General features: G+C 44.4%; 3 protein-coding genes across 12 annotated transcripts in view; 1 reads left to right on the forward strand and 2 right to left on the reverse strand.

Moving 5' to 3' along the window:
- Positions 1–62,721: 62,721 nt before the first annotated feature.
- Abi (tyrosine kinase Abl) lies at positions 62,722–100,381 on the reverse strand. 6 transcript variants are annotated; one of them, XM_065432134.1, is made up of 10 exons: positions 100,131–100,194; positions 99,608–99,747; positions 97,115–97,277; positions 92,896–93,134; positions 91,725–91,911; positions 88,643–88,789; positions 79,494–79,910; positions 72,397–72,459; positions 67,654–67,794; positions 63,815–63,957 (listed from the first exon to the last, which is right to left on the reverse strand). In XM_065432134.1, the coding sequence occupies exons 1-9, from the start codon at positions 100,135–100,137 to the stop codon at positions 67,655–67,657; spliced, it is 1,503 nt and encodes a 500-aa protein (XP_065288206.1). In that variant the 5' UTR covers positions 100,138–100,194; the 3' UTR covers positions 63,815–63,957; position 67,654. The 6 variants fall into 6 exon arrangements, with proteins under 6 accessions (XP_065288201.1, XP_065288205.1, XP_065288200.1 ...); XM_065432132.1 differs by having other exon boundaries at positions 72,397–72,534; positions 100,131–100,190; XM_065432129.2 differs by lacking the exons at positions 67,654–67,794; positions 100,131–100,194 and adding an exon at positions 100,222–100,381 and having other exon boundaries at positions 62,722–63,957; positions 72,397–72,534.
- A 337-nt stretch (positions 100,382–100,718) lies between these two features.
- Positions 100,719–118,383, forward strand: bigmax (helix-loop-helix-leucine zipper transcription factor bigmax). 5 transcript variants are annotated; one of them, XM_065432136.2, is made up of 7 exons: positions 100,719–100,878; positions 101,179–101,241; positions 101,343–101,462; positions 107,034–107,225; positions 107,721–107,820; positions 107,911–107,995; positions 115,837–118,383. In XM_065432136.2, exons 1-7 carry the CDS (start codon positions 100,803–100,805, stop codon positions 116,020–116,022), a joined length of 822 nt encoding a protein of 273 aa, XP_065288208.1. In that variant the 5' UTR covers positions 100,719–100,802; the 3' UTR covers positions 116,023–118,383. The 5 variants fall into 5 exon arrangements, with proteins under 5 accessions (XP_065288208.1, XP_065288207.1, XP_065288210.1 ...); XM_065432135.2 differs by having other exon boundaries at positions 100,721–100,968; XM_065432138.1 differs by having other exon boundaries at positions 100,728–100,884.
- Positions 118,384–129,366: 10,983 nt separating this feature from the next.
- Positions 129,367–144,179, reverse strand: part of LOC135902181 (uncharacterized) — a 51,989-nt gene continuing 37,176 nt past the window's right edge. Inside the window, exons 7-13 of the mRNA XM_065432140.1 lie at positions 141,844–142,008; positions 140,303–140,413; positions 138,656–138,737; positions 136,886–136,941; positions 134,961–135,048; positions 132,207–132,246; positions 129,367–129,875 (exon numbers count right to left, since the gene is read on the reverse strand). Of these exons, the coding sequence (XP_065288212.1) occupies positions 129,774–129,875; positions 132,207–132,246; positions 134,961–135,048; positions 136,886–136,941; positions 138,656–138,737; positions 140,303–140,413; positions 141,844–142,008 (644 nt within the window). The 3' untranslated portion in view covers positions 129,367–129,773. The remainder of the gene's footprint in view (positions 129,876–132,206; positions 132,247–134,960; positions 135,049–136,885; positions 136,942–138,655; positions 138,738–140,302; positions 140,414–141,843; positions 142,009–144,179) is intronic.

Raw genomic sequence — 144,179 nt, forward strand, 5'->3', positions numbered from 1 at the left:
AAGATCTTTCGGTGGCTGCAGATGAGAAGGCAGGACAGGAGTTTCCCGATTGAATCGGGCATCGTGCGAATCTGGCCCGCTTGCTCGATATGGAGGCCTGCATGTATAACTGCGCGAATGAAAGCGATGCGGGGAAGCATCACTTCGAACCAGTTTCTGCGTGAAAGGATGAAGTGACAAGAAGATGGCGCCATGATCATGGGTGACAATGCGCAAAAGGCGCACGTAGAAAACGACGTAGCTGCTGAAAAAATAAAACAAGAGCACATCGTTTCAGAGAACTTCTGTCCGACACCACCGTACTCATAAATTACTCGCCTATCGATCTCATGGGAAGCGCGTTGTACATATCGTCTCGTGAACCCAATGATTGCATCTATTCGTCAGGCGAATTCGGATTATTCTGTTTCCGACGTTTGGTTCACATTCTTTTTTTACAGGAGTTCAATGTTCCAACGCTTTCCTTTATTTTTTTTCTCATTTTTCTTATTTTCTTGGCCGATACCAAACTCCAAACCATTGAAGGGACGTCGAAAATTGATTCAGACGCCTGACGATACCATGGCGTTCGATTCATATTATGTACTGTTCAGCTTTCTTTTCCATCTCCCGTCTTTTTGCGCATAGTTGCGGAATGCGGAGCATTTGCTTGTTGGAAGGAAAAGATTGTGATTCGCCGTCTCCTTCCGCTGAGGAGAACGGTAAGCTGGGCGTGTTCATAGCACTATTTTTTTCTATTGCCGCGGGGGTTGCGTAAAGTTCCCTAAATGCAATTCCAACCAATGCAAAACTCAATACAAAAAAAGGGCGCAGTGGTTATGTTATTATGAGACATTGCACAAAGAGGGCAAAAATTAAGAAACTGAATAGTCTGCCACTCGAGAGGCAAAAAGCATTAATCTAAACCCTGCTAAACAACTACTGTCAGTCTATTTTGTTTATTTCCAGCTTTCAGAGTGCGAGCACTGCTTCAGCGGATCAGTGGTTAGCGTAAGTTCCACGCTATGCAGTTAAAGGGAACAGAGCCCTTACTTAGGTGCACGTGGGAGTAGTAGCATACAATAATTGAAGCCATTATCAGTAAATGTGTTCGTAACTGCCTTGCACCTGTGTGTAGTCTGCTGCGGCACTCGACAAACCAGCTAGCGCCGCATCGTACGATGTGCTGTTGAGAGCTTCAGGGCCGTTTCCGCACACACCACAGAGCTCTCATTAGTGCCAAAATTGAATTAGGGAAGTGAGGACGTGGCGCAAAATTCCGCGTGGAGATATTTATTTTTTAATTTTTTTACCTCGTCTACATTCCTTTCTGCACGTGCGTACCGAGTTCCCAAGCTTTTAGGAACGGCCTCGCCAGATGTCACGTTGTCACGTCGCCACGTGACGGCTATAGAGAGAATATAGGCTCTTCTATTCACGTTTCACGCCACGTGACGCGAATCGAAGTGCAATCAGCCATGGACTTATTCCATAGCAACGTGGCCGACTCCGCTGCAGTGTTGCATCACGTTCAGATAAACAAAGCAGGTGCGCGGCATTCAGTGTAATAGGAACCCTCGGTCAATTGCTCTCTTCGAGGCTCTCATGTTTCTTCCTCCTGTTTTTCTTGCGCTTACTTAGGACAAAAAAGTTCCGCGCTGTCTTATTTGGCTGCAGTCCAGTGCTTGCATTTGCACGTCCTGGATAGTATAGAGCCGCGGGAGCCACATTGGCAGACAATACGTAGATGCACCTGGTTCGGTATCCGACCCTGCTTGCAGGGAATGAATAGGGAATGCGGAGGTTCGTTGCAACGAACTTGATTGCCTCTGTCCCATTACCTCCGGCAAGTAGAGAGTGCGAACGTCCCTGGGATGCACTCTTCGCCATTAGGAAGAGTTCTGAGTGCGCGTTGACCCAGTTGAGTTACTTTGAGTGCCGTTCATTTCGATCTGCACGAGGGCAAGAAGAAATGTAGAAGAAAAAAAAGAGCAGGATCGGGAAGGAGCCTTTTAGGGCCTACTAGTTATATTTAGTTCCGCTCAGACACTCCGAATGACTCACATTTATGCTATACTGACTATGAAATACCAATGAGAAAAGTATCATGCATTTCCGTTTACCCTGTCATACCTTTGTAACCAATGGGATCTTAATGACAGTCAGTTTTGGGGGAAAATAGTTTGTGCTGGAGTTCAAATTTGCTTCCACAATCTCTTCAACTGATCAAGAATATTTCATTTTGATGTTAGAAGCAGTTCAAAACAAGGCCAATCGAGTAAACTTATGAAACTATGGTGGCCATTCCAATACAAAAAGAAATATTAATAAGCTAAACGTTGTGTTCCAAACGTCAAGTCCTCATCACTAGACAAATACATTCACAAATACACAAATACATTCTAGCATAACACTATTCCAGTTGCAACTTCAAAAACCATTACGTACATTCAGGCGCCTTCATAATCCACTCAGCATCAAACATATATTTAATAGAACTAATACTGTAAAGTCCTCAGCTTTACCACGAGTCATCGCACTTTGAAATTGTCTTCTAGATACCGTTGTTTCAATCACAGACCGAAAATTTTTCCGTGCGCAGTTGTTTGCACATTTGCTAAAAAGTACATAATGATGCCATTTTTTGCTGCTGATAGCGTCCTCTTCGTTCTTGTCCATGCTCAATCTGTATTTTATTGTTCTGTTCGCCCATCACTCAATGTTCCCACAAGAGCCTCTAGTGCATTTATATAAAAGTAAATAAATAAATAATAATAACGGTAAACAAAAAATACTAGGTCACCTTTTACCTTTCGGCGCTTCTCGCACAGTTACTGTTCATCAAAGTGTCAAATGAACCTTCGTTTTGCGATAGCTACGTAACTTTACCCCTGGGGAACCACTGACAAAAAACAGTGAAATGTGACTTGATCAATTGTGCTCGAAATTCATGTTGACATCATACAAATTTCAGTCAAGCTTCTTCTACTGATCACTGTAATTTTTCTAATTTCGCCACTTCCTCATATTGCATCGCTAGCTTCACGCTGAGTCGCTCTCTTGACAACACAGTGTTCGTCATTGGTACCTAATGAAATAAATATGGCAGTGAATAGCACAAGGGTGTGCCGCTATATTATCCCTTTAATACGACAGTGCTTTATGTCGGGGTCCACTGTCAAGTTCCTGCAACGAATGTGACCTCGGCGTGAACGCATAAAATGTGCTGTCTCTTGACAGGGATGGCGCCGTCATCTAGGAGTGGTGAAGCGAGGTACTGCATCATGACACTAACGAGCACCGACAGTGAGAACTTCGATAGCATCAGCGTAGTGGAGGCTCCAGCACGGTGTAGCCTGGTGCAGGTGGTGTAGGCATTCTGCGGAGGTGACGACGCAGTTTCCGCAAATGGTTTGTTTTTCGCGTCGGGTTAGCCTGTGATGCTTCGTCGCCTACGGAGTGCAGCTTCAATGTGCATCAGCAGTGCTAACATGCTGCCTAGTGCTTCGCTTGCGACGGTACAAAGAAAACTGCTGCGCTAAGTGGCTCAGAAAGACAACGACGTCGACGGTCGAATATCGCTTTGGTCCGGCGAGGGACAAGCCAGCGTCAAATAAAACGCCCTCGCGCATTCGCAGCGCACGCTGCGAACTCTGCCACTCGCATTCCTGAAGCTCAGCGCGTCACAACTTAACTAGCTGCACAAGACACTACGGAGTCGAACCTAAATGCTTGTACCTTCGCCGAAACGGCTCATGGCGTTTCGGCGAAGGCGAAACAACATGCAACACGGTCACCGGCTCGCAAGTCGTGCGTCTTTGGCTGCAGCGGACCGTGAGTTCACGAAGCAAACAAACGGCTTCTGTGAAGACACCGTTTCCCTTTCTTGTTCCACCAGTTCCTATGAAAGAGGGATCAACCATATTTTTTAAAAGAAATGCAATGTTAATCATTGTCGACGCGAGCTGTTTTCGAAGGGATTGACTATCCAATTTATAGGCTGGTAAATCAAATTTCTTTTGGCCTCCACAATATGCGAGAAATTAAAGGCGTCCGCTTTTGCTGGAACGTTTAGTTCAGTTGTTGTTATTGAGCATGGTCACTGCGACAGCCCGTCACACTGCCTGCAAAGTTATATTCGACTACGCTAAAGTGAACATTCTTCGTTACAGTGAGCGAAACTATGTAATTCGTCAGGAGAGGCATTTTATTCGTTTGGAAAGCAAATGGTAACCAAAAGTTATCCTTCAAGCAGCGAGATTCACAACGTTTAGTGTAAAGCTCTTTGTTTGTAGCCTTTTTTGTGATGCAATGCGTTTTCATCGAGAACCTAAATGTTAATGTATGTGAGTGCAATTTGAAGGCACCATCAAAAAAATTTGTGCACAATAAGAACTAGTGCTTGATGCAGTTTGTTCCATCGCGACAGCATTCAAACGAGGCCAATGCTACAAAAGTTGAGGAAATGAGGGATCCAAAGCAATGCAGAAAATTTTGAAAGCGTCCAACTGAAATAAAAGAATGTACACCAAGGTAAAACTGACGGCATTGAACGTTGACCGTTCACAGAGATTCCCCTAGCCGCAAGGTCAAAATTAACTGCGCTTAACTGCGTAAATTCGGAATCTCACCAGGGTGAACATCGCAGGTCTCAAAAGTTTCTGCCTAAAACAACTGAGTGTTTCTTTTTCTTTTCTTCCCCTTTCCTTACTTCCGCAGTATCCAGAGACAAAAGAACACGACCACAGCAAACCAAACAATGGAATATGTAGAAAAGCAGCTAATAGGAAACCGGCTTACTGATCTGTTTACTGGAGGAGGAAGAGAGTTTTTGAGAGCATAATCTTATCTGGCTTCTTCGGTGAGACACGGAATGGTAACAAGCGTCTGCCTCCGCTGTGCTGCCGTTGAGTGTGGATGGCTAAAAAAGAATAAAGAGCAGATTTCGTTATTTTCTACAGCTTTCCTGAATTCATACAGGCCTGAATCAGCTTTGCGCACGTAAAGCCGATCACTTACTTTAATTGAACATTTAATGTTCAGACGGCTCTACAAAGACAACATCAGCTGTTAAACTAAATCTGCTCTGGACTGATCTGCTCTGGGAATGTTTTCTCTTGAAAACAAAAACACTTGAAGAACGCACAAGCCACGAAAGTCTTTTTTTTTTCACACCGTCTTCGCCATATACTTCTCAACTGAAGAAAACATTGAAGGGAGTATTATTTCATAGAAAACCAATACTCAGACAACCATAAAATTGATCGGATACAGCTGACTTCAGCATTTCGTTAATCTTATTTTAGGCTTCGTGTAACCTTTTGGCAAGCCGTTTTTTTCCCGACTCACGTCACTACAGCCTAGAATATTTGTCGGAAGCTGCTTCTCAAATGTTCTTTCGTTCCGTCGGCGATTGACATTTCTTGAAGGAATCTTGAAGGACATAACTTCTTGAAGATATGAAAGGTGAACTGTCGCAAAAGATCAGCTCACTTTGAATACATAGCCCACTTTGAGCACAGTTTAATTTATTTTTCACTCTTTTCAAACAGGTTCTTGTGGGAGTGGTGATGATGTTGCTTCAGGCAGCGCCAGCGGCGCAACCATCACTGGCAATTACTCCTCCTGAGCCTCTTTCCCGTGACATGGGTATTTGTTCGTCATGAGTTCAGCCTTTTCACCTCCGTAATTTTTTTTTACAACTTCCCATTGTTATTTCATTGTCTATGTTAATTTTGTGACGATTGTGACTGTTTCATGCAACTTACGATATGTCAAAAGACACGGGCTGCTGGCAAAACACGTGACGTTAACGTTACGAATACTTACGTCTGTGTAAAACTAGCGAAGGGTAAAGATCTGAGTGATATTTTCTGCATCGTCAATTATGCAAGTGTGTTTAGTATTATTACATTCAGTGTAAAACGGCGTTGTAAGGTAACCTGTACTGGAATGATTGCAAGCCATTGAAGCTATTCCTTTGTTGAATGGTGTCCTGCATGGACAATAGAGCAGTCAGGTGCCCATGTCGTATACATTCGCTCAGTCTGAACGGACGCAGCTGCTAGCAGAGATGAAATGCGCCTGGTGACTCGCTTTCACAGTCGGTTGACACCGATGATTGGATGTCATACGCAAGTGTGCAGTTCTGCTCTGATGGAAAATACCCACATAAATACAATTCCCTTACGACATTTCTTTTCTTTTTTTCGGGTGTTTTCTAGTGCTGAGTGGTAAGATAGCAGAGAAGTACTCAAGTTAGTACGTCAGCTTGCACAGAAATAGTGCTAGCGTAACTAGTTATACGCCACGTTTAGAAGAAAGATATTACTGAGCCCATTAAACTATCTTTTTTATGAAAGGCACAAAAAAGTGCATTTAGCCCGAAAGAATGAAAGAAATTTAGCTTTTGTTTTAAACGAGTAAGTCACATAAACTATGATTATGAGCCGACCCTTTGTATTTATGGTACCACTTCAAAAAAATTTTTGGCATCGCATTATTTGCTAAAAAACACAACAACATGCATGTGCATTTAGAAGACAAGCCACAATTTGAAACTGAAATGATCGTGATCCTTGACTGATATTATTGCACATATGTTGACGAGAATTTCTGAAAAGTGAGCGTACGCGTTATGTTCGTACATAAGTCTGATAAATGCATCATTTGCATCAAATAAACTTCTCCATAGACTACAGCAAGCTGGCAACTTGCTCTGCAGTCTTAGCAGACGACGTCAACAACAATGCCATTTGAAGCCATTCGCTGATCCCCTATAACTTTAGGAGTACGCTCAAGCTTTTAGATACGCTCAGCTGGCTTCGTGACACAAAATTCCGCTGCAGTCTTTTGACACCGTACGAACTTTTCCTTGTGAGTCTGGATAAACGAAAAATTTTTCAACTACAAAATGACCTTCGATTGAATGGGGATATAAATTCTTAATATCCTGAAGACCACATTGCAGTACCTTCTGCGCAAAGACCAGGACGCTGTACCTAAAGGCTTGCTGAAACTTGTGGGAACGGCAGTGGGGCTTAACACTCAACCTTACGGAGAAGAAACAAAAAATGTTGTGTAGTGCAAGACAAAACCAGTAATATCCAAACAAAACAAACGCCAACTCCCCATTGTCGTCACTCATTGAATGCATCCCCCCTCCTTGTGGTTGAAATATTCTCATGCTCAAACGTAATGAGTTACTGATAAGCATAGGGACTGCAAGAAAGACTGTAGTTGCCAGTTGCTTTCTTCGTGCCTGGACGGACAGAGCCATTTCATATCTTTTATCCTCGTCTTTCCCACAGTTTCCCTTTCTCCTATGCCCTCCTCAACAATTCAGAGTTGCCGATCCGACTATTGCTCTGCTTAACCTCTCTTATTTCTCTTTACATATATTTTTATTGAGGAGCGTTATTTTCAATTTTCACACCGTATTTCGGTGTGAAAACCCGTCTTCGTTCCTGCCTCGCGTTTCTAGTCGCCTTGTTCACCTGTCCGCCGACAGCGGAGCCGCAGTGGCTGTGGCGCTCTGGTGCTGAGCTGCTGCTGAGGTCTCTGGTTCGATTCCTGGCTGGAACGGCCACATGTTTATGGCAGCGGATCGCATAAACGGTTATGTACTTAAATTTAGTCACACTTTAAGGAACCCAAGGTTGTCAAAATTAATCTGGAGATTTCCACTAAACAGAGAGAGAGAGAGTGAAAATAATAAATAAAAAGCAGGGAGGTTAACCAGGACTGAGCCTAGTTGGCTATCCTACACTGGGAGCAGGGAAAAGGTGAGGGAAAAATTAAGAAAAGAAGAGAAAGTCCACTGTGGATATCGCCGACGTGGTAACAATTTTCTGCTCTATATCCCTACTGGTCGCTCTGTCGGATCACAGCCGGTCACTCAATACAGTAGCTTTCAAAAATCGCAGCAGTGCTTTTGTGGTCCTTTGCAGTTGCGATATGAGAGGCCGTGGTCTGAAGATCTTGTTCAAGGTGAACGGTTTTCTATCTGATTTAGAGCTGTGCAAACGTCAAGTCTTTCATTTAGCGTCTCTCATTTAGCCCCAGTGTTGCTTTGGATAATAAAGCTCCCCGAATTGTGCAATGAATTCGCCTGTCTCCCGCTGCGCTTCGTAATGATGACGCAATGAACATGAATGTGTACTTTACAGTTCTTAATATTCTGGTGAAAGGCGGCGTCCGCGCAAAGCAATTGCCGACATGTCTCGGGTAGATCCGCCTGCATCCAATATCATCATCGCCCCCTTGCTTATAATCGCCGCTTGAAGACATTCGCTGTTTTCTTTAGTGTTACACCATATGCATACCTTAATCCAGATGAAGTTAGGATGGGACAAACTGCTATTGATATGATAAACAACTATGATAAACAAAGTCAACATTGTAAGGTGACCCTACTCCTTTCCTTTTACTTTTACTTTCGTTTGAGCAAAACGCATTATCACAACAATAACGAAATCAGTTGTCGTGCTTACTGCCAAATAAACGTCATTCACAACTATAGAAGTGTCTTTTTACCGAGTATCTTAATCCGACATAGGTCCTATAACAGACCGTGCCAACATGCAGTACAAACGTCCGGAAGTACGTGACAGCCAGGTTCATCTATGTTCTACAGATGCATGCTCTTCTAGTGACAACATTGAAGACTACTTGCAAGGGAGGCCAGTATTGAAACTTTGCACTCAGGACTAGCGCTGTGCTCAGTACTGCCTGAAATCTTTTCTGTCGTGCGCTAGAACACTGGACGCAGCGAGTTCGAAGCGCCGAACATCAGCTGAATGTTAGTTCCAGAGAAACGGGCCGCGATATTCACTCCCGAATAATGGGTTGCTTTAGGGCTGCATGGTGAGTGTTGTAAAGCCGGGAAGGGAGAGTGAGCGATCGAAAACCCCGCAGATTATGATCACGTGCGTTTGCGCTCTGTAAATCGGTGTTTAGGCGATGAATGAGGAATATAATTCAAAGTAGTGGTCATCTGTTGCTAATGACCTTTGACTGCTGCTCGTCCCAATCTTGATAAGGTTTTTTTATTCCGCATCAGGCTTGAGCAATTTCAACAGCTACCTATTCGTTTCACATTTGCTTATTCTGTCGGTATAGGCAGCGAAGGGGAGTATCACCATTCTCTAAGAAACTTTTTCTTGAACATTGTCTGCCACAGCTATATTAAAACTACGGCAATAAAGGGGCAAGAAAAGATAGGCACGACATTCTATACTGCAATTGTAATTTGCACGAGCAGGGAGCGACTGTATTTTTATTAGTACATACATGATCGCTTCAAGCTGACTTTTCAAGGCAAAAAAGAATTAAGTGGGGGGAGGGGGGCAAGGTAATGGAGGGAGGGTGTGTTATGGTTGCGGTGACAGTTGTGGCATGTTCTAAAACTGATGACATGGCATAACATATGTATCTGGTGTACGTGTGACACCGCCGTTGATTTCTTCATCTTGTAGCGCAATAGTCATATATGGCACCGGTGCACACATATTTAAGTGCTCGTAATATGAAATGCCTATTAACGTACTGTTACTTGCTTGAAATAGAGAGACGGGCACTCAAATTTTAACCGCTGTGGTTGTTATAGTGTGTTCCCTCGTGATCAAGTACTGTAATTGGGGGCATCTTTCTGTGGCAATGGAGCAAAAGATACAGATACAAAACGTACCTAAGCGAGACCATTCCTGAAATAAATCCAACATTTTCATGCGCGTCAGCGTAAGGTTGAGGGGGAAACATGCACCTCATTTACAACAGCGAAGCCAAAGCAATATACACCACTGGGTGTTATATTTGGCTTGCTTGTCTGAGGTGTTGAGAATAGCTATTGGTTATGGGAACTGGGAATGAGATATCGCGGCATCTTTGTGCTGAGACAGAAATAAGTATTCGTGTAACAGAGGGGCTGCAGTTTCGGCATTAATGATATGAACCACACGATGTATTGAGTGACTGGAGTCTGGAGCGTTTTCTGTGGACGCTGAGAGACTCGAAAAAGATTGTGACCTAAAGCCGCGGGGTAAGGTAATCTAAAGCCACTACCATGGCTAATGGCGCAGTAGGTTTATACTTGATACACCAATTATGAGCCTAAGCCTTCGAAAAAAAAAACCTGTTGATGAACACAATTTCGCGTACAAGTTATTGAATTCTCCACATATCAGGAACGAATTTAATAGACGTGTTTAACTGGAAATCGGGCTTCTATATTTACTAGTGCATGGTAACAACATGAGAATAGGTAAGACAATGATGGGCGCGATGATGCAAATACATGTGCTCCTGCTCCGTAGGTTTCTCCGTGCCAGAGCTTCGTCGCCGTCTAGAGCACGATCTAAAGCAAGAGAGCAGGCATCGTAGCTTATACTCTGAAGTGGCAGACTATGTGCGAGACAATGATTTGCGGTCTCCGACAATACCTTTTTTGAACATCCGCATTCTTAAGTAAAAGTTTATTTCACCTTTAAACATTTTCACGCTAAATGAAATCTTCAGCAAAGTGCGGCGCCGAAGTACATGCATAAGAAAGCAGCGAAATGCAAACGCCGCAAAGAGAGACAAAAGAACCCATTCTTTTGTGCCATTTGATGTGTTTTTCTATCTGTTGAGTGACATTAAATAGAAAAAAAGGAATCATCATTTTTACATACTTTTCAAGCAGTTTTCAAGGCAGTTGTAATACTTGTATATATAGTATTTCTGAAGACGTCTTTAATGGACTGCTACATTTTTTTCATTTTGTGGTGTCAGTGCTATGTCTCCAAAGAAGCTTTTGACTCTTCGCTGAAAATCCTATAGGTTATCAGCGAAATTTGTACTGGCGGGGATCAGTAAGCTTTCAGCAGCACTTCAACAAAGCCCATCAGCTGAAGAAATAAGTGAGAAGCACTTTCTACGCACTCAACTTTCGCAACCCTCCATGTGGCTTCAATTCTAGCAACTGGAAATATCCATAGCCGCCTGAAAAGAACATTCTAAAACGTGGCAGTTTCATTAATTATTTGCGCTTTCTTAGACATATAAAACTGTTGTGCAAGCCTTCGCTTCTTGCTATCATTGCAACTTTGGGTAATTCCATAGTGCAGCCTGAGTAAGAAATGTCTGTGTTATGTTATACGTAGTCTAGGCTTGAAAACCTTATGTCAGTAGCTAACTGCAAGAAACGGGAGTCCATCATAACCTCGAGAGCTTAGTCCAAGCCAGGAAGCCACCTCCGCAGTCTGTGGGGCGAAATATCTTTGGGCAAGACTGCTTAAGCATGCACATTCTCAATGTAAGACTGCCGAAGCTGTGGCTATAGTCGTAAGCGTCCTCTTTAATAATATCGAATGCATTTGCTGCTTCTTTCCTGAGACCACATGCAAGTTGCCGACGGAAATGACCTATGCAAAAAAGTAAAAGTATTTAACAGCAACAGGAAAAGGATAGTCACCCAAGCTTGAACACGCAAGTCGCTGTTTTTTAATCGTATTAATTTGAGGTTGCACGACTCACATGGGGTCGACTGCTTCTGATCCCAGAGCGAACAAAAAAGTAAGCCGAGAAATCACTGAAAAACACTGACGAGTGTAACACCATAAAATACATGCAAAGCTCAGCGCGCGAGCAAAATGAGGACATGAAGACAGAGAGAGAGAAAGAGAGAGAGGGAGGCATATAAGGAACGCAGGGATGTTAACCAATCAAGAGTCTCGTTGGCTACCCTGCACTGGGGCAAGGAAGGAAGGGAAGAGAGAAAAAAGAGACAGAGAGAGAACGTATAGAGACGTGCACAAACAGTCATTGGAGTCAAAGCCACTCGTGCAAACCAGACGTTCTCAGAAAGCACAAAAGTGCTTTCACTGCCTTCTGAGCCGGTGGTCGGTGGGGACAGGGCTCTAGTACTGCCTTTTCACTCAGAGGACGATCATCTATAGTTTCCTCAATGTGTTGAACAAATATTGTCTTTGTGCTTGAAATTGAGGACAGTGGCACAATAAGTGGTCAGTGTTCTCCTCGCATCCGCAACCACCACCAGCAAGACAACCAGTCATTAAAATTAGTGCTGAGTAAGCTTTCGTGAAGGCAACTCCCAGCCACAACTGACACAGAAGAGACGCTTCACGTCGATGCAGTCCAGGCGGAGGTCTGAGTTGCAGTGAAGGGTTTAGTCTGTGCAGTCTGGTGCGCTTTGCATGTGCGGTATTCCACTCTGCTAAGGAGAGCGTGCGTGCTAGAATGCGAAGTTTTCTCGCAGCGTTGGTCCTTAAAAGAGGAATGGGGACGCAGCGGTCTTCTTCGTTTGACGTCCTAGCTGTCTTATCTGCGTCATCATTTCCTATGATACCGCAATGATTTGGTACCCATTGAAATAGATATCATGCTCTTTTTTTCTCAAGTGGTGGACAAAGTCCACGATTTCACGCGAGCTGATCGTGAGTCCCATGAAGACACGGAAAAACCGGTGGTGCACACTACGGCTTCAACAAATCTTTTTAGAGCATCAGATCATGGTACAAAAATTAAAAAATAATCATGAACGAGCCACATAATAGCCAGCTGACCTCACACTTTTTGGTATGACAGCCGAAAATTTTATTCAAGGCCGGCTTCACACTAAAAGGTGTCTCGAATTAAGTCAACTTTGTGCTAAAAGTGCGACATCCTGGCGGCTTTGGCGGGGAACAAAAAAATTGTTGTCGACTTCTATGTGTTCAAAAGTGGGGAATCATAAACTGGAAAACACTTTCCGTGAATTCAACAGAAGAATTCAATAATAAAACACATAAAATTCAAAGTACAGTTAACTTCGTGAATTCTGTACACATTTACACAGTGACGGTAAAGTTGGCACTTCTACCAACCTCGCCGATCAAATACGAGGAATGGTGCTGAAGTATGTGAAACAAGTTTCATCTGTGGGATTGAAAACGACATTTTCCCGGGAAGGACTATACCTCGGGTGAGGAATAAGAAACGATACAGCAGAGTTAAAGTTAAATATTGTGGAGCATTCGCCTTCATAAGACGCTACCGCGTTCCGCTCATGTAGTAGCCACCCAGCGCTCAGCTGGTAGACATTTACGTATTTTCGTTGTTGCAAGTGTCACATGCTTTGGAGTAATTATGTTGTTGAAAGGCGTGCCCCTGAAGTAAAAATGGTGCGCCGCCGCATGTCATGGCTGACACTGTCTGCCTCACACATTTAGTGGTTCTGCTGCGAAGGCAGGTAGTCCTGGTGGTTACTTTCGTTTAGTTTCACAAACGAAAGATCAGCACCTTCCGCGTATTTGTCCAAAAGTGTTCGTAACTATGCGTTTCAAAACAATAAGTGTATAAAATTGATAAGGGCTATAGAAGGCATAGAGCGGGGCGAAGGGAAATCAAAATATGAGATAGAAAAAGGAAACAACAAGGAGAAACTAAAAGAAACACATCCGGCTTAATGAGGAACACTTCTCAATATCTTTGACGCATGGGTCACAACGGGAATGTGTTGGTGTAATTAATACAGAAGGGCCGACGAAAATAGCATAAAGAACAAAGCAACAAAGGTGCACGGGGTCCACGGCGTGATTGGGAACCGTAACAAGCAACAAACATCAGCAAGAAGCAAGCACCACAGAAACGTCACTTTGAACACAAAGAAAGATGGACACAGCACAGTGCCCACCAAAATCCTTTCTTTGACCGTTCTCGAAGTTTCGTTCTTGACAGTGGTGCACTTTTGCTCCGAGGTACCAGACCTAAGTGTCCCAGCTCACGCCCTTGCACAAAAAAGAAACAGGCAGCGCGTTACGGTCCCCGCAGTTTGAACTAACGATTGCGCTGTACTAATGGGGCCCTAAATCAAGCTGTGCCAGTGCCATATGTCTTTTGATGGGGCAGCACCTACTGCAATGGCTGCACGGCGCCTTCTAGCGATTGTGGACAGAAGACATCGAAAATGAGTGTTTGTTCTGAACGCGCCAAACTTCTTTTCTTTTTCTGGTTTACTAACGGGCGGATTTCAGAACCCCGTCACAGAGCTCTTCGAATCGGCCTTGATGGTCCCGTTGTCCCAGGAACTCTGCAACTAGAAAGCCCTGTCATTCTATCTCGCTTTTTATTTTTCTTGCTGTTCTTGCTTTAGTTTATGTCTTCTTCAACGAAGAAAGAATTACACTCTCTGTAGCGCAGAGAGCAGAAAGCTAGAAATAGAATTGCATTACCCTCTCATGCAGCAAATTCGTACTAAGAAAATAAAATAAATTGGTGACAAAGGTGGATTTTCTTTATTATTTATTTAGAAACACTGCCAATCTCATGCGAAATACAGCATAAAGTCGCTAAGAGAAAAAAAAAACGTATTTACAGTAGCTGCAATTGATCAGATTATACAACGAAATTCGACAACTTTGACACCTAAACGTTGCTGTAACATAGGTTAATACAAGCTAGTCATATAAAGTAAGTCAATAGTTGCATCCTTTACGTTTAAGTGCATAAATGAAGATATACATAAGTCGAACTAGTGCATTAACAGCATAACAATACAGTACAGGTGATATAGAAGAGAAACATGAGAACTGAAGACAGATCAAAGTATAAATTTGTCGAATCTGATTTACGACAGTAACAAAGGGACTAACAGAAAAATGCCCTCAGCTATTTAATGGTGCCAATTGGAATTAATGCAAATTAAACTATTACATCTAAATATTACTGCTTAAGTATTTGGAAAAACAAGTAGATCGACAGACGCAATGTGAATTCGCAACGCAAAGAAAAGCGCTGAAGTCCACGCAGACTTATTAAGTGGAGTTTATTCTGAATCTCACCACATTGCTAGTATCTGATCCAATTTGTGGTGGTTGATAACTTCAACCGAGACGCTGAGCGGGATCCAAAAGTATTGCCTATAAATCGTCGGATACGCAAGATGAAACGAGTTTTCTTGCTCCCTCCCGCTCCCGGAGTGTAAGTAAAACGATGCTCGTTGAAAGCAACACTGCAGCTGCTTGAATTACGATAAACTACCACGAATACAATGACTGGCTTCAATAAATAGCCTATACGCTGCAAAGTGCGTTCTTTCTAGATTTAACGGTTTACGTTCCATTGCGAAAAATGGAAAGGAATTTATGGAAGAAACCTCAACAGCCTCGCATGCCTTATCAACACCCCCTGGGGCAGTCGCATTGTCAAATGCAATTTTATGCGCCGTTTATTTAATTATCAACATGTCAAAAGTCATTTTATTGGAGAAAACTACCATCAAGGTCGGTCTTTCATGCTCAACACTACTTGAAAGAAATATTAGGCAGTTTTTCGTGCCGTACTTACGATGATTCTTCCACAATTTAATGAATGATGCGAATACGTTACGCGATCGCGATCGTTATTAGAAGTACCCAGGATGGCGAACAAATCACGTCTTTAGCCTTGTGGAACCATGCCTAACTTGCAGACACGGAAACGCAGATAACATCGATGTTTTCAAGAAGTAAAGCCGCTATGTTTGGCATCGGAATTAAGTGTTTACTAACACCTAGAACACTACGACACAAACACGTCTTATTGCACTGAAAAAGCAGGATCGAACGCACGAGCATAGTGTACATACTTGCAGCTTCCTTTTTAAAAAGCTAGCATCTGTAGAGAAAAAAAAATATCACTGCACCATCAATACTTTGGACCTCTTAGAGTCACGACTTTTGAGTTACGTTCGAAAATTTACAGAAAGAAGAACCAATACGATGTGTCCAAAAGCAGTGAATGAATATCTACATGCTAAGCAGAAGCTTGTTTTGCGAGCAAATGCATTTTTACCATGAAGTCAAGAGTGTTCTTATCCAACGACAGCAATACAACCACAACCGAAGTTTGCACCATAAGTTACCGCAACGTTAGATGCAGCGCAAAAATTACAAACCAGCTCGTGGAAGCTTGCATATTTGTAAACACGCGGAAAAAGCGCTACCGCGAGATGTTGTAGCACGCAGCTGAAAACACGTAAGCGCAAACACGATATTCGTTTTATTTAGAAAAGTCATTTGTTGGGTTGATATTCAAGAGTAGAGGAAGGCGACAAATTGAAAGTAACAAACCTCCGTCTTCTATCACGCGAGAGACCAACGCCGACGCTCTGGTAAAGGTCGACGTGATTCGGCGCTATTTCGACCAAGTGTACATTCGACGATCGGCACCGCAGCCTGTGGGATGACGTTGAATCGCATTAATCTTCCACGTGTCTGTTCGAGGCTGCTCCCTTCCCACCTCTTGGGAGATATCACGCAGCCGCCGCCTCTGTTGGCATAACCGATGCAGGACTGATTTGTAGCATTGGCGCTCACTCCATTCTTAGGTGCAGAACATACTACGTGACTGTCAATTAATGCAAGAGCGGATCACTTATGATCGTGAACACGATGTCTCTACACTGAGTCGCAAAAGGGAAGGGTTTGTTTGCCCAGTTCCTTATACACTAAAAAAAACACCAAAAGCTGTTTGCTGAAAAGTTATTTTTTGTTTCTACATTTTTTCACTCCAAGAAAAACTAGAAGGTCTTTCTCGCTGCTTGCCCACGACGTCAAGACTGTGACCATTTCATCTTCCGTGGACTCCCGCTGACGAAAGCGGGATGTCGAATGATATGCTGTAAAATCTCGCCCTCGTAGGACGTCATGATTGTTTATCGCGGAGATGTTATTTAATAAAACACGAGGGCCTCACGACTGATAACTGCGTAATAAAAATTGGAAGAACCAGAATAATAAAACGCCTCAGACAGGCTGGCCAACGCCTCAGACAGGCTGGCCAACATAAAGGAAATTACTTGTGCTTAATAAATGCCATAAATAAATGATAAAAAATGGAAATGAAAGTGGATGAAAAAAATTGCCGCAGGTGCGGATATATAGATATATAGATGTATATTAAAAGCTCAAGAGCAAGTTAAGGACCGCACAAAAGGCGTTAGAACGAATAATGTTAGGCGCAGCGTTAAGGAGACAGGAAAAGAGCGCTGTGAATCAGAGAGCAAACGGGGTTAGCCGATATTGTTATTGACGTTAAGACAAGGAAATGGAGCTGGGCAGGTCATGTAATGCGTAGGTTAGATAACCGGTGGACCATTAGGGTTACCGAACTGGTGTCAAGAGAAGGCTAGCGTAGTCGAGGACGGCAGAAGACTAGATGGGGTGGATGAAATGAAGAAATTCGCAGGCGCAAGTTGGAATCGGTTGGCACAGGACAGGGGTAATTGGAGATCGCAGGGAGGGGCCTTCGTCCTGCAGTGGACATAAAGTAGGCTGATGATATATATATATATATATATCATCATGTGTATCATCATGTGTGTGTGTGTGTGTGTGTGTGTGTGTGTGTGTGTGTGTGTGTGTGTGTGTGTGTGTGTGTGTGTGTGTGTGTGTGTGTGTGTGTGTGTGTGTGTGTGTGTGTGTGTGTGTGTGTGTGTGTGTGTGTGTGTGTGTGTGTGTGTGTGTGTGTGTGTGTCACATAACCTTAAACTCCTAAAGAAGGTGTGAAATACAAGGCGGCTTCTAACAGAAAATAAGTATTTGCTCCAGGAAGCGCTAGAAGGACGTGCATATATATTTTTTTCTGAACATAAAGGGAAAGTTGTACTTACTGTTTATCTTTTCCTTATCTCGAGGTGGCCGCCACCTGCAGCACTTCGGGAGTTTTTCTTTCTTGATGTTTTTGCTTGAATATAATGCACCACATTGAACGAAAAAAACTACTTATCTCTCGGCGAGAATACGGGAATCAACAAACATAGCCCCTTTCTTGCTCGAGGTTTGATTTCTAAATAAAATATAGAAAAGTAGCTATACAAACACAACAACAACATCTCTATAAATATAGTTCAGACGGAGCGCCGCTTTCGCTCTCTGCAAGCGCGTTATTTATGGGTGGAGAGCTTTTCCTATTACGAACGCAAACTCGCTTGTCGGAAAGAAAATAAATTCACAAAAAGTTGGATGGAGACGCGAATGCTGTCTAGCTAACACATCATTTTAACGGAATTCTCTGTCCATTATATTTTGCGCATTTCACCTTCAGAACGCAGGTTCATGCCGCCCAGTTTATCGAGTCTTTTTTGGAGATGCGGCTGCTTGTGGCTCCAAGTCATCGTTCTTTGCCAGCTCGTCAGCGTCAAAAGAGGTGTAAAGTGAGAGCCCTTCACATGAAATCGGAACTCCTAACTTAAAGTTCAAAGTTTCAAAACTTGAAAATTTAGCTTGATAGCGCGCGTAATTGGCTATCATTCGAATAAAGAAGTTTCCAGATACGCCTTGCAGAAGCGTGGGGTTCCAGTAAAGGCTATCTGATTATCATCATTTAAAAGCTTCCGGCTTGCCAATAAATCTATTGGTCCCTTCATTAGCCAAATAAAGTATGCAAATTGACGGCACACTGTGGCACCTATGTACTTTTTGGACTAAAAAGGCGCTTCTGCCCTCCTTATGGTCCCTCTTGCGGTCAGTTTGAGGACATAAACCTATAAACTCCATTAAGCGAAGAAAATTAACGTCACCATTTGTAAACTTTCAAGCTTTCTAATTCTAGTGTGTTGGTTCTTTCTTCTTCTTTTTTTTTAACTCTAATCAATCACTATACAGTACGCCTTAAAATCTGAAGTCCGACATCATAGAGCAACTTTAACCTGAAAAGAGAATGTTCAGTATACCTCACTCACTGTAATAAGTCTATTGAGTGAATAGTTGTCTCTATATATGGCGCAGATTATAGCCAAGGACACGAACTATCGATCAGTGGTTATGCAGTTTTACTCTACAGCAGAACGGCTTAGCCACTGAGTCATTGCAGCGTGTCGACTCTGCAGATTACTTCTTATAAGACGACTCCCAATCTGGACCCTCGAATTGTAAACATAACGTCACCGTAATTTACGTCGCTGAAATAATAAAGAGATGTTGCAGCTGAAATAAAGAAAGAACATCCCGAATTGTGCGCTGTATCAACTGCACTGTTGAATCCTTTGTACAAAAACTTACTAAAGCAAACTTTGGCTTGTGTATTCGGTCGCATATAGCTGAAATCCAACGCCGTCGCCGATATTGTGCAGCTTTTGCACATAGTATTGCGAGGAAAATAATACACTACCTGGTTTTTGCATGGCAGCCTTGTAAAAGACCACCTTTGCCAGAATTACGCTGAGAATAAAGAGGTCAAGCATTTTTTTTCTTTTTTGGGGAGCCCAAGTCCCGGAAACGACAAAATGCTTCCGTGGGTCGTTTGGCAATCATGTAAGTTGCGGTACTCAGAAGGGCAAAATGAACTGCTGCAAAATGTATCGGTCGATTCTCTCCAGTGCCATATTAAGCTGAAAGAACGCCATATTTCTGTTAGTGGTTCTATAGTAAGCTGACACGCTCATTATTAAAGATATATCCCTCAGAAGTCGTAGGAACATACCTCAAGGGTAGCTGTTGCTGGGTCACTGTGTATGTACCATCTCTCTGCATTTCCACGGCGGCCGCATTTCTATGGGGGCGAAATGCGAAAACACCCATGTACTTAGATTTAGGTGGACGTTAAAGAACCCCAGGTGGTCGAAATTTCCGGAGTCCTCCACTACGGCGTGCCTCATAATCAGAAAGTGGTTTTGGCACGTAAAACCCCATAATTTAATTTTTTTCTCTCTGCATTTGTGTAAATATGTTATAAGAGTTCCACAGCGTACCTTCGGGTTAATGAGATGATGATATCCCTATAGTTTGTTGTTTGTATAGTCAACTTCTATGACTTAGAAATTTGTATAGTGTGTTCTTATTGCTGCGCAACGCACCTACGAAAACTTCAAAAGCAGTGCTGCCTAGCCAGTTTGTAAAAGCTAAAAAACGTTAACTTGTTAACGAGGATAAAAAAAATATCCTCGTTAACAAGTCCCCACATAGTGTCGAGCTAGCGGATGACATGGGCAAAAGAAAACTAACAGTTTTATTCTGCATACATAAATAGTAAAGTAGCAGCATGTCAAGTGGAACTGGTATAGAAAGGTTGGGTGAAGTGGGGAATTTCTAGGAAAATAAAGGCCATCACAAAGTGACTTCACCCACTTGTCACCGTGGACCACATTGCCGGCGACGTTCATTGTGGCAATTCGTCAGAAATGTCGTGATGGTGACCCTAAAAAGAAATGTATTGCTGATGTTCTTGCGTTTTATTTTCTCAAAGAATTCAGGACTATCTATACCAATCTATATGTTACCGCAGAAGCTGGGTTGCAATAGGACTGCACGTCTATGGCATAGATATGTACATTACCCATGGACGCAGCTAGCGTATATTACGAGTGCGTGGACCAGAAGGCTAGAAAATATTTATTTACGCCAAGAGGTGTATGGTAATTATTTGTTGCCTGAACAACGCTCAGGGGCGCTACTACATAGCAAGGACAAACTACACGTTTCCAATTCCACTTTCGCGCGGAAGAACGTATGTTGGTCAAACCAGCAGATGCATCCATGAGAAATTAAAAGAGCATCGACATAACGTCACTAGGGTAATATCGGGTCATTTGGGTATTCACTGCCGAGATTCTTCCTGCAAGCCCATGCTTGAAAATACTTCCATTCTGTATAGAGCTCGTAGCAGGATGACGAGCGAGATTGTGGAGGCCTACGAGATTGCAAAATTAGAGGAAAAGTGCGTAAGCAAGCCTTCGGTATCGCTATCTGAAAAGGAGATACGATTCCTCGGTTTATCTGTGTGACCACTGCAGTACATATTTTCCCCGTGCCTTGCACACGTGTACGGCTTATCGAAATAAAATATGGGGAGATCACGCAGCATTATAGATTGGCTCGTAGACTGGTATGCCCGCCAGACCCAGAATTAAAGAACAGCAAGCAGGCGCGTGGAGACGACTACAAACTTATACGTATTCGTACCCGGTTATGGTGAACCACATGTTCCCCGAGGCCAGGAGCGATAGATGTAATCTTTGTGGGGCGAGAGGTACCCTCGACCACATAATATGGGAATGTCCGTACTCTCCCGGGGGAACGCACAAAATAGGTAGTTGAGACACCTGGGAGACCCTGCTGCGCAGCTCGGACTCTGAGCTCTAGCTACGGCTCGTCCAACTGGCTGAAGAGGCTGCTGGGACCCAAGACCTCCCAGCCTGCATCTGAGGCGGCGGCACTGGCCCCCTGACCTGCGTGTCGGGGGGTAGGTAGATCACCTTATCCGTTGGACAATCAAGTTTATTTTATATATATCGAAATTCACCCCTGAATGTCCTTTTTTTTTTGCTGTTACGTTTGTTTCCGCTCGTACGGTATATATTTATCGATGCGTGCGAAAATAAAATCTATAGTTGAAAGTGAACCGCTGTGTCCGTGTATTTGTTTCTTCCTACATCCCCCCCGTACCGTCACACTTATACACTCTATCATGGGTTCTAACGAACTAGCCCGCTAACGTGTTTTAAACAAAATACACGTTAATGAGTCATGAAATATTTGTAAAAGATATTTACGCGTCCGAGTTTCGATGCACGAGCAAGAGGAGCATATATGTTGGCGAGTGCTGCCTGAAGCAACGCGAATCCTAGCCAATGACGCGATAACAAACTAGTTCTTCAATCGTCTCAAAAAACGAGCTACCGCGAGCAAATGAGAGCCGCAGGGTCAAAATTGCTCATGAGTTACATGTGTATGTCCTGAAATGTTTTGAAGTAGTATTAAAAAGGGGTTACAAACAGCTACACCTTCGACCTGAACTGGGCAGGTCGTGTTCTAGCATGTGGACCAATGACGTAGCTTCCATGCGAAACCTCAAGAAAGACCGCAGCTGCGGTAAAACGTTGGCGCAAGTTCACTTTGCTTTCGGACGCGCATTTTGGACACTACGAATTCTACGCGTAGAAATAATTGAAATATGTGTAGCAAGAGCGGCACTTCGCGGAACGATAATAGTACTCTTTCTCTTGTGTTCGTTGCGGTACTTGAAGAAATGATTCAGTACATCAAACGCGCATTTCAAGCAACAATAGAATTTTCGAGAAGCATAAAAATTTGCATCTCTGCGATCATCTAAAAAAGCGCCACATTTTTGACGCAGTCTCTAAACCTGCGAATTCCTCCAGCATGTAACCTTTGAAGGTTAGCTCGGCACTGGACCGAACTAAAAGAGGTTAATAACTTTACGTAGTGACAGTTGTTGACGAAGTCCGTTTGATATTTTTGAACACGTCATTTCGCGAGGTGAAATTCGCTTTCACGAATTTGTAATGGACCGATGGACTACCTGTGTTGACACTGTAGTTTCGTTATCGACATGAAAAATAATTTTAGAGAACCCCTCACCCATTATCGGCATTGCAATCATACAAGCGCGGAACGCAGATAAAGCGCTGTTGGTCGTGTCTACATGCTATGAAACCACTGCACGGCCGCGAAAACCACCAGCAGCCAAAGTTTCAAACGAAAGCCCGTCTGTTCTTCCACTTCAGACAGATATGCGGAAGGATCAAGTCGTAAAGGCCTCTACGTCAGACCCACTGCCTGCAACGTCACTGATTATAAAAGGGGACTTTTGTAAATGACCCAGTGGAGTACGCACCAAACTGCCATTATAGATACGCTACAAAAAAAAGTAAATGAAAAACGAAGAAAATGAACAGAAAAAAAAAAGCAGCCGAGCTTGTGGCTGACGTAAGCGTGACACGACTCCTTGGAACCAGCATGGTAGAAGGCAGAGAACTGAATGACGCCTGCAGACGCTAGTCGAGGCAAATCGAGAGTTTCTATGTTACCAATGAAGTCCGCCTCCTGAAACTATAACACGCACTGACCCGCGCTCCCTAAAATGTTGCAGAAAACAGCGCCCCCCCCCACCCAATGTCTCTCTCTTGAAACTATGTCAATGCGACATTTCTGTTCCTGATATCACCTGCAATATAGTCGAAATTGCCCATGTGGCCTGGTGAGGGGTGCTTTAACAGCTGAACTAAATATAAAAGTTACATAAGGAAAGGACAAAACAAACTAAAAAACACATATTTCACGAATCGTGGGAACCTATGTTAATACGAAACATTTGCTGCACAATGCATGCATAGTAATGTATTTCACTTTCCCTTTTGAGACTCTCTAAGACGTCATCAGGAACAGACCGGCGCCTACACTCTAAGCACCCGGTCACTACAACACTATTATGACCTTACCATCCCTAATGCCATGTTTAGTAGAACACCAACCGCTATCTCGGGTGGGACGCGCGACTGATCAGGGCACTCCCACGCACGCTCCCAACCACTCCCACGCACGCACGCGAAAGTTAACTTGACTCATCGTCTGCTGTGTGTGAGAAAGGAGGAAAGAGATAACGCGTGGCGCCACTCTGAAACACCTGCCTACAGTAAATGTTCTGCATGCGCGTCGCGTAGGCTACTGACTGAGAGAACGCCTAAAGCCACGTGGAGCACAAAGCATAATAAATCAGCGTAGAGATAATGAGTTCGACTCATTGAAATACTCATGTAGACAACTACCTGCTGAGTATTGCGCCTCGGCCGGCATGGGTCGATAACGAGGGCGGCGCAATACCGCTTATACCACTTTTGAGAAGCTATAGCTTCTCAAAGTGCTAGTTGGCACTAGTGAGAGAGACTGTAAGAAATGACTTTATAATCGTGGTCAGCTGAAGACCTTGAAGGTGCGGTCTTCGATGTGGCTTCATCAATTCGTTTATCATTTATCGACATTGGAAAACGTCATCTGAGTAGTGACTTTGGAAAACGCCAATCAGAGCGACGGGCGCAACTTTCGTTCCAGGTGGCACCTGAGAACAAGTACTGTAGTGAGAAAAATGTAAGTTTTCTTTAGTATAAACGAACCAAATGTGGTTGTTATCGATGGTAAGTTAAATATTCATCTTTAAAGCAAACGTCTTACATATTCCGTTGCAGACTCACTTACCGACGGTTGGTGACACTCTCAGATTTATTGTCAGTATTGTCTCTACTAAGCTGCAAGAAATGCCTTTCATAAAACTAAAATGATAAGCAAGCATGGCGTGCATGAAATTACATGAAATAGCATGAAATTGTCGTGCGTCTCAAACGTTCTCAAGTTGAATCGGCACTGCACTTGCTTTCCCTTTTGACAGCATTCTTATCGGTGCTACACCATAGGTGATGCCGTTTCATTTCAAACGCTTCAGGGTCTCCCGTGATCCACTATGGCTAACAGTACTATTGCGCTTCTATTATTCATCTTTTTTTTATTGTGGGGTTTTTTTGCATCCAAGCTGTGAACCTAGATCGCTAATTCGTTATTCTGTTTCTATTCCTGAGCCAGAGTAGCTATTCAAGGGTGCGCCAAGGAGCAGCCAAAATGTTTGCTTCGTCTTCACTTCTTTCATCCAGCATCCCTCCGGACATCCCGACGCCATTCACGAAGCAACCTATTACGAGTGCATTTCGCGTGAGTACACCGGTTGTCAGAAGTTGTTTCGCCGGCTAATTTTCGGCGGCCGGGGATCCGGCTTCCCTTGATAGCCGGGCCACTGAACCACGCAAGTTAGGACGGTTCGCTCCTCTTGTTCGCTCCACTGAGAGCGAACAAGATGCACGGTGCTCTGCACATGCGTTACACGCCTGCTCGTTGACACGGAGGCAGTCCACGTTTTTCTCAGACGCACTTCTCGACGACGCTGAGCGGTGCTTGCAGTGCGCTTCTTGCAACAGCGGCAACAGCGACGCAGAGAAGCGCACTTAGCGCTTGCCTTTGTTTCGTGAGACTTATGAATATCATAAGTATAAAAAGAATAAACGTGCCTTGTCAGATAGTTTGCGCACGACAACGTCCCTTGCTTTCCATATTTAATAATGGCTTGCTCCAGATACGCGGCTTCTTGCAGGATGATGCTTTTATTTGCAGCACGCTGGGCCGAAGAGAACGCTTCTCTGCCTTTACGCGGAGAAGCGTTCGCGATGCCATTACATTACAAAAGCTCAAAGCGTATTTCTTATTTTTCTGCACTCTTTAGTTTACGAATGCTTTCACGCCCACTTTTATGCCAGAGTGGCCACTATCCCCCGCGTGTTGAGCCGAACCAATAAAAATCAATCGTATTGTTTCACTTTATGAGAAACACTCTGTTCACCTTACAGAGTACATTTTGGTGGTCTATAACCAATTCTTTTCGAAGCACCCAGGTGCCTCTTGAACTACGTGCTTTCATTGTTAATAGACTCTAAGACAGGAAAACATGACAATGACAATGTGTCTGTGACGGAAGCGATCGTTTGACTTGATTGGGGCGTCGGCATTCAGCAGTGCATCCTGCTAAACTAGGCTACCGGCGACGTTAACGTAATTGAAGACTCTGAGCCGTCGAACTACGACAGCCACTGACGACGACAAAACGACTATGCAGAAATTCATTGCACAGCGTGCACTACAATACCACTCGAAAATTCTTGTTTGAACTTATTTCTGTTGCGATGCTCCGCACGAGTGATGCGTGGAAACGACATACATGGTCTCCTTTGCATTTACTTGCAAGGCTCTGTTCCAGACAGGTGATACAGGTCTGCATCATGTCTCAATCGGTTAAGAGCGGACATAACTGTGAACAGGCAGACCTATGCACACAGGTCAGGAAGTTTCCCACGCTAAGGCTAGCGCATGTAAACGAGCAATTTCAATAAATTTAAACAAAAATTTTGGCATGCTATAATACTGCATGGTCCCTATGTTAACGTCTAAATTGACGCAGGAGGCTAACCCCCGTATGCAGAAATGCAACTTAAGTCGAAGCACATGCTTGACTTGATTTAGATGACGCCTGGCGTTAACTTGCCCAAAGACGCTCACTGCGTTTCCTTCGGCGCGTTCCCGATAGGCGTCACTCGGATTCAGTCAAGCATGGGCTTCAACTTAAGTTGCATTTCTGCATACGGGGGTAAGAGTGTTAAAAAACAGTGGCAATTGCTTAACGGCTTTAAGGGCGATCAGAAAATACATTTCCGCGTCCATGTGCGACAAAGCTATAGGCACGAAAACAGATGCGGTGGTGAGGAGAGAAGAGGACGACGACTGTGCGGCCATTTGAAGCGTTAGGATTCGCGTCGAAGATCCCGCGGATTCCATGACAGGATCGTACACCATAGCGAAGTCTTCTACAAGGGTCGACGCTGCTGGCTTCTGGGCGTTAATATTATTTTACTCAGATTGGCGCGCCCGCACGCACACACACGCACACACAGACACACACACACGCACACAAACACACACAAATTGATTTTCTCATACAACCTGTAGTTCGTCATCCTATACGCATACAGATGGTCGTTGGTCGACGACCTATCAGTTATCTGACACCGTTATCTTCTTCTAGAATAAAGAATAAAGTACGCGCCATAAAAAAGACAAAAACACAAGAATACGCATTCCAATTCCCGTTATTGTAAATTCTCGATAAACGTATAGCCTTGCATCTATACCAATACAAAACAAAAAATACGTTAACGTAAACATTGTCACATAAGTATATCACATATACAATAACTCATAATTATCACGAAATAAATTAGTGTAAAATTAGTCACTGATCGCAGCGATACTGCACTGATTTGCACCACTCCTGCACGATTCTTTGCTGGCGCTGTTCCCTTAAGTCGGGTGACCCCTGGAACTAAGCTTCGGGAGCTCCTAAAGAACACGAATACGTGACCGCCGGCTCCTGCGATACAAGGAGAGCAAGCGCCTCAGAGCGCGAGAGCTGTTTCGAGTCTCTTTCGCAAGCGGAGTTCTTTGACTTTCGTTGTGTTTATTTGCTGGCATGTTTTTCGCTGTATTTCTGGCGATTTTCTTCATTTCGCGAAGGCGCATTATTCATACCGGCAGGGCACCGGGACACCAGCTATCACTCTCGGTAGTGGTCTCATGAGATCAGCCTGGAAGGTGCAGTTTTTTCTTGGCAGTGGTTTACGGATGATTTTCTCACTAGTGCGGGGATGACTGGCCATCACGGATACCTCAGAGCTTTTCTAGACCGGCAAAGCAATACACTGGGTTTAACTTAATCGCATTAGGTTCCACTAAAAGCGCGAACTTTCACTGTGAGTACAAGGCTGGTGTTTGTCTTGTTGGATCCGCAAAGGTTCAGCAGCGACTGCGTCGATATACAGAACGATGGAAACAACCACTTGAAATCTGGGACTTGTTCGCTTCCGGCATTTTCTTGGGATCATAGTGCTCCTTAGTGGCACTGTCCATATCTTGTGATGGCGGTGAAGCAGGCCGCGTAGCTAATACGTTGCCGTCATTAATACTTATTCGCTCTTGCTCAATGTAGCTACAAATGGACATGCCAGCCGCGACCTCGTTTCTCCCGTTCCGTTTGTATTTCTTCATCAAGCTGATATCTGGATACTTGTGACATTTCTCGCCGCAGACGTCCTGTGCGTGCAAATCTTCCGTTTCTTCAAGATGGTTAGAATCACCAGTTCCTGTGCACTGAACAAAGCAGACGAGGCTTCCAAACTGCGTTACCGCAGTGTTGCCGCAATATTGGGCACTTTGTCCTCCGACGGCCTCGCCAGGTGGGTCAAGTTCTGTTGGCAACAATGGTGCTTCTGTGGTTGGGGCAGCGGTGCTGACAGATTTGCGAAAAGTAAAACTGACCTCCTCTTCAGCTGGAAATTCGTTGGTATTTGCAACGTCGGTGACGTTATAGCGATGTCGCCGTCGCACAGCGCGGTCGGTCCGATTCGCCTTTGCAAGCTTGCCGACGTTCAGCTGCGAAGAGGAGCAGTGGCCGCTCCTTTTCTCGTTTATCTCACTAGCCTCGCCGTCGGACGTGGCCCTCTGACCAGACTTGTGATGGCGCCTGAGTTTCTGGTCTTTGCGAAACCGGAAGAGGCGTGTGCACGAAGTCTTATCGTCGCCTCCGGTTGACGTACATTTGATATTGGCGTTTCCTCCGAAATCCATGACGCTGAAAGACGTGTTCGTATTTGAAGACTCACCCATGCTGTAATGTTGCGATGCATCGGATAGGGAGGGCCGCCGCTCCAGAAGAACCCGTGGTCCGTCGCCGCCGCTGGTGTTGCTGGAAGATGGCTGTTGCGGATCGCGGCTCCGTTTGGAGACGATGATTTTCTTCCACAAGGACAGGCTCGAACCTTGACTGTTGAAGACAGTATCCCCGACCGGCTGATGCGATGTTGAACCTTCATCCCTGTAAGGCTCTGGCGCGGCGCATTCCATATCCAAGGAGCAGGGATTCATTAGGGCGAAGGCTGCTCCTCGCTGCTACACCAAGTGGCGCGGCTCCGGAGTTGCGATCTCTTAAATGATCATCCCTTCCTTCAGCTGTGGGTAGCCAACACGGTGCAGTGTGTCACACTCGGAGGAAGGGGGCATGTAGTCTCTAATGGAGCACTTGAGATTGCCGGGGCTAAGGACACCATAGAGGAAATTACTCTTCTTCTTCTTCTTCTTCTTCTTCTTCTTCTTCTTCTTCTTCTTCCTCCTCAATGGCTCAAAAGCCAGGGTGTGCTACACTCCCCTAGAACCAGCTACAACTGGTGAGCAATTTTCAACTGGTTTACGCACATGTTCGATGAAATCAGATACCAAAAGCTCGAGATATGCAAATGTTTAGCCAAGGAAGGCTTTCACAATTGGTTATTGCCCAACCATAAATGCCTTCTCCAGATCATTGTTATATTAACAATCATGATAGCTAACAGGCGCGATAGTGCATGTTAGGAGAGTTCGCCAACTCTTCCTTGCATGAAGTGTATAGGATCTAGCCGGATGGACAAAAACAATCGCATATGACGCTGTACGTCTCTTAGGGCTGTATAATGCAAAACTATTCCCCTCTGGTTTTATTCCAATGTCTTGACGTCAAATCTTACGTAACGGCCAACGCAATCATCAAGTGGTGACCCTCAGCATTGTTTGTACATCCCAATCAGACGCTCTCCTCCTTCAAAGAAGGTCACTTATGTGAGATTTGAAAGCACATGTCATCGCCTCCTTGACAGGTTTTTCTTATCTAATTAGCTTACAAGAGGCGAGCACAGCGCAAAAATGGGGAAGGTCTCGGTAGGTTCAATCTAACGCAGTGAAAGTAGAGAGGATGGTGGTTCCGGCGTCTGCGATTGGTCCGTTTTCCCTTGCTTAGCTTGCAGTCCCCGGTCGAAAACCGCGGCGGCGTGCAATGGAAGGGTAAAAATGACAGTAAAACGAATCATTAACGAAAACTGGTGGCAGAACGTTGTCGCATACGACGACATTATACTGCCACGCAAAAAAAAAAATGTTATTGCACGCAGAGAAATCAAGCCTCGCCGGTAGCTCCGAGTATCCGGCACCAGGGCGATGGGCGAGCAGCCATCTTTCATTCCTTTCGGAACGGGGCACTCTCCAGCTATTCCGAAATTTATTTCAGTTTTGTTCGACATATTAATTAACATCGCATGACAGATAGCAGAAGTGGGCGCAGGCCGAAAAGCGTTGACCAGTCGTGGGGGGCTAGCGGAAGAAGTGGAACAGAAACATATTGGAATAGCTTTACGTTATAGCACCGCTAGTCACGCCATAACTAAAGTTTGGCGGAGTGCAAAACGAGGGTTATGGGCGCGTGCATTTTTCCTGGAAAGCCAAGTTTTTGGTCTATATGGTCTTACACTGGAGATATAGCGCTTAAGTGACCTACACACATGGGCGGTGCGTACCGTCAATGTATATATCTTTCTTTTCTGTGTTTGCGTTGGCTAAACACCATGTTTCTGCCTACCTTTATCTTTGCTCCTCTGTATGTCTGTTGTGCAACACACAAAATAACGAAGAAGTTGAACGGGAACCCAGCAAATGAGGATAAGACTATTTCCGCAAATTCACCTCAGCAGTAGCAGGAAGAATGCTCCTTGTCGCGCAAGAGATACATGCAGGGGTCGTTCCTTTTACACCGTGCTCAGTATCTATACATGCATGCTCGTAATGCACCATGATATACCATAGTAGAAACGTTTTTAGTAGTAGCCACACACACAGGAAAGACACTGAAAAATCGTGGTACAGTACTCGGGCAACGGTTTTCAGCTTTAAGGGCATGCATTTGTTTACTCTATACGACCGAACGCCTCAACGTTGTCATGCGCGGTACAGTGCACTGAATCATTTGTTCCCGGGCTGCACCACTTTTGGAAGAACCTTCATGGAGGGGCTGAGACTTATAGTCGAGATGTCACGAAATAGAATACAACAAAGTGGCGTACCTGGCTCCAGCTTTAGTGAAAATGCGCGAACTGAAATAGGGGGTACAACCTCGGAAAAGCCAAATGAGAAGCCACACCCGCTATGAGCATAAAATATAGTTTCGAGTTTACACATATAGCTTTGTCGGACAATCCAAAGCAGAAATAACAAATAATTCTTCGCGTTTCCTAAAATATTTGTAGATAAGAATGACATTTGTCTATCGCAACTAACTTGCAGAAAATTACGTTTTAGATTATGAAAAATTGTTACAAAGCTAAGGAAGACGAACCACTATCCACAGAATACACAAGAAGGTTGCATGAAAAAAAAAATTATTTGCGCTCTGAATTCATGAGTTACTTTTTACGTCAAACCTATTCTTTATCTAATTATTATTATTGCGTAGGTTCTATATATTTCTTCTTTTTTGTGCATGGCCGAATACACAATTATACGTATTATTTTATTTTATTTATGGTCGGTTTCATTGGCATTTTCTCTAATATTATTTTAATCGTATTGTCGCCGAGTTCTTAGGTTATGCCTCACAGTGGATTTGAGTGATTGTTGAAAGAATCACCTACATCATCATTATCATCATCACCTGCGTCCGTCCTGTGCAATTTGTCTTCTTTAGCTGCGTGACCAAGGCTCATAATCTCAGTAACAATCTCACCCAACTTTCAGGAGTAGTAACGCTTTAGCTTTGATTCACTGCTTAGTCTATAACCGGGATTTTATCCAATGTGTAACTTTCAGGCTTGTGCCAACTAACCCAATGATTGTGTCTAGAACTCTTTGGAGCATTTCTTCATCTCAGTGCACTGTATCTTTGTGTTCGTAAGTATCGAATCCAACCTTCAATTCTTCCTCTATTTTTGGATCAGATAACACAGATGTCATGTTCTCCAGGCGTTTGACTATGTATCAAACAAAAATTTACTGTAATTATACAGTCAAGCGATGCTCAATCGCGGTTTGGAATTTTTTTTCTCTTGCATCTCTTGCGTATCTTTGTATTGAGTTCAGCATTGCGCAAATGTTTTGATGGCCCGCAATGAATATTATGCACTCACACTAAATTTTGTGTGAACGGCCACGAAAATTATCAGGAGAATCTGTCAGTCGGTCCCGTCTAATGAGTTCAACTGGCATCATGAGCGCATACCTAGCGCATAACTAGTATTAGCTAGTACCTGAGAGTGTTAGCCAGTGCCACTCAGGACATCGCGGCATATGTGGGACATTCTTTTTGACCGATAGCGCCACGTAGTACGTGAATTTTAGGAGCACACAGCCGACAGACAACAGCCCTAGTTTTCTACCTGAAGGCATCAAACCTGCCAAAATCGAGACCCTCGCTGTGCAATGAACGAGAAGGGGAACCGAGGGGCCCACCTCTGATATTCCCAACCTTACGTATCCAAGACATAATGAAGCCAAAGAAAGCATAGGGGAAGTAGTTCGTCGTTTCAACTGAAATGTAGAAATGCTAACTTAAAGGGAAATAAAAGTGGACGAAAAAATCTTGTCACAGTTGAAAACCGAATCCACAACACCCGCTTTAAGCGTGCAATGCACTTCCAATGGTGATACGCGGAAGACGTTCCAACGTCCCCATTTTTTGGTACTTATGTTTCTGTAGCCCTGGAAGTGCTAGCCAGTGCCGCTCAGGCCATCGTGGCGCACGAGGAACATTCTTTTAGTACGTAGTTCTCAACATCCCCCTACCAACTCTATCCGTCTCACCAACGGCTTCATTCCAATTGCACCCATATGGGACGAGAGCAGGGCATATCTTAAGCTACACAAAGATATTACGAGGCCACAGGGCACACTAATCCGACGAGCTCAGACGAACACCCTTCTCACTCCAGCATGGAAGCACCTCCTCCAAGGTCTACTCACTGATGGCCAACCTCACCCTCGCTGTAGCCACTGAGGTGTTTATCCTCCCAACACATTGCCCTTCCTATGGCAATGTCATACAGCACTACTCCCCTTACCAGAACTCTCATCTCTCCAGCCCACCCCTTCCTCCGAGTGGCTGACCGCCGAAACCACCCTTTACAACCAACGATTCCTTGCGGACTTTATCGGCCTAGTGCTGAAGCATGCTGAAAGTGGCGCCCTGGACTTCTTGCGGTGACGTTTGTGGCGGACGGACGTGTCCTGCCAAGGCTCCGTGGCGGCGACGAAAACATGTTTTTTTTCTTCATGCTTTGAGCTTGCTTCTATTTTCGATTTGGTGATTTTTAGCCTTTAAATAGTAATTGACTAGTTTTCTTTATTAGAATTCTCACATAAAAGAACAGTAAACGTTTTATCACATTTTAGTTAAGCAAGATTTATTAGTGAGATCTGCTTCCTTGACTGCGCCATTGCAGTTTTGAGTTTTGCCTGCCACCCCAAATCACCACACCAGGAGAGGACGAGCCATTTATCCAAGACGAGTTCTTTTGCCCAAGGCATAGTCGTACCTCGTGACACATGTATTAAAACCAAAAACAGTGGTCGAACTAGGGATATCTTCAGAGCCAATGTTTCGAAAACCAAGCCTGTCTTCGTAAGGCCCTGAAGAAGGACCTGACGAAGGTATACATAATAATTACTGAATTCATAAATCACGTAATTTCTTTAAAAATGAAGGGTCCTCCATAGAGTTCAGCACCAGAAGCACGTAGAAATTATCCAATTGAATAAACTAATAAGACCACGCACAAGGAAAAGTAATGATGCCAAAACTGTATTCGAAATTAGTCCTCTTGACATGTTTTGAAATATTCCGTCTACAAGAACTATATCTCACTCTGACGCGCGAAATTTAGCTGCAGACATCCGCGATGCGAGTCTGAATTTTCCTTGAAGCTTCAACAATGACTTTCTTCCTTCCGGCAGCCTTTGTCTTGAACTCTGGTTCATTTGTACAAGTACTGCATAGAATTTTGTTATAGTACGCATTCACACATAACACAGCGGTCTGCGAGATGATTACCTAGTTCTCTCTCCAAACATTACAGAACTGTGCATGCAAATCGTTACACAATCACCTAAGTTCAGCCACTTGAAGTAGAGAGAGAGAGAGAGAGAGAGAGGGCTCTTTATTAGAAAAACAGAGAATTTTGCCGGCGCGTATATAACCGCTGGCATGCTACTCTGTATAGGGATGGGGAATGGGATTAAAAGATTCCAGATAAGAGTGGGAGAAAAAAAAAGGATAAAAATAAATATGAAATGTCCGACTGGACCTGATACTAATTTTTACAGGTGACATGGCGGGTAAATTTAGGCTTTTGTATAGGAAGGATGCAATTCTTAAAGCTTTCCTATTTGACCAATTTCTGTCAGGTATTGGAACAATAAATCCAAAACCCGTCGCTGTTTCGAAGGGCCGGGCATTGGACCTAAGATGGTCGGTAACGTTAACGGTTCGGGGCAAATCATGTCCATTTGGTGCTCAAAAAATTGTCTCTCGTCGCGGTACGCGGGGCATTCTAGTAATACGTGCTCAATTGTCTCTATGTTGCGACAGTTATCACAGTATGGGCTAGTGGTAAGTCCTATGCGGTACAGATAATTGTTCGTGTATGCCACGTTCAGTCGCAGACGATGGTACAATGTCTCTAAGTGTCGAGGAAGTGGTCGTGGAATTTTCGGTCTCATTTCTGGGTCAATGTAACGTAGGAAGTTGTCTTGGTGAAGCGGCAGATTCAAGATGCGGTCTTTTTCTTGATAGGCATATTTTTTTGCCATGGTTGAAGCGTCGGCTTTTGTAAAATATGTTCTTCTGAATTTGCGGTATTGGAGTCCATTTCTGGCAGCTTCGTCCGCTCTTTCATTTCCCGAAATGCCGGCATGGCCAGGTATCCACTGGAACTTTATGCAATGCCCAGCAATCTTAGCCCTGTGGTGAAGATAAGCAATGTCAAATGCTGCTGGTTGATTATTGCAACGCTTGTGCCGGTTCCATATACTTTGTAGGGCTGCTTTTGAGTCTGTGAATATCACCCATGTCTTTGTCGGCTGCTGTCGAAGTATATACACAAGGGCCTCCTTAATGCCATAGAGCTCCGCTGAAGTAGATGATGTCGCTCGCTCAAGACGAAACGAGAATCGTTGTCCTGTAGAGGGAACAAAAAGTCCGCATGATGAACGATGTGGAGTTGTAGAGCCATCTGTGAAAATGTGCGTTGCGGCTGCGTATTCTTTGTGCATATATTCTAAAGCTATCTGATAAGTCGCTGCTTGAGGCATTTTCTTTTTCGCACTGATTCCAGGTATGTATGGCACGATTTCCAGTGGGGACAGTGTCCATGGTGAAATGTTTCGCGGCATAATTTGTGACGCCTGAGCAGGAATCGAAATAGATATGCTTCCGACGGCCTGCCCAAAGCTGGATGTAGCACGGGTTCTGGAAATATCCTTTAAAAAGTGATTCTTCGTATGAATGACGTGGCGGAGGTGTATCCGAAGTGTCTCCTGCGAACATAGCACTTCCAGAGGCAGGCATCCGGCTTCTGCTACAGTCCCTGAGCGGGACGACCCCTTCGGAAGGCCAAGACATACGCGAAGGCAGTTGTTTCGTGCTGCCTCGAGTTTTCTCTTGCTTGTGGGAGACACTTTGTGCAGGATCGGGAGGTAGTATCGTAGTGTTCCGTCGACGTAGGCCTTATGGAGGAGCACCATTGATCGACAGTTGCTGCCCCACTGTGATCCGGCTAAAAATCGGAATACGTGCGACGCCGAGGAAATCTTCTCACTCAATTTTTTCACTTGGGGCGACCATGTGAGGTTCCTATCGATCGTCACTCCAAGAAACCTTTGCGTCTTGACGTATGGAAGGGCGTGACCACCCAACACTAGTGGGTATTTTTCCATACGCCTCCGCGTGAAAGCCATGGCAACGCTTTTGTCGGGGGACAATTTCAGACCCTTTGGATTTAGGTAGGCCGATATATTTGCTAGCGCTCTCTGGAGGCGTTGTTGGGTGGTACTGCGGGAACGCGCCGCACTCCAAATGCAGATGTCGTCCGCATACAGTGTGATTTTGACGCCAGGGGGCAGGTTTCTTTTCAGATGGATGAGGACTAAATTAAATAATATCGGGCTTAACACAGCTCCTTGTGGCACTCCCTTCTCGACGGCATAAAGCGCTGTGGGGCCATCCGGGGTACACATGAAAAGTCGGCGTCCTTGAAGATAGTCTGCAATCCATGTGTAGAGCCGTCCTCCAAGACCAAGAGTTTCCAAAGCGTCAAGTATCGCTGTATGATAGACCGAATCATATGCTGCATGAATGTCTAAAAATAATGCAGTAGGTATGTTTCCAGAGACCAATTCCTCTTCAAGTGATGAAACCAAGGCAATGACATTATCAATTGCGGATCTATTTTGCCGGAAGCCATTCATTTCCTCCGGGTAAACTTTTGCAGTTTCCAGGAACCAATTTAGTCGTTTGTAGATCATTTTTTCGAATAGCTTCCCTACGCAGCTAAGCAGAGATATGGGTCTGAAGGAGGCGTAATTCGTTGGCTGCTTTGATGGTTTCAATATAGGAATGACTTTCGCAAGCTTCCATTCCGTAGGAACCTCCCCAGTTATCCATGAGGCGTTGTAGTACTCCAGAAGGCGTAGGCGAGATGTGTGGCATAGTTTTGCGAGCGCTTCATAACTCACGCCGTCATGGCCAGGTGATGATCGCTTGTTTACGTCGCTGATTGCTGCCGTGAGCTCTTCGATGGTGAATGGTAATTCTAAGTCAGGAAGGGTAGCTCGAGGTGGACTAGGCTGACGACTTGCAATTTGCCGCAAAGGTTGTGCCCCGTTGGAAAGGAGCCTGCAGTACTGCTCTGCCACCTCTTTCAGGGATGCGCGCTCATGTAATGAGAGGGCGATAAAAGGATAAAGCTGTTGCGGCTCTTTGCGAATGCCTCTGACGACTCGCCAGATTTTGCTCAGCGGTTGTCGTATGTCCAGTGTCCCACAAAAGTCCCTCCACCTTTTTCGGTCCAGTTTGGTGAGGTAGCGTCGTATATGCCTTTGTGCCCGTCGACAAGTTCTGAGGTCTTCGATATTCTTAGTACGTAGAGCCTTCCTTTCGGCACGCCTTCGAATGGCACATAACCTTTCAAATTCCTCGTCGTTTGTTGGTACATTACAATGCTTAGTGGCAGAGCGGGTACTTTGTTTGAGGCAATGAGCTATTGTCGGTATTATTTCTGTATTTGTAGTCGAGGCTGTGATTCCTTTGTCTACGGCTGCTGTGTAAGCTTCCCAGTCTACCGACTTCAGTTTCACTTTTCTGGGCGACGTCCGAAAATGAAGGGCAGAGATTAGGATCGGGTAGTGGTCACTACCTCGAGTCTCGAAATCTGTACACCATCCGAACATCGGGGCCACTTGACTTGATACGAATGTGATGTCAATGCAGCTAACAGTCGTCGGATTTTTCAGGTACGTTATGCTGCCATCGTTCAAGGGCTCTATATTGTATTTTGCAAAAAGCTTCGCCAGCTTGGCACCCCGACCACATGTATGTGAACTGCCCCAGATCTCGTTATGTGCGTTGAAATCGCCACAAATAATATGTGGCGACTGAGTGTTTGTCAACAAGTTTTCCAATCTGGTCACGTCGAAAGGTGATCCTGGTTCCAAGTAGACGCCGATTAGGGTAAACACTTTGGATGCAATCACTGTGGTTGCGCAAATATATTCGTTCTTGTCATGTGGTGTTACGTCAATCGCAGAGGCAGGTATGTCGTTGCGAAATCCAACGAGCAGTCGGCTATTTCCATTTTGTCGCCTTGAATGATGAAAATAATACCCCTTTATCCTAAAGTGCTCGTCGACGCGAGACTCGGAAATGACTAAAAAAGGGAATCGGTACACTCGCGTAAGATGCCTAAAGTCTGCTAACTTCGAGCGCAATCCGCGAGCGTTCCACTGGAATATAGTACATGTGCGGAAGTGTTTGTTGGTGGACACCGCTTGTGAGACGATTGTTGGCGAAGCCATCGTTGCTACTGCGAAGAATCACGGCTTTGCGCCGTGAAAGAAGACGACACTAGCGGTTCCAAAGCCAGGATGGCCTCTACTTCAGGGATGCTCTTAAACGATGTGCTGGCACGGAGAATAGCCTTGAGTGCGGCGAACATCATAGGAATCAGCACACTTGATATCTCATTTGCAGTGCTACCATCTAACGACCTTTCTTGGTTCTTCCTGTACTTCTGCTGTGACCTTGAGGACACTTGTTGCTGTCGTGGGGTTGAGGTTATATCACTTGAGGGCATTGATGGATTCGTTGCAGTTGAAGGCCTTTGCTGGTTTTCTTTCACGACTGAGGCGTAGGACTTTTTCAAAGTCGTGTCGCTGCGCTGCACCGTGTCGTGGTGCTTTTGGTTTGTAGATGTATACATCACATCCGGATTCGGTGGGGGTTCTCGTCGTTTCCGTACTTTTCCTTGGATTTGCTCCATAGTCCGTGCGAGAGTGGCTGATTTCTTTTTAGGACACCCTCCGTATGACGCAGCATGCTCAGCTCCACAGTTTGCACACCGAGGCTGGGAACGTGACGTGCACTCCTTATGCGTATGTGGACCAGCGCATATCTTGCAGCGGATGGGGCCTTTACAATATTTCGCTATATGTCCGTGTCTTTGACATCTGAAACATTGAGTAGCAGACCCCATGTATTCCGTCACGGGATAACTGCAGAATCCAAGCGACACTCGGTTTGGTAAAGGGGCGTCCTTAGCGAATTCCAGGATGACCGAGCGTCTTCGGGTTTCCGTTACTACGCCATCTTCGTTAGGGACGTAGAAAACTTGCCTTTTAGCAGATATGACGCCTTGTTCGCTCAAATACCCCTTGAGGTTGTCATCTGAGTACTCAACAGGGACGTCCTGTATCCTCCCGTACGTGGCAGAGTAGGAGTATGGAACTCGAGCTTCTACAGGAATGCCCGATAGATCTGTCACTGTGAGGAGACGATTGGCTGCGGGAAGTGTAGACACTGTCACCATGAGGCTTCCATCCTTGTTGAGACGGTGGCTGAGTATCTTTTCTTGGGCTGTTGTCACGACCGCAGAAGCCAGAAGATTTGGGTTTACTTTCCATAAGCTGCTGTCAGGCTGAGTTGGCTTGAATATAACAGGAACACCTGCGGCTCTTTTCTTTTTGTAAGAGACAACAGTGAAGGCTGTCTGATCCATCTCTTCGTTGTCTCCTGCAGATTCTCTTGTGTCGATGTCATCTTCACGTAGCCTTTTCCTTGCTTGTTCATCTTCTCCGTGGTCTACAGAAGCAACGTGCTGACCTGATTGCTGATTGCTTGCGACGGATGCCATCAGAGCATCACGAAGGGCGGCCGACGGCGGAGGCTCGCCTCGCTGCTTCGGTCCGGTGCGCTTCGGGAGCCGCTTGCTGTGCTTCTCTCGCAGGACGGTGACCCCCAGACCGGCGTTCGGTGAAAGAGGTGCACAAAGAGTAAAAAGGAGCTCTACACTTGCTAAAAAAGACTTAAAATTACAGACGGGCGTTCGGAAGCGAGCCTATCACTCGTCGTCTTCGTCTTCTTCTTCTTGAAGTAAGAATATATAATTATATAAGTGGACGATTGAAACAAATACCGAGAAAGAAGGTATCGAGTAACGTTTAAAGTTGTGCAGTAAACATCATTTCTTTTGCTCTAAACACCCTCATTCGCTTACACGAAAAATATCTAATGCTTCTCTTACAGCGCAATCTGTTAGCGACTGCACTGCATTTTTCTGCCATGTTACCTGAAACATAGCTTCTTCTGCTGTTAAAAAAAGAAGGGGCTACTCTTTCACTGGCAATTGCAATCGATGGCTGTGGAATCTACAATAACGTTTGTCGCTAATTGCACAGCTTTATTATTATCGGAGGTTGATTACTGCAGTGGAGGTGTTTCACCCTTGTTTATGGCACCCTTTTCTTATATATAGCCTGCTCGTCCTCTGTTACGACACATCATCAAGAAATTGTGAGAAACAGCGCAAAAGCGGCTGTCGAACTGCCTCTGATTTGTTGAGTCCGGCTTGTGTGGGGCTAGCTGTCGTGCAAAGCTAAATGTGACAACCTTCATTGTGCTTTTATCTTGCTCAGCTGTCGCATTTCACTCTGACTCTTAAGCACTGACACAAAAACGAAACAACGGTCATCGTCCGCAAGGAAACTTCTATTTGCAACTACAGTGGCTACTTCTATAGGTTCTGACACTGGCGTTATATAGACGCGACCCGTCGTCGCAAGAACAGCGGTCAGGCCATTTTTATTCCTCCTGCCCCAAGGAAGGCTTTCCCGCAAGCCAGGCGACCAATATTTTCCGCCAACGCGTTTGTGTCAATGCTTTCATTTATTCTCTGTCGCCTGGACACGTTGTGCAAATGGTGAAATTTCTGGCGGTATACCACTCATTTGAAATCGTTTAGTATCGAGGTTGAACGTGACAGCTGGGCAGAAAATAGAAAATCCAAGGTATTGGGCTCCTGCCTTCCAGTTGCTTTGCTTTCAAATGTTTATTACCAAGGACGCCTTCCGTTGTTTTCATGGCCTATAAATTACAGCGAAAAGTTAAGACACGGCCGAGAGTAAAGACGGACACAGGACGGACGCTGTCTCACAACTGTTCTGTCATTGTTTCGCTGCTTTTGTTTCATACAACCAGCTTTTGTTTCTGCCTTTTCTTTTTGCGAAGTAAGCTTTGTTTTGCACATCGCTTATGGTCTCCCGTGATGGCTGCATTCTGGCTTTAGCTGACAGCTTTTTAAATGGCCTCGACATTCCGGCTGTGACACCCTGACAGCTCTTGTTTTGGAGGAAATGTTTCTGTTGCTGCCTGAATTTGTGAGGACGCTCAAGTAACCGAGACCTACTGACAGGATATTTCATGAAAGCAAATGCGGAAATCCTTGGACGTGGAAGTGAGCGCTGCAAGTATTGCTCATCGCGTAAGGCTTCATGGAATGTATTTTGAGGCCGAAGGCAACTGGGGAGAAACAGAGAATTGCCGGCAGTGCGAGCACGTTTGGAAACACTTTTCTAAGTTACCATAAGCGTAGAGTTGAACATGATCACATAAATATAATGCACCACGTACCTGTTAGAATTTTTTAAAATTTTGTTAAACATGACGTCATATTTGGCATGTAAATGGGCCCTATAGGCTCAAAGCGCATTACCAAGGAATCAGAACAGCACAGAAGAGCACAGGAAGATGCGAGAGTTGGCGATCAACACTATGATCAACACAAACATCCCTCGCACGACTACTGTTGATTGTGCACTAATGAATGATGTGGCTCTCACACTTGCTGACGAAAGTTTGAAAATATAATGAGTCTTTTATTTGACGTGACCGCGTTTCTATGATTATGCCCATAATGTAGGCGCTGAAGTGAGGGACAGCACATGCAGTGCATGCAGATTTTTGTAATAAAGAAACATTTGTGGCCCACGTTTATTCTCACTGAAGACCATCTTAAAGTGAAACTAAAATGTCATAAGAAGGTAGTATTGTTTTTTTAACTACATTTAGCGTGCGTACGCGGCGCAGCTTGTTGCAGTGTCGCATCCGATAGGGTGAATTAAATCAGTGATTCAATAGAATGTCTCCGCTAGAGCCGTATTTGTTTTTAGCCACAAGATTTCTCCCGCGTTTTCCATTGAAAGCGCCGCTTTGCTAATGATTTTTTTAAATATGTAAATTGTACGGTTTCACGAGCCATAACTACGATAATATTATGAGGCACGCCGTAGTGGAGGACTCCGGATGGATTTTGACCACCTGGGGTTTTTTCAGGTGCACAAAAATCTAAGTACACGGGCGTGTTTGCATTTCGCCCCAATCGCGCGACCGACGTCGAACCCCTGACCTCGAGATCAGCAGCGCAACGCGTAGCCGTTAAGATACCGCGGCAGATCACTAGCAAATGGATAATTTCAACCACATTGAAAGTATTCCGATTAAGCCAGATTAAAGGACACGACGAAGGAAGATAAACACAGCTCACATAATTTGAGGTCATAAAAATAACAGCAAACATCAGTTGAACTTATAGTTTAGTCGCAAGTGTATTCCACATCTTATGCTCTTTGGCCACTTCCAGCGCATCGCAGCTACATTTTATGAACAAAAAGCAAAGTTCTGGCAACCCGTTTTGTGGGAGTGACTACTTGTACAATCTGTTTATTCTCATTTTCAAGAGTTCTCACGCATCCCAACTGAACAGCTTTAGTCTGCTAGGTTACAGGACGTGGAAGCAACCCCGCCACGGAATACGAACACTTCCTTTTCCATTTCTGCGCGGTCTTTCAGTTTTGAACACCATATACCTGATAACTCTGCAGCAAGCTCTCTTGAACATGTAATTACTCTTGCATTAAGGAGTTAATCCAGCCGTACGTGGCATTTAATGCATAGAATACATCTCGCGTAGCAGAAAGTGCAGTACTTTCGTGTACATTGTGTCTACGCGCGAGCACAGTATCAAGTGCTAGCAGCAGCGACATTCTAGGAATCGGTGACAATCACGGCAATTCTATGAGGTCCACGTATTCACGCCAGTGTATATGGCGTGCATCCAAGTTTTAAGCTCGCATCATAATGCGCGCCCTAGAAGCTTTGAGGGCCTCCCATCCTGTGACGTAGTGGGGGACAATTCCCAGCCGTTCGTCTTCTTTCGGGACGATTTATGACACGTTTCGCTGTCCCGCACCGCTGAATTTTTTAGGCCGGATTCCGCAACCTCCGCATCCAGACATTTTCACTCTGAGCCACCCCGCAGGTCCCGACCGCATTTCGGGGGCGAATTTCGCAGATGACTGTGGCTCAAGTAAAAAAAAAAAAAAAAAAGCACCGTTGACAGGATTGTTATTCATCGCGCGAGTTGGAGAGGAATTTTCAGCCCTTGAAGCCAAATCCTATGTATCACTTTCCTTTTCAGCGAAGTGGAAAGTTCTGCTTTCAAATAATGGGTCGCCTGTTCCTGCGAAGTAAGGCATCCATTTTTCCGTCGTTGGTGCGTATAATAGTGTTTACCTACGAGAGTGAATTCAGTGCTTTCAGCCAGATCCTTAAGAAAATGCAGTCGCTTTTTTTTATTTGCTGTCTGTCTTTTGGCTTAACAATAAGGTTTGAATTGACAAGCCATATAGAGCAGCGCCATTCTTGCCTTCACTATGGAAAATACAGATGCAAAAATTACCGAGTTTGTTGCTTACCTTAGTCATTGCCACTAGTATATATACGCACAAGAACACACAAAAGAAAACAGATTCATTGGCGTTGCATGGTTTAAATGGTAATAATGGTCCGTTATATTGTATATATTTTGAAATAATACAATGCGTGGAAATTATTACTTAGCTAAGAAAAGCGAAAAAAGTTAAACGATAAATTACATAAGGTACTTACAGTAAAGATTGACAATGTCCACTTGGTTTATTATACAATAATATTTACGTACCTGTGTCGCGCGCCGAAAGTGCGTAAACCACATGGGACGCTATAGTTGTGATGAAAGTTTGTATTGCCACTGACATCGCGGCTAAAAAGTACAATCGTCGGTGTAGTGCTCATCATTTTATCACATTTAGCTATCGGAGGTTAACTGGCTCCTTGACAAATAATTTATTGCGATGAACAACAAAACAGACGTCCTCCTTGTGGCGCCTCCTTCATTCATACGTCCGACCACTGACAAATAACTACAACTTCTTTATCCTTTGGTTCGGACGCACTGACGAATCACTGGTCTAGTCACAAAACTCGATGGCATAAGCAAGACACTAGAAACTTGCGTACAACAGCAAATGTTCACACTGCCGAACATAAGCATTGGCTACCAACAACGAAACCTTGTGCCGCTTTCTGAAGGCGTTCTTCGCGATCACGAATATATATGGACGGCAGCGCTGAAGACATTTGCGATTTAGATATCGATGGTCATGTGCGCTGTTGTCATTAATCCCGACACATCAAATCTTCTGGTCAATCATTCCTGGTCACTCAGAAATAGTCGTTCACAAAAAGTAAGGGAGCTCTAATGCCGAAATTTACAAATCGAATCAAATACGAGTATTCGGGAAGGACGACTGAATACTGAATCCAATATAGAATATTTTTTTTCTCACTTCTAAACAAAGTGAAGTATGAAGTCCCCGTGGTAGATCTAGTCCCTTCGGTTGCAAAAAAAAAGCAGACGGTTATTTACGTTATTTTTTACAAGCTTGTATTTCCGCTCCCGTTTGGGGAACCTGTCAATTGAGGAGCTCCTAAATTAGCAACAAGTGCTTCCAATTTTATGTTGCACCGAAACAATGACATCAATAAAACAAGGAAACAGCGCGCCACTAGACGAACTCAGAGTGTTTTGTTCGTATAAGGAGAGAACTGTGGTAAGGCAGCACCGCGTATTGTTATTAAAGTTATGCAAAAATGACGAGACTGGTCAAATAATTCCTTGCTTCGCTCAGAACGAGACATGTAATTCGTATATTAGCTGTCCGAAACCGAGGCATTCTGGTTGCATGACTGGAAATTATTGAGCAAGCATAATGTGCCACGAGCGTTAACTTAGAAACTGGTGCATCTGGGCAGTAACCATGACTCCTTTCTAAACAGAATCATTCAAACCAGCCAACACTTGCATAGGTTTTCCTCCCTCGAGACTCTAGTAAGCGCTGTTATTTCTTAAATTCGAACAACATCAAAAAATGAATACTCGACAATTTCGAATAGTGCATGGTCGAATCGAGTACGAATGGAATATTGCTAGACTATTCGATTAGTGTTCAGATTTCTGCATTTTGACATACATAAACAAAAAAGCGGATATCTTTATTAGCGTTGAGGAAAATTGAGTGAAATTAATGAGCACTAAAGGAAATGCAAGGAAATGCAAGAAAATATAAACACAGCGAGATGCGTCTTCCCACGTTTGGGTGCATTTATTCATTTCTCAAGGTCTGCCGTATTTTCGTCTGGCTTTGTCAGAAATCGAATTGAATGTATTATGGATCGAAACTCACGTTCGTCCTATAATATTTCGCAGAACGTCTCGGAAGCTTTCCAATTTAGCGCAGCATGATCCTCATGCGGCACGATATGAGTGCCCGGCAAGTGCCCGCTTTATGCACTCATTACCTGTATCTGACACCGCGTTGTTGTAGAGGAGTTAAGCTGGCCAAACTTCTCTCGAATGTTGTTTAAAGTTATCATTTGGTGTCACGTGTGCTGAAGCTGCAGCGCCGCTCCCAAAAGACAGCTGACACTTTATGCTGAAAAGACTTTAAAGCGTACTGGCACACAGACAAAAAAGTTTACGAAAAAAAAGTACTGTCTGATTTTATGTAACCTTTTGTATGTGTATACAATGCAGTGCGCTTCAAGATCTGTTCAACATGAACTTTAACCAAATAACTCAACTCGCCACCTTTTGGCCAAGATGTTATTGTGTGGAAGAACGGAATGTCTCAAAATGGCATTCGTAAGTTGCTCTCCGGCGGATTTAAATAGCGCTTTACCAAAGCCTGAAAATTCAGTTCCGTTGAGTCACCGACGAAGCCTTGGGTACCGAGCAATACCAGAAAACAAAGAATCAATCTTTCTGGGGCCTTAAAAGAAACACACCTTGCACATTATATTCAAGTCTGGCCTATAGGCCCACGATAACAGTAAAGCATACACACCCGTCGTTAGTTTAAAGGACGCCGATCTTGGGATTTCTTTCGCGAAGTAAAGTGAAAGTGGCATTGCCCATTGCATTAGGTCCTACCTTAGCGGCCAATTCAGGCATGAGCTTTGCAGCCGAGACGCCGTCAAGTCGCAAATGCACTACTAACGGCTGTCCGTGCATGCAGCAGCAATCGGTAAAAATGTGTTCTTGCAATGTACCATAAGCACCCTTTCAAAGCAACAATCCCTCACGTAGCCGAAAAGCGAACAGACTTCTTTCTACGATTTGTGTAATGCAGAAACAAGTTGTGTTGGCATTCTCTGTTGAGGCACTGATACTGCGCACGTGCGTAGCCTTGCCATCCTGCTCAACACTACACGCTTTCTAATTACGTACGCCCCGAGGAGTTGCATTTTGACTTCAGGCAGCGTGTGCGTATACTAACGAGTGAGTGTTCTGCACTAACTGCACATTAGGCACGTCTACTGCCCATGCAATCAGTAAAATTTGAAAACTGAATAAACTGCTTCGAAAGATGGTTGACTGTACGAGCAAAACGAATCTCTCCGCGAAAGCTTTGAACACACATTTCTGATGGTACAGGGTGAGTCAGGTCTGTCCAAACAAGCGCTCAAACTAAATAAATAAACGAATAAGAAGAAGAAAAATTAGAAGAGAGGAGAGCCTGCTGATAGCTCATCTATTGTCCCTAAAACGTTAACCAGGAGGTTCAATGTTGTATTACACCCGGTAAATAGCTGCTTTAAGCTACACAAGCTTGCAGAGTGGTGGAGAATGAAAAAATTATGCTTGATCCCTCTTTCAAAGGAATCGCTGGAACACGAAAGTGAAAAGTGTATTTATAGAAGCTGTCGTATGTTTGCTTCGTGAACTCAGGGTCTGCTGCAGCGAAACGCGCACGATTTACAGTTCGGCGACCGTGTTGCAGGTTTGCTTAGCGCACGGCGTCCAGCTGCCGAGTCGCTTCGGCGAAGGTATATATATATATATATATATATATATATATATATATATACGAGGGTCTTTGGTCCGGCTCCGTATCTCGGGCAGCCTGTTGAGTTTCGACGCGCTCAGCTTCACGAATGTGAGTGGCAGAGTTCGCAGCGTACGCTGGCGTGTCTCTCGCCAGACAAAAGCGAGATCCGCTCGTCGACGTCGTTGCCTTTCTGCGCCGCTTAGCGCAGCAGTTTTCTTAGTTGGCACCATCGCAAGCGAAGCGGTATAGGCGGCGTGTAAGCACTGCTGATGCATGTTGAAGCTGCGCTGGCTGCACTCCGTAGGCGACGAGGCGTCACAGGCTAATCGGACGCGAAAGACAAACCATGTGCGGAAACTGCGTCGTCACCTCAGCAGAAGGTCTACGCCGCCTGCACCAGGCTACACCGCGTTGGAGCTTACCGCTACGCTGAGACTACTGAAGCGCTCACTGTCGGCGCTCGTTAGTGTTATTGTTTATACTGTTGTCTTGTTGATGTTGTCAGTTTCTGACATGTGTAAATCTAGCTCACTTCTGAACAACTGTAGAAAATCACGCAGTCATGCAGCGGAGAGCATCGGCACAAAAGTTGCCGAACACCATGGGTGTACTCATTTTTCCTCGACCGCCAACGCGCGACAGGTTCGCCGAAAGAAACCCGTTTATATTTTCGTGCCGCGTAGCTGACGGTATACACAGGCGCAGATCGCGCCTGCCGTGTCGGTGACACTGATGGAGCAGACGTCTGCGCAAACAGTTTCATCGATCGCACCAAGCCAGTCTCACTGCAATATGGCTCCGGCGTGGCGCCCACCATCAAGAACAGCTTATTTCTCATGTGTACAGCGAAATGAGGCGCTTCGTGATCGGCTCCATCTACAACGCAAACGCGGGCGTAACCAGTCCATAGGGTCGGTGTCTTGTCCCACGTGCCCCAAAAGCTTAAGGGCGTAGCAACAGGGTCTGTCAAGCTATGATGGACATGTATGCGTGCGTGACACCCACTCTACGCCCCTACATCGAGTACGCATTAAAAGCACAGGGGGACGTCCAGCTGTCGGTAGCTGTCGCTGCTCCCAGGAGACGCCGGTAGTCCCCGGTCACGGTCTAAAGATGACGATTCTTCACCAGCCTGGCAATCCTATAGGCCAGACAGCGCATGACCATCGCTGAGGTGCCCCGATGAGGCACGTTTTCTCGGGAAATGTAAAACATGGCGGAGGTATACGGGGGTGTTAAGCCGCTTCAACGAAGGCGGGAGCAATGCCGTCCATGGTGTAAAGCATCACGCATGCAGTGGCGCTGCGCTCGTCAGCAAGACTATGGCGCTGTTGCAAAATCACCTGTCGGTCTCGCCTGCTCACGCTGCGGAGATAAACGACTCTGTTCGTGCCAATTCGCGCGATCATTTGGATCATTAATTAACGGGTGCTATGAGATATCTCGTATATATCTCATGCTTTGTAACGAGTGACATTTTAAAAATAACTTCTGCTGAACCGTACAAACTCATAATTCATTAGCGTATGTCAAGAACAGCGTCGGTTGAGAATGAACCTAAGGGTCGCAGTGGTCTGAGTTTCTCAAAGTGAAATATGTAGCTGGTGCTGGAGTATTTACAGGCATCGCGGCGCCTGACTACTCAACCAAGTTTCAGTGCAATTTAGCAGGTAAAGGCCAAGTGCAACGAAATATCATTTGGGCTAAATTGCCTATAAATTCTTAGCTTATATTATCAATGTAATTTTGGCGAATCCGCGGGGCTGGTAATTGTCTAATTTTCTCATTAGATGCCTTGATATAGCACCTAAGCAGACGACGCGTGCACCTGGCGGCAAAACAGTATCGATGCGGAAATGGCGAACGTTGGAGATCCGTACTACACGACTTGAGATGGGCAAAACGGCTCACTTCAGTGAGCGGCTCGGGACATCTCAGCTCACTGAAATGAACCGGTTCATTTGAACGGCTTGCCAGTTCACTTAAATTTGTAACCTGTGTTATGCCGCGCGGCATCTCGGCCCGTCTCGTTTTCTTTTCTTTTTATGCGAGCTCGCCCCCACCTTCCCTTCCATATGTACTTTTCGTTTCTTTATTCTTCTTGAGCGCACGCGCGATACTGGCGATCATGCCATCATGCGCCAGGACCAAAAAAAAAATGAAGTCGCATTACAACACAACAGATCATTGTCCTCGTTTTCTTGACGTGCTAATGATGCAGGCTCGGAGTATGCACAGAAGTGGATGACAGGGGCGACATTTTCATGATTACACTAATTAGCACAAATGAAGGCCGGGACGTAAACTGTACATTCACCTTCGCTTTCGAGGTGTTGTTGTACCAGCGCACGATGCGGGATCCGTGAGAGTCGCGAAACATCGTTCGAACAGCGACAGGCAACGAACGGCGCCATCCTTTGTCAATTAAGGCTTATTCTCCCTTCGGTTGCAGCGGTTGCCACACTATAGAACGCACACAAAACCAAAGGGACTGCCGCGCATACAGCGAGCGAGTACGAGTATAGCCCGATTGCTGATCTCTCAGTTGCGCGCCCAGCCAGGCGCGTCGCTCGCTCAACGTGCGCAAGTTGACGGGTGTCTCTCCGGGCGTGCTTTCTCGTTGCGCACGTGATTTGAGCTGTCGCAAGAATGCGGGCGCGTTGCGTTGCCGCTCGGTGCTCGAACCCGAACTCGAGCACAAGCGATGGCTGTGCAGTACGCAACGCTGAGCAAAGGAAGCCCCGAACACATCTTTCCTGTCCCAGCTTTCAGAGCGCAAGCGTGCACCCCGGCGCAGCAGGCAAGTGCGACGCGGTCCAGCCAACACGCACAAAGCGTGTAAACTGCAGTTGACAAGGTTGCACAAGCTACGCTTCAAACAGCAACTTACCCATGCAAGATCTGCTTGGCAAACGCTTTCTCGGGATGACAATAAGTACTGTGAGCCGCGATGGCGCACGAAAACCAAAGGTAATTTGTATTCAGGGACGATATTCTCGAGCGATCATTCCCGGTAGTATATCATCATTGAGACATTTCGCGCATCCCTACGTCGGACGCGTAGAAGTAGACGAACGAAAACGTTTCTGAATCAGCGCCAGAAACGCTGTGAGAAGGAACCGCATGCTGCATTTGTCACGAAGGGGAACGTGATGCGGCGCGCATGGTATAGATGCGGCAGCAGGCCATGCCGGAATGCGATGCCGCCAGAGCGAAATGAGCAAAACTTCGTCACGGCTGGAGGCCGCGGCCTGTCTGGCCGTGAGTTTACGCGCACTTAGCACCGGGCCCACGGCCGTGCTGGAGGGTAGAGCCCTCTTGCCCAGCCAACGAACGTCAACGAACGGTGTTGAGGCGACTTTCATGCGATATTTTCGTGGTATCGCTTATTTTTCGTCTGTAGTCGTAGTCTGCGAGTGTTATTTCGCGATCATGTTTAATTACAGTGCACAGTGATGAATATGGTATCGTAACCGCATATCGAATCGGTAACATAATTACACAGCTCCCGTCGCAGTCTGAAAGATATTATCAATTAAGTTGCAAAGAAACAAAAGGACAGGACAATGCTGCCAACAAAGCTAAAAAAAATTTGCAGTCTCAAACAGGCTCCGTCAATAACTGCATGAAAGCGACAATCCGAAGCGTTAACCGACGTTCGTGCCGTTCAAATCGTGCAACATCATTTCCAGCACAGTAGGAACCTTTTAATCGTACGCTAAAATCACTAGCGGAACCGAAATGAAGCGGTGTTGTTCAGGCACGTACCCAAGGAGGGGTGGGGGGGGGAGGCGAAATTAAGTGGCATACCCTCCCCCTTCATCCCCCCCCCCCCCGCCCAGGTCACTACTCCTCACACACATTCCTAAAGCGCCGACAAATCAATCTACTCGGCGGTCAATATTTTGCTGCCTTTTACAGCGAAAGCAGTATATGACTAACTTCCGTTACAGTGTACTAGATTCTAGTACACTGTACTTCCGTAGTTGTTGCGGCGTCCGTCACCTGATAAAATCATGTGGCCGATCCTGGTGATAGTGCAGAAAGGGTCCAAGCTCAATGGCACATACCCCTGTGGCCTTGGGAACATGTAACGCGCCCTTCGAGATCTTCAAGATGGGACCACGTGTGGGGAGCGCTTAATGCCTCTTCACCTCCGCCGTGGGTCGGCCCGGCATTGCACCATCTTCGGGATCGGCCCACGTATGGGGAGTGCTTAACGCCTGCTTCACCTCCACCGGGGTTGGCCCGGTGTTACGCTATCTTCAGGCCGACCCGCGGCGGAGGTGAAACACTTTGCTTTTCGTTTGAGAGCTTTGACTGTCGTCAACTTTCACTGCCATGCATGCTATCTTCACGGAGTGGAATGGTTGTCAATCTTTTCCCTCCTTTTCGATGGCGGTAGTTATCGGCATCTCCTGGGGTGTGAAGGCCAGTTTTCTCATCGATTCGGTGCCCGCGCAATGAATTCGACATGAGTTCAGTTGTCGCCATCTATTCAACGATCATGCGCATCGTTGTTGCTTTAATAGTTCAACCTTTGTTTAGACTGATCCAGGGACCAGGAAAGGGATCCGGTTCATAGGCAGCTTGTCTGTATGCTCGTGAAACGAGTTGCGGCCGGAGAAAATGCCAGTTGCATTAAACTTTTCCTTTTGCTTCATTATTTCTTCGAGTGACGGCTCGCCACGACACTGGCAGATATACCCGCGATATGGGTTAGATAGGGTATAAAATAAAATAATGTGAAACAGCATCCATCATCTGACCCTGCAATAACCATTAAAACCATAAGCAATATGATTGTTGCCCGTTAGCCCGTCTGGCTGTACCTTAGTTGCACAGCACTTTTCGTGCAAAATTGGCAACTGGAAAGAAATGCCGCAAGGAGTTGAGAAATTAAGCGATCTACTAAGGGAGAGGGCCTAGGCAACAGCCAAACAGGAAGGAAAAGCGAAAATTAACAAATTTAGCCATTGTTTGTGAAAATATTTATGGATGAACATCTCTTTATTTAAAAAGGAAGTCGAGAAAACGCCGCCGGAAGCGGAGAATAATTCCGTGCGTTTTGAATGACGTTTCTACAGTTATCAGTCGAGGCGCCTGACGTAGCCACTTCACTGCTGTGCTAATGTGGGTAGTTTTCTAACCTTCCGCGGTGGGCGTAGTACGTCTAGAACCGCTGCTGTCTGTGCTCTAGGCGGTTGTACCGTACTGGTGACCATGCATCGTTACGCAACCACCCGAATAACAACACGAGTCGGTTTTGGCACTTGGTAGAGCAGTAAAAAAGGGATCCAAAAGAACTGTGATTGTTCCGCAAATATATAATAAAGTTCTTCCTCCTCCTCCTCCTCCGCAAATATATATTTCTCTATAATTATTCCAGAGTTAATTCGTAAAACGCTACTAGAAATCTTTATTTTACACTTCCGCTTGTTTACTTGTTCTTGGCAGTGTTCTTCATGCGCATATTTCATGCGTGAGTCCATTTGATGTGTTTTTTTGTGTGCCACGTAAAGGAGAGGTGTATCTCAGAGGCGTACCTCTGGGATACACGTTATTTCAATTCTCTTTTGCGGGTTTACGCGTCTTTATAGCGAGTTGTGAGCATTATTCACATTTGTACGAGTAAAGGTACCTCCCCCCCGCCTCATTTGCATAGAAAAGTTACCTTGTGCTTACCCCCCTCCCTCCCCCCCCCCCCCCGAAAGAAACTCCTGGGTACGTGCCTGGTGTTGTTGCTGCCGTTCTTGCAAACACGATCCGAAGTTCAGTCGAAAAGTCATATAACTTTAAGCGAACAGCACGAACTAACCGCCGCCACAGCTGCCGAAAGTTTCAAAACCGCCTAAAAAGAGCGCGAAGAGGCTTTGTGGCACCACCCGCGCTAACGGCACTGTGCTTGAATAAAGCTAGCCTTTTCTCATGCTTACGTATGTTCCCTTTAAAAGAACTTTAGTGCACAGCTACGTTTCTTGAGCAGCATACTCTTTATTTTTTTACTTTCCCTTTATGTATATTTTAAATTGTGCGCACCCGCCGTGGTTGCTCAGTGGCTATGGTGCTAGGCTGCTGAGCACGAGGTCGTGGGATCGAATCCCGGCCACGGCGGCGGTATTTCGATGGGGCCGAAATGCGAAAACACCTGTGTACTTAGATTTAGGTGCACGTTAAGAACCCCAGGTGGTCTAAATTTCCGGAGTCCTCCACTACGGCGTGCCTCATGATCAGAAAATGGTACGAGGTCGCGGGATCGAATCCCGGCCACGGCGGCCGCATTTCGATGGGGGCGAAATGCGAAAACAACCGTGTACTTAGATTTAGGTGCACGTTAAAGAACCCCAGGTGGTCGAAATTTTCGGAGTCCTACAATACGGCGTGCCTCATAATCAGAGAGTGGTTTCGGCACGTAAAACCCCATTAAAAAGGGGGCTGAGGAGGAAGACGAAGAAGACGAGTTCTTGAACAGCTGCTAATCCTGCTTCGCTCTGGTTTTTTCCGTGAAATTTGTGCGTACCGACGCCCCTGTGGCGGGTACGATATCAAAAGCAATGACGGACATTCCGCCTCCTCTGCCGCCAAGGTTGGGGCCTGGCCTCCAAGATGCAAGTCGGTCTGCTGCGCCCGACCACCTAAACGCGACTCTGCCAAGGTCATCGAGCTGCTCGGACGTCGACGACATGGATTCTGACGGCGGATATACCGAGGTCACAAGTCGTCGGTTGAAGAGGAAACTTCGTAGGACATCAAGCGTGAGTGAGCTGAACTACCATAAGCCACCCACACAGCAAGCGTACACAATCGCCTACGTCCCCGTCACTGCTACAGGCAACCTCAATTCCCTCAATAGGCAAACTCTCACTGCCTATCTCGAGAGGCTGGCTCCAGGGCAAATCAGAGAGGTCCGAATTAATCCCAGAAGAAACATACTTACTGTTGATGTAACTACACGAACCATCGTCGACACTTTGAAAGCTATAACTGAGCTAGGAAATATACTTGTCCGCTCATTCATCGTACATGGAGGCAGCACCACAGCCGGTGTTATCTACGATGTCGATACAGATATCGATAATGACGATCTCGCAACGCTAATCTCCTCGACTGTCCATATCACAGATATACACCGTTTGGGACGGTCGAGGTGCATAAAACTTATTTTTGAGGGAGAGACCTTACCAACAGATGTAAAAGTGGGTTATGTGCGACATCCTGTCCGTCCGTACATCCCTAGGCCCTTGCAGTGCCGTAAATGCCAGAAAATCGGGCATGTCAGTGCTGTGTGCATGAACAAGATGACATGTCCGCGTTGTGGCGGTGATCACGATGAGCTGACGTGTGCTGACTCTGACTTGAAGTGCCCTAACTGCGATGGGCCGCACAAGGCAACGTCGAAGGACTGTCCAAAATTAAAGACTGAAAGGTCTGTGCTAAGGAAAATGGTACGAGATCGATCTACCCACAGAGAAGCGGCTACCAAGGTCCACCGTCGCCAGAGGCGCTCACGTAATCGCAGAAGGAGATCAGCATCGACCAGAAGACGATCAGCATCGACAACAGGACAACCTGTACTCCAGGAAACGTCGTCGCGCGCTCCTGCTTGTCCTCAAACGTCAGAGCCACCTTTAACCACGTCTACTCTCCTGAACACCAAGGACACTACTATATGGCCTTCCCTGCCATCTAGGAGAACAGAAGTGCAGCCAGAACGCCAGCGTGACCATGAACCTTCACCGTCGGATGGGCAAATCAAGGCAATGCTTGCACAGATGATTCGTTCCTTGCGAATGCTGCTCATCGGAGTTCAGACGCCCGTTGCCAAGGCTGCGGTGCAAATTCTTGAGGCACTAGAACCAGTGCTTGCTGCTGTATAAAAGCTAGCAAACGCCATGGCATCATCAACTTCGCGGTTGTCACTACAGGAAAGGATAAGCGGTTCCGTAATATTCCAGTGGAACGCACGAGGTCTACGGGGTCGCCTGGGAGATTTTAAACAGAGAGTGCTCAAGCATCGGTTTCCAGTTATCGTAATATGCGAGCCGAATATGACATCGCCATTTAGACTCTCTGGATACGAACAATTCGCGTCTGTAACAAGTGGAAATACTAGCAAAGTTTTACTATGTGTGCGATGTGACCTGACGTATTCGCTAAACCAAGTTCCGGTGCATAACAGCAACGAGTACGTCTCTATAACACTGAAGCTAAAGCGCCGGATAATCTCGATCATTGGTGGCTATATTTCCCCTAGGGGAAGATTTGACTCTGTACACCTAAAACTTGTTCTTGACTCTTGCCAAGGACCTCATATTATTGTAGGCGATTTCAACGCGCACCACCATCTTTGGGGTAGTAGGATCACAAATATTCGAGGAAGACAACTTCTTAACTTCACAAGCAGCAATGATCTCACCATCCTGAACGACGGCTCACCAACATATCTACGTGGAACAACGTACAGCAGCTGCCTCGATTTAGCTATCGCTTCACGATGCCTTTCGTCTTCTGCTGCCTGGTGCACAGATGCTGAAACGTATGGCAGTGATCACCTACCTACCTATGTACAACTGAGGTGGTTTACAAGACTTCCAAGTTCTCATACGCGACGCACTGACTGGGATGCCTTTCAGAACAAGCTAGAAGAATCCTGCAACTCTATAATTTCACCGAAAGAGATTGAAGAGCGAATTACAGCAGCAATGCACGCAACAACATGCATCATCCCAGCATCAAATCCAAGAACATCCGTCGACGTTGTATATGAAGAGCTGCGGGCTGTTCGTCGTCGCGCCGAGAGGAAATACAGGCGAACTAAATTGATATCCGACTTGAGGACGTCACGCCGTGTGCAAAAGAAAATTCAAAGATACTTACAAAAGCTCGACAGACAACGTTGGAGGTCCTTTTGCACCAGCCTGGACCCCAGAAAACCGTTGTCCACAATATGGCATGTTGTACGAGCACTACCATCTTCTCCACAACAGCTACGTCCCTTCCGAGCTTTGGCTATCATCCAGACGCGCAGTGAGAAGGAAATCGCGGAAGATTTCTGCATACACCTCTCTGGATCTACAACATCGGTAGCTTCAGTGCTCAGGTGTGCTCCTCCAACAATGGACGATCGTCTCGACCTCCCATTCACGCTGCAAGAGCTACGTGCAGCGATTTCCTCTTCAAGACACTCAAGTGCGCCTGGTCCTGATGGTATTACCTATTCCACCTTGCGCCATCTAGGCCCTCGAGCGACTGAAGAGCTCCTGGCTTTATATAATCTCTCTTGGTCCTCGGGAACTGTGCCTGCACATTGGAAGACAAGCAGAATTGTGGCATTACTGAAACCAGGCAAGACACCCCATGCTATGCTTTCCTACAGACCTGTGGCGCTTGCCAGTTGCATAGGTAAAACCATGGAACGCATGGTTTTGACGCGCCTGGAGTGGTTTTTGGAGAAACGTAATATATATCCAGACGCAATGACAGGCTTCCGAAAGGGTAGGTCGTCAATCGACAGCGTCGTCGACCTAGTAACAACTGTTCAACATCAGAAACGTCGCCGTCGATTAACGGCTGCTGTCTTTCTAGACATCAAGGGTGCTTTTGACAACGTTCTACATGATGCAATTTTAAATGCCCTAGAAGAATGTGGCGTCGGGGGACGTATGCATCAGTGGATAGCCAGCTATCTTCAAGGGAGAACAATATCCATGTCAACTCCAGACGGTGAAACAATGAACCACCCCGTCTATCGTGGAGTGCCTCAAGGAGGTGTATTGAGCCCAACTTTATTTAATATCGTTCTCATTGGACTGGTCAAAGAACACGCACGCACAGTCTCGGTCTCTGTGTACGCAGACGACATCTGTATATGGACCACGAGCTTAACGCGCTTGCAAGTGCAAACGAAGCTGCAGCGCGCGGTGTCAATAACTTCGACATACCTAAACAGTCGCGGACTGCAGCTGTCACCGGAAAAAAGTGTAACCATGGCATTTACACGGAAGTCAATGGCCTGCTACCCCGTCATGATTAATGGGAAGATTATACCTTCAGTAACCCACATCAAGTTTCTCGGAGTCACCATCGACCATGATTTATCTTGGTCGAAGCACCTCTCTGGATTAAGAAGAAAGCTGGACAGCTTTACTCAGATCATTCGACATATGCCTGGAAATTCATGGGGGCCATCCAAGTCATCTCTTCTGCAGCTCTACCAGGCACTTTTTGTTGGGTACTTCCGCTACAGTGCGCCTGTACTTTCTCGGCTAAGTACAACTGCTATACGCACGCTTGAAAGTGCTCAGGCTCGCGCACTGAGAATTTGCCTAGGTCTACCACGATGTGCGTCTACTTGGGGCACTATTGCAGAGGCACGTGCGTGCCCAGCTCGAGTTTATCTGCAACATGAGCCATTGCGAGTGCATCTAAGGCTACTGACTAGACACAGGAATCATCCACTCGCGAACATCACGAGGGTACGGCCTGTGTCCGCTTACTCAGAAGCCGTGTTGTCGCAGCAAGACTTATTGCCGTCGGACTTCGAACCGTATGACATACCCAAAGTTCCACCCTGGACGATGGCAAAGCCAACGGTGAGACTCTCAATCCCTGGAATAACGAAGAAGTCGAAAATGCCGCTTGCTGGTCTCAAGCATTTCGCGCTATCATACATTGCTTACATGTATGGACATTATGAACATGTTTTTACAGATGGTTCCGTGACACAGACCTCTTCCGCGGCTGCCTACACGGTGCCAGGAATGGGGATCGCACAACGGTTCAAGACAGGACACAGGACGTCATCTACAGCAGCTGAGTTGACCGGAATTCGAGAAGCAGTTCGCTGCATACTGCAACAGAGTCTCGAGAAGTGGACAGTGTTCTGTGATTCAAAACCAGCACTGCAACTCATCAGCAATTATATGAATGACACAACCGCATATAGTCCTCTCGTTTATGACATCATGTCTCTGCTTGCTGAGGCGTCTCATTCCGGGCACACCATCGTGCTGCAGTGGATTCCTGGCCATTGTGGAATAGCTGGAAATGAACAGGCTGACGCGGAAGCAAAAAAGGCGCACACTGACGGAACCATTGTAAAAATTCATTTTTCCCGGTATGACATTAACACCTTGCTCCATACCACCATTCAAACTTCTACAGCACGACATTGGGACAACCCCGAACATCGACAAGAGCGCCTATATAAACTTGACGCTGGATTACAATTCCGGCTTCCACTTCGGTTGCGGAGAAGCCAGGAAACACTCATTCATCGATTACGGCTGGGTGTGGCATACACCCACCGATACCTTCACAAGATTGGACAAGCACGGGACCCTGAATGTAGCGTCTGTCACACGCTCGAGACAATAGCTCACGTACTTTGCGTGTGCCCTCAATATGCGACCGAACGAAGAAAACTCAAATCTACTGTTGACAGCTTGGACTCCCGCCCCTTTTCAGAAGAAAAGCTTTTGGGCGCGTGGAGGAGTGTTGACTGTGCCCAACGTGCCATAAAAGCACTTTTTAACTTTTTAAGTGAGACTGGTTTAGACGATCGCCTCTAGACGCTGTGCGAAAGCTGTGTGTGACGTGTAGTCAGTGCGAAATGTGTTTGCGCAAAAGCTTTTTGTGGCAAGATTACTTTTTGCAAGGACAAGATTACTCATAGTGTAGTGCGTCTCCAGTGCGCATCCGCATATTGGACAACGTGTATATAGTATCTCATTGTACCATATCATAATCATCCGCCACCTACCTTTCCCTGTATTTCCCACTTCCCCATTCCCCAGTGAGGAGTAGCAGGCTAGAGACACGCTCTCCAGGCCGACCTCTCCTCCTTTCTCTTCATTAAAATCGACTCCTCCTCCCCATTAAAAAAAAATTCAGAAAGTGGTTTTGGCACGTAAAACCCCATAACTGAAAAGAAAAAAAATTGTGCGCCCCCCTTTGCGCTCGGCAAGTCGCGGCAGGCTATCAATGTGGCGGCAAATTCGAACCGGCCAACGTGCGTGCTTCAACACGTGCGTAGGAAATCCACGAAGAAGCAGTTTCCACGCGCTCCATTTGCGGTGCTGATTAGGTTACAAGGGGTTTCCCATCCCCTACCAACCTGCTTGAAGTGGTAAACACGTACTCCGAGAACATCCCGTCACCTTTTCCGAAGCATGCCGGCAACTTGCACGCTTACAAAATTGACCATGCCCATTCGGCGAGCCCAGTCGCTGGTCGTAATCTGATCTCACGAGCCAAGTCCATCCGCTATTTATAGATGAGTCACCCTACATTCATATGGGTCTCGCTACACCCAGGCTACCTGCCGCAACCAGGCGATATATGCAGTGAACACCATGCTATGCGGTGACGCCACACTGGGCACCGGCGGGGATTGCTGCGCTCCATAAATCCGGCTCCAAATTTGAATCCGAAATGAAATTACAAGCGGCAGTCACAGACGGTTGGTATCTTGAACTTTTCAGAATATATGAACGTTCGCGCAGCCCTGGAAAATACAGGAACAGTTTCCGTTATATGCGCCTTAATTGGTGTTGCGCTAGTGAGCCCGAGGGCGCGGGATCCGATCCCGGCCGCAGCGACCGCATTTCGATGGGCGCGCAATGCGAAAACAGCAGTGTACCGTATGTTGTGTGCACGTACAATAATTTCAGGTGATCAAAATTAATCCGGAGTCCTCCACTACGGCGTGCCTAAGAATCATATTGTAGTTTTGACACGTAAAACCCCAGAGTCCATCAGATATGAACATGAAAGAAAATGCAGTTTGGCCAATAGCATCGCAGGTTAACAGGAGAAAGTGGTACCACATATCCCGACAAGATACCCGATTTTAAGACCAGAATGGCGTTTGCGAACGTTAGCAGTGTCACCATTTCTCCTTTCCAGATTTCACGCACCACCTCACATATATAGTAGCCCCAAAGTGTTCATTCATTATTGCTGCATTCTGCATCCCGTTTACTTCCACATTATCTTGGTGGGTGCCGTTGAAGTTAGCCTTTCCTTCGTATTTATATTGCTTGTCTATGGGTATTACGTAATTACTTCTCTCCATTAAGGAACGTCATTCCCAATTTCTCTGTGCTAAACATGAGGCCTAGATTTTTCGCTTCATTGCCACGTATATTCCCAAGTATCTGTAAATGTCTTGCATTGTCCACTAGTAGCACTGTAGTACTAGGTCATCCGCATACATCAGTCCAGGGACTTTATGTCGCACCCTTTGGCAATTACAAATGCAAGGTAAACCAAATCTTAATTGACTGTTTTCCAGTCGTCTTTTTATGCCCTTCACATAAAGCGTGAACAATGGAGACACAGGACATCCTTGCTTCAGCCTTTGGTGAATTTCCACCACGTCATTGCATTGTTGGTGTTCCCATACAATTTCTACTTGATTTCCTCTTCATACCTCCCTCAGCAGCATGTGCGCAAAGCCTCACCTGATAGTGGTGCCATGGTTTTGCTTGCATCGTGATGCACGAACACCAGTCTTTCATGTCAACCTTCGTAATACACTGACTGTGTTACAGCACACGGCACAACAAACTATATATAACGTAGCAACATAAAACCAGTCTCGCGGAAAAACCGGTTATGAGATTATTCGATTCACCAGTTATTCGAATTTTGAAACCGGACAATTGGAGTGGTTGGTTATTCGGTTAATAGTATCCCGATATTCGGGTAGCTGGGTATTTCTTCTTCTGTACTTGTGCTGAAACAACCTGGCTTTCTTGTATTTGTAATTTTTGTAACCGCTCGTACAAATCCGATAGCTGCTCTGGGTAACCTGCTTAGCTTTCCTTTTTTTTAAACACCAAATATTCGCATCCAAATATTCAAATATCTGGCTAACCTGTTATTTAAACTGGATATCCTGAATATCCATTTCTTGAAATCCTGATAACTGGCTGTCGAAACCGGATGGCTGGTTTGACGGATATTTGCAATATACAACAGACTGCTTGAAGTGGTAGACAAGTAGTCCAAGAACAACAGATTTTTGCAAAGGTATTATTTGTTTCAATATTTGACAGCACATTGTGTGCATGACAGGTGTGGCTATGTGCTACTCGTCTCAATTTACCTAATGATCTCATAACAAATATCGGCACTGCTCGGCCTTTTTATCAGTAGCGTTATTTGTTGAATGGGAAGAAGCGATGCAGTCAACAAAAATCTTTCTCAGGCTAGTCGGTGACATATGCTACTTAATGGCTAGTTAACAAAAAGAAAGGGGGTTAACCGAGGGGCCCGATTTTTATTAGTAATATCATAAGAAGCCAACAACAACAGCTTGTATTTTCACCTTAGGCTGTTTTGCCACTGAACACAACTTAGTCGTCCACTCATTAGGACGGGGCGGTTGCATTGCTTAGCAGCGATGTTGCGCGTGCTTACAGTTTGTGATTTTACAATAAATGTATTGACTGAGCAGGCAGATAACACTAAGGCAAAGAAAACGCCGAGAGACCGGACATGCAAGCAAATAGACTGGCGAAAACATTGTATGAAAGGTTCACACTGTAACATGTGTATTGGCTCCTTTCAACTTTCGTGTTATAAACACTGTCAAGAAAAATATTTCACCGACAATTACGATACTCCTTAATGTGAAATTTGAATGCAGCTCTATATGTGTTTTCGCTTCGCAATTTAATGGCTGGCGGGGGCAGTCTCATGCAGCACGTTGCAAACACAGCGAGGTGTGGTGCGACTGCCTCGCTAATCGGGAAATCGCAAGAGGCAGCACGTTGGTGCGATTCACAGCAACTGCCGCAGACAGACCTCCCCTCATGCAGTGCTGTCTTCACACAGACGATGCGTGCCACTCTGGTGCCATTTTGTAGCCATCGTCGCCGCACAGTGACTCTTGCACGGTGCTATGGCACTGCGCTTTTCTCACGCTTTTGCCATACCCGTGCACCTAAGAGCTGCGTTCTAAAATGCCAGGAAGTCCCTCGCACACGCACAAAAAGTAAAAAAAAAGCAGGTATTCTGCACGTACTCTTTTACTATTTTTAGCAGTTTGTTCTGCAATGGGCAATAACAATCAGTGCTTTATGCACAGTGATGCGAATGACTTTGTCAGGCATGCTGCACCGTGATGTAAGCAAATTACAATACCTCCAGCGGTCGCATCTGGCTAATTAATAAAATTTGTGTCGAATTTGTGGACGAGGTAAACTTTAAAGTTTTGCAAATCTAAAACTATTGTTATAAGGGTTCCACCTGAAAAATAGTTGTGCAAATCTGGAATTCGAACCGAGAGACGGTGAGATTTCTATGCGTTGTTGCATGGCGCGATTGCTGGTTTAACTTCTTATGATGCATGTAAGATAGCTTTTATATAGGGTGTCCCACGTAATTCGAGCCAAACAAAAGATATGTAAATGCCAAGTAGCTAGAGTGTACTAGAACTAGTATTCCAGTAGACTCGTAGCTGGACAAAACCAAGGTAACATGTTTGCTGTTGCTTGGAAATACTCAGATTTTTTGCATTTTGCCTAAATATGTAATTAGTCTTCATTAATTTATCAACTTCTCAAATATAATTAGATAAAATGTGTCAATGAGAAAATTGTAGAGCAACATGAGAAACTCCCAATACAGGTTTCTATTGCTCAATAAGTGCTACATGAAAGAAGCCTATGAATACATGCGAATTTGCCGTGCAATTAGCTGTTTGAGGCACTTAGCATTTGGCTCATTACGTGGGACACCATATATATAAGCTATCTATGTATCTCATAAAAGCTATGTTATAAAATTCAAGTAATATTGAACAACTGATCCCAGTAATTCTATTGTGTGGTATACCTTTTTATACCACTCATTTGCTTTCCCCAATTTTTTTTGAACTTTCCCGTTTCTCTTCTATAAGGCTGACCACTCATTATGCATTCCTTTATTAGAATTCAGTTTCTTTCGATTATCACTTATCTTTTCTGTTCTCTTAATACCACCAGAGTCTTGACTTGTTCTCCATAGTGGGTTTGCAACAATTTTTGACAGATAATGCGCGTCATCTTGTGTGCGTAAAGCACTCATGATCAAGAAAATCAACTGGCCAATACATAACTTTATAGAAACAAGGAGCTGGGCATCTTTCCAGTGTTACTGCACCTTGACAAGCAATATATGGAAGCTGCTCGCCATAAGTGGTTAAAACCATATGGATTCAGCACAGAAAAGCGCTTACAAACGGCTACGTTCCCGTCACTGTTCACATAAAGGCTGTACAACTAAATAGGTGGTGTCCAAGTCCTAACCCTAGCAGCAACTCTCTTGGTAACAAAAAACAAGTGTTGAAGGTATGGCTTTTGCCAATTTTATGTGCCACAAGCAATTGTGGGAGAAGGAAACGCATCGTAGATAGAATGTTTTAGACATATCCTATATATGCCTTGTACCATCCAATGCAGCTGGCACATCAGCGCACATTGTAGCCTTGGCAACAGCGAAGGGAACTACCGGGCTTCAGCGCAACATACTTCCCTTTACAATTGCAGATATATAAAAAATGCAGCAGCACATGCAAAGTGTAAGAAGGCATGCACACATGTGCCAGCAAATTACATGTGATTCTCTCTCTCTCTCTCTTGCATTCCTTCTTGGAAGTCATGGTGCAACATTTGCATTGCTCTGTCAGAGTCATGGCATGGATTCTGATGAAAGAGGTACTGTTTATGCAGTGCTAGCATTTCCCAGAGCAAAATGTCGCCAAAGCTCTAAGCAGAGCACAGAGTAAAGCAAAGTCAGCACATTAAAAAAAAAAAAACAATTTTATTGTAGTAACAGAGAAATAGAACACTACATTTGCATCGGGTTAAGCAAGTGCAATAAATATCCGGCTGTAGGAGCCAGACTCTTGCAACCCTTTCCTTCCTTTGTTACTCACACAAATAATTTGTTCCCAACTCTTACAGAACAATCAGAAGGATTAGAAATTTGATTTCTTGCTTAAATATGGCAATGGTGAAAGCACACTCAAAATAAGTAATACTAAAATTTTCCAAAACAGGCAGACGAAAGTGGAATGCTGCTAAAACTCAATAAACTTATGGACTGGGTTACAGCCTAGTCAGCAAGCACAGGTTTACGACTACAGTTAAATGGCTTGCATTTAATAAAAATGGCCAAGTCCATGTAAGCTTGCAGTGCATGTTGTGCTCCCCGTAAAAGCATACAACAAAAACCAGAAAACTGCACAATATATGCAATACGATAAACGAATACATTTCATTTGGCTACTTTGTAAAAACAACTGACGGTCACAACTTGGCACTCGAAACAGTTCATTAGTGTTCAATTCTATGAACTGTTCATTTGTGAATTCATTAGCACTAACCAAAGTGGGAGATAACAAAAATGATGCCAGACAATCACCATTATGCATCCAGGTTAATGGACCAAACACTTCCTGAGGATTGTGCTCTCCAGGCAATGAAGGGGGAAAAAGGAGTAATTCATTGCAGAGGATAAATTGTAATTGATAACTTAGTATGTACATAAATTCCATTAGACATGTTTGTTCATCATAAATTACCAATAACTCATTTTCAGACAAGGAAGGCATATGCAATTCAACTTAAATACAATTTTTTAAACATCCTGTTGTGCCTTAACCGCGAGATGTCTCATACCATTGGAGTGACCAAATTCGGTATGTTACAGCTGGCCAATGAACAGAAAATGCAAGAGGTTCTCGAGACTAAATACAGCACACTGAAATTGAAGTTCATCCTGGATTGCAGGAACACGCAGTTGCATAAAGCTGTCCAAGCCTGCACACAAAGGTGACAAATTCTGGTGGCACATTGCACTGCTGCATTTGTTCACATGCAGGGTTCCACGTAATTTCCTGGAAACAGGCCTGTCACACCATTCATGACACCTTCATACCAGCCATCGTCATTCTTCTTGATAACGTAGATCACAGAGTTCTCAGAAAAGGAAAGCTCATCGTCCTTGTCAGCTTCGTAGTCGTATATAGCAACCACTGTAAGTAGGCAAAGAAAAAAAAACGGGAGTGTTTAGCACAGTCGAAGACTGCACACATTAGCACTAACGTAACACAACAGCTTGCCAATTTTCTTGAACCTGCTCGATTGCACTTTTATGTGGCACTTCCACAAATCCCATAAAGACCAAATTCTGCAACTTTAGTCACCATGTAACTCCTTGCTCCATCTTTTGAATGTGAAGTGTGCACTTAATGCTGCAAGTATGGCAGCTATATAAAGTGTACCAGTCAAGTCACAACCTTCGTTGACCACATTTGTTGGCTTTATGAGAGTAGTTTGGCTAATACATAGCGTCGCTGACCGATAATTTGGACTTTACAGCAACTGCCAAAAATGTTTTAAAAATCGGGAGTCAAATATTGGATTCCCCAGAAAATATTACTGTATGTCCAAGGTGGCCAGAAAAGCTTCTCAACATGTTGCTGCGCACATATACACATGCCTGCAACCTGGGGTGGTTTTCTCGAATGATCACTTTCGGGGATACAATCCCTTTTAGGAGATTTCAGGTGACGCCACACTGGACATGTCCAAGCAGATGACTGACAGCATTCCTGACACTGCACACAAGCGCCATCTTGAAAAGTGACAAGGATGCTGTCGGCAGCACACCTCTCACCGGGTCACGCAATATCTTGGGAAAGTGATTGCTTGAGATTATCAGCGGAGCTTAGGGGGCAGTCTCAGTGGAGCTTAGGGGACAGTGAATTATGTCGTACACACATGATCTCTCGTTGAAAGCAGCTATTTTTGTCCTGCCTTAGGAAGATTTTCTAAATTCAGGCAGTAACCGTAGCTCTCCAATGTCCGATTACAGTATTTACCCCAAGGATGATTCAGCTTAAAACTCGATAATTCCCTTCATCCATTGGCCATCGAATGTTTCTCCCACGCTTGTTTCACAGGTTAAATTAAATGATTAAATTAGCTTATAAAGTTTTACGTGCCAAAACCACAATCTGATTATGAGGCACGCTGTAGTGGGGGACTCCTCATATTTGGGCTACCTGGGGTTCTTCAATGTGCACCTAAATCTAAGTACACAGGTGTTTTCACATTACACCTACAGCAATAAAATATCAACATTACACCTTTTATGCCCCCCTTCACATGTCATGCAGACTACATAATCACTTCCACTTCATGCGCATCTGTGGTAATGAATGGATTTAACACATCCACACTTCCACAAGCCATCTGCATGTAGAATGATCTTCCCAATGATATCGCCTCTGATAACTGGAAAACATTTTGCCACAAGCTTGAAGTACATTTTTTGCAATAGCACTCTAACATGGTTTCATCTTTATTTTTGCTTTTTTGCTTTCTTTCTATTGCGATGTGTTGTGTCGCCTTCTTCACTTGCAGTCAAACCCTCTTTAGTGCTTATTTCGCAAACATATTCTTTTTTTTTTTTCACTTGTGTTGAAATTCTTTTGTATTTTGCAACTTATTTCGTTGCGTTGCATTTTTCTTGTTCACTTGCTTTGTAACTGTTTCTCACGAGTTTGCTTGTGCTTTCATTGTAATAACTACATCACTCTTACTCAATGCTCTTTGGGCCTGTAAGGTATCTTTAAATAAATAAATAAAATGTAACGCACACCTTTTCCTTTTCAGAAAAATTGAGTAGAAAATTGCCTGCACAGTGCAATCCGATAAGAATCAAAAACCACATTAGGCACTCATATACTTTGCCATATAAGAAAAGTATATTGTGGCAAAGCTCACTTTAGGAAACCAGCCTCCATTATGCAACACATATTAGGCCCTTGCTCATTTCTCTTGCTAAAAAAATTGGGTGAGTACTAGATTTCCAATTTGTTTAGGAACTTTAATGTCCTTTCTATGTTAGTTTCCTACTTTAAACACATAGAAATGGGCGCACATTAGATTCAGGGGGGGGGGGGGCATATTAGAATGGGGCAAGTACTGCCACATGAATCAGCAATGCATTTTCAAATTTTTTTTTCTGCATCTTGCTTAAACTTGCCAAATAATTCTATCGATTTCAGTGGTCCCTTCAGGGTCGAACTAACAGGGGTTTACTGTACTTAAGGAAAAAATGCGATATTGTCGCTACGTTTTCAGTTTGGGACCTGGCGAACATGGTTATATTTGTCACAGGACAATGGTATTTTGTAAGCAGTAGCAATACCGAGTAGCATGTACAAGAGTAGCACATCAGTGCACTTAATGAAGTCTTCCAACTAAAGAATGAATTACTAGTTTGCTTAGACAACATTCTTCACGATGACACTGTGAAGGTGATTTTTGTCAAATAACTGTCTAGTTAACATTGTGCAATACTATACAGGACTTATTGAAGTCAGCTGCCCCTTGAATATGAACGAAAGTATCAAAATTTGCTGTTAACAAACATACTAAGCAAGTATGAATTTCCCACCTATCTACTAACTTTAATTATGGAAAGGCATGATTTTACTTTACGAGCCTTCTGCTCCAATGCCACATTGCACATTTTTGCACTTCTAAGCAACTCATAACAAATACAGGGCTTGCCATAAATACTGTCACACAGTTCCTATGTCATGTTTACACACGGAGTAAAACAGCCAGAATGTTTTGTGCAATATTTGTGCAAGAACGGACTTCCTAAAAAAAAATGAACCGCAGAGAGGCACATGAATTATGACACCACCCATGCTGTTGTTCTTGTTCCTCTCTATGGTTGATAGGTTCAGTGGTAAACATGCTTTTAAGCAAACACTAGCTAGACCAGGAACTAATTTTTATCCAACACTTTAGAAAATGAAATCTACTTCCATCAACTCAAACCTGATGGGAACGACGAAATTGATCCAATTATCCAGCGGGTTGAATTAAACAAGATAAAGAAAAAATGGCAAAACACACCGCTGCTTAATTTGGCAGTATTTGACTGATTCTAACATGCCCCCAAATCAAATTTGTTCCAACTTTCTATATGTCCAAAGCAGAAAACTAACACAGAAATGATATTAAAGCTACAAAGCAATGGTAGCCATTTCCCCAAGTCAGCTTCACTGTATGGTTCTTAAATAACAGTCAGCTTTGCCGCAGTACTCCCTGTTATGCAGCAAAGCGTACAAGTGCCACATAGGCGGTTTTGGTTTCTTGTCTGACTGCACAGCACCGGCGATTGTTGGAAAAAAAAAGGTCGCCGTTAGGATTAGGAAAATATTCTAATGAGACATTGTGAGCTATGGTTATTGCTTAAAACCTTGGAGGCTGAAAATAGGAGTTTCTGACGGGAAATGATGCGTTCAACACAATCACTGTCCCCTAAGCTCTGCAGAGACGGACAGTGCCAATAAAGGGGCTGCTTTAGGGGTTACCATAGGGGGTCACGCGCGTACATTCTTACTTGTCAAGTTCGAATTATCTGGCGAACGCCAATTTTAGGATCGAAATAAGGAAAGTTTGGAACTATAGAAAAATGCATGAGCACCGGCCAGAACCTTCAATCAGGATTGAATTAACCGGAGTCAAATTAAAGGCCTCCAGCTGTAGAGCCACATTTGCTTGGCTCACATCATTTAAATGCTTCGGGTACGTTTTTGCCTAAGCCGGCGAAAAATCCTCTGCAGCGAATTCAGAGCCTCGCTAGTACACTGCACTGTTTTGTTTGCCTTCTCCCCTAGACCGATCCAGACGGAAAGTTCACTGACTTCAACATGGGGGAGTTTGCCAGCCACTCTTCAGCTCGAATGAAGAGGGGTAAGAGCACGACACCACTGCTGGCTCTGCTTGGATTTGCCTGTAGGGGCTCCGTCCCGGTGAAAGGTCCAGGACTGCTCGCCGAAGTGGGACTGTGACAAGGGAAGCAAACGAGGCTGTAGAATTCCCCGTCAAAATAGAATTCCAATGTCGACATTGGCCCCTTTTGCATAGAAAGATGGGAGTTTGGTTCATGGTGGCTATCTCAGCCCAAATCATGACAGTTTCTGTACTAGTGTCCCAGAAAGACAAAAGACTGGCTTTGTTGGAAAGCTGTGACTGACATCAGTGCGGGCACGTGAGAGGTATGAGAGTTGTAGTTGGCTTGTACTACGGAAAATATTCTTGCCAGAAAAAATGGTCATCATGAGCTCATGTGCTCTCATTATATGGCCCGTGCCGAAAAACAGTGAACACTGCTCTCATCTTCCTTTTTCTAAAGCTCTCGGAGTACATGCCTTCTTGCAACTTGTAAGACAGCATTTCAAGGTTCTGTCACATGATCCTTCTAGCTGTCATTGAAGCCATACTGAGCTCCAAAAGTGACTGTTGTCACAATCTTCATTCACTGGTATTGAACAGTCTCTTTCTTGCAATCTTCTGAAGGTCAGGTGAGTTCAAGACAAATTGCTGCAGGGCTGGTCCTTGAGTGTTCCACACTTGAGAGCCCAACATGCAATCTTGCAGGTGTTCTAAACTTCAGGGTGTCTACCAAGTTGAGATTTCCAAATTCCCTGAGTTTTCCAGGTTTTCCCTGAGCACCTTTGCGAAATTCCCTGAATGAGCCAGATCTTTGTTCTATGTCAAGACAGGCTGACACCACGTTGCCCGATGCTGTCACTCTCTAGTAAGCATGCTGAAACAACAAAATGACTTAATCCAGTTTGAATAGTAAGGAGTAATATATATTTTATTTAAAAAGAAAACAGAAGGAAGGTGTTAGTAAAATGCACAGCGAAAGAAATGGTAAAGCCCATTCCAAATTGAGTCGAACATTTTCAAATACGAATGAAAAGGAGATGCATACATAAGTAAATATTTTTTTAATATCAGCTATTTCTATCAACTCATAGCAAGCTCATCTGTATGAGGTCCTGAACTTTGTCACAACTAAGGTTCTCTCTCAGCAGCTGGGAAGTCAACCTCAACTGTCCTGACATACTCTCAGCCCGTACACAACGTCTCAGTGTTGGGTTTCACTGCGTAAACAATTTATTTTGGTTTGGATGAGGGACACCTGTGTATCAGCATCAGCCATCACTTAGTTTTTTTAGCTCAAGCTCCTTCAAAAAGGTGGCGGCACCCTTCCTTTCCCATTAATTCCTCAGTGCGTCGGTCCTTTCTGTTCTCATCCTCCTACCACGCTTTCACCACATGGATCATCTGAAGCATCCTCTTGGTCAGTTGTACAGTCAACATTTGATTTCTTGGACTTCCGAGGGGCCGCAAAAAAAAAAAATTGAAAAAAACGGGCAGTCTGAAAAAAATTAATGCATGTCTTCAACTGCCTTTAAGGGCTAAACTTACCACAGGCACGTCTCAAAAAGCTCTGAAGGCCTGCCAGTACGCTTTTTAGGCATATCAGGGCTTGTACTGTGACAGAAGACGACGTGCACGCATGTGTAATTAAGTAATGCATACTGTGTCCCGCGACAATTGCCCCCTTCCCACGCTTGTTATGCTTCACCGCCTAACACTAGTGTACCGAGGCGAAGCTAACTTTCGCAGACTGGCATTACGCAACGCGCTGTGCTCTGCGAGCTTCAAAGCCAATCGCTAGGATTACAAAGGCGGAGACGGTGCCATTGGTGATAGCGGCGAATTCCTTCAATGAAAAACACGGCACCGCACGGCAAGAAGCTTAATAGCGAACATAGAAGCAGCTAGGCCTAACGTTGCCGCGGTGGTGGTTACGGATTTGCGGATTTGCCTGCGAGAGTGCCGGTTCGAGGCGGAGAGATAGTCAAAATAGCGGCGGTGGCGGCTTTGATTAATGCCATTTCAGACCTGCAGTCGGGGCAATATACATTGACTATATGGAGTACGTGGTGGTGCCGCAAAACCGTGCAAATTATTGGGCATGTCCGAAAAATCAGGCGTCTAGAAAATCGGTCGTTAACTACTCTGGCAATACATCGTGCCGATGACACGGCGTCAATGACGATTCGTTGCGATTCCTCTGTTACTGGAGCCAGCATTAACACGACTTTCGTTCCCTTTCAATAAAGTTACAGCTAATTTTCCCTGATGGAAGCACAAATTCCCCGAGTTTTCCCTGAGTTTTTCCAGACTGTTCAAATTCCCTGAGAATTCCCGGTTTTCCCGGTTTTCCCGGTTGGTAGACACCATGAAACTTGCTGTGGTCTCAGGAACAGCATGTCATGCTTCGATGAGAAACAGGACTGTGGACTTGAATATCCTTTCTATAAAAGTCTATAAATACACATGATCAAGCAGAATAAAGGAAAGCGAAGGGCTTGATCTCTTTTAGTTCTGACTATGTGAAGCCAAAAGACAATGAAGTAAGGAATAGCAGAGGGGAAACTGACCATTATTTTTACTAATTGTAATTTAAAACAGTAACGAAAATGAATGTGATAGTGGGCAAAAAAGAAACAACTTGGCACCAACGGGAGCCAAACCCACATCTTCCACATTACACATACAATGCCCAACCATTAAGCTACCGTGTCGGCCTTTCTCCTGTCACCTTTCTCAGGTATTGTGCATAAATACAAGATTAGGCCTGGCAATGCGCTAGCCAGATTAGTGCTAGCGAGCACCCCTCATGGCCATGAGTGGCACCCACTGAAACATGTGAAATTCAATCCACATGCTTGAAATGGCCAGTTTAATATACAAAAGAGAGAAGGAGAGGTTTCCAGGGTGTCTACCAAGTTGACATTTCCAAATTCCCCGAGTTTTCCAGGTTTTCCCTGAGTGCCTTTGCAAAATTCCCTGAGTGACGCAGAACTATGTTTTATGTCAAGACGGGCTGAAACCACATCGCCTGATGCTGTCACTCTAGTAAGCATATGAAAAAAATTTTTAAAAAGACGACTTAATCCAGTTTGAATACTAAGGAGTAGCGTTTATGTTATTCAAAAAGAGAATAGAAAGGAGGGGTTAGTAAAATGCACAGCAAATAAAATGTCTTCAAAAAAATTGCAAATCAAGCCGGACATACTCAAATACGGATAAAAAGGAGATGCATACAGAAGCAAATATTTTCGAATATGAGCTATTTCTATCAACTGATAGCAAGCTCAGTGGTATGACGCCCGAACTTCGTCACAATTAAGATTCTCTCTCAAGAGCTCGCAAGTCAACCTCAGCTGTCCTGACATACTCTCAGCCAGCACACGCCTCAGTTGTGTTTCACTGCTTTAAAAGAGTTCATTTTGGTGTGGATGATGGACACCTGCGTCCCGGCATCAGCCAACATTTCTTTTTTTAGCTCAAGCTTCTTTTCTCGTTCATTCCTCTATGCATAGGTTCTTTCTGTTCTTGTCCTCCTTCTGTAACTCGTTCGCCCCACAGACCATTTGAAGCATCTTCTTGGTCCATTGCACAGTTCACGTCCGATTTTTTGTACACCCTAGGGGCTGCGAAAACGTCCGAAAAATCGGCCAGCTGGAAGAAAATGCATGTCATTTACTGCCCTTAAGGACTGAAACCACTACAGGCACATTCGAAAACGCTCTGAAGGCCTGTCAGTACACGTATTAGGTGTATAAGTGCTCATACTGTAACAGGAGATCCCGGATGCACGCCTGTATAATTAAGGAATAGATATTGTGACCCATGACAACTGCCCCTTCCGACGCTTGTAATGCTTCACCGCAATACGTTTGCGTATGCTTCACCACGTAACATTCCTGTACTGAGGCGAAGCTGACTTACAGGAACCAACGTTATTCAACGCACTATGCTTTCCGAGCTTCGAAACCAATTGCGAGGACCACAAAGGCGCAGTCAGTGCCATTGCTGACAGCAGCGAATTCTTTCAATGAAAAATACGGCACCCAAGGGCAAGAAGCTTAATAGCTAACGTCGAAGCAGCTACGTCTAGTGTTGCCGCAGCTGTGGCTATGGCTGCCAGCGGAACTGCGTGCGAGAGTGCCGGTTCGAGGCGGCGAGGTAATCAAAACGGCAGCGGTGGTGGCTTTGATTAATGCCGTTTTGGACATGCGATCACGGCAAAGAGTCAGGATAATCGGACGGCGAAGGGTTCTTGCGTCCGAAATTTCCGACATTCGGATACATTGACTATATGGGGTGCCACGAATGGTGCCACGAATGGTGCACGTATGGTGCCATGAAGCCGTCCAAATTATCGGGCATCTGGAAAGTCGGTCATTGACTGTACACTGGAAATTCCTCCAGCCAACGACTGGGCATCAAAGACTATTCATTACGATTCCTGTCTATTACTGGAGGCAGCATTACTGCGACTTTCGACCCTTTCAACAAAATTACCATCAATTTTCCCTGATAGAGGCACAAATTTACCAAGTTTTTCCAGACTACTCAATATCCCTGAGAATTCCCAGTTTTCCTGGGGGGTAGACACCCTGGATTTCAAAATCAAAAGAAAGCCAACTGCTTGTGCAAACTGTGTGACAGCAATCGTGGGGCACCCTGTACAAGTACTATAGTAAAAACGAGTGGAGCCCCTAACATGGGAAGCGTACCTTTCTCCAGGTAGGTCTTGGGTACAGAGTCCCGCTGGGCGTCCGGCCGCTGGTGCCCGTAGGCTGGTGGGGAAGGCGGAACGTAATTACCAGGGTACAGGGGCTCGGGAGGTGGTGGAGGGGGGAGCGGAGGTGACACTGCGCACACACACACACACATACACAAAGAACATTCCAGGCTTGATCAAGGTCGTCCAGGCAGCATGCACTGAACACACACTGTTCCACTGCCTTCCTCAGGTCATGCGGGTCAAGGACAGGGGAATCTGCAAAACTGCAAATCTTATGGAAACACGAGTCAGGCCAATGGTTCTACATAATACTACCTAAATCTGCTGATCATGGTCACATGCCTTAAGCACTGCATTCAGAAGCAAGCCGTGCGCCTTTTCAAACAGTGTACTCCTCTGACAGACCAGCAGTAACCATGCATCACCCTAATCAACGATCTCAAGAGTTAGTGATTGCACAGTGCAAAGGCAAGTTTGTCTACTTGCATTCAGAATGTTACGCTAAGTAGGCAAGTTAGCATTGGCTATTTAGTAAATGCAACAATCTTTACAGCAGCCTTTTAGTGCACAAGCAAAAAACAATATTTCCAGCTTGTTTAGTGGAAGTTAGAACTAGCAGCAGTTTAGGGGTTGGCACCATGTTAGCATAATCAAAAAACCAGATCACATCCAATGTCACTCGGGATACCACAGCAAATGTGTGCCGGCATCACCCCTTGCATAAAGCTGCAGACATTTTCACATGCTATTAAAGTGCCCGAGAGCTGTGGTAATATAGACACATTTGAGTTTGAGTTGAATTTACCACACACGCCATGAACTCGTGGAAAGCATGATGCCAAATTGCAAAAAAGAAAGCCACAGTCATCCCTTTTGCATTCAGTAACCACAGCTTTTGTTTTGTGTGCCTTAAAGCAGGATTGTGCGAATACTGAATAGTAGATTTCAAATTGAACAAAGAAAGCAAAGCTGACTATTGAATTGAATACCGAACTTAAGAAAATTTTAAACAAAATTTAATGCTTATGAATTTTGGGCAAGAAAATCTGGGGCTGCACGTGCTCAGGAGTCTCCTAGCATTGCATAACAAGAATGTAGCAAGATATTAAACATAGGTACACATAAATCAAGACATACAGTATGATCTACTCTTTGAATTAAAAGTAATACCAAGTTAGCATGCAAGTGTTAATTACAACTCAGTTATATAGTATATGAAGTTCTGGAAAATACTTTTTTATCAACAAAATTTGTATTTTATAGAATCAAGTGCTTTCTTCCTCTGAATCTAATGAATTATTGATGCTCTGTTGTACTAGCTCAATACGAATAAAGTTCTCAGTTAAATAGTGGACCTGTGTATTGCGGCAATCTTTTATTTACTACACAGAAAGTTTTGCTTTGCTGGCACTAACAACACTGCCAGCACCAGCAGTAAAAAGAAGGCATCACCCATGCCATCTCATTGTCAGGTTCGGTAAGATTTGCCAGCCGTGACAAATTCTAAAATCTGCAGGGTTACGGTGACATTCCCCCCTTGTCCTTCTGCCATCCGCACTAATGCATGCAACCAAGTCATGATAATTTTGCGGCCGCCAGGTAAATTCAAAGCTAGTTTTCATGGTGTATTGCTACAAACCAAAAAAAGAACAAATAAAGAAGCCTGACGTGCATCTAGGAATGGCATCAGTAACAAGAGATGACCATTCCGTGTGTTGCAAAGATGGTGGCCGTAAACAACTTTGTTCACATCCTGTGCACTCGCCTTCGTTTGAGAGGCGGTTTGGCAGCTTTCCGAGTGTTGCACATCTGCTGCTTATAGATCTTTGTCGGTTCGGCACCAAACCGTAACAGCAACACCTGACGAAGCAGCAACGAGACCTAATGGCCTAGGCAGTGTGGCTGTGATGAAAATCTGCCGCTGGCCAACGTGGTAATGTGCTACAAGCCGCCGCGAAATGCTTGCTACTAGTATGACCAAAACGAGAGCATGGTGAAAGCAGAAACCAACGTTTTGACAAGTGGTGCCGAAACTTGTCAAAATGTTGGCTCCTGCTTTCACCTTGTTCTCGTTCTGCTCGTCCTCTTGAATTTCCATCTCCCACCTTCCCCGTGCTTTCCCTGGATTGCTACTACAGTATGTTATACAGGCGGCTCATCATGCGATCGGTCCCGAGGTCACGTGTGCAGGTTAGACTGACAGCCGTTGAAGTGGCGTGAAGTTCGTCACTGCATATCCAACATGATCTGCGTGCTTGTTGGTGGCTAATCAGCCAGATCTTCACACTTGTGGCGGCTTGCAGGAAATTGTTGCACAACGATCTCCCGGCCCACATTTCGACATTTATTCAAGAGCACCTTCAGGGTCCTTTGGAAATCATCTGGATACCTGGTCATGACGGGCTGCCGGGAAATGAAAGAGTTAATCAGCTCGCCTGCAAAATTGAACCAAGCACCCTGCATTCCGCGACCAGCCCAGACGAAAAGGTGGGCTCCCCTGCTTCTGTGGCCATATCAAGAGGCAAGGCACAAGTTCCCCAAGCTCCGCAAAGTGCTCACCCGTCAACAGGGTGTACTGATTCGTCAGGCCGACTGAAACTCTCTCTACATTAGTGCGAATGCACCGCGGCCTCTTACCTGAAGATCCCCCACCCTGCCGATACCATGGCGACCACCCGAACACATCCCATATCTTCTGGTCCTGTGGACCACCCCCACCTCCCCTGCCTGCCCCTACAAATCTTTCCTCTAAACCCCATGCCAGGTGGCTGACAGAAGCAGCCAGCGCCGACGACCAACGGTACCTTGCGGCATTTATCAGTGCTGCACTGAAGAATGCCACAAGCGAGGCTCTCGACTGAGGGCCTTTTCACCACACCACCCAACATGAAATAGTTTTTTCTCTCTCTCTCACACTTGTGTGCTGCTTATGTTGCCATCCCCTCTGTCTGTGTTGCGTTATCATTTAAATTGCTCCTGATGACCCTGATGAACCTTGTACCAGCAGAGTCTGCGAATTGCAGCGTTCGGGCGATGTGTGTGTGATTCCCGCACTGACCAGACGTTGGGAAGCGGTTGTTGCAGCAACAAAGTACGCTACTGTGTCAGCTAGGGCAGCCTGTCTGCAGTGCACTCAGTGGTCCTTTTTACGGTCAAAACTAAGTGAAACTCTTGCTCGGGTGGCATCGAGCACAGGGAAATCGCGGCGCACGTGAGCATGTGGCACTACGCATGTCTCTACATAGCAAATACGTTGAATATTTGAAAAATCAATAGATATTCTATTCGCAAATCGAATGATTCAAATGTTCACTAGGCTATTCGGCAATATTCGATATTTGCACACCCCTACTTTCAACACCTGCTAGGTACTCTTCAGCTCCAAGACTAAAAAACAAACAAAGTTGAAGAACAAAAAAAAAAAAAAGGGTTGACATTGCTGCAGACATTTTGCAATAATATCCATGAAGCTAGGAAACAAATTCATCGCACATAACCAAAAAAATCTAAGCAGTTCATTCAACAGCATGACCATTTTAACTTGATGAGGAAACTAATAAAAATCTACCAACGAGATACTGTACATGTTTCATGTTAACACGAAATAGGCACTATTAATATTAGTGCCTGCTACAGTTGACCTACATGTAATGTGAAAAATGACAACTTCCAGTGCTCTTCAACGTGCATCTTTATAAATACTTGCATACTAGTACGTAAAGGACTCGAAAAGCAACTTCATTTTCAATATAAGATGAAAAAAAAAAAAAACGATTTCCACTACACATTTTGGTCAAAACGAACGGTGCATGTTGATACTAGCATATACTGTTTTGTCTGGCTCACCAGTAGAGAAGACTGCCATGCAGCTGCAAATGGCAGAAGTGGAGTGCCGCTTAATCCGTGCATAATGTGCATTAACTACTAAAATAAGGGGAAAAAACGTGCATAAATAAAGGATCTGCGAACAGCAACCTTGTCAAGAGAAACTGCATGAAGAGAATGGCCACAAAGAAGGTAAGCACATACAAAAAAATATAAAGTGATACCATAGTTCCATAATTGTCAGCCTTTAGCTTAATGTCATAAATGTCCCTACCTTTAGCTTAATACAAGGAGCTCATTTACGGCAATGGAGCGAGCGACCCTCTACGGCAGCACACCCTTTTCCTACATGCTGCGCCCACTATTTATCAGCGGAGAATGGCAATGACATAGTGGCTGTGGCATTGTGCAAGTAATGCATAACAGAACCGATAAATGTTACTTCGTGCCGCCTTCCACATGCCTGGCCCTGTACCAAGACCCTATTGGCTCCCTCCCACAGCTTCTGCAAAGGATACAATCCCGAGCAAGAAATTCTATCTCAATCTGGCTCGATCGCGGTAGAAATGCACCTCATGACACCTATATTAGACTTGCACAGAGTTGTGCTATTTCATCTCTACTTTTTTAGCTTTAATGGTGTAGTTGCTTTTACCGAATTATCGCTTGTACAGTCAATGACCAATAATTCAGACTCCACGAGGAACATAAATAAGTTCGAACTATCGCATGTTCGAAAAAAAATTAATGTATCCCAAAAAGAATTTTATTTACGTTTTAAGGCCCCGGCACAATGAATAACTGCTCAATTCGTTGCTGCACACACTTCCGCTTACGTGCAACCAAGTATGCCTGTATTTATGCCAGTTTTGTGCTGTCGCTGTACGCCGATGCAATGACTACAAAGGCTCAGGCCCGCATATGAAGGCTCTGGGGCACATGGCACATTCATCATCGTCTGAGTTATAGTCGCTGTCTGATGGTGGAAGAACTTGCTCAATTCGTCACTGTTAAGTGCGGCACACGACAACACCACGCTGCAGATATCTGCAATGTCTTCAAAGGTAACGGTGGCAGAAATCGGCACACCGCAGCTTAGCGGGTGGCCAATGATGTCCACATATGAGCATGTTGTGCTAGGCAGCAGGTTCAGGCTCTTCAGTTGAGGCGTCATCACAGCTCGACTTGGAATGAGTGTTGAGTCCGAGTCCGAATGACTCCAAGTCAGACTGTGAGGGCATCTTTGGTGCGATTTGACACGGCCTGTTGATAAGTTCCAAGAAATACTTCTTGGAGCTAACAGAGCGTTGTCTGGAGAGCAAACTCGACAAACAGAATGGCATGAGCAGGCCATGCGCGGGGTTGACAGAAAAGGATACGATTTCGTGATGTTGATACAACCTATAATTCAGGCAAAGCCTCCAAGATCGGCATTTGTAGGTGAATCTCTGAAGCGTAGTGCTGCGACCAAGGCAGGGCCTCAGGAATTACCATCTAACGTGTAATCTCTGAGGCCGTACTTGATGTCTCATCAAGGTTGCCAGAGGAGATAATGGCGGCAGAGTCTGCATACGCTAAAGCCACGGACAGAGCCTGGATAACCGAATGTAGAGCTGGCGTCTGTCCGAAATATTGGCCGTCTTTACACATTGTCTATGGGTCTGTTGGCGGTGCCGTGAAGCTGTTCGAATTACTGAGCATGTCCAGATTATTGGTGCCCGATTTATAGGTCGGCGACTGTATTTAATTTTTTTCGCTCTACCGCTCACTTCTTTATAACGAGGGTTTACCGTACTTATGCATTTACAATTTGAGAAAGCTTTTATTTTTCTTTACAGCCGAGCTGTGGCTCATCATGCCTGGCTCAATGACCAGATGGCTGGGCTGTGTAGGCTGGACTATCACCCCAACAATGAGCATGCTGCCGAAGTGTTGCTCTTGTCTAAGAAGGGGCCAGCTGTATTAGTATACCGTCGCCGACTGATTTTTCGGACTCCAAAAATTTGGACATGCTCGATTATTCGATCTGCTTCGCGGCACCGCCATTCTCCCCATAGAGCATAATGTATAACAACTGCCGAAAGTTCGGACACCTTGAAACCTCTTGTCTGATTTTTCGGACACTCCTTGAGCCAACTAGATCGAGAGCACCATGCACCGACTGACTGATGCATGGTTCGACTTGCTGAACAGCACTTTTTATTTGAATGAAGCCTCCTTGCTGCCCCACGAAGTGGCGCTACTGGAAATCCCCGCTCATCATCGTTTCTGCCTGGTTCGTAGCCACAGCAGTTCCGGTCTCAGCTTATCAGCCATGTCAAGACAATCCAGCAGCTGATTTGTTTCTTTCTTCGTCCACGACGCTGCGAGTAGGCCACCTTTTTCGTTTGTGCGACTGGTGTCGGCGTGACGGCGTAGTGATGTTTCCTTTGTGTGCTATGTCGAGGTTGCGGTGATGCAACGCGGCATACGAAAACATCGCATCAACTGTCTAATGGCACCGACAGTGCCCGCGCAGACTGCGCTGGGGAATGCCGGCAAGCGGGTGCCAGGAGGCCTAGGATTTGTCGCCTTCCGATGTGCTCCCTACTGACGCCGAAAATGTTCTGCCGAGACCTGCACAGTGGTTGCATTGCGATTCCGGACACCGTCTCACTTGACAGTTTCACAGGTGCTGATACTGCCGTACTGACATGCGCGGAACTCGACGACAGCGAGATCATTCGTCAGGTTTCTGCTGCGCCACCAGACGATGACTCCAAGTCGGAAGATGACGCACCATATGCTATGCTGCCGTCGCATGCGGAGCGTGTACCAGCAGTGACTGTGCTTTCAGCCGCCTATAGTGGCCGTACGACCCTCTCCGAGATTCAGGCTTATTTGATTGCGCCTAACCGAAACAGCGTGCAATGGCACATTCACGATTTCTTCACGCTTACTGCTGAGCCCGAATAAGTGCGTGGAAATAAAGGATTTTTTTTTCTTAATCTGCTTTCTCGGACACCTGTTTATTCGGACATTTCCACAGTCCCCATGAGGTCCGAATAAACAGTCGGCGACTGTATATGCTATTTAGTACTTTGGAATTTCTGCAGATATTGTGAACAATTACTGTGGGGTCCGCCTTGTTCCTTTAGAGCTTTTTGAAGTAATTTCTTTAAATGTGTCAGCATGCAACATCACTTTTATTGCCTCATTCATCCAAAGCAAGAAATTTTTACGAAGTAAACAGATGAACTCTTACTGTCCTTTCACACTTACCATTCCCGTGCCGTTCATACTCAGCAGTAGGTACAATGCCTCCAGACATTATGTGTGGTGGAGGAGGCTCCGGAAGCCTGTCTGTGAGGCTCGAGGTCATGGGGTCACTTGGTGGCGGTGGCTGATGAGCAGGGGCCATGCTACCGTAGTGCTGACTCTGTAGCATTGAGCTTGGAACCATTGATGTCGGCACCTTGGGCATTTGGTGGCCCATGGCACCCACCGACATTGGACCTGGTGCCGCTGGATTCTGAATCGTTGGGTGAGCAACACTCCCTGGTGCTATGGCCACCATTGAGTTCTGGGCAACACCAGCTTGCATTGCCGGGTTCTGTGCAACACCTGACGGCTGCTGTTGCTGTCCCATGTGACTTGGGTGGTTCAAGGTGTGGTGGGGCATTGAGTGGTGGTGATGGCCTGAAGGAAGAGATTAAGCTAAGTTGTCAGTCCAGCCCAAACTAGCACAGCACATGCTCTTTGATCAGATGTCGAAGTCAAAATTAAATATAACAAACACAAACATAAAAAAGAATCTAAAACTTTGTTGGTCATGGTTCAATTCAATGAGTATTCTACTGCTATAATGCAAATGCAACATCTGGGACAACATCTGGGACAATATGCAATATCCGGGACCTGTTGTCATCCATTCTCATAAAGTTTCCCTTTTAACAGCGGAACTGTTTAGGGGCTCGCAATCTCCGCTGAGCGTGGTTGTCAGTGCGCGTCTGTCATGCCAAGCGAAGGTCCTGGCTGGGCCGACAGATGCGCCATCTCTCTGTCCAGCGGGGAACCGCCACAGCAAGCATCTGCATGGAGAAGGTTCCCTACTGGGCCGACAGATTATCAGCGTGAACCAGGTGGTGGGAGAGGAGGAGGTGAGCGGAAAGCGGTATACTAGAGAGAATGCACCTATCAGACGGCCTTTCGCGCCATGGACGCAGAACGGTTAGGAGGTCCCTAGTGCGCTCACCAGCGAACTCCAGCCCATACACACTCCGGAAACAGCGGACGGCAAACAGCTAGAATGTCAGCATGCGCTTGTCGAAGCATTGGGTTCTCCTGTGCTTCCCCAAGAAACGTGAACCACAGAACCTAGCTCAAAGCAACGATACAGATGATAAATGACAAGATCGGAGTAATAAACAGAGGATAATCACACAAAACCAATAATTACTCAATAACAGAATAGATAATCATAAGAAAAGATATGTGATCACACGAAAAGAACAGATAATCACAAGAAAACAACAGAAAAGAACAGACAATCACAAGAACAGACAGGAATAGATAATCACAAGAAAAGAATAGATACTAAAGACAATCACAAGCAAAACAGGAGAGCCACAGCTCCGCTGTTTCCTCAAATTTCACAAGCGTGGAACTGGCTTTAATTTTTTCATTGTTTGCCATGTTGTGCAAGTCGTGCCACTGTGTGCTACACTGATGGCAATGCTGGCAAAACAACAGAAGTACGTGGCCAAGGACTTAGTGATCAAAGTTGAAATCTTGCAAGTGTTGAAGGATGGTGCATCCGGACAAACGTCACATGAAAACGCAAGACTCGAAGAGAAGCACGTTGGATACGTATGTGAAAAACAAGCAACAAATCCTGCAAGCCTTCAAAGGTGAAATGTTCCTTGCTTCAAGAAAGTGGCTGAAGAAGCTTTGTTCCAGTGGGTGACTGACTGTCATGATGTGCATCTGCCTTTGAATGGACCTCTGATAATGGCACAAACGGGGAAGTGCCCAACAATGATGAACACCGATTCACTCAAGGCTTCCGCAGGCTGGTTCACGAGGTTCCAAGAGACACACGAGCTCGTTTTCAAAGTGTGTGCAAGAAAAAGGACAGTGTTGATGAAAACATGACAACCAAATGGAGATATGTGCAGCTGCTTCAGCACATCGCTGCATGTCACCCAAATAATTTGTTCAACGCTGACAGGACGGTACTCTTTTTCAAGGCTCTCCCAGATAAGACGGTGACCATCAAAGGAGACCCGCACATTGGTGGCAAAAAGTGCAAGCAAAGAATAACTGTGCTTCTTGCCACCAATATGAGTGGGATGAAGTGGTTGCCCTTTATGGTTATTGAGAAGGCTCCAAATCCATGCTGTTTTGAAAATATCAAAAGCCTTCCTGATGAACACAGGGCCAATGGGAAGGCTTGGATGACCTCAGATATTTTTCGAGGCTGGCTGCAGCAGCTGGACCGAACGTTCTCTTCCAAGGGGCGCAAAAATTATAATGGTTGTCGACAACTGCAGTGCACATAACTGCATGATCGAAGTGAAAAGCATGAAAGTAGTTTTTTTTTTTCATTTAATACCAATTTGCTATTCAACCCACGGACCAGGGTATCATTCAGTAAGTGAAATCTAAATACCGAAGAGAAGTGCTAGAGCGGGTGCTTTTGCGCTCTGAAGTTAAGAAGCAATATGAAGTGGACCTTCTCAGCACGATGCACATATGAACACACTTCCACCTGTTACTGGCAACTGTTCTCAGCACAGCAGTTTTGTAAGGCCTGAGCCCGAGGGTGTGGCAGTAGCAAAAGAGGTGTCGGCAGAGCCCAGCTGTGATGACTGCCTGGGCTTTTAAGCTGTTTTGCCAACTGATGCGACAATTACAGACTACACCACAATTGACAAAGGCGTCCTCACAGCTCGCTAGCTAACCGAAGAGGGAATTATATAAGTTATGCACACCCCAGACAACCACAGTTCTGATGAGGAAAGGACATGTGAGGAGGACCAGCCGCAACCTCATCACACCTTGTGGGATTTGGGGGCCATGGCCTCAGAGTCTGGCACCAACTGAGGGTCGCTTGCTAGCCTATGTCCCCGGTGTGTCTCGTAACGGGTAGCTGGCCTACGCTACCGGGCATGACACAGAGGCTAAGTAGGCTCATGCGATCGTCCGAGCCTTCTTGACAAGGGTTGCTTCTATTGTGAAGAGTATGAGGTCAGGAGGATGGAGAAATGGAACAGGGGATTTATTCAGATAGGAGACGCAAACTTATTAACAGAACAAGGGATATTCGTACTGGCTGTCGCACAAAGCACAGTACATCGTTCTCATAGCATGAGCTACATGTCAGAGCAGACTTCATCTTTTTGGGAGGACACGTCAGCACACACCAGCACACCAAAAGTGTCCCTATTCAAAACAGTTCATTTCCCTAGGGGACTAAACTAGGGAATCTGATGACTGTGTCTCGGCCAATCATGATCGTCGAATCGTTGAAGTCGCACCCTTCCGCCGCACTCCATCTCCAATGTTGCACAATCACTTCCGCGTATGGTGCAACCTTGTGGCAAACTGGGAACCTGATGTCGACACTGTTCCATGGAAGATGCTGGCCCCTTGCAACAATTAGTGGGCTGGTGGTCATTACCACCTTGAAGGGAGCTTCTCTGTTGCTCCGTCACAGTCTATGTCAGGCCTTGTCGCTGTCTGGGCGATGCTGGCAGGATGCATCGCGAGCTTCGCCAAGCTGAAGTGATTTGGCTCAGGAAAGCAGGAGAGATACGAAGGTTGCTGTCCCTGCTGGCTGATCGTAACAACCTCAAGAGAGGCCACTGAGCTGCTTTTAATTTAAGATAATTCTTGTTCAAACACTTCCGAACAGCTTGGGTGCTGTTGACCACTTAGGAGAACATGGAAAATTTGTAATATCAGTTAGGGTTTAAGCAAGAAAGCAGACATCTATAACAAGGTGCTTTAGCAAATAAAGGTATGCTGCTACAGCTTGATCTTAATGCTCTTTGTTGTTCATTCCTTAATTTGGCATTTGAATAATTCGGACATTATTTCCGGTCTCGTGAGATATGAATTAACAAGCTTTTACTGCATCTCGCAATATTGCTTAAGGAGGAGGAGGAATAAACTTTATTTGTGCACAGCAGATTTGAGACCTAGGCCTCTACCTAAATGACGGCCTCGAGCCCTTGGGCCCTGGCGGCATCTTCGGCCTGCTGGATTGCCTTGCGTTGGTCTTCCGGTGCACAGCTGAGCAACACGGTCTCCCATTGCTCTCTGGTCTTAATTATTTCATTCTGTATGGGTGTACGACGACAAGCCCAAACCATATGTTGTAGGTCTGCCCTTTCTTCACAGAATCTACATCTATCCGTGTAAAGGTCCGGGTAGTAGCGGTGGTAGGCCACTGGGTTCGGATATGTATCTGTAAGAGGCGCCATGCCGTCGCTTGCCGTCTATTTAACGAGGAGTGTGCCGGGGGGAAATGGGCCCTTCCCAATTTATAGTGTTTGGTGATCTCGTTAAAGCTGGTCATCCGGTCTCTCTCCGTTCCCAGTATTTGTTGCGTGTCACCTGCTCGGCCTGTCAGTTCTCGAGCCAGGTTGTGCGCTATTTCGTTCCCGGGAAGGGAGGAGTGTGCGGGTGCCCATATACCGTATTTACTCGCATAATGATCGCACTCGCGTATTGATCGCACCCCTAAATTTTGTCGTCAAAATTCGATTTTTTTTTATTTCCCGCGTAATGATCGCGCCCCGAACTTGTCGCAGCGATATGTCGTGTGCTAAGTCTAGCGAATAATGATCGTGCTTACCACCTGTCGAATGCTACGCGAACGACTCTTTAAGACAAGCCAAGCGGCCTGCACGCACTAAACATTCTTAAGTAGATGCCTCATTTCATTACTTTCATCACTTTCCGCACTTCTATGACAAAATGAGGTACAACCAAACTTGCCTTTATTATGGGTTGGCTTTATTATGGCTGATGTCAACAAGAACAATAAAGGCCCATTTCGATTCTTTTCATCTGCTTTTGCACTCGTGAGCACGCAACAAATCGCGCGCGGCAATGATATTAGCCACGTTTACTCTGATACGTTAAAAGTGTACCCTATTCATACGCCGACGCTTGTAACACAGCTAAGATATTCGCCCACCCTTAGCGGAAACGTACCGTATTAGCATAGTAGTGAAGACAGATGCCGCAGTTTCCGCAGCATGCCCATCATGTGTTTATATGTCACTGGCTGCTAAGCGCGCCCACCTGTTTCTGTCCCCTCAAAATGGACATGGCTACGTTATTGCCGCAAACTTGCCGATATTAACGATATTAATCATCACTGATACGGAAGAAAGTGTTTCAATGCACGTAATGTACTCACGAGAAGAAAAAAACATCGCGTTCGGCGCGTTCGGCTTGCTCCGCCAGCCGCCATTTTTGTTTTGGTGTCCCGCACCCGCAATCTCACATCTCGCAGCAAACGCGGTACGAAAAAAAAAAAAAATTTTTTTTTTCGCGGGAAATTTAACCCGCGTAATGATCGCACCCCTGAATTTGCGTCAATTTTTCTGACAAAAAATGCGATCATTATGCGAGTAAATACGGTAATGTGAATGTCGCGATCTTCACGAAAGTTGTTTAAAATTCTGAGTGCTTCCGGCGAGATTCTTCTTTTGCATAGTTCTTGACGGCTGTCTTGCAGTCGCTTACTACGATGTTAGCTTCCGTGGAGGCTATTGCCAGTGCTAAGGCAGCTTCCTCCGCCACCTCTGCCTTCCATGTTTTCACCGTCCCACTAACTCTGCAGTCACCCTCTAGACTCGTAGCAACTATCGACATACTCTGTCCATTTGCGTACTCCGCCGCGTCCACATAGACCACGTCCCTGGCATTACGGAATCTTTTGTGGAGAGCTCTCGCTCGTGCGTTTCTTCAATCTGGGTGAAACTCCGGGTGCATGTTTCTGGGGAGTGGGGGTATTGATAGATGTTCCCTTATTTTCCTTGGGATGTCTCTCCGCACTGCATGCTGTGCTTCATAGGTTATTCCAATGTCATCTAAGATGTGTCTCCCCGTCAAACTCTGTGTAAGCCTTTCATACTGCGCTACTCTCTGGGCCTCAATAAGTTCGTCTAATGTGTTGTGCACGCCGAGCGCCAAGAATTTCTCGTTTGACGTATTTGCCAGAAGTCCCAAGGCTTGCTTATACGCCCTTCTAATAATGCAGTCTATCTTGGCTTTCTTAAGTCGAAATTCTTTTCCAGCCATGGAGTCAACCAAAGTGTTTTCCACGCCTTAACCTGAAAAGTTCTAGATCCAGACTCCGGATATCTTGAAATCTTGAGTTTGAAAATACCAGGAAAAAGGCAACAAGGCAGCATTAGCAGCGTTGCTTGCACTTGCTAGCTAAGCCAGACACTGCGCTGGCCCGCAATCCCCACTTATCCTTCCCCCTTCTTTCTGTTGTAGTTAGTTGCATGAGCCAGGGTATCTTTTCATTTATATTTTTCTTTTAACCCCAAAATAACATATGTCTATCACCCCTAGCACAAGCTTTCTTGGCTGCTCACTGCCACTTTGTTGTGGCCTCATGCAGCAGCATGAGCTGGGAGCCAATGTCCTTTCCTTTAAAGTAAAGCTCTCTCTGCTTCTTCCTTCGACTTTCCCACTGCTGCTGCTGTCTGACACACCGTGTGGTTCACAGCTTGTGTATACATGACAGGAGTGCAGCAGAGAGGAAAGGCAAGGCGAGCAACTCGTTTAGACCTTTGCACTGCATCGAATATGTGTGATGCCCTCCGTACTCCCTGGGCGTTGCCACTTTAGCCTTTTGATAGCTGTAATTATCTGTGACACCCCGCAAAAGCATTGCAGAAGCTGCAGCACTTGCCCTTCTACTACATCTACATGCAAGTTCAGAGGGAAGCTAAATAGAATTGGAGAGGAGGGGGGAGAGGAGGCAGAGAATGGGTAGAACTGACGCAGTTGTGAAATGAGTGAACAAGCCTTGCCACTCTTTGCTCGCAGTTCCCATACAAGGGGGAGAAGGTTGGAGGGGGCATAGGGGAAAAGTGACATGAGAAGGCAAGGAAACAACAACGGCTGCGCACAAACGGGATAAATTTAAGTTCACAGTACGGTACGCTATATTTCTGTTATTTCTGAAAAATAGATACCATGTTAGTTAGTCAAGCCGACTTGGATTTCATTTTTTTTTTCTTAATCTGCTTTTTCGGACACCTGTTTATTCGGACATTTCCGCAGTCCCCGTGAGGTCCGAATAAACGGTCGGCGACTGTACACGCAACCATAGTGCATATGTGCAGCATTCGCTTTGTGTACTACAAGGCTCGTGTGTGTGTTTGCGCTCACATGCAGCAGTCTGACCTTGCTACGTAGTGTGGACCCGGTGTAGTCCTTCAGCAAATTGACCGATAGATATTAGCCACATCCAACTTGTACATTCTTGAAGCGCTATCAATTAGTCTGCCAAGACATCTACCCAGAGCGGCCCCGAGAGCCCACACTGGCAAGCATGAGTAGGACCCGACGTTAAGCTTCGTGTGGTTCAGGGCTAGTTGAGAGTTCAAAACTAGTCAAAATTGATGAGACCGGACAACTACAACACCGATAAGCAGGATGGCCACAGTTTATTTCGTGCACGAGCTGCTGTGGCCCAGCATGAGGAGATGATAGCTGGCTTCTTCCTGAAGTACGTAACTATATTATCGAAATTTGAAAGCACGTTTTCACTTACTTCACTCTGTTTATTGAACTCCATCAATAAACATACACAGCAACATTAGGAAGAAGTGCACGGATCGAAACACCATTTTTGGTTGACGTCAGCTGTTGGTGAATAGCAGCCTTGTATGGGAATCCACTATTTGATGAAATAAGCATTCAGAAGGGAGCGAGGAGCAGGCTTGTGTTGAAATGAGAGTGTGAGAGAAAAGTGACTAAGAGTTCGTGCCACGAACACCTGCAAAACTTGGCTGAGATACTCATAGTAGCGTAGACCATCTGCAAACTGTTTTTTCACCAAGCCCGAGGGGTGCTTCAGGGCCCCTTTACACATATTCGTGCACAGTGAACAAGAAATACGGTAACCACTATGAAAACAACACAAACAGTGAACGCCTTTCACGTAGTGCCCTCTGTTAAAATCTCGACATTTCAACTGGGGTGGCAAAATACAGCAGAATACATGTAAAGTTACTTCCCCGGCATGTTTGCCAGTATTTTACACCATTTGTAGACAGAAAAAAAAAAAAAATGATATTTTTGAAAACAATAAAGAGATGAAAACGTTCAGTGGCTTTCCTATCTGCAACGTCTACCAATATTTTGCACAAGCTCGATTATCAGGCTTTATCCACGGCTTCACCACAGGCTCCATAAAGCCAACAGAAAACAGCGACCTCTATTAAAATTTTGGACTTGATGTGCACGAGTCACATCGTGAACATTGTTGCCATGAAAACATTTTCAGTTGTTTGCATTTTCCCAGAACTTTTATGACTGCCATTTGGCTATTGAGGTTCAATAAAAGCAAAACTTTACATCCTAGGCTCCCATTCTATGGCGGCAAAAGCCCGATTTTGTGTGGTGTGGTCAGGCAGAAAATAGTGTAGCCGGAGTCCAAATTTGAGTGACAATTGCGGTTGCCATTGGATACTTGTGGCCAAAGTTTCTTGAAAGCAAGCAGGTCGTTTGTCAGTGTGCTGCCCTATCATCCCTTCAACCTGACGTGGTGCACGTGCAAAATAGATTTGGAACCTCACACGCATGGCATTTGTCAATAATTGACCCAGATTTTCCAATAGGGAGCACAAGCGAGTGCTAAAATGTAGAACCAAACTGATGCTCTACATGCTGGCCAAACTGTATGACTTCATTCAGCTGAGAGCAGGACTTTTCTTCCCAACTGCACCACAAACAAATGCCAGTTAAAATTGTACTTTAGCTGGTCTGTATACTAGTACGCACACATGTAAGACTTGTATGAAACATTCATAATGCATTGTAGAGTACAGAACGGCATTCATTTTCTTGCAGCCAAGTTAAAATGCATCACAAAATACACCCACACTCCAAAGGTGCCGACGCTGAAATGAACTGCTTAGGCTTGGATTCCAGGGCTAAACACTAGCCAACACATGACTACAGCTGTGTGGTTGCCACTGAACATGCACATCCCACTAAATTTGGCAAGTAAATTCAAAATGAGTGTTTTGGAACATTTTAGCACAGCTCAGTGGTTCAGTTCAAGATGGCGTTATTGACACAGCACTTCCATCCCTGTTGTGGTTAGTTGATAAGGCAATGTGACATGTGCAAAAACGAAAACGTAAGCGTACCTACAGACATGCCAAACCTACCCATGGTATGCTGACTCATTGGGTGCACCATACCCACTTGAGGCTGACTGGCCAGTGCTGGAGGAGGTGTCATCTGGGATGGCGGCAATGAACTCGGGTGGCTGGACCCATGATGGCCATGCGCTGGCAGCGTGGAGTAGCCACTCCCTGGAAGAGCCAGTGAACATTCGGAAATGGACAGGACTTCAATGAGTGCCGCACAAATGTCCTCTAAGGGTGACACAAGGTGAAAAATCATGTTACATTGTTTTTTTTCTGTTGTAGCTTATTTTATCATGTTCGAACATCCTACTTTTGCGCAGCAAGAATGAAAATAATATAGGAGTGAGAAGCAAAAATATATCTGAATGAGCTGCGATGGCTTAAGAAATCGCAGATTTCAGACATTTTTGCCTATCTTCTAGTGGCTTTCACACCAGCATGGTTGGTCGCCAGATCTGCCACTTGCAAGAGGTAGCCTCAGCCCTCTTCTCTTGATAGGAGCATCCATTGGTATCGTATATCCACAGGAAAATATATAGAAAATACTTCTTCCCGAGTTTTTCAAGAGCCCTCACTGGCCTTTTAAATTACGTGACCTGAATCTGGGACTGCCATTGGCTACCACCATCTTAGAATTGTGCTTGCTTCGTGAGGCTTTGTGCTGAACGTGTTGCACATCGTCTCAAAGTGAACCAACTTCTGTTTTGTTATCTAGAGTTTACCACGGTGAGCGCCGAGGAAAAGTGCGACTTTGGCCTTTGGAAAAAATGGAGTGGTGAACCATTCAAGGGAAAATTGCAAACAGAAACAAAGGAGTATGACAAACTCGACTGAAGCGGCAAGTACGCCGATGATGCTCTTGATCGAGTTGGCTCAAGGGGTGTCCGAAAAATCGGATGAGGGGTTGCAAGGTGTCCGAACTTTCGGCAGTTGTTATACATGATGGTCTATGGGGAGAATGGCAGTGCCGCGAAGCAGACCAAATAATCGAGCATGCCCGAATTTTTTTAGTGCGGAAAATCGGTCACTCTGTATACTACCGTAAAAACCCGTGTATAGTACAAGGTTTTTTTCGTTATTAGCGTCCCAAATTTCCGCCTCGTACTATATGCTGATCCGGACAAAAATTTCGAAGTTCAGCTCGAAGTTTTGGTTTCGTTATTGCTCTGTGGCTACGGCTTGCCTTCGCTATTGCAGCGTGGCTACAGTATCGTTTCTTTCTTTGTTGAGTGCGGACCTTGGCAGTCCAGGTGCTAACCGCGCTTCGCGAAGTGCATCGTTTTTAGTGAAGGAGCACGATGTCGGGGGCACGGAAGCAGTACTCGGCAGCTTTCAAGCGAAATGTGATTTTAGCGGCAGAGGAAATCGGCAACAGTGCGGCCGGGAGGCAGTTTGGCGTCACCGAGGGAAGCATCCGCGAATGGCGACGGCAAAAAAGAAGCACTTTTCGAGTGCAGCGGAACGCGAAGAAGCTTTCACGGCCCGAAGAATGGGACATTCCTGGAAATTGAACTCAAACTGACGGAATTCGTCCAAGAACAGCGAGCCGCGCATCTTACTGTGAGCGTGGAGCTCATGCAGGCAAAAGCTAGGGAGCTTGCGAGAGAAAAAGGCCTAACGAGCTCCACCTTCAAAGCAAGCAAGCATTGGTTTTATCGGTATATGTGCCGTGCAGGATTTTCATTGCGCCGGAGAACTTCAATTTCGCAAAAGCTGCCGGAATCGTTTGAAGAGTTACTGGTGGCTTTCCAGCGCCACGTTATTTCATTGCGCAAGTTGAAGAACTTTCAGCTAGGGCAAATCGGCAATGCTGACCAAACACCAGTTTATCTGGACATGCCATCACCCCTCACCATGCACGAAAAGGGCTCGAAACAAGTTTGTGTCTTGTCCACTGGGAACGAGAAGACGCGTGTTACCGTCATGTTGTCATGCACGGCAGACGGACGCAAGCTCCCGCCCTATGTCGTCTTCAAGCGCAAGACAATGCCGAAAGGTGAGCTGCCGAAAAATGCAATCGTTAAATGCCATGAGAAAGGGTGGATGAATGAGAGTCTTGTGCTCGACTGGATAAAGTCCGTTTGGTGTAGGCGGCCCGATGCACTGTTGCCGTTCCCTTCCATCCTCGTGCTGGACGCATTTCGTGGCCATTTGGCCGACTCGGTGAAGAAGCTGTTGCGTGATTGTAATACTGAACTCGTCGTTATCCTGGGTGGAATGACGTCTCAGCTGCAGCCTCTAGATGTTTGTGTCAACAAGCCTTTCAAGGACGCGGTGAAGCGGTGCTATGCAGAGTGGATGCGGTCAGGTGAACCTGCAGTGACGCCGACTGGGCGGCTGAAGCGGGCATCGCCAGCCACGGTGTGCAAGTGGATCATGGACGCATGGGCGAGCATCCCAGAAGACCTTGTGCGTCGCGCTTTCAAGTGCGGGATCTCGAACGCGCTCGATGGCACCGAGGACGAGTACCTCTGGGAGGATATGTCAGACAAGGAATTGTCCGATGAAAGCGCAGCGGAGGACGACAGTGAATGAAGTGCTGAGTCCGATTTAAATAAATGTTTTCCCCAAATTTCTCTCACTCGTATTATACGTGGGTAAAACTTTTTTTTCCATTTCTCGTCCCAGAAATTTCACGTCTTATTATATTCGGGTTCGTATTATACGCGGGTTTTTACGGTAATATGAAGCTATGCCTCCTAAGGAACCCCACCCTTGTGTGCTGAACCTCTGCTCTCCTCTTCATGGTCGCTCATTCTCCTCATGTTTACATTATCCAAAGATTGTACGAGTTGCGCATTTGTAAACTGACGAGCTTTTGCAAGGATTTTAGCATTGTTGTATGCAGTTATTTCAGCGGGTTATATGGGTGGATTTTTCTTTTTTCTTTCCAGGCTGTTATAATCGGGGTCGCGGATCATATGTGGTGTTGGGTTATACGCAGAAAAATATGGCAAATATGCAAGTGTTTTTGCATTTTGCCCCCATCGGAATGTGGCCGCTATGGCTGGGAATTGAATGCGGTTGGCAGTAGGATGCCATAGCTACAAGGGTAAGTGATAATGGAAATGAAGCCACCTGGCGCACTCAGTATACCAACCTCTCCGAGGATGGCCGAGGGGGTAGTTGGCGGCGTAGTTGCTAGGCACCTGTGGTGGGGCAATCGGTGGTGCAGGTGTACGGTACTCTCTAGAGCCACGGGTCAGAGACCCTACGGTGACCCCTCGGTTTGCTTGAGGCGGCGTCGGTGGCTTTGTTGTTGGCGCTGGTCCGGCATTCATCAGAGCCTGCCACAACAACACAAGGACCATTGAATAATGTCGCAAACATGTGCAGCACTGTCAGCAGACACTCTTAGCAGATTGGTGCCTGCTATTGTATAAAAAAAAAAAAAAAGAGCATGCTGGTAACAGCTAGCAGCAACAGACAAGAGAAATACCTAGTAGTACACTGAACACACATTTAAACTTCAATACAGCACACTTTAATGTAGCCAAATTTCCTATATAATGAAACGCATCACTTTTCACAATTTCAGTGCACAGAACACCCCCCCTATTTTCACTTTGTAGAAGTGAATTTCACCAGAGTTTAATCATTTATGAAATTTTAGTTCTACATTGAGACAAGATGGAGGCGTCAGATGGATGTTAACTGCTACTGCAATTAGTCAAGGGAAGGAATTTTGTAAGATGCACTGTATGTTCTTCTCGGAAAGCCTGCACGTCACTAGCTCTGATCTACCAGGACGCCAGTGCGCATAGCTGGCACAGTGTGGTGCTGCGCAATGACACTAAGGGGCACAAGTGTTGGTGCAAATCATTGTACGAAGATCAAGCCAGCTTTGAGATTTAAAAAAAGCTAACGGGAGATTAAATTGAAAAAGGTAGAGATAACCAAGGAAAAGCTGGTTGACTAGTAGGGAAGGTCGACAGAACAGACCTGTTAGAGTCGTAAGGAGAGACATTACATTTCCCTTCCCAGCAAGGTGAAACCTGCCACTGCCCAATACAGTCTACTTCCGTTAATTCGACTCTGACGGGACCAACGAAAGTGACTGTCTTATTCGGCGGGTCGAATTAAACAAGATGAAGTAAAAATGCCTAAACACACTGCTGATTCATTTGGCCAGTATTTGCCAGATTCTAACGCATCTCCGAACCTAATGCGCCCACGTTCTATTTCTCCAATGCAGCAAACTTAGACATGACATTAAAGCCCCTAAACATTAGACCCATGTTGTTCCAGAACAGCATCCCAGGCTCACTCACCTGAGAAGATGGGATGCGGCGAGCTTTGTTTGCACCGCCATTCCCCGCTGAGGACGTGCGCAGCCCGTGTCCAACCTCATCCAGCACTGTGTAATCGATGGGGCGGCGAATGTACTTGACAGGACGCTCCTGACTGGCTGGGGCCAGGATCTTGTGCTGACGAAGCGTGCTCTTGTTGGCCGTCAGCACGCCAATCTCCCGCCGGGCCACTTTCTCCTTGTGGATCATTACCGTCTGGCCTACATATGTGCAAGGTGGTTAACTCTGGAAAAATTCAGTTTTCAAGGACACTAAGTGATGGAAAAGGAAAATGAAAGAGGGTCAGGATAATGTAATGATCCTATTGCAATTATTTTCACACTCTTTGGCAGAGGTGTGAGCAGATGTTGATAAAAAAGGAATACATTAGAGCCTGTTGTATTATATGTGAGAGCTCAGCAGTAAAATATACTCCAGACTTGACACGTTCTGAAATTTAACCAAGTGCGCTAACATAAGTTGGCATTGTTATAGGAAGTACTTACCAAATCAAACATTTGTTAATAATTTCATATACTTTTGTTTAGAGCATGTTTACTCACTTTAAATGCATGACAGGTGATTCACAGTGCATCCAACAGGGGATGCCCATAAAAACAAGAACACAGACACACACTGTGTCTAGTTTCTGCAGTCATCCTTTACCTAATTTGCTGCGATTCAATCGTCTTGCAAGACGAACTAGTCCAAGTTTCCATTTTATTTCAAAGAAAATTCCATGACAGGGAAACACACACACACACACTTGACTTTCTTAGCCATATCACGACCTTTAATTTGTTAGTATAAACTCCGCTTTTTGCATGTCATGTGCATAGGTCTCAGTCAAGCAAATGTTTTCACGTGGGCCTGTGTGTTTCTGTGCAGCCGATGACTTCTCAACAAGCCAGAAAATAAGCTAAGAAAGCGGGAAGAGCAGAAACACGCATCATGATTAAATTGGCACGTGGAAGGACGGTACAAAAAGAATGCATGAAGGACAACTGCCGAACTTCAACTGAGCTTTACTACAGAAAAAGTACACAGGCAGCAGTTGCTGCAGGGAAACATTGGAAACAAAACATAACCATTGCACACATCGTCAGTGCAATCACAACAGAAGCTCATCCGTGTCATACATCACTACAGAGCAGCCTGATATGCACAAGCTTAAAGACAATTTGTAAACACACTATGGCATTTTTCGCTCTTCATGCTTGCAAAATTCTGAGCTTTTTGTGCAGGTTTACCTCTTCTTTTTTTGACAGATTAAGTGACGCTGTGCTAAAGCAAACATTTCCTTCCTTTTTTTTTTATGAGACATGGCTCAAACAATTCTCCCTCTTTCTGAGCCTTAAAACTTCCAAGTATAAAAGTGTCAGTGAACGTTCAACCTTTTCCAATGGTCAGCCTTACTAGCACAATCTTTCCCACCGCTTGAAGAATGTGGCCAGGAAGTGCGGCATTCCCATAGTGTTTTCTGTCCCCGGAGAAACTGGTGCAAATGTGCCAAGGACTTAACTGTGCACAAACATTCCATAGGTGCGAAAAAGCATGCTAGGCACCTTGTACACTCCAGACGGAGGTGGTTTATCGAATAACACTCTCCTGTGGCAAGTGTGACGTAGGCCAAAGTGGCAGATGCATTAACGACCACTTGAGGGAGCTTCAAGCATCGAGGCAGGCCTTCGTAGTGTGAGGTCACTTGGCTGACCCTTGCAAAAGGGGTGTGCACTCCGGGGTTCACTGACACTTGCATACGTACTTGGGAAATTGAAGGCTCAGAAAGAGAGAATTGTGTGGGGCATTTTGCATAAAGAAGGCAGGAGAAGGTTACATTAGTGCAGCATCACCTAATTTGTCAAAAAAGAGAAGAGGTATACTTGCACAAAGAGCTTCGAAGTTCACTGGCATGAAGAGCAAGAAATGTCAGCGTTTTCACAAATTGTGTCTTTAACCTTGCACAGATCAGGCTGCTCCATAATGATGCATGACATGGATGATATTATGTTGCGATTCCACTGACAATGTGTGCAATGGTTATGTTTTGCTTCCAATGTTTTCGTGCAGCAACTGCTGCCCGTGTACTTTTTCCACAGTAAAGCTCAGTTGAAGTTCGGCAAATGTCCTCGATGCATTTTTTCTTTGTCCCACCCTTCCATGTGACAATTTACCTATGCTTCATCAAGCCAGCAACCAACTAGGCTAAGTATTAATTAGAAACATGCAACCCTCAACACTAGTTCACCAATCATCTTCCTTCCTGCATATACTAGGAATCCAATCTGATGTAAGACCCTGCCAACATGCCCCAACAGGGCTAATCTGATGCAAGACACTGTCAACATGCCCCGACAGGGCTAGTATACCACTCAGATCTGCTAGCTACGTAACCAATTGTGGCATTTTATTCTGACATCAACTATACAGACACTCATGACATCAATTATATCGCCAATCAAAGCGTATTAGACTCCAATGCCGTAGATGCTGCAGCCGCCATGCTGTCATGTAGGAGCAGCCCAGCAGTTGGAAACTTAGAAGGTATCCAGAGATGCGCAGCACGTTTGACTGCAAAGGTGACAGTCAAGTGGATGCACTAGCATGCTCCGCTCAATTGGCTCTGCCAGTGCTGGGGCAGTGCTCTGTTTTCCACTGCTTGCATGAACATTTTGTGTGCGCGCATTAGCATTCATGCTGAGTAGCTGTGCACAAACTGGTGCGAGTTGAACAAACAGCAAATGTCAAGCTAAATCTATTCAATCCTCTCACTGGACTTTGAAAAATGCCGACGGTTTTCCATCAGCCTCATCTCGTGCACCATCAACATGTGATGCCAATAACACTGCTGTCAGCATTCCTCATCGTACCAGCATTGCGACATGTCTGATATCTGCCAGGACACTTTTCCTGCAGCACTGCAGCAGTTGTCTCCCGTGCTGCATTGCAACATGTTGCCTCTATGTATTGCAAGAACATTGTGCGAGAAGCTCGAGTGCAACTCTAAACTTTGCGACTGCTTTCAATGCTTCCCCTTCAGGTGGAACTCCACATTTTTCATTAATGCAATTGACCCCCTTCATTACAGTGAACAAGGGAGTCGCATGTGAGAAATGAGCAGACATGTAGCTGCAGAAGTGGTGCACGTACTATATGTTGTTCCCATTGAACCATGCAACACCTGCGCATAAAATAACTAATTTCTGGGGTACTACATGCCAGAACCACAATATAATTATAAGGCACATTGTAGCAAGGGACTCTGGATTAATTTGGCCACTTGGGGTTCTTAAACATGCACCCAATGTAGGGTACATGGGTGTTTTTGCATGTCGTCCCCATTGAAATACGGTCACTACAGCCAGGATTTGATCACGTGACTTCGGGCTAAGCAGTGCAATGCCGAAGTCGTTGTGCCGCCACGGCGGGTCACATCTCTGCTGAATGACTGCAGATGTTGCAGGCAGCATTGCTGCAGCAAATATCTATATGCATGAGGTGGACACTCAGCCTGTATATTGTAGGATTTCTTATGCTCAATTCTATTCCTCTTCCTCATTATTTAGGGCTCTTGACTTGCCTATTATGACGATAATGTAAGACGAGTTCCTTTCAGATCGTTCACAAAGCCCAAGAAGGAAAATACTAACAGGAATAGAATCCTTACATTACCATGGCTCCTGTCTTCAGGAAACACACTGCACAAATAGTAACATTTCACTTTGCACTATTTCTAACGGGTACATAAATTTATCCAAGTGATAGAACTGAGTAGTTGCAGTAATAAAGCAAAGATACTTAAATAGGCCTTAGAATTAAGTTGGTTGCAATCAGGACAGAAAGTAATGAACTCTCCTTAATGAACTCTCCTACTTTTTCGCTCGGCACAGGCATGCCAAATTGTCTAATTATTTGTGGTTGAACTAAACCATATATAGCACACATGGATGTATCAAGAATTTTGATATACTTGTTGAATGAAGGCAAGGTTGACATAGTCAATATTTAAACATATTTTGCAGGTATTAACTGAGAGCCCTTCCAAAATCCAGACAAACCGTAAACTAATGAAGCCAGGAAGCTTTCTTGTGAACAAATTACATTTATTAAATATAATAAGAAATTCCCTTTACAGATAAGTAACCCAGTAAAGTACAAAAGGTTAGCAAAAATAAAGTTCACACAACACCAAGAACCCCACCTATGTGGTTGATGTGAGATTCCATCTCGGAGAGCTGAGCTGTCTGCAGGTCCAGCAAGTGCAACAGGTTGTATGCCAGTGTGTTGATCTGGTAGGCAACGCTGGCCAGAGACTGTGTTGCAAATTTCTTGGTCTCCTCCAGTGCTGCATGCTTGTTCTCAGACTAAATAGCAAGAGACAGAAAAATGTGCAGTGTCTGAATCACACAGGTGCCTTCACCTAACAAGGCCTTCAAACTTATGGTGAATCAGCTCATCAGCCAGATTGACTGCTGCTACATGCAATGTTTGCTACAAGGGCAGCTTGAACAGCCATGCAGCAACACTCCAATGCTTGCACAAGTGTGTGGAAAGTCTAAGCTTTACAGCAGTCAAGTGGCTGAAATATGTTCCCTTATGTTGTTTATTCAAGATGTCTAGCGAATTCTTTACACAGTATATATTCCATGCCAAAAAAAAAAGACATCAAAAGACCAACTGCTTTTTTCACCACACTTTTTCTCACATCCAAAAATTGGGCAATCCAGAAGACACAGAACTTGGGGAAATTTTCACCTTACACTAGCACTAGAACAAACCTAAGTGCAGTATACTTGTGTGGATTTCACTCTGGATAATTAAACTTTTTGTTAAATTCGAACCCGACTGAAGGGCCTAGCTTAGCACCCATACAATTGTAATGGACCAAGCTAGTGTTATTTTGATCGGAAAATTGCTCTGCGCTCAATATTTCCAACTTGGCTGGCCAGCATGCACGCGCCTAACTCTAACAGTGATACCATTGATGGCTCCCATAGTGGCAGCATCTGTATCAGCAGTACTTTGGGAGAAAGTGTCAAACATAGGTCATCTCACATTGAAAATGCCTATTTTTAGCCTGTGCACCTCTGCCAGGCACCAAGTGTTTCTAAATTCTTAATCTTCTGTGGGCAAATGCACTTAGGACTACGTGGCTATATTATCACTTGCAACGCCATATCAGCAGATGATGTCCAATGAGATCAAGTGATACTTTGCACAGTATCAAAAATTTCAACGACTATTTTGATCTGGCTCTATGAGGTGTGTAATGCTGCCGTGATAAAATCTGAATAAAGATATAAAGACTGTAGACAAAGACTACGCATCAAACAAAAATATCAAGCAAAATTGTGCAAAAGGGATTCTTCGAAAAAGTCACAGACCAGTGACCATAGGCCAGTGACCAACTTTTTTTTTGCAGGAAAAGAATGTTGAAGTTGTGTCACTGCTCCACTCACTGTCATTGAGTCTCGGAAGGTTACTGCGATTGCTAACAGCGTTTTTTTTCCTATTGTAAAAGCGCTGAAGGAGTACTGGACATGTGGCTTTAACCACAATGCCACGTTGTTTTTCCTATTGCATTTTCCTGCTAAGCACTGCACACTAGGGAGTTGAAATTTCTGCTGTGTAAGGGCATTTTTTCAAGAGAATGGACCTTCTTTAGAGCTGCAGCAGAAGCTTACTTCGTTGCAACAGATTTGGTTTATGTCGCATGGCTGCCCTATAGTAGCCAACAAAGACACATAACCGGGCTTCAACAGTAACAAAATGCATTAATTCAGCAGTCATGGCACCTCTGCGATTTAGGTGTATGCTGTGTACAACCCATTCCTCCATATATGTCTCCACATGTTCCCCATGTGTGTGACAGCACAGAGTAACAGCGCTACCTAGTGGATTTGTAACACTGATAAAAACTGTTATAACCATGTGTTTCTATCGGCTGCAATGCAGCCACTATTCAGTATCAACTCATCTGCAAAAGAATACTGCGCTTCGGCAAAGTAAGGCCTTCAGTTCGTCACTGCAATATACCCGATGTGCCAGGTTCACCCCTGCCACTATCAACATCCTTCACAGCAACATACAAGATGCTTTGCGTAAGGAAAGTCCTACAGGTAAACAATGATATTGTGGTAGAAGGCCATGCTGTCTTGCAAGCTCATGCTGCCCATAATTTATGCAGCAATTTCTTTATTCTTATGATTGAAACAGTATTGTGCAGGAAAGATAATTTGCTGTGCTGCAAAATGCCTAATAACCTTGCGGCGAACCAACCTAGTTTGCAACTTGTGCAGTTTAAGTAATTTTTCATGACTTTACTCAACAAATCGGAGAATTCCGTGACAATCCCATGACTTTTGCAGGTTTTCAGAGTAGCTAGAAATCCTGGTTGTTATTTTTTTATTTTTTGCTACTTCTGCAGACTTCATGCACCATTTCGATCTTGATAGCGAAATCTGACATCGCAGTTCCACAACAGGTCTCATGTGCAAAGGATGTTAATGCTAATTTTCGATTCAGTGCTCTTTCTGTTCGTGTGTCCTGATCTGTTTGCCTGATTAAGTTCCACAGACACGAACAACCACATTAAAGAACTTGTAATACCGTATACATATGATCATTCACCACGCGTTCCCAACAACCTAACCGCGCATTCGAGAACGACGAGCCAAGTATCGGGTGCCAGTACCTGAAAGTAGTTGGCCTCGCAGTACTCCGCAACCTTTTCAAGATTGGTGTGGCTGTCATGGATGTTTTGCCGTCCATCGGGAATTTCGTGCTGGATGAGCGTCATAAGATCAGCCATGACGGAAGGCATGTTGAGGCCGACTGAAAAGGAAAATTTAAAGACATGATGCTACACCGCAGACTTGGAACGCTCTAGGACGCCTTCGTAGTCTGATGACATCAGTAATGCTGGTACTTGTAGCTTAGAAAGTTTCAGATGATTTCAACGAAGCATTTACCGACCCGATGCACCAACAAGGTGCAGCATTCGGCATTCATTTCGCGAGATTACAAGGCTCCGTTACTCATGCCGGCATACGGCGCTTTATCTAAGCCATGCCTCACCTACGCATGCCAGGAAATAGCAAGGCCAGAAACTACACAATGCCTGACAATGTGTGAATAAACAAGGAACGCTATGACGAGTCCGGCACGAAAGGGACTGGAGTGACAGTGTCACGTCCCTTCAAAGCAGTTAGGCTTACAGCGCATAAACGGACAAGCAAACCACGCTGCACGCTCGCGGAACTACGTAAACCTTTTATCGCAGTGGGCGTCTCGTCAAAATGAACTCACCAAATCGGTAGGTTGTAGGCAAATATTCCAACAGTCTTCGCCAGTAAGCTTTAGTTTAGTTGGGTACGCCCAGTTGAACATCAGCTACATCAGACTACATATGACCCTGGCGGCTTACTCCCGTACTTTCCCTCAAAACCACTCGAGAGTCAAGCCATTTGGTAGCAATCGGTAACGCTAGTACATACTTGCTTTTTCTCAGTCATACTAAACTTAAAATGTAACTTTTACAAATTTATGTAATAAGGACTAAAGAAACGATTACTAAGGTTAACGTAGGCATTGTGGTGTCCACATCTCATTCTCCTTGAGAATTTTTAATGAAATTAAAATATTTATAATTTTACGTATTTGCAGTCTCTTTTGTTGTAGAAAACTTTGTGTGCTTTGAAATATAAGGTAACCTTATTTATTATTATTGGCGCTGTCTATCATACTAATACTCGAAGGCATAGAAGGATATGTGTATGTGTACTCCCCTAATCTAGATGATGTTATGAAACTTACGTCTAGATGCGTCTACCACGAAACGTGTTCTAGATATGGCGTAGTAATGATGGCTTCGAGTGCGATGTTTGTTGATGTGTGCAGCTCTGCGAGAGTTCTTTCCCTCGAGCGGTAACTGCCAAGAGTCGGCTACCTTCCTTCTTTGGATTGGCAAGTGTAATGTCCGCTGGCACTCGCTTCGCAAGCACGGTTTAACTAGAAAGTGCCGGCACGGCACCGCAGCTATGTCGCTGTTTACAGGTGTTTACCTCGTGTGATAACGTATAATGCATGTATTTTATTGCGTCTATTGGCTTGTTGCGCCTTCATTGTCTGCGTGATCGAGCTTTAGTTTGCATAACAGTGCCGCACCATTAAAAAAGCTTGCGTATGTCTCCTGTTTTAAACGAAAATGCCACTCATCGTCGTGAGCGTGGTTGCATAAATCATAACGGGACGTCCTCTTTTCAGAAAACCGGGAATGCTCACCAGAAATGGCTGAAGCCATGAGCAACGACTCGAAACACGATTCTGGTAAGTTGACCACTGGTATTTTCGTTTTCTGCTGTATGCTACATTCCTATGCTGTCTCACCCTCTGCAAAGGTGTTCTCATGTATGTGTTCACTCTTTCAGATTGGGACCCAAAGGCGGGCCTCTCGAGTCCAACATTACCGGACAAGTTTTGCTTCTCCCGGACGTCATCGACAGGATCCATAGACAATATCCTGACGTCGTCTTCGGCCCACAACACAGGTTAGGTGCTGTTCCAGAGTGCGAAAAAAAATCCCGTTGCAAGATCTGCAGTAAAGTCGAATAATTACTGTTTTCGAGCTTTATGAAAGTAGTAATAATAACAATAAATAAAGAATTAAGTTTAAATTAATTAAATTTTCCTTTCTAGAGAAATGGCGGGCTGCTTAGTAAGCGTTTGGTGCGATAACTGGTCTTTCACTTCACGACGCTGCGGCCTTCGTTCGCCTCTTCTTTTTATTTTTAAACGTCTGCCGAAGCAATTTTCTTAGGTGTTCCAGTTTAGATTCATGAACATATGGCGCTTCTAGAAAGTGAAGCCATATCTTTTCACCATTTCACTGAATTTGTAAGCAACATTTGGCCACATTTTAGAAGATAGGTAGTTCCAGTATTAACGTCAGCTAGTGGCAGCTTCTTTTCTGCTGCAGCATAGAACTGTCTGTCTTGAGCGACACAGTTAGATTGCCAATGGATTTTGCCAGCACTTTAACCAGCCTGTGCATGTACTCTGCTGTATCTGTACATTGTTCTGTTATATATGTGTTGATTATTTTGCATACTTGCATCTTGAAAATTGGTGTCCTGAGCTTGTGTGATGAGTACAGCTTGATATAACATTTCATTAATATCCATAAGGGAGTACATACATAATGTGCCAATACAGAAAATAAAAAGTCAATTGCTGCAGAAAGGTAGTCAGCTGCTTCTGGAATTTGAGGTTAACTTTTTTATTTGAAAACGACAGAAACATCTGAGTACGTGTTTACCTCACGACCATTCGTGCACTAATTTTTGTTGGCTGTGTACAACTAGCTGTTCTGTCCATGTTATTGGCTTGGAAGACAATTATGACATGAGACAATTTTCTAACATTATAAAATGGGCTAAGTTGCTACACAATACCGCCATCAGTCTATAAGTTGGAATATTCCAGTGTATACAGGTTTAAAGCCCAAATATATTTTGTTTAAAAGAGCTGTCTGCCCTTCAGCTTTAAAAACCACCCACCATTTCCTTTTCTTTATTCTTACATAGGAGCTTACTGGGTGAATTTTCTGAAACAAAGTGTCTCTGCCAGAAGGGAAATTGTACAAGTCTCTTCACTAATGGGGCAGGGATGTTCTCTGGTAGCGAAGGATGATATCATTGAGCCAATACAGTCACCTACAAGATTGGACAGCCTGACAGGGGCTGTGGCACACAGTCTTGAGGTCATCTCGGTACAAATGTTTGTGTTGATAGGTGGAGCAGGGTGGGAACTGTTCTATGTGGCCATGGAAGTGCCATTGAGATGGTAAACGGAGGGGTATGCTATGTAAAACGTGGCATTGGCAGTATTTGATTGGCGATAACTGTTCGTGTTGTACATATTAAGATAACTTTGGTTGGAATACATTCACAAGGAAAAGTCCTTTAATACCAGTGAGAAGACGCACCTCTGTCCAGCAGCATTGCCAATGCTCGGCTTGCTCTGATCGGGGTGAGGTACACATCACTTTTCTTAAGGGACAAAGCTGGGCTAAAACTGCAGTTTTTGTCAGAAATATGCATTTTCCAATTTTTTGTCTTTTGGATTTCTAGACATGTAATGAAGCTTATCGCCAAGTTTGGTTGCAATATGTGCCTATTAAAGAAGAAAAATGAATTCTCTCTTGACGTTGGTGCAAGCTCGCCGTTGAGAGCGCCCATGAAAACTGTATTCAAGGGTGGGCAAAAAACGGAACACGGAAAGAATGCTTTGCATAAAAAGTTTTTATTTTCACACGTTTTAATTGTGGTAGACCTTATATCAAAAGTAAAGTGGACCAAAAAATAAAAACTAATATGACTAGCATAATTATGGCTGTGGGGCTCTTGCATGTGATCGTAGACGTTTGCCACGAGACAAACCACCACCAATCCATCAGTGCCTATCCAGAGGTCAACACAGCGTGGACACCGACTCTTGATGGGTCCCAAGAAAGGCCATCACCCTACCAGTACCATCCGCCGTGGTTGCTCAGTGGCTATGGCGTTGGGCTGCTGAGCACGAGGTCGCGGGATTGAATCCCGGCCATGGCCGCCGCATTTCGATGGGGGGGAAATGCGAAAACACCCATGTACTTAGATTTAGGTGCACGTTAAAGAACCCCAGGTGGTCGAAATTTCCGGAGTCCTCCACTACGGTGTGCCTCATAATCAGAAAGTGGTTTTGGCATGTAAAACCCCATAATTACCCGCTACCAGTACCTGGAAGACAAGGGGGAAACAATGACGGCGACCTTGCGATCGCAAGTTGCTTCCTTGACACATATTCCAAACCATCAGGCTTCAGAGGCAGGGTTACTGCGGAGTGTTGCGAGCATGGGCGTGATACCGCAATGGAGTCGATAATTGTGATTTGCTGCTGGACAGTCTTCAGATTCCGTAGTTGACGCGCCTAGGGAAGACGGTGGTACTAAAAGCAGAGACATTTTGAGCAAGTAACAGAGGGTCCTGATATGAACTCGGACGTTTAACATGCTCCCGCGTGGAGCGTGCTTCCGTAACTGGAGCCGTGTAACTGAGCTAATAAACCCTTTTTCCTTCATTTTCTACAACCCTGATGTAGCAGTCGGTGGGCTTGGCAAATTCCTTGCCCTAACACCACCCTAAGCCGCAACACCTGATGGCCCCTCCCCACTCAACTGTTCGTCATCCATGGTGGAAGCAACACCATTCCTTTCTCCTGCCTTCCCATATACAAATAGAACTATTTTTTGGGGAAATTTTGACTATATTTGAGTGATTATGCCACTTTGCTCATACGGTGTCCACAGAAAGTGCTGCATAGTGCTAATACTAACATCTAATGTGCCCACATACACTTTATCAGTGTAGCCAAAGACATAATTTAGGCAGAAAATCTAGTAAGTTTGACACCATGGAGTGCATTCACTTATAGCTAGTGAAATTGCCGAAACTTCCTTCAATCGCAAGTTTCCTGCTATGTAGTTGCAGTTATTTAGATGCCTTAGATAACACTGAAGAGATCTTTCGTGACATTAAAATAAAAAAAAATTTGGGGAATCAATCACTGATACAGTACTAGTTGACACTTTTTATACCGCATGAGATGAGAAAAAGTGCACCAGATTTCCCAGAAATTTCCAGAAGCATGGCTTCATGGTAACTGTACTCGTCATTGGTTATATTGGTACAAATTTCAGTTATGGCAGTACTCATCGATGGTAGAGAAAAGGTTAAGTTGTAGGGTTCAGTGTCCTGAAGCTGTGCAGTGATCTATGAGGAATGCTGTAGTGGAAATGCTCCGGATTAATTTTCACCACATGGGATTCTTTACCGTACACCTAAAGCACAGTAAATGAGCGTTTTTTTTTTCATTCCACCTTCATAGGAGCCATGAATCAAGTACACAACCTCGTGTTCAGCAGCGGAGCTTTATAGCTAGAGCCACCGCGGTGGGTGCTGATGCAATACTGAACTGTGTACTGAATGGAATATTATGACTAAAGAGTGTATACAGCTATATTGTTGGATACTGACAATTACTGAAATGGTTTGTACCAGTACTTGCTGTTTATGCTGAAAGAACAATAATAAGCAACCTTTCTTTAATTTAAAATGACCAAAGACCATAAGAATTGCATGTGCATTTTTGCTGACATAAGATCCCGTCATCATCATTCCCTGCTCATATACTCTTCCTTCAGGAAAAAATCTGTATCTCCCCTTGAGCTGGAAAATCCAGAATCAGAGGTTCACATTGGCAGCAGAATTTGCTGTATGTAGCCATAGGATAAAGGGAAGCCTTTGAATGGTGATGTGGTATGCAGCTGGTGATGCTGTCATGTACACACCATGTGCTGTTCAAGAAAATGGAGCATCTGTCGCGCTTCGTAAAATGTATCATACTGAAATACATAGATGGCAGCCAGTGCCTCCATTCTCAGTTTTGTCCATTGGCTGTACAGGCTGTTTTGGCTTGAGGTGGCATTAAGTTTCACCAAGTCCCTCGAAGAATACGTCCAGTAGTAGGAAAAAAGGAAAAAGGGTTTATCTGACATGAATTACGCTGCTCCAGTTACGGAAGCCCACTCCACGCAGGAGCAAGTTAAACGACCGAGTTCACATCAGAACACCTCGGCCCCACTGCACGAATAGTCTTCACATTTAATACCGTCGTCATCTTTTGGCGACTCGACTAGGGAATGTGATTATTGTATCGCAGCCAATCACAATTGTTGAATCGTTTGCGATACCACGCCCATGCTATTGCAATGCTCTGCAGCACCCGCACCGCCTCCAAAGACTCCGCTCAACCGAAGCATAGAATAGGGGAAGGGGCAGCAACCTTGGAACCCATGGTCGGCGCCAGGCTTCAGTAGCGTTTGGCGTTGGCCCTTTTTATCATTAGTTTGGGCTGTCAGGTTGTGATGGGGGTGGGTGCCTTTTGTGGACCCGTCAGCAGTTGGTGTCAACGCTGTGTTGACTTCTTGGTAGGTGCTGATGAATGGGGGGGGGGGGGTTGCCTTGTGGCAAACGTCTAATTAATGCGTCCAGCCATGTTGAGACGTAACAAAGCCTAAGCGAGCTAGAAAAAGTTGAATGCTACTCACAAAATAGTATTTTAGGACTGTATGCAGAGATGAGAAACAAAGCTTGAAAAATTTACTGGGCCATTGTTAAACAAAGTGTAATATGCCTCACTCAACCAGAGGGTGCAAAGAATTCATAAATGTTTCTGAGTTTGCATTTTATAAAGAAGGTATTGTTGAAACAGAAGTGGTGTATTCTTGAAAGTAATTTCTGCCAACTTATGTCCTTCTTTTGCCACGTGATATGACTCTTTCTTCGACAAAGTTTATATTGCTGACACAGCTCAAAAGAAGTACAATATTGTTTGAGAGCAGGTGCCAGGCCTTAGGCAGACAGCTTACAGTGTGAATGAAAAATGCCACTGAGGGTAGCACGCAAAATGGTAGACTGAAGAAACGCAATCATGTATTCAAACAAACAAGTATTTTAATTTCTATGCGACACTGTCAAAATGCAATTATTAGTATCACTTCTCCTCAAAACATTAGCTTCTAGCACAGCCTGTTCTCAGCTTGGCAGCGTCACTTGTCAGTGGTGTACTGGCCAGCTTGTGCTTCTCTCTTGCTCTTCACCTCTTCATCGGCCATGGGTGCGTTTTGTCTGAACAGTGTATCCTATGTTTCTGTCGAAGCATCCTTGGGACACAAGTAGTGCCACCTTTGGGGTTGCATTGGGAGTGAGCACATCATCACAGCAGGTTATTATGTCATTCTCATTATCCCCCCTTTAAGTTTTCTGTTAGACAAATGCCCCTACAAGAGCTCTCCTAACAAATTAGCCCTGTCGTGTATCAACTGAACCAGCTCAGTATCTGCAAATTTCCTAATATCCATGTAATAATCATCTGCTGCACTTTCAAAACTACAGCTTCCCTTACACTGTACAGCTTCATGAGTTGACATTTTTTCCAATGGAATCTGTTATGTTGATGCAGCTGTTAGGTAAGTGCAAGTTTAATGGCAGCTGATCATGTAAGGTCTCCCGTCTGTGCAGATGATGAGGATAGTGACCACAAGTCCACCATTAGCTACAAGGAACGCAGGAGGGAAGCCCATACACAGGCTGAGCAGAAACGTAGGGATGCCATCAAAAAGGGTTACGATGACCTACAGATGCTCGTGCCCACATGCCAACAAGACAGCACAAACTCATTCAAGATGAGCAAGGCCACAGTGCTTCAGAAATGTAAGTGTCCATGGGTCCTCATTGAACTGTAGTTGCACGGTCAGTGCAGTTGGCCTCCGTTCATTTGGCCTGCATTCTTAATTTGACTGTGTTTTGAAGTCGAAAAGTAGTAGGGTGAGGGATTAAGTGTAGTAGTACATGCCCCGGCACTCCATGAACTGCGCTTGCTGCAGGTGCGGTATGTTACAGTGGCTGGTGATATATTTTTGGGTGGGGAAGGGGGGGGGGGGGGGGAGGTGCCAAACATGTCTGTTGCCTCATTTTCTCTCTTACGGAAGCTCTATCCTTGGTAAAAGTGATTCTTTCAACATCTTAAACATTAATTTCCTTAGCTTGCCTCTATGCTTGCCTCTAGTGTATGTTTAATGCTATTACTTTGGTGTCTTTTTAGGCTAGAGTTCACCCTCCGTATTGATGTCTAAGGCATCACCTCTGTACAGATGTGTCATATTCATGAATCTTTTCTCACACAGTTGTACTTTTCTTTTTCTGCAGCCATAGATTACATCACGTTTCTGCTACAACAGAAAAAAAAGCACGAAGAAGAACTTACAGCTCTGAGGAAAGAAGTTGTTGCTCTGCAGATTATGAAAGTGTAAGATTCTCATTTAAGGTTGTCACCGTGCTGCTGTGATTATACCATTGGCGATATTTCAGCTAAATCTTTTTTTTTTTCCATCCACAGTAACTATGAGCAAATCGTCAAAGTTCACCAAAGTCAACCCGGTCAAAACAACAATCATATCAGTGATGAAGTCAAGTTTCAAGTGGTATGTAAGAACATTACGCAATTTACCTGTTTCATGGCTGTTTAATTTGGTCTGAGCTTTAACTTTGAAGAGTAGGCTCTCCACTTCGAAATTTATTGTAAGGGCTTTGTGTTGCCTAAATTATGCTCAGTTTTCTTTTACGCTACACTTCTGTGCAATCTATACAAGACCTCAGAAATATTTTTATCTTATTGAAAATGTAGCCTACCCCTGTAATTAATTAGTATTTGGTTTGTTGAACTGTCCACAACTGAAGGGAGAACTTGCTCCAGCGTATAAAAAATGCAACTATAGAGCATGCATTAAGTTTCCATGTTGAGTCAGAACTTTAGGTATAAAAATCGGTGTAGCAGACTACACTTAAACCTCCATAAAACAAAGTCGGTGAAATGGGCACTTTACTTCATTATGTCGGAATTTTCCTGTATTGTAATTTGACCTTTTTTGCAATTAGGGTACAGTTACCAACAGATTTTTCTTACACAGAACGAGCCTCACAAATTTCCAAATTATCAGGCAATTGGAGAAAAGGAATCTCAATGAGAAAAATTAATTTGTTGAACTTGGGAGTCTGCAATCAAAACTGCAGTTTCCTATTTCATCTATTCAAGACCCTATCAGCCTGCGAAGTTTTTGTACTCACTCTGCCGTTGCTGCTGATAGTGTCACCCGCAGTGGAATGATGCTATCAGCGAGTTGCTCTCCACACAGTCCAACCAATGCAGTGTCAAAACCACCTGTTGGTCATGGAAAGTCCTTTCTTTTTTTGTAGCATCCTTCCCTTACGCCTCCCTCCCCTTCCTTGCAAGCACAGGAAGGCAGTGCTCATCAAGGCACAATTCTTATCAGCTCACTCACGCATGCTTTCCCTTGCACCCACAATGTAGCATGCGCATGGAGCAATAGCATCTTATCACACTTGGGCTTTCAAACGGAACATGACTGCGAGCGGGGCATTTAGTACTAGTACCGTTACTTGTGTTATTGCCACACGAGGCAGGGATAATTGGCTACCACAAATACACCGAATCGAGTGCTGATGACGCCCACGCTCGGAACACATAGGTAACTATACAGAGCGTAAAATTCACCAATAGGAATGTGTATTATGCTGTGCTGGCACCGCATTCTTCCAGTCATGACCTTGGTAAATAGGCGGCACGTGCCACGAGATTTGGGAGGCCATTCCCAGCTGAATTCGCCACCACCAGCGAAGACATTGCTCCGTTTCACGGGCCGCTAACTTCACACGCAGTGGGACATTATTATTTTAAAATTTTTTATAGGCCCAACACCATTCTTCTGTCATGCGGCGTGCAATTTCAGAGGTGCATTCGCAAGAAACCACATGTAATTCAACCATTTGGCCATCTTCACCGGTGGCAGTTCTAAATGATTGCCTTGGTATTCCTCAGCCGTGGCAGTAATATCTCTTCATATTGAAGTTCTGTATAGCACACTTACTCATATTTAAGTTAAAAATACATGGTGTTCTATGGACAAGGAGCATAAAAACATGTAAATACATCGTTATATCTAGAATTTCACTATGTATATTGAAATTGGTTATAAATTTAGGTTTGACGGTATATGGTACATTGGGCATTATAAACGAAAAGAAAGGGGATTAACCAAGGGGCCCGATTTTTTTATTAGTCATATCATAAGAAGCAAACAAACACTGACACCAAGGACAACATAGGGAAAATAACTTGTGCTTAATAAATGAAATAAAGAAATGATAAATAATGGAAATGAAAGTGGATGAAAAAAACAACTTGCCGCAATTCCATCCTGTAGCATTCGGTCAAGCATGGTACCAAAATTGCAGTTGTCCGCAATTCGACGAATTTCAGTAATGAATTCTGGCAGCAGTTGAATTGAAAAGTTGAGTTGAATTCAACTGGCAGCAGTTGAAAAAGCAGAAGCTTTCTGTAATCTCGTAGTGCTTGTGGATAAAAAAAACTCATCCAAGGCTTTCAAGACGTTTTCGTATTCCAAACGCTTCAGCTTCTTCAATGCTACTCATCCTGCTAATATTTGAACAATGCGTGTGCTTAAAGCTGCCACCAAAAGCGTCCGTTTCTTTGCTAGATCCATCACACCTGTTGCCTCAAAGTATGCCTCTGCCTTAATGACATATGCGTTCCAGTTGTTTGTTTCGCCATCGAAGTCGAGCAGTTGCTGGTGCGCCATCGTCAATTCGTCGCCCCATAGCGTATCATAGCTGCTGTCCTGTGCTTGAACGTTTTTGCCAGGGTTTTGTTTCTTTTCCTCGTCGTCACTGTTACATTTTTATGTGGACACTGCACTGGACGAAGGCGAGGTAGACACAAGCTGACAAGCTGGAAGAATAGGCGTTTATTTTCAGTTCACGTCGTAAATATTAAGGCAAGTTGAGGAAGGAGCGAAAGGGAACCAGAGTGAGGGAAACATCAGATAGGTAGCCAGAATGGCACGTGTAGTTGTCAGCTTTAGTTGAACCAGGAAATGATAGGAAGAATACTGCGGTTACAACCATCGTTCTCAGTACTTTTTCATAGTGTCAGGGTCATAACCTAATGCAGCTGAAGTTTCCTCCTCCTTGGACAACAAGCTGCCATCGCTCCAGTCAACAGTTGAAGGTGCTGTCCGAATAGCCATCTCAGAGCGATCACATTTCCAGGCTCAAGAAAGGAGTGCTTTCATTTATTGCAACTTGACCAGAAAAAGAAACGGAGCAACAGGTCTGAGATATGATAGAGGGCAGAGCCATCTTGGAAAAAGTGCCGATGAATAGAGTACCCTCATCTCTGGAAAGGAGGTGTGCCGTAATGATGATGGCAAAAGAGATAAAAGAAAGGCTTTTATAGACATACGACAGATGGCATAAACATGCTAGAGTGGTGTCCTTACGCTACAGCGTGAATATTTGAACCGAGAATTGCTGCCTAGTAGCGTAGAAAGTATGGGCACCACCCTTTCTACCTGCAGGCACCCATGCTCTGCATGGCATAACGAAGGGGCATGTCTCGCAGCCGCTAAGAAAAACCCAGACTGAGCGAACCCAGAGAGAAAAAAAATACTGCAGAGCTCGTCTCATGATGACTGTCAACGGTAATGCGATTAGCATTCAAGGTATGTAGCGACACACCATATCTCTGAAGTCACACTTAACATGTGTAGTGGTTATTCTGAGCCTTCCATTGCTTTGGCTATGTGTGACATACTCCAGTATTATCCCACTTTGCTATGTTACTTGCTTGTCAAGGTCATCCATGAGCATGGCGGGATGACAACAATGGAATGATAAAGAAATTGTCACTGGAACAACAGTATGACAACAGCATGGCAAAAATGAGATGACGATGATATAATGACAGCATGAGGACAGTGGGATGGCGACAAGTGTGTAAGGCCGATGGCGTGACGATAAAAGGATGGCAAAGCTGGAATGATGACAATAGCAGATCCATGATGACTATATGACAATGGGTACGTGACACTGACTCTCTGACGAGAACCCAATGACTTCAGTCACATCACGATGGCAGCATAATGACGTTTGAGTGATGACTTCTTGATTACTATAGAATAGCGAAGGATTGATGTCAGTGAAATGACAAAGGTGGTATGATGACGATAATGGCGTGACGATGACAGCATCACGAGAATCAGATGGTGAAATTATATTGATGACGATAGAGTGACTGCAATGACATCACAACAACAGTATGGCAACAAATGTATGACGACAATGGCTCGACAGGGGTACGAGTAACACGGGGCGACGACGAGTGTAGGAGGACAGTGGCCCGATGAAGACTGTATCGCGAAGCCTGTGCGACGATGACAACATGACGAGAGTCGGATGATGAAGCTAGAGTGGTGACGATGGAACAACTATGGCAACATCCCAACGACAGTGTGACAATAAATGCATGCAACGATGGCGTGACGATAGTGGCGTGAACACGATGGCGTGCCGATGGTTAAATTACAAAGCTGAAATTATGACGATGCAATCACCGCAAGAACATACTTAGCTATTGGACAGCTTGCGCCACTGGGTCGGTGCAGAAGGCATGAGGACAACAGCATGGCGAGAGACATATCGCGAAGTTGGAAGGACAGCGATGGAGCAACCACAATGGCATCATGACCATGAGCGAAAACCTAGTGGCCCAAGCTGGTAGACAACTTTGAGTCCCTGTGCCATCGTGACAGGCTAGATTGATACATGAATAGATAGGCTCAAAACGGCTGAAGTAGGCAAAGAATACTAATTGCATTAATATACTTCAAGAAATGCACAATAGACAGCAGAACCACCTCAGCACTTGCAACTTCGTGTTGCGGTGCACATGTGAATGGAGAAAGTAGAGAAAGTACGTGCATGTCAGTGACATGGTGGGACAGAATCATCAGAAACATATTGGTGCTGGTTCGGCTGAACCTTTCTAGGATATTGTTATAACATGCAAATAAGTACGCCTCTGCTTACATTGACGATAATATGTATAGTTTGCATTACTGCTTTGTTTCAAATTTTGTGCTGAGAATTGGTGCTTCTGTATTATATATACATTTTGCAAGAAAAAAAAAACGAAAAGGAATTTGTAACACTTCAATAAACTATAAGTTGAACTGTGTAGTGGCAGCATAGTGCTGGACAGTGAAGCAACAGTAGTACCACCAATAATAGAAAACTCATCCATGTCACAAAAAGCAGGGGGCACTACAGTAGAGAAGTACATGCTGGGTGCCTGGGGCATTCACTGTCTTCTGTCATGGTTTTAGACGGTTTACATTGGCTAGGTAACCTTATGGAGCTTGAAACATTAAAAGTGCTGCTACTCACACAACTGACTGTTTGCAAAGTAGGTTAGTGTGAAACAGATATTAGAAAACTTGGGGGGCAATTTAGTCTGAGCTTAACGAAATTTGTTAATCTAACTCAATCTGGTGGCACCCTTTCGCGGTGCCTCTAGAGACAGCAGTATGTGACCATCTTATCGTTTTTAGCAGGTCTTGGCCTTATCACAATGTGGTCATGTTCTTGGCTGTATGTCTTGATGTACGAAATCTGAACGCATTTCTTGTATTTGATGCATGGGCAATTACGCAAGCACAGCATAGCCGCACGACATATGCAAGCCTCACTAACTTTTACCATGGCCATTTGTGGACTTTGAACATCACAAACCTAAGATAACAATTGTTACATGTGTGGATTTTCGTGATCTTGGTCTTGTCCTTTGAAGAGATAAAAGTGTCCTTGGTGTCTAAATTGATCTTGGTCTTGTCCTTTGAAGAGATGAATGTGTCCTTGGTGTCTAAATTGCAAGCTTGGTCTTGTCCTTTGAAGAGATGAAAGTGTCCTTGGTGTCTAAATTGCAAGCTTCTCTCTGCGATGCACTTCTGAAAGCAGAAGTGAAAAGTCATTTGCTGCAAACTTGTGCATTTGATTTCTCCTCAAGATTTGTGACCTCGAGTTTAGGGGCTTTAATAGAAGTAATATTTGTTGTATATTCATGTTCTGATTTCCCATTCCAGCTTGTCACACAAAATCTGAATATCACAGTAGGAAGTGCAAATCACATGGCAGAAAATCGCACACACATTTACTTAAGCTCCAATATTTTTGGGTTGGCCTTCTGACATAAATTATGCAACATGGGTGAAGATACTCACAAAAATTTATTTATGTGTTTTATAAAACATCTTCAATATTGTAGCATTGCTAGCTTGCAGATCTTTTAGTTTGTAGTGGCGGAAGTGCATAGTTCGTTGTGTTCATCGCAGTGCTGCTGCATGCATTCTGTTTGTGTAGACTAGTGGCGAAGCGTGTCATCTCAGTGCATGACAATGACTGAGGGGTCAGTTTCATAAGCCGTTCTGTTATCTGCTCACTATGTGCACCTTAAAGGTTGTGTCCTTGTCTTCTGTACTGGTCATATGCTGTGGATTAACAACTGGCTGCCCATGCTTCTGCTATTGTATGGAATAATTTAACATGGAATTGAACAGGACTGGGCTCAGCCGTGCGTGTGGACTTTCAAGCTACGGCAGTGAGTTTATCAGTGAAGCTGTTGCGACTAGAAGCACTTGAAATGTAAATTCATAAACTTAAACAAGAGATGTGAAACATATATTTAGGCACAATATAAGCACCTATCTGGAGTACCAAGATTTGCATTAGTAAGATCTTGATGAGGGCTAGTTGGTTTATATTTAGAACTGAGGTTGAACAGTGGAAAAAAACAAACAAAAAAACAAGGACACGAGAAAACATATACCACAGACAAGCGCTGTGATATGTTTCCTCATGTCCTTGTTTTTGGGCGCTGTTCAACCTCTGTTCAAGCTTTGCAGTTCGCCAAATATAGGCAGCAATATTGGATGTAACAAGGGTGATGTGCAGGTGAAGTTACAAATCTGGAGTTGAATTAGGTGCATTGTGGATAGTAGTTTCAGCAATTGCTTGCTTGAGTCCATTTTGAGGCTGTATAGACATTTTCATCAGGGAGAGCAAGAACCTCTCTAAACTGCGGCGTGGGATTACAAAGGCATGCACATGAATGTCTGCTGTGCTTTTGTGCGGGATTTCACGTCCGATTACCACAACCCAGGAAGTACATAATGACACCCTGGCCATTACTATTGAAAAGGTCCATAGAAGGGCTGTGAGGGAACCTTTGTTTGGGTTTGTTGGATAGCGACCAAAACTTACAGTATTTACCCTCCTGAACTTGCCAGCAAAGTCTGAAAGTTGTAAAGATAATGAGGGAGCCAAAATGTAATACCAAAATTAAACTGTTCTGGCATGCCTCATAGCCTGCAGGGAGTTCAAAGCTCCTGACATAGAAGAACTGTGTTTTTCAGCAATTTTGAGGGGTAAATTGTGTACTAGGATAAACATGCTTGAGGTCGTTTAGTAGAGTGGAGCCATGATAAATTGAACAAAGTGGAATTTGCAGAAATGCTTTTTTGAGCAGTGAATTGCCTTGAAATTGTCACGTAATACAATCGGACCTTCCTTGTGCTAAAGCACCAAGATCACTATAGTGAGATAAAAACAAGCAGCATCACGAGGAAAAATTGTCACCAGCCAGCGTTAACAGCATGGAGGAAAGGCAGAAAGCTTTCTATGTGGTCGGTGAAGCTGTAATGATATTTCTGCAAAGAATGACTTCAGTATTGAGAAAAGTGCTCGACCAAAAGCATCTTGGAGATCACACAAGTGCTTGGAAAAGTACTCGAGCCATAGCATTCTTCATGCTATCATAGTGCTCCCCTAGTGAGGAAGATAGTGCAAGCCATGGGTGGATTTAACCTCGCAAAGGTATACTGGCAATTGCTCTGCCTGAGCATCTCCAACTAATGCTAAACTTTGCCAACTTGCAGTGCAGCACCTATTGAACACAGCTGATAGCCTGTAGCTGATAGCCATGAAGTTGATAGACATAATGCAGTTGGTAAGCTCATTGAATATGGAGTGAACTTTATGCTGCAATGAACTGCATGTTCATATGCATGTTTATCCTGTTGTGATCATGCGGAAAGTGGAGGGCTTCAGGGGTATTAGTTGTGCTAACAGCATCGCTTGGATGTAGGGTTGTGATTCTGAAACTTCGCCAAAGTTTGTCAAATTATTTGCGCAGACAGTACTATGTGCACATTTAAAGTGAATTTTCGTTCTGCTTTAATAATAGCTATTTATACTATGATAGTTGAAGTGAGATTACTTTGATGGTTGAAATGAGTTGCTGCTTAGCCTTCTTTTTTTTTCGTTTTGCTTTGAAATTTTCATGCTTCAAGCTTCCTCACTCACATTTCCTGTTCTGTTTTACTGTATTCAGTTCCAGGCAATTGGAGACTCCCTGTTCCAGACGTTCAACTCGTCAATATCAGTTTCCAATTTTACTGAACTGTCAGCATGTGTGTTCAGCTGGCTCGAAGAGTACTGCAAGCCACAAACACTCAAGGATGTGGTGGTTCAGATACTGTCACAGCTGAACCAGACGATGGGGTCACAGCATTCTTAGCATTTGTTTCTTCATGGAGTTGGCTTGTCATATGGCATACTAAGAATCGTTGCAACTTCTGCTTGGAAACCTTAGAGAGTATAGGTTGGGGCTTTGAAAAAACAATTTTCTTTTTTGATGCTGTGGATCATATGGCTTTGAGTGTAAAACAGTACTTTGGTCCACAGTGATTTGAAGCACTCTTTTCACACTTAGCATACAAGTACCCCTTTGTGTTGAACCAGGGGAGCTGCTTAACTGATATAGCATGTGCAGTGGAACCTTGTTTTAGCGTACTTGTATATGACATAAAAATATGTTTGTTATATCTGATGCTCAATATAAGCTTACATGCTAACAATAAAAAAATATGGCGCAGTCAAGTTTATGTGAAAGAGACAACTGTACGTGATGCCTCCAACAAGCAAGCAAAGGGCCTTCTGTTGATTTTGATGGCCTGTAAGCAGCTTTCCGTGCTGAAATAGCTATTGAGCACACATTGAAATAAAACATGGGCAACAAAGTTTTAGATTTTCTTCGTTATATCTGATAAATCTTGATATTCGTATACGGTATTTTCTCGACGATAGTTTTAACTTTTCACCTAATGGGCTGTATGAGCTAATTTTGGCATAAAATAAATTTCTTTTAGATAGTCCACAGCTGCTGTGTAGTTCACAGGGCTCAACTTCTACTGAAGGTAGGTTTTTGAGCTTCTACCAGTAAACAGTAGGTAAGCCAAAAGTTACCAACCAGTAAAAAATCATGTCCTTTTTAATATCTAACTGAATATAGGAGTCGCTTTTAAAAGCTATTGCAATCACTCTTGTGGGGCTGCCAGAATGCAAGTGAAGTATTTCGGCTTGATGAACGGCTCTTAAGTGTCTTAATTGCCTTCAGAATGTTTAGTTCTTGCGCATGCTCAGCCTAACTGAGCTCTGACTATGCCGTGAAAGTTACTTTTGATGGCATCATGACTGTTCCTGTCTCTTGAGCATATATGGTTGCATATAAATGCATTGCATATTTTGCAATAAAGTTTTGTGCATGTACTCCCAAATCCAAGCATTGAAAACTAGCTACCTTAAGTGTCTCGAGCAGCATTCAATTGCATTGCATGAGCTGCCAGTCCAAGTTGGAAACTTTGGTCATGGACATCGACGATCATTGCTCAGCTCATTTCGCTATGCGATTTATCCTGGGAAAGCTCTACAGGGCCAGTATGGCCTCGTTTTCCTCAAGTGCACTTCCAATCTTAAGAAATAAAATCGTGTATAGTCTGCACCCGTAGTCAGTCTGCACCCCAGGAAATTTCAACTTTAAACTTGTATGGTCTGGAAGATACAGTAATTTATGTTGAGGTTTTTCAGTACTGCCAGTGAATGCATTGTAATGCAAACTATTAAATGTGTATGCGTTCTATGCATGCCTTAATTAACTGCACTCCACCATGAATTGTACTAGTTTGCATTTCCCCACGAGAGGTTTAAATACATATATCCTGTGGCAAGTTTTCGGGGGCACGCTCATCACAGCAATATCGCAGCAACTTTGGGCTTGTATATCTTGGCAAGCAAGATGTATGCAGGATAGCGTGCTTCTGTTGTTTCTGTTGGTAAATCCTGGAATGGCGCATTCTTGCCAGTGTAATCATACAAAATTGTGCATGAATGCTGTTATGACAAGCCAGCTTAGCTCATGGGTGTGAGCGAAAAAATATTCAGGGTGTATTTACAAAGCAGGGATATAAAAACACTTCCGAGCAGCTCCACTTGCAGAGCTCTTTGTTATGGTGATGTGAAAAATTCCTATGGCACATTCTGCTTCTTTTATGACTTTAGCTTGCTCACGTTGGCAAAATGTTTTAAGTATAATATGAATATGTCATTGAATTACAATTTCAATGTACTGATATATCATTGTTTCTTGTACTATAGATATACTTTGTTGAAGGTAGGCATACTCGTGATCTCGTGGTAATGAATTTGTTACTGTTGCTATGAAGCTATGGAAATTTTTGTATCTACTGTTTTCATACATCATGTGGAGATTTGAAGTTTGAATTTCAAAAGAGGGAAATCAGTATTAATGATTTGCCTGTATCGCCACGGTTTTAAGAGTTAGGTAAAAATTTTAAAAAGCCTTTCAATATTTTTTAGCAGATTTGGGCACATTCCTATTCCTGGTATGTTTGATTCGTGCTCACTCAGCCTACACTCTGAATGTCATGTCTACTGTATTTCATGTGCATTTTGTCATGTTCAGGACACACAGCATTGCTGTGATCCTATATTTGCATGCACAAGCGCACATTATACATGGGTGCTCTACAGAGCACAGTGCCCATGCGATGCCGTGTATTAAAGTACAAATTGCTCCTTGCCCCGTTTCTTGTCTGCTTGTTCTACCTACAGTGTGTAATATATTTTAATATAATGGGATGCATCATTTTGAACTGTCTGTGGCTAACACGGTATTGTACATTCATCGCTGCGTAAATGGGCTTAAAGGGGCCCTGAACCACTTTTTATCGAAGTGGAGAAAGACATCTGAAGTGAAGATAGGTTGTTTCAGAACCACTTTGCCGCAAAAAGTACTTCAATGCGTTCAACAGAAGTGGAGTTACCGGCAATCAAACACGGCCTCAGCTGTGCTCCCCTTCCTCCTCCAGTGCCTTGCACTGCGAAGGCTACGGCGGAGACGTCACCGTGGCGCGCAGTTCAAGTTTCCGATTTGGTGCCTATGCCGCGCTAAACGTAAGCCAAACGCGGCCGTCCTCAGAGCCGCAGTGCGCTTAGCCACTGGACTCGTGGTGGCACCTAGCGGCGGCCGCGGTGTAGCCAAGCGCAGCAACCAATAGCAGCCGCGTATTGGAGTGTGCTTTATGACGTTATAAAGCACACAGAAGAGAGCGAGGATCATGGGGTTTTGAAACGAGAGCGTTTGAGAAAATTGGAGGACGCTTAAGCTTCGTCTTCAATAGTGGAACGCGATAGCGTTATCGCACCCCGTTCGCACCGCCCACTCAATACTATCTACGCGAGGCAAACGTCGTGATCGGCACGGACGGCCGGGCCACGGCGCGCCATGAAGGCGGACGCGATCATGGGGCTGAAGCCTCGATGGGATCTTCCTCTATCTCGCTTGGGAACACCACGCAGACGCATGACTTCTCGCCAGCAGCACGGCAAGCAACGGAAGGGACACTTTCCCACCAGACGCGCTACGGCGCGGCGATCACGTCAGAGGAGTCCCGCGTCGGACGCTGCACCTAGGAATCGCCCTGTGAATGGAAAAAGAGGAGCCGCGTCGCCTAAACACGAGGGTTCGAGTGACGCACGCTGGAAGTTTGAAGGGGAGAGAGCGGGAAAACTTATTAAACGCAAGGGTATTGGGGCATCCTCGCACCGGCCCCCACACGGCCGCAATGCGCTCAAACGAGACGGAGGGGAGAAGTGGGTGAGTGGTGCGCCACGTGTCGGGGCAGCGCCGTACATTGCGAGGAGGGGGTCTTCTGTGTTCGCCGCAAGATGGCTCTGCGTGTCCGCAGAGCGCAGAAGAAATATAGTGGAAACGTACTTCGCTACTCGTATGTGCGACTTCTGTAATTTACATGCTCATAATTACCAATATACACCGCATTCACTAGAGGTACTTTTGTCGCGCTTTGAACCATCGAACTTGTGGCTGAATGGTAGCGTCTCCGTCTCACGCTTCGGAGGCCCTGGTTCGATTCCCACCCAGCACATCTTGCAAGTTGTTTATTTGTGAATTGCCTTCCGGGGTTTATCGCTCACGGCCAACGCCACCGACGACACCGGCTTTTCTGCGACACGAGCTCCTTAACGCTATCGCATTATAAGGTGACTTCGCGCTCCGCTTGCGAGCGCCACGGACCGCATACGACAGCAGAACTTGGCTGAGATGCTCACAACAGCGTATGCTACCCGCGGATTATGTTATTTCACCAAGCCCGAGGGGTGGTTCAGGGTCCTTTTAAATAGAGTTTTGAACCCTGTAGCGGGCTTCTATAAGGTCATTGAGCTTGCCTATTCATAATTCGCTTTGACACCGTTTCTTGATCGGTGCATCATATGAAAACTAACTGCAAGAGTGGGACTCTTGCAGTCGCGGGAATTGCGTGCCAATTTGATACAAACGCAAATTCCCGCGACAAACTAAAAATTGACCGAAATCGTTCCACGCTGCACCAGAACGGCATCGACATGTGTACTCCAGCAGTAGCCGCTAACAGCGAGCGGATTCGTTTCCCGAAAGAATGCGCAGCCGTTCACATTCCGCGCGACGGCGCCTCCCGCATAGTTTCTCGTAATGTTCGTGCTCATAACACGACTTCTTGGCGCTTCCAGCAAGTGGCCGGTGCTGTGTGGTCACTCCCGGGTGTCGTGGCTGCTGTCGGAATGGCCAGGGCGGCTGTATCTAGAGAATTAAGAGTGTACGAGAATACGGTTGAGGCGGGTCAAGCTGAGGTGCAAAACAACAAAAAGTAGACAGGTCGCTGCGAGCGAAGTAGATGTAGGGAGGCGCGGGTTCAGCGGGCGGGCGTCGCTGTCCAAAGGCCGGTATAGCGTAAAACTATTCCTATAAGTTGTTATACTCATATGGGTGAGCCCTGCGCCATTTTCTCCTACCACTAAAGTAGTGGCGGATTTGAAATAAAACAGATTAGGATAGTTTTACGTTATACCAGAAAGTTAAGGTTACGTGATTTGAAATCGCCCTGGACTATGCATAGAAATGGCTTTCCAAAAGAAAAGTCGCAGTTTCGCCCGAAAGGCGGAGCATCGATTGCGATAGCAAATTATTAGGCATATACAAAGTAAGGATAGTAGTTTATCGGCCGCATAAACATTCGCTTACTAAATTAACAAACATGGTATGACGCGTGCGCAAGCAAACGTGAGCGCATTTCACTCGATCTCCGCGCGCACTGGCTGTCAAAACATTGGAGTACGGAAGCGCGGCAGCCGCAGCGAGCGAAGTGACCTTCGTGCTGCGTCTTGCTTCAGTGCGAACTAAGCGACGAAAACACTTCGCACGCGAAGCTGTCATAACTCGACGCATGCACTGTCCCCATCGCTGATCGCTTTCAAGAAAGGCCCGTGCGGCCGCGCCATACGCAACAGCCGGCGGAGTAGAACTCCCCTTCCCCCGGTGCGTTGTGTGCGGCGGAAGACGGCGCGCTTTCTCACGTTCTTGCGCGCACGAGATTGAGCCGCCATCTTCGGCTCGCCCTCGTACGTACAGCATACGGCACGGGTCAACGATGTTATCATCCTTCGACTTATTACAGAATACCACTGCGACGACGACGGCAGGAATGCGCTTAGTGTGACCATATATTTCCTATCACAATAGTAAACCACCGTAGTTCGTAACTCGCTTCTCCACGGTCTGTTGGTGAAGTGCATTTCCAGGAACTTTACCCACGCTGTCGAGACATTAAAGAAAATTTCATTTATAAAAAAATGTCTTGGGCTACTTTTCGAAGTTTCGGAAACACTGATGCAGAATGCATGATTTTTGTGATTGTTACCACAAATGAAAGATCTACAGGCACTGTTATCGAAATTCGCATGTACTAGACGGTTGCAGTATCAGGGTAATCTTCAAAATTCAGCTTAAGACGTTGCTTAAGACACCTGCAGCACAGCGCTCGTGTTGATTTGTTTTGTTTCGTTCTGGTTTCAAAGTGCGCTGCCTTATTTCATATTCTATTATTCTACCAAAATTCAGATTGGCCTGCTACAAATTTCACCAAACTCCAATTTAGTCTGCTCCAGGCTGCTCCAACATTCAATTTGGTCTGCCATGTGACCTGACAGATGCTCTTGCTTTTGTTGACGTCCGGCATACAGGTACACTTTACATTTGATACAGGTATGTTGACATGCATTATAAGCACATTTCGTGACATACTTTCTTCAAGCATGTTGCACACCAAAAATAATACACATGAATTGCACATCTGGCAAATTTAAAATGCAACAAAAAATACAAAACCCCGAATAGCCTTTTTTTCCTACCAAGGCTACTGCAGCACAAGAAGCAAATTTACTTTAAGGGAATGTCATGACCTAACCAAAAAAAGCTTTTATGTAGTGCTGAAATTGAGTTGCATAAAAATGAATTTCCTGCTGAGCAATATTTACTAGTCGGAGTATTTGATAGTCCAGGTCTTGACGTCCATGATTTCTGCGGCTAAGTGGTATCCTCATTTGTTTGTGTATTGGTTAGCGTAATGGTGAAGTAGGTGTGCTGAAGATTTGAAGCCTATTGCTTTTTAAATGTAAAAGTAATTTATAATGATATATCTGGCTGGCTTGGAGCATTGAGTGCTTATTGTAGAGGTATGTCAGATCTCTCAGCCTACCATGATAGCTTTCGAATATGTGGGTTATCCTTTGCTGTATTAGCACCAGTTCTTGTTAGCTTTCTTTTTTTTTTTTTGAGATCGTTGTTCCCCAGTTTAACAAACACTAAGTAAGCTTAGAGTGAAGTATTTGCTTTCTTTAGCCATAATGGAACAAGACCGCAAATTTTATACTTACAACGCACTACTTTACTAAGATCAGTGGTTAGCTTATGAGATGAGTGTGTCAAGAGAGTTTATCTTGGAACCAGACCCCTAAGAATTTTAGTGTTCTTACTTGTTATAGGCACGTCCTCTGAAATAAAAGTTGCATTTCTATGACATTGCTTGTTTGGCAGTTTGAATAATATATGCTTTGTTTTGTTACCATCGAATTGAAGCTGTTTATGTATACAACCAGTCATACAGTAGATTTAGGTGCTCAGTTTCTTTAATGGTGTATTGCAGGGAAGCGTTCGTGAAGATTTGCGTCGTCTGCATACATGACTATATCCGGTGAGGAAGAAATGCTTGGTAGGTCGTTTATATGGAGGTTAATGATCAGGAACCAAGTATATGAAATCCTGCAGAACACCGCCCTATGCTTTAAGGAGTGACGAGGTGAACTGACTAAATGAAACTCGTACAAGTCACTCAAGTAACCTTTCATTAGCTCCAATGGCGTTCCACATATACCACAGTCGTAGAGTTTAGACAGGAGCATACCATAGTTCAGAACTATCTAATGTTTTACGCACGTCCAAGAATAAGCCCATGATGTATAATTGTCTCAGTGTTTTGTAATATTTTATATTTGACTTGTAGAAGTGCATGTTCACGACATATTTTTGAAAGCCATGTATCATGCCTCACTAATAATGCCATACTTCCTAACAACATGTTCTAATATTTTATTAATATAACAGTTGCAAAAAGGTCGAACTTTCCCACGATAAGGCGAAGTATCGATACCGATAGCAAATTATTAATACGAAGTAAGGATAGTAGGTTTATCAACCGTATAACCCTGTCGCTAACCATGTTAACAAGCGCGGTGTCACGCTTGACGAAACATGCTTAAATCGGCGCGTGTAAGGACGGTACAAAAAAAAGAGTGCGCAGAGGACAATCGCTGAACTTCCAACTGAGCTCTACTGCGGAAAAAAACAGACTGGTTTTGTCCCGTGCTTATACGCGCCGATTTAACCATGTTTCATCAAGCTAACCAACTAGCCCATCTAAGTCTGTTAACGGTGTCAGAGGCAAACATAAACACATCTCACTCGATGAACGCGGACACTCGTTATCAAAACGATGGCGTGAAGAGCGGCAGCAGCAAGCGAAGTAAATTTCCTGCAGCCTCTCGCTTCAACGCAAAGCGGCGAGAACACAGCGCACACGAAACCAAAAGCCGTCGGCGCACCTTGACTCTGTACCAACCGCAGATCGCTTTCAATATAGAGCCCGGGAGGCCACGCTAAGCGTGGCCATACATACAAAGTACAAAGTTTTTTTTTTATTTGGGCAACATAAATAGAAGGTTTGCCCGCAAGGTAAGGCAAAAGGAGGGCGTAATCCTCCTGACTAAGGCCTTTACCTCGCTGGAGCAGCAGAAGTAGCAGTCAACTGATAACAAAGTACAACTAATATGACACAAAACTTCAAAACTATTTACAGAAAAATTTTAAACACAATGAAAAGTATAAACCGTTTGCCAAATAGCAAGTAACTGAATAAATACAGCACAGGAAAAATAAGAACATTCTGTTATTAACAAAAATTATACATTCAGAATAGAACATTAATGACATTACTATTGATATTAAACAAAGAAACTTTATTAACACTCGTTAAACACACAGTGATCAGAAAATATTATGTCTTGTATTGCATGTTTAAATTTGTGAATTGTTCTAGAATTTATAGCTTCGTCAACAATGTTAGGGTACATATTACATAAAGAAATGGTTTTCAAGATAGAGTCCAAGATAGAGTCCAAGATAGAGCTTTCAAGATAGAGTCCGGGAGGCCACGCTAAGCGTGGCCATACGCAACCGGCTCCCAAGTAGAACCGTAGAACGCCTCTCCCCTGCATTGCCTTGCGCGCGATGGAAGATGGTGCGTTTCCTTGCGCGCGTGAGATCGAGCCGCCATCCTCGCCTCACCCTCGCACGTTTTCACTCGCACCCAAAGCAGACGTCGCGCTGCCACGATGTTATCGCACTTAGACTTTGGACGGAACATCACTGCAACGACGACAGCGCAAATGCGCCCGGAAGTGTCCATATAATTTCTATCGCGATAAAAGTTTCGTAAGTGGTAAGATCGACACTTGTCTGAAATTGTCCACAGTGTGGTGAGCACCGCCTTTGTGGACTGGGAAAACTCTGGCAATTTTAAGTTCCTTTGGAAAAATTAGATCAATGCATTCTATTGATAATTTGGGCTAGGACTTTAGAAATGATAGATACATACTTTATAAGAAATGTAATAGTGTCGCATCTCGCAGCAGTATTGCTCTCAAAGACAGCGATCACCTTTTCTACTTCTCCAGATGTTGTCAGGAAAAGTACTAAAGCATTTGGGTCAGGATGTTTTAGTATCTCCATAATAAATGTTATCTTGGTCTCCGATAGTGGCGTTCCTACAACATTGAACATAATTGAACGAAGTGAACTTCCGCAAGGGTGTCATTTAAAGAGAAGATATTCTCGGAAAGTCTCAGAGATCGTTCTTTCAAGTCGCGTTCCTAATTTCCTGCCAAGTTTTCTTTGAATTGGTGTAAATCTGCGAGAATACCTTTTTTGTGGTTTCTTTCGCTTTTTTAGTTCTGAATTAACTGGGTTACGATATTTCTTAAATTAAGCTAGTTGAACATAATTTCGCATTCTAAGAAAAGTATGGTCCATTTATTATTCTTTTCAATATTCTTGAAAAGTGCAGCGTTTATAACCGCGGCTTTATTATTTTTTTATGTCTTGTGCTACTGCGTTGTGGGAATGCCTTATCGTAGTAGCAAGCAACCGGTTTATAAAAAAAAATTATTTATATGCCTTATTTGGGTCGCTCTCTACGGAGTTCAGTTGGGCAATTGAGTTTACTAATAAGATAGCGAAAATGTGCTAGAGCAGCCCTGTAAAGGAGACAATTAGAATATGCGAGCGCATTACGCTTAATAACGCAGCTCCGCCCGAAAGGCGAAGCACCGATTGCGATAGCAAATTAGCAGATAGCTGTACGAAGTAAGGATAGTAGTATTATCGGCCGTATAAACTGTTCAACATTCGCTTACTAACTAAATTAACAATGATGATATGTGTAAGTGTGACTCAACGAGGACGTAGAAAGAAACAAACACACAGAGACATCGCTGTCTTTGTGTGTCTGCTTCTTTCTACATCCTTGGTCAGTCGCACTCACACATTTTATCATAGATTCAAACCAACTAGCCCGCCAACGTGTTTTAACAAAATTAACCAGCATGGCGTCACGCGCACACAGGTAAACACGAACGCATCTCGCTCGATGACAGCGGAAACTGTCTGGGAAAACGCTGGAGTGAGGAATCGCGGCAGCAGCAAGCGAACTGACCTTCATCCATCTCTCGCTTCAACGCGAACGAAACGTCGAAAGCACAGCGCAAACGAACCTATCGACGCTACGCGCACTTTACAAACATAGCACATCACTTTGAAGGTGAGGCCCACGTGGGCGCGCACTTTGGCCACATCGCAGATCGCTTTCAAAGCACGAGCGCCGGCAATGCGTCCGGCTTCCGCCAAACGAATGTTTCACATGGCGCGATTTTCAGTCAGCGACACAGAGAATTCCGTCGCTCAGCGACCGTCGCGACGTCGTGGGCTCTCCGCAACTGGATTCCAACTAGCGGGACCTTAATTCCAACAAGTTGGTCGCGCCGTCGCTGAATCGCAGCGATCGGCGCGATGTGGGAGGGGCAATGTGTGACGAAACAAAGCGCTGTCAAAATAGGCGCTCTCCTGTTTTACCGCGCGTTCGTAGCTCTGTGGAGCAATGTCATGCGCCAGCTTTAGCTATGTCTTAATAGGGCGTACCCACGAGCTTGCAGCTTAGGAGCTTCATAAACATTTGTCTTTTCTTCCGCTTACACAATTCGTTTAAAAGGAGGAGCTGCACGATATCCAGGTCGGGAGAAGGACGCCGCTTCAACATAACGCACGTACCCACTCGATCGCCACCGTCGTCAACCTCTTCATCACTACAAATTGCGCCAGCTGCTTATACGTGCTCACTCAACAGTAGCTTGTTCTTCTGCAAAAGCAAATACTCATCCAGGAAGAAAAGTTGTGGCTTCCATAGTAACACCGAAACTAGAGTGTACTAAACGGAACCACCCCACCGACATAGCACAAGCCACACGCACATACTTGCGATATTGTGCAGCGCCTCACTCACCGTATCTGCAAGCTGTCGTAAAGACTCAATGCTTTTAAACGTTAAAAACGGTTTACCTATTCTATTATCAAATAATAGGAAAATTCAAATATTTGACTATAGTTTCTATGTTGTTCTTATTTAACGATGCAGGCACGGATACTTCGTGAGCAGGGGGCAACCTTGCGCATGGCTGCGAGGGAAATCGCGCTGCCGCAAACGCATGTGAAAGCTGTCAGCAAAAATTGTACTCTGCGACGTGCGCGGCAGAACAATTTTTTTCACCGCAATCGCGCCATGTAAAACAACCTAAAAACGTTTACTACAGCGTTCGCGTGGCCAACGCCGTAGTAGACGCCGCGGTTGTCTCCACTCTGTACGGAGCGGAGCGGTGGGAGAATAGGACATCGAGGCGCCCTAGCAGCTGCCGGTGAAGAACGCCCCCTCCTCCCTTACCTGATTCCTCTGGCTAGCGCGCCACAGGACAGGGCACGCATCCGGGCCACGTTCCTCGCTCGCCCACGCGAGATTGAACCGTGTTCACCGGCTAGCGCTCATACGCTTTCACTCATACGGAACCTTGTGGCGACGCCGATGGCAGAAATGCGCCTGCAGTATCCATATAATTGCTATCGCAATAAAAGCAGATGATTGATAGGTGATCGCTTATGTCGACAGACATGACGCCAGCTCTCGAAGTAGGGGTTTGTACGTACTTTGATGATACAAATCACTAACAAAGCGCCACTGTGTGTTGTCACACGTGTAGGCAGGGTTGTAATGTTAAAACCAGGGTATCGAACCCAAAGGGAAAAGAAAAATTTGTAATTGTAATTGTCTTTTGTAATTTTCATTTCACGACCAAGTTTGTTGAGGTTACGTTTCCCAGAAAGTTTCCTTGCTTCAGTTTTTACTTTTGTTACGTGCAACAAGACGGGACACCAGACGAAGAAATATACAGATGGAGCACTGTGTTCATATGCTGTGCTTTAGCAGCTCTACAGTATCACTATTTCCAATCTACCTTCATTGTTGGCGGGGCGAAGACATCTGTTATAAAAAAAAAATTAACTTTGTCACTACTGTTTGTATTTTAAAGCGGCATTTCAATGAAAAGTCAGCAGTGCTGGATTGAGCTGCTTTGTCGGGCAAGGAACTGCCTGCCAAGATCATGCGCAGTGTGTACTAGATTATATTATAGTACACTTTAATAATGTAAAATCCTAGTGGTTCTAATCATACAGTTAGTACTATAACCATAGATGCATAGCTGTACAAGAAAGTGACAACTGCAAAGGTGCTGCGATGATGCAATTCTTGTTGAGGCCAGCAGAATTATTCTCAGAATGGTTATTTGCACTGCATGTGGCTCGTAAGTATAGACTGTATGTGAAGTTCGGCTATTTAAAATTTGGTGTGCGTGGGAGGGTGCGTTTTCAGGTGCCTTAAGTTGGAGGTACCACGGCAGCCATCTTTCGAGTAGTTCAGATTCCACCACCAGGCGACACCATTCACTGGTGACCGGAAAAGCTATTTCGAACATTTGACTTCTCTAGCTAGATTTCCAATTTTCTTTTGTCATAGGCAACATACAGGTAACTTAATATAGCCACGATAGAAGAACCAATACAAAGTCCTTGTTTTGAAGAATTAATGTTCCCATTCCATTAAAGAAACATGGCTTCCAAATAAAAAGATACCAGCTGGAGAAAACCTGCTACGTATATATATGGTATTCGCAATCTTCAGTTCATCGTAAACATCAATGCGTCCTCTCATGCCAAGAGCTGATAAATTGTGGTAAAGAATGATACAGATATTCTACGTCTATCGAGAACGCATCTAAGTGATTGCCTGACTGATTTCTCAGATTATTTATCACTTCTAAATTCTTTGTCAAAAACGCATCATTAATATCCAGTAACTTCGATGATGTGTGGGATATTATGGTGCAGGGGCCAATAATGGCCAAATAGCGCCAATCCAACTTTTGTTGAATTGAGAAGCCTAACGGCTGTTGTCATGCGGGTAATTCTGGCACAATAATGCATAACGGCCACCCTGGCTTTTCGTTTTTGACTGAAACGAGCATTTCAAGGATACCATCTTTTGTAATTTTCATTTCACGACCAAGTTTGTTGAGGTCACGTTTCCCAAAAAGTCTCCTTGCTTCAGTTTTTACTTTTTTTTCGGTGAGGCGTCATCTCTACTTAGAAATACGTACTTTAAAGCAACATGTGAGACTGGGCTTGTTGGTAATCCATGATGCGCCCAGTGAGATAGCAGACAAACAATGGTTCTATCATCATTTGTTATTTTCATATATTTCATGCTCCATGCATTTCCAGATGTGTACAATTGGACAAGTGCGCTTGCACAAGCTGGTTGTCTGTCTCCGACAGTGCGACGCTTGTGAAAATAAATGATTGTTGGGAGTGAGCGCTTCGTCTACGTCTGTCTACACTGACCCTGTGTTTTTTGTGCGCAAAACGCTAATATAAATGTTGATAGTAAAGGATGAAAGGAAAGAGAGGGCCACATCGATCTAAAGCCGCCCATGCACTAAGAAGTACGGTGTCTTAAATAATGAGTCACCTTTATTTTTTCTTTCTCGACATACACAACCTCCAAGTAAAAAAACAAACAAAACAACGTCCATGTTACTATCAATGATTCTGCCCAGAAAAAAAATAGTTGCCTGTCATTGATTGGTGCTAGTTCGGACATTCGTGGTTATTACGTTTGCTACATATGGCTTAGCCATGCAGGTCATTTCGATAGTTGGTGATGACTTTCAAGGCTCGCATCATAAAATGGCTTAGCCATGCAGCTCATGAGGGTGTTTGTTGGTATGAAAACAGCGAAGTCCTGGGGAACACGCTTGTAGCACTCAATTGAGCAACCGGTAATCGATCGTAGTGATGACAGATGTTGAAAAAAAAAGGACTTGCAGAAGAAAAAAATGAAAAACATAAAGTGAGTGCTCTCATAGCGACGTGTTGTCCCTCTCTCGGCGTAGGGAGGCTGGGTCCGAAGCCCTGTACGGGCCGTCGTAGCCACGAAGCTGACGCGGCTGATTTCGTTCAGGCTGCGCAGTAAAGAAAAAAAAACACTGTCAGTAAGTGTGGCTGTAAAGGTTATGGCATACTACTGTAAGAATTAGTAACTAGTACCGTGAGAGTTCGTAATTAATTAAATAAATAACTTATTTAGTTACTTATCTATTAAATACTGGAGGACTGTTTGACCCAAGCAGGGGTGCAAAAGAGCAAACAAGTTTACAAATAAGGAAACAAACAAATACGTGGCATGCAATATGTACGAATGTCCAAGCTAAAAGAATGTGCACGACAGCGATAACCATAACATATTGAGCATGAATCAAGTTCAGCACTTTCAGTACTAATTAATGACGTAGGCAGTAATCGGTCGTGTGCTGTTATTGATGGAAATGTTTAAATATTTTATTTCTTGTGTGCTATGCTGCTAGTGACTCTGCATGCTTTTCTTTGCAAGCATGGATAGTTATCATTAGTTTATTATCCTTCTTTTGACGAAAAGAAACCTTAATACTTGTTCTATTTTACACCTATAACTTGCACTGCCTTGCTTTCTCATAACTAGCTGGTGAATCGATAGTACACTATATTTCAGAAATGTAATTTGGAGAGCTAGTTATTGAATCATTTCTAATGTGCTAATGTTATTGTTATTTATAACAAAAACATTAGCACATTAGGCCGGTTAAGGCAAGGCCTCTTCACCGGCCTTTGTCAAAGGGCTTGTCCACCAGCCGAAACGTCAGTCAAATATGCTGTGCTTATTGAACGTACGTCGTACTCTTTTTCTTCATTTTGCTACCGCGGCCAGCGCGATTCCTTCAGTCATAATCATGCGCATGATATGCATATTCATGCGCATATCATCGCATATACATACATATATATATATATATATATATATATATATATATATCCACCACTTGTTCACACAATTTGGGTAGCGCTCATTAGTTTTGTAACATCTGCATTAATTATTCTCCTTTATAAAAGGGCGAACTTCGAGGACAAATCGGGTTTAAACAAATTTTCATAGAAGTTCTTCGGGGTGCAAAAGACTGGAATTATCGGAATTCACCCGAAAACGAAAGACCTATACATAAGGTTGCGTGAAGTACCAGCATAGGGAAGTTTTGGCCAAATTATTGATGCAATTGCTGAGAAGGAAGCACTTTTGTTTTAGCGGGGTTGTGTTTTAGCTTTTGTCTGCACTCTTAAACAAATGTACACGCTTTGATGTGTATATTTGCCACACAACAATAATCTTCATCTGTTTTGCTTGCGTTTCCTTTCTTGAAAACGCTGCGCTCGCTACTTTCCTGTCGAGAATGCTTTGTCATGCTGATAACGCGCATGGAGTTCGTGACTTGGAAGTACCATGCTCGCAGCGTTAAAGAAAGGAAATGCGGACAAGACAGTTGACGGGTATTTTTGTGTGGCAAGATACGGCCCAAAGGGTGTGATTTTACTTAAGAGTGCATATAAAGCTGAGCTTGGTGTGCACATAGTAGAAATGAGAAAGAAAGACCTACACCGACCAAGTAAAACTTATTAAAAGACATTGTCTTTTAAACATTGTCTCTTAATAAGTTTTACTAGGTAGGCGTACCACTTTCTTTGTCATGTGTCATCCCGACCAGACAGACTTCCGTCAAACTCTCGATTATAGTAGAAATGAGCCTGTCCCAAGTTAAGCTACTCATTAGTGTGGTGGTAAAGTATGTACATAGCTCAGTGAGCACACTAATGACAAGACTGTGTGGAAAATATAAGTCATTTCTTTTTTTGTTAATTTCATGTGAACAGTTTTGATAGCATTCAATTTCATGCTCCCTGTACATGAGTATTACAATTTTCTATACTGTAAGGCTAATTAGAGTGCTACAGAAAAGGAACAAACACAATATGATTCGCGTACCGTGTATTATTCACTGTAAATGATGTGGATTACATTTAAATTTAGATTAGACCGTAATTGACTGTCGTTGCAGTTAATCTTGTTAAACTGTACACGATAGCCAGCAAGGAATTTAATTAGAGCAGGCTCAGTATTTGCATCATTATTGTCATTTTTGTACACATAAATAACGAGGGTACCCTATGGGATACCAGACCTGACGAGTAGATTAGAAAAATAATCTGCAAACTTACAATCTGAAGATAGCTTATAATGTGCAGAAACCAAAGTGGTTATGAAAGGGAAAAAACCGAGGTGCTGGAGCTTCGGAATAAGATAAGCATTGAAAATTGGCAGGTTTGCGCATACTGAAGAAGGAACAGCGCAGAAAACTGGACACAGTTGAAATTAACTTCAGGGATGTGCCTATATTCTTGCAAACCTAAATATGAGTAGCACTTACATCTTTCTTGAAGTTGGGGCCTTCAAGTTTCTTCTTCAACCTAGGAGAGGAAATACAGTATAGTTGCCAGGTACGCACGTGAACATAGTGACAAAAAAAAACAAACTTTGGCTACCATCTTGAGGAAGCTGCCTCTGCCGACGGTCATGCACCGTCACAAGTATGTTAGACAGAGACATGGCGAGAACGGCAACACAAAGTATTACAATATTCTTGAAACAAGGTAAGAAGTAATCATTTATTTAAACGCCAAGATTAAAACTGTGCACTTCAGCATATGTCATTTAAAATTATGGCTCTTAACCAGCCGTAAAACATTGAGTATAGTATAAATACAATTTGTTTGATGTCTTAGTGATATTTGGTGCCTTTTTTTTGTAAGTAATATTTGCGAGTGGCTGCTGATCTCTCCTTGCCCTTTGCCGTCACTGTGCAATGCGTGACTGCGGCAGTTGTTGCCAGTTTTCATTCAATAGAAAACTGATGGCTAGAGCAGGCGCTGAATAAGCACGGAGCAAAAAACGAATACAATCAAGGTTCCGAAGAGGGGCATGCCTCTATGTCGCGGACTAGGAATTGCTATCTGCCACAGCTGCATGATTACGAGTGCCTTTTATGAGAAAAAAAAATTGCATCACCGCTTGGTTAAGGCAAACAATCAATTTGCCACAAAAACAAAAGAAAAAAAGCCACTCATCTATTGCATGGTTCTCTTTCTTATCAAATATTTTTTCACACTTGGCGCGTGTTGTGTGCTAGTGTTCTTGGCATCAGACATGACTATGCATTTGCATGAAAATGGTAATTCATGACGAGACCATTAAATAAAGAGATTCCATTAAACATTTATTTAGATGAGCATATTTTTCTTACATAAAGTCCATAAATCTGGCATCTTATGATTTTATGGCATTGCAGATTTTGTAGGTTAATATCCATAAATAATGCACAAAACAACTAATCTGGGTATATATCGACTGAATTACACCAAGTAAGATAAAGACCTTTTGTCACTAATTTTAAACAGCCGTACTTTTTATAGCCAGAAGAATGTACGAGAATGTATAAACACTCTACCTGAATAGGATAGCTTACGGCTTGTCTGGACACCTTTTCATGAAGATTAAATTATAGATAAAGTCTGACATGCATCGTGTTTGGCACAGCCAGTGTAAAGAAAGTTGGAACCGCTGCACGAATGACGAAGTCTACCACTGCATCCCATGGCACAGTGTCTGAAGCGTGCCTTCACTGGCAAACAGGACTAATATGACAGATTTTGAGATGCTTGATCTGAGTAGGAAACTTTCTCATTTGAGATGTATACATACAATTTAAGCGCTTCTGAGTTACTGCCAAGCAGTAGACAAAAGTATAAATGCAGAGTGTAAATTTTATAACGTGTAAAACTTTTATAGACAAAAGTCAAATTAACTGCACATTTATCTCTCATGCGGCAAACGCTGGAGTATGCAGGTACTATATGGGACCCTTAATTAAAAGAAGTGCCTAACTGATTGGATTGAAATGGTTGAGAGGAGAGTGGCTATGTTTGCGTTTATTTCAAGATGCCGACCTGCTGACTCAATAACCGAGGGGCCAAATGAACTTAAATTGCCTCTACTTTCGGAGCGCAGGAATGTAGCTCGATTGAAATTCCTCATTGCGCTACGTAACAATTTTATCATCTTGAACGCTGGGCAGTGTTCCGGCAGCGCTCATCTCGACAATTAAGGAGCAGTCATGAACACCAATTCACGCCCACAATTACGCGAATAAACTCGTATAAATACTCATTGTTTCCCTAGATCAATTGAGGAGGGGAATCCACTTCCACATGATATGATACAGTCACCTTCCCTAAACGTGTTCGAACTTTATTGTGTCATATCTTGATGCTCAGGTATACGCTCTTGGCGACAACCTCATTTCTTCTGTTTAGAATGTAAGTCTCTTACTGATTTTTTTTATTTCGAATGTTATTCTATATTCGTGTTATATACTACATCTTGCTATTATTGCTATCATCATCATTGGCCTATTTTTTTGTTCAGTGCAGGACGACGACCTTTCCCAGCAATCTCCAATTACCCCTGTCTTGCGCTAGCTGTCTCCAGCTTGCGCTTGGACATTTTCTAATTTCATCGCCCTATCTTTCATCAGCTGGGTACTATATCTTGAACTTGGTGTAAAATATCTTGCTTGATGTTTAGTTCCATATGATCAGATGCTTAGGTGCCTGTAGTATTTGCGGTGGCATTTGTAAGACAATGCGCCAGCATCACTATCATTATTTTGTTCGTCTACTACTCCCTACAATTATGTTTACGGGTAGGTAAGCACTGCCTGAAGTGCGGTTTATGTATGCACTGTGTTCACATCTCTCTGTTCTGCCTTTAGGCGGCACCAAATGGCTAGCAGCACAAATAAATAAATAAATAAATAAATAAATAAATAAATAAATAAATAAATAAATAAATAAATAAATAAATAAATAAATTTATTCACCAAACAAAAGGGATGTTCTTCCTATAAGCTCTGCTCTGTATCAGTGCTCTACAAAGCTCGGTTTTATTACAAGGACAGTATTGATATCTTCTTTTCTTTCTCTAAGCTGTCCCTTGCTTGCAGATTCATATTATATTTGCAAACACCATTGTTATGGTTGCTAATGACGCATTATTTTACGTGCTAACGAACACTTCGAGCGGGACAGTATTTTATGCGGCGTGCAGTTCTATTTTCAAATTTTACCTCGATACGATGCTTGCAGAGACGACGAAGCACATCAGTAACAAGGATGAAAGGACGACACCAACGATGACAATGTTCAGCTGGGCAGCTGAAATAGAATGTCAACCAAGTTATATTTAACAATAATTTTGGAGACAACGAAAGTACTAATGCGCATGGTTGTTGAAAGTTCCCATTGTTCCTGTTTGTGCCTGCGAAATGTGCAGCCTTCATCTTGCATAAGGAACTTGCCTCGAGCTCCTTTCTGTTTCTCATGTGAAGGGTACTGAAAATTTCCGGCCTCAGTGACATTAATGTTCTAGCTTTTGACGCGTCTTACTTCCAAAGCATTCAATGTTTGCTCGTTATAGCCCACATTTAAGATTTTTAAACATCTAAATATGCGTCTTCACATATTTAGTGAAGACATATACAAGGGGTTGAGGGTTTTCAAGCCATCTTTTTGCGGCCTTTTCCTCACCCTGCTCCATTGTTCAATGGGAAATAAAGCTTCATTCATTGTTCTGGATAAGTCTGATGTTAACTACACAATGTAAGCGGGCTGCTATATATGAGTGGCTGAGTTACAGGCAAGAAATGCTGCTTGGCTCATTCGGATTAATGAAGGCAGACATTTCTGTCAAGTGCATTGCAGTCTGTGATTGTTAATGATAAACTGTAAATATATGGTATTGTTAGGCGGCACCAAGATATATGAGCATTTCGAGCTAGGTGCCACGCTTTTTCAGAACACAGTTAGCGTTCGTTCCATACTGTTAGCGCGATTCGTACTGGAGTGCGCCTGCGAGGCATGGAATTCACACTCCAAGACCCTTGTATCAAAATTATAAATGCAGAGCGGCGTGCTCCTCGGCTTGGGTACTGGTATTACAGTGTGGACATTTCAGTATCTCCGCTTTATATCACAGCAAATGAGCCGCTACAAGAATCAAGAAGGAAGCAGAAATGGCTTAACCTAGCTATTTTACAAAATGATTAATGATTTAGTTTTTGTTGACAAATTAAAATATGTAAGCCAATCGAGACCAAGAATTAAAAAAAAATCTGTGAACGCTGCACATTTGTAGAGGAACAATGATTTTCGAGAGACTGCCTTAGGTATGTTTTTTTTCTCAGATTGGCACGTGACTGGAACAAACTTCTAGAACTCGTTGTCACGGCGGGGGACCAGTATGTGCTCTCCTCCTTGGTTCTTGATTTTTGTGTTAATACAGGTTAATTACAGTCAATAATTATTTTGCACACGCACTTTATCTACACCGTAGTATAACTGGTGCCTTTTCACGGAGATATTTTGAATGGGTAACTGAATATTCCGTTCATAGTGGTTAAATATGCAGGTATGGTTTACAGATTCGTTACCTATTCATTTGTTGCCATGGCTATTGTGAATAATATGTATTTGCATTTAGTATGTATATTCCGTAAACTTGTAATAATTGTGTGATTGAATATTTCGTTCGTAGCACCTAAATGAGGAGTTGTCATTTACTCATGTGTTTATTACTTATTATTTTATCATCATGTCATTTGAGTCGTTTGTCTATATCATGCATCCTAGCATCGAATCTTAGTCCCACGTCAGACCGATAGTACAAATAAATAAATAAATAAATAAATAAATAAATAAATAAATAAATAAATAAATAAATAAATAAATAAATAAATAAATAAATAACGACAAGACGGAATAATGGTGGCCCTAGTGTACAGTAAATGACATTAGGCCAGTTTTAACCATCTTGCAACCACTTCTGTTCACTTCATCATTGAAAATTCTCATAAAAAGAATATAAAGGTTTGGCAGATAAATCTGTACTATGTAAACCTCACAAATTACTTGCTCAAATGGATTTGAGGCTTTGTGAAACAAATTTACAATTTGCTTCATTGGAAAAAGATTTTTAGTTAATATGGATACTTACATTGCAAAGGCTTGTTCTCACGTTGACACTGTGGTCCTGTTCGCTTATCAGGGCACCTGCAAATATTAGTGTTTAGGTGCAGTGATGTTTGCAGGAGCGGTATAATGACGGATAAGCAAATGGGCGCAGAGAATGTCAAATCTAAGTTATAAACTGGTCCATTGAGCAAAGACGGAACTTCACGGAGGCGCCCTATAAAGCAAATGCCATATAAGGTATTCGTAGCAATAAACTGTTGTTTGTTGTAAGATTACAAAGTTGAAATTTTATCCCATCATAGGAAACAGATGCTGGTGCACACTACAAAAATACAATTACAGCTTGAATTTTATGGACGTTCTGACTTGCTGTGTTGTGTGCGACCATGAGACTGCTGCTGATGATGCTAGCTGCTCATGAGTTCAGCTGAAGAACCCTGAATATGCCGTAGCAGTGGCAAAGAGAAAGCGTTTCCACTCATAGGATGGCTATAGGAGCCAAACGATTTTAGAATATATTGCGTAATTTCTTTAGTAGATGCAGTACCAGAATTGAGGAAATCCGAAATCAAAGAGTGTGCAACAAGCGGAAAAAAATTGATGCCAATTTTAAGTTTCTGTTTTCGCAGGCTCATAAAAAGTTTATTTTGCAGAACTAAGCTTACGATTTCTTACGCTGTCCTAATATACTGCATTGACGGCAGTGTTCACCAGTGGGCAAACGAGGGAAGCCTCCAACTGTATTCATTTTCAACAAGAGAACGTGTACTTGTAAAAAAAAAAAATACTGGTACTACAAAGAGAGACAGACACAGCTCTGACCTGCCATTGAAGATTTCTTTTGTGTACAACCTTTTACACCCATCTTTTTACCGTATATATTGTGCAGTGTACAAAATAAACCTGACTTATGTTGACCGGCGATTGAAAATTTGTTTTGCACATAGCTCTGTAATGCCACTTTTATCTATGTATATATTTTACAGCACAAAAAATAAATCTTCAGTTGCAAGTGAGCGTGGTGTGTGTATTTCGTGGTCCATTTTTGATGCTGTTTTCATTCTAAAAACCATGTCTTTACTAGCACAAAGGCAAACTCTTGCAGGGACTGGTCGTCTGGGTTCGGCCGCTCGATCCAGATAGTGCACAATCGAGCGACCGTGGTCTTGGCAACAACTGTAGTCTTGGGCAAGATTTACATAGCTTCCAGTTTCCCAAGAGCGAGGAGCCTTATCAGGCACAAAAGAATAAGACGAGAACTGGGTAAGGGAAGTGATGTTCAATAGACAGGATTAGTTATAGTGAAAGGCAAGTGCTTTCCTAAAGGACAACTGCAACGAAACTTCGCTTAGGCTACATTTTTTATACATGTGCAGTATATGCAGATGTGTAGTATTTTCCTGCCTGTCGTAGGAAGTCGCCGGCAACGGCTAATCTCGGAGGTAATGCCGTGGAGGTTCGTGTTAATCATCCATAACTTCCAGAGAACGGAAATGCGGCATCTTTAAAAAAAATTCGTTATGAAATGCTTCTAATTTTGTGACACTTTTGTCACATATCTGCTCGTATATCAAGCGTGAGATTTTGCACGGAGGCTGTTTTGCATGCACACTGTCTGAAGCGAAGCTTCTTACGAGAACCAAAATTTCGCTGTATGGGCCTTTAATGGTAGTGCTTGGCGACTCATGAATTTTAGAGTCATTTCCGCCCCACATCCCTCTTATTGTCACAACTAATTGATGAAATAAACGACTGTTTTCCAAACAGCCTAATGAAACATGGCCCTACTCACCTGCAGTAGAAGTTTTGGTAGTTTACACCGGGTTCACACGTGGCATCTCGATGGCAGAGGTTCGGGATGGCTTCGCATATATCTGTGCAAAATTTAAGTCCAGTTATTTTATTTCACAAAAAAAAAGACAAAAGGATCGGCGGAGACATAAGACTGATTACGTGTGCTTCGGCAACGACTGCGCATTTCGCGACCGGGCGGCGCAAATGGAACTGGCGATCGCGGCTAAATCTCGCGCGCCACATATGGCGGAAGGCGGGCAGGCAGCGCGGGAGGGCGGCCTCGATCGACTTCGCCAAGTGCGTGCTTTGCACGGCTGCGCGCGGTCGCTCGCGCCCTATCTTGGAAGGGATCTGCAAACGGCTCATACCTTTGTGCCTTCTGTGTTCCCGTCGCTCTTGCGTTGAAGCGATAAACCGCACGAAGGTCACTTCGCTCGCTGCTGCTGCTGCGCAAAACGCTGGTGTGCTGCCGCACACCAGCGTTTTGACAGCGAGTGTCCGCGATCATAGAGTGTGATGTGTTCATGTTTTCTTGCGCGTGCTGACACCATGCTTGTAAATTCAGTTAGTAAGCCAACTGCCACTGGCAGGTGAAGTTGAGGATGGCCCGAACATTTCTCGACCAATCCTTGAGGGCTGATAGCAGAATTGGAATAGAAAAGTTTGGAATCACTTTACGTTATAGCGCTCTAGATGTTAGAAATAGTAGGCACTTGCGCCACGTGTCACGTTCTTGCCTTCGTTTCTTGTGGCAGTTCTTGCTTTGAGGCACCGTTTTTAAGACATGACTACCTCCAGGACCGGCCCACTTTCCCCAGCACTTTTTTTGTACCAGTTTATGCTGCTTAGAAACTATGTGACGTTTTACCAACTTCTTGATTGCCCAAGTTAATCATGTTTTAACAACTCTTCGTTGGAGTTCAAATGCCATCGTTGTTTTACCATGCACCACAAGACATAAGGTACACACGACTGTAAAACACGTAGTTGCTGATGACGTCACAATTAATCTTTCTCTCGCTTATGCTCATGCACTACCCATGCAGAAACCAACAATCCTCATGTAGGCTATGTCGAACGGGCAGCGTAGATGTAGTTTTGCTGCCATACGATCGTCTTCGACGTGGTCGTCGTCGTGCTGCTGTTGGTCGTCACACGCACGTACGCTCGCGACCCACACACAGACAGCTTCTCAATTTAGACAAACGTTGGTTTATCTGGGAACGGTTTTCAGAATCGCAAACAATGCTGGATAGCCACGTATCTGCGAAATTATCCGCATAACATCAATTCCGGCCGTGCATGAAATCTGCGCATTTACGTTTGTCTCATCCGAAGCCCTGCCACAAGTGTTATTGTGTCTCACACTTTGTTGGATGACACATTTTTTTCCATGGTACTAAAAAAAAACGTATCAACAGGTTTCTACTGCACAGAGAGGTTACCATCACCAGAGAAATGCAGCAGTGAAACAACGCCAACATCTGAATAATTTAGAACTTAGGAGTACAGAACTAAATTTAAAATACACGACAAGTAGGCCCAACATGGTGCGTGTCTGCGTAGTTCTGGCGTCGTTGTCAATTGTGCGGTAAAATAATACTTGTAAATAGAATATAGCATTTTGTATGTAAACAAAACTCACTTTTGCACTGTCCAGTTTCCAGGTCATGCTTGAACTGTGGCTTGCAGACACACGATTCGAGTACGCAATGCTTTCGCTCATCACCTTGGCAGGTCTCGTTGCATGGTCGTGCTGTAACCGTGCAAGATATTTTAAAATATGCGCATTGCATTTCTATTCTCTTATTCTTTAATTAAAGGTCTTTACATATTCCTGTGTTTAAATCACTTTTGGTGTACACTTCCAAATTGCTGACAAATTATTGTACTTTAGGTCACGGCAAACATCTGGTTAGAGTAGCGATTTGTGGCTTCTTGCTCTTCATACCCATAATACGTTTAAGCGCTAAACCTGAAATTTCTGTAATATCCCACCTTGGCGGACCTTGTTAGAGTTGGAATCAAAGTGCTGTTGTTAGCCAGATAGAGCTACATGTCCATGCTGCATGCTTTGGGCCAGGTGAGCTAAAGTGAGAAAATATAGTTAAAGTGTCCTTAGGCAAAGGGCACTTCGCCATTAAACAGTATCCTCTGGATGCCTTCTTGGTACCTTATTAGTTCAGTGAGCTATATGCCTCAAAACGCATAATCATGTGTGCGTGTGTGCGTGCACATGCACGTAGCGGACGCCGTACAAGTGAATGTGTCAATTATTCAGTGTAAGAGTTTCGGACACTAGCATTAAGCACAGAAAAGCAATTTATTTTCTGGCTTGTCTCACAGACAACATTGTAGTTCAAAGTATGAAGCCGGTTATAAAAGGGCAGAAATTAAAAGTCGAACATATATTAACTCGCTCAGAATGTTTATCTGCATTCTGAAAATGGTCTATTATATGTTTATTGGAGCTTTGCGATGTGGTTCAAAAAAGGCCTACTTACTTGTAATTGTTTGTGAAATTCTATACATAACTCAACTGAACGGTTCTTTGCACTTCATAAGACTGAACAATTGGGAAGAGGAGCATCAGGTCAGCTTTTGTGCCTGGGCTTTCCAGAGACACAAACACAGGTATATTGCAATGAAAGATGACATTTTCTTTGTTACTGTTCCTGCTGAAGGAGTGGTATCATCGGACCTTGAATAGGCAGCGGGTTCGCAGATGCTTGTTATCACAGCTCTCGAATGAGTTTGAGGAGTCGCAGAAGAAACGCTCATGCCATCGCGATGCTCGATGTAAGACCAATTGCTTTGACCACATGGTTTGTTGCGTGGTAGCCGACACCTTGGTCAGTCATTTTGCTGCATTTATGTTCCAGTATGGGCTAGGCACTGAGCGATGTGACGGGCTCTGCCAATGGGTACCTAGGGATCATCTGGCGCTATCAGAGATAACGTTCCTTATATAAGTTTTCCCTGGGGTAAATATGTACCAGCAAACCCTGTTGGGCGCTGTTGTGAATCATTAACCAGCTAGGTATGGTGTCGTCTTTAGAAATCTGTTAGCGGTTTGGTTAAGGGAGCAGTTATGCTAAAGCCTTCCAGTGAAAAGTGATGGCTACCTCTTGCGAATAGTGTAGTCACAGCAAGAAACCGAAATTTCTTTGCCTAAACAATACTTACGCTTGCAAATCTCGAAGGGCATCCCGTCTAGTGTTGCCGATCCTATGGCCTGGGTTTTAGCACCATCACAGGAAAACGTGGTACCGTTCTTTTCATCCTCGTTGCATTTCATGCCGAAGTCCTCGGCAACAGCCTTCAAGTCGTTACACTGCATTGCAGGGTTGACTGAAACAAAATGAGTATATTACTTCTTGCTCAAGAAGGGTATAGAAGTGCCTATACTAGAGTACACCACTTGAATCATGGAAAGTTAGTGTCTCACCACCATTTCATTTGTCATTAAGAGGAGTAAGGGAGGAGAAGCAAGCGTTCGTAGATGTTTACTTTTCACTCGGTCACATCACGATGGAAATAAAAGTCACTTATCAGGGAACTAGTCAGTGAATCGCATAATTCATTTCTTCCATAAATAATACAATGCTGCAACAAAAATTAGTGACCAGAGTAAAAATGTGCACCTACGGGGCTTGGCTAAGCTCTAGCTTTTCAAAGAGAAGCAGTTACACGTCAATTCGTTTTACAGATCAGATATAAAAACATATGAGCAGCTACAAAACAATTATACAAACCAATCATGAGCAGTTACATAAAAATTATACGAACAGATGAAATAAGTTTTTCTTTTACTAATGACCAGGGTAATGGTATACTGGAATGTGGCAGTGTACCGCCGGTATATCAAAACAATGGGAGAACCGAGGACGCCTCTGCAATGACGCCACCAGACGCGCGCTGCGATATGCCGACGTGCCCAGCACGCGAAATTTAAATATGTTGTGAAAAACTTCCTGCATTCACAAACTAAACCGCTCTCATAATACAATTGAAATTATTATTATTAGCAAAAAAAGTCGCAGTTTCGCAAGAAAGGCGAAGCGTTGATTGCAATAGCAAATTAGTGGACAGCTATACAAAGAGAGGATAGTATTTTCATTGGCCGTATAAACTTGCAAACATAGGTATACTAACTAATTTAACGAGTATGGTGTAACGCACGCACAAGCAAACGCGAACACATCTCACCCGATGACCGCGGAAACTCGCTGCCGAAACGCTGCAGTGAGAAAACGCGGCAGCAGCAGCGAGCGATTTGACCTTCCTGCAGCCGCTCGCATTTACGCGAATTAAGCGCGATGACACAGCGCTGCGCGGATTCTCTACCTGTCTCAGATGGCTTTCAATATGCATTGGCAGGCCGGGCACGCGAGGCCGCCCGGAGTAGAACGCCACCCCTCCCCCCCCCCCTTCCCACGAAGGCTTGCGCTCGACGGAAGGCGGCGCTCTTCCTCCCCGCTTTCGCCGTTGCGTGCTCGAGATAGAGCTGCGATCACCGGATCACCTTTGTACGCTTTCACTCGCACATACAGCATACGGCGCGCGGCGAGAATTTTATCGCCTTTAAACTTTATACAGAACATCACAGCGACGACGACAACGACCATGGCGGCGTAAATGCGCCTGGAATGTCCATATGATTGTTATTGCAATAAAAATAATACAAACTGTTACGGTGCATCAATGACGCCGTCCAAGCTTGCACATTTCCAACCACAGATCATGCAGTGTTCCTGATCGTCTGCTCAGCGTTTCGGTTGCAGAAGACAAACAAACACTGGTGTGCTCGTTCTGTTCGGTAAGCACGCGTTTGTTTTTCTTATCAAAGTATTTCTAAGCACACGAGGATGCGAAGTCCGGAAGAGGCACCTGCACAGTGCTTAGTGGGTTGCATGGGATTCCTCTTGTGTTACATGAGCCAGAAATGCTATCGTCGGGTTTCAATGAAGAAAACAAATTAATGCTATGCGACGAATGCAGTTACCATGGCTTGGCTATTTCGCTCCGCAAAACGGTTCCCAGGGGCAAGACTACAGCCACTGTTCTCTCTGAAGGAGCCTGGAGTTGTTCTGATCGTTGCGGAAGAGCCTCATTGCACGAACAGAAAAAAAAAAAACGCCTTTCACAAACCCAGCGCTTGCCGTGTACATAAAAACATGTGCGAACATGGCAGGAAAAACCGTAGTAAACAATCGGCGATCTCCGCACGGACGTGCATGACCTCCGCGAAAACAATAACTGCTGATCCCGGAGGCCCTGTGGTGTACCATTATGTCTTCGTCTGCCAGCAATAATTTAGGCTTCAGAGATAGATGACACTATAGTAGACCGGAGCGTTTATGATGTACATGGTAACGATGAAAAGGGCGCTAGAGGAAAGCAATATTAGGGTTTAATATCTCATATAAACAGGCGGCAGGGTGGAATAGTAGAGCAGCAGCATCCAGGCTTGTTTTATGCGGACGAAACTGTGTTGCTAGCTAACAAGTATAGTTATATGC

Source organism: Dermacentor albipictus, chromosome 4 (assembly GCF_038994185.2).
Source record: "Dermacentor albipictus isolate Rhodes 1998 colony chromosome 4, USDA_Dalb.pri_finalv2, whole genome shotgun sequence".
NCBI classification, from domain to species: domain Eukaryota; kingdom Metazoa; phylum Arthropoda; class Arachnida; order Ixodida; family Ixodidae; genus Dermacentor; species Dermacentor albipictus.

Bases quoted from the DNA above. Each gene is read 5' to 3' on its own strand.
- Abi (XM_065432128.1), bottom strand. The intron at 97,278-99,607 runs GTACTGGCACCC...CTTGCTATTTAG, and splicing joins GCGAGGCCAACTACTTTCAG to TCTGAGAACAAGCATGCAGC. The intron at 91,912-92,895 runs GTGAGTGAGCCT...TTGTTGTGGCAG, and splicing joins GCCGCATCCCATCTTCTCAG to GCTCTGATGAATGCCGGACC.
- bigmax (XM_065432135.2), top strand. From the start codon at position 100,803: ATGTGTGCAGCTCTGCGAGAGTTCTTTCCCTCGAGCGGTAACTGCCAA. The intron at 101,242-101,342 runs GTAAGTTGACCA...TCACTCTTTCAG, and splicing joins CGACTCGAAACACGATTCTG to ATTGGGACCCAAAGGCGGGC. The intron at 101,463-107,033 runs GTTAGGTGCTGT...CCGTCTGTGCAG, and splicing joins GTCTTCGGCCCACAACACAG to ATGATGAGGATAGTGACCAC.